This window comes from Chaetodon auriga, chromosome 19 (genome assembly GCF_051107435.1).
Source record: "Chaetodon auriga isolate fChaAug3 chromosome 19, fChaAug3.hap1, whole genome shotgun sequence".
Taxonomy (NCBI): Eukaryota; Metazoa; Chordata; class Actinopteri; order Chaetodontiformes; family Chaetodontidae; genus Chaetodon; species Chaetodon auriga.
This window is the reverse complement of record NC_135092.1, coordinates 20,160,100-20,304,278: the sequence shown is the minus strand read 5'-3', so window position 1 is coordinate 20,304,278 and position 144,179 is coordinate 20,160,100. Positions and strand designations below refer to the sequence as shown.

Genomic DNA, 144,179 nt, shown 5'->3' with positions numbered 1-144,179 from the left:
ATTTGATGATTGTGGCCATTTACATGTTGTTCTACGCTGACTGGAATGTGTCGATCCCCCCTATTCTGATTAACTTACTTGACAAAAAAATGATGCTAAAAAAGACAAATCATTAATAACAAAAGAGGCCGGGGTCATCAAAATAGTACAGAAGCTATTTTCTGCCAAGAATCAATAAAAAATTATTAAAATAATTAAAGAAAATAAAGAAAAAAATGACAAAATTTTGACTAAATCAAACTTTTTGACACTTAAGTCAAATTACAGAGAACCGCAAGTGTCATGTAAATGGTTCTAAAGCATTTTATTGATTGATATAATTGGTTAATAAAAGCAGGACTTGAAAAATGGTAATTACATTAATTCATCAATAAATTGGATAATTAGGAATTCCATTAGTTGATATTTAAATAAGCAATAAAGTGAATGATTATCAGAATGATTTATAAATTAATATATAAATCCATTAATGCAAATGTTTGTTTAGAAATGACATAAAACTATCAACAACTCAAAAACAGAATAATTAATAGTAAATTTCACAGTTAGCTTTAAACCTCGTCATTTGACTACTTATGCGATGCTCTTGGCTTTTCGTACGATCTCATAATTTAGACCTTCCACGTGCATTTTTATTTTTAGCACGCGTTTGTTTTTCCTTTGCTTGGCTGTGTCACGTATGGCCCTCCATACGTGACATATGAGAGATATTACACAGTGCAAATGTTCGAAGTCTTTGATGAAAACATTCCAGTCTTCCCTCCGTGCTGCCCGTATAATGTTGTTGGGCACAAGTCAAAGCGTAAAGAACTGTGAACTGCGTCTCATGCTGCTCTGCTGTGATCCTTTGAAACAGGCGAGATTTACACAACAATAATTCTCCTTGGCTCGAGCTTTAATAAAATATATGTGTATCCAGATAAATTGTAACAGACTGTGACAAGGCTTACGGCGAGGGACGACGTAAAGGAGGAAAAGTTGTGGGGTAAAAAGCCAAAGATATGTGGCCAAAAATCCACTCAGAGCCTCAGTTATGACAGTCCGACTTGATGATTAATCTCATCTGTCCACGTTTATTCTGAAAAAGCCCCTTTATCGAAGGAAATATTAGAGTTTTTGCCTGTTGGGCCACTGTTTTCCAACATTCAGAGCTTTCCTATAATAAGGCAGAGATTTTTCCCAACTGGTTCAGAGGAATGAGCGGCCCTGGCCAGGCCATGGTTTTGATTTTAACAGCAGCGAGCACAAACACTATAAATTTACAGTCACAAGAGAGAGTTTTTTTAATAGGAGCTCAACTTTGCAAAGGCAATAACTCTCCTGGCCTTACTTTCTCTCCCTGAAATGCTCTGTTTGCTGAGGTAGCTGAGGCAGCTGGCACTGCTCAGTGCTCGGCCTGACAAGGTGCTTTGAAATACCAATCACTGAGTTTACACAACAGGGAGGGCTTGTAAATGTGTCGAGTGGAGAAATATACAATGCCATACTTCCATTTCTTCTGGTAAAGAAGGAGAGTTATGGTCTCGGGGGTGTGTACACCTTACAGGTGATATAACACATGCTCGGGCTCGTTCTGAATCCCATTTATCACGGATGACAGTGGAGGAAAGTGCTTTTAGTTATGTTATCCTCGTGACAATCCGCCCGCCGCAGCACCACCCACATGCATACACAAATGCATATGGATACATGAGCCACTGGAACCCTGCGCAGGCTGAATGTGGCCATGCTGTGAGTAATTTACAGCACCATATGAGAAGGAAACTTGCACTTTTAGCCACAAAATAACACCTTAAAGTGTACGTTTTTACCACGTGTCAGGCTTCTCATTTCTAGCTGATTTTACTGCTGAAATAATGCGTTTTGCAGCTGTAGTGAGCTAGTCGGCTAACTAACGTTCCCGTGAGATTGTTGAATCTTTTAGAAACAACAGCCTCATGAAAGAGTCTTAAATACACACGTAGGCCTACATGATATAAAGCTAAAACACTGACGCTAAAGCTACATGTCCAGGGCGAGACACTAGCTTCCTGTTTGGATGCTTTCTCACCCTCTTAGTAGTCTATACCGCAATGTGATGCTCCTAAATTCCCAGGGTTCTATGTTCCCTAGTTCTACATATGTACATTCCCATATGTGTTCAGGAACAGAGGACCCTGGGGTTAAGTTCTAAGGGCCCCAAGTTCCTGACTACCCGTGTTCCCATTAATTGGATTAATTGTTAACAGGATATTGAACTGGGCATCACAGGACCCTGCACCCAAATCCAACATACCGCAGAGATGCTAACGCTAAAGCTCCTTGGCCCTTGCAGTAATACTGACTACTAGTAAGCTAGTTAGCTAAGCATGCTAATATCATGAATGTAATATAAGAGCTGGATACCAGACCCAAAGATGGTGCCTATTCAGTCCAACACGAATTGCTCGCCTGGTGCATACACCAAAAAGTTTCTATCGTCTGTGTTATTTCCTTGGGCGTCAACCAGAGAAAAAAGGACTTTTCTGGACTTTGGAAAAGTTTAAGATTAAACCCTCATGACTTAAGAGTAAATAGTACAATGCAAAGCATGTTTAGAGCTGTAGGCGTCCTGCTAACTGACGTCTCTTTTACAATGGTGGTCTATTGGGAAATGCTTTTTGGGCTGCAGAGGATTTTTCAATGCAATACCTAAAGTGGCCACTAGGAAAAAACTGGAATATTGTTATACATCCATGCAGCATTTGTAGTTTATTTTGCAGTGTCAGCAGAACAAGTGGAACGGCGAAAGCTCATGCTAGTCTGACCTGGGAGTGTTCACACATTTCCAAGATGGCTGCTGGTAGTCTCCATGTAGGTAATTTAAATAGCCTAAAATTAGCTTTATTTTCATTATTATGTGTTTGGAATGGTTAACAATCAACACTAGAAACCAACAAACTGTGTATTGCCTCTTTTAAATGAGCTGAATCGATTGTATTAGTGTTGAAATTGGATTTTCTTTAGGTGCGACGTCCAAATGTTATTTACCCTCTGAATAACACATTAAAGTTTAATCTTTTTACCAGATGTGTCTTTGAGCAGAAGTTATCAGTGCCTCTGCCAAGGAGCTGAGTGACACACTAAAGGAAAAAATAACTGAGTCAACATCCCATAAGATGAGTAACAGAGAGGGACAGACAACGGAGTGGGAGTGAAACAGCAGGCGGCGAACAGTGGAAAAAAGAGTAATCCACACTTCAAAGATATCAGGAGTAATCTGTATTTATGAGTCTGTGGAAAATCATGACATTATCTCACCCTCCAAAGTTCATCGTACATTCGGAGCTGGAGGGGAAACTGTCCTACTTCAGCAGAAATCTGAGGTCAGCGCAGGAAATATTTCACGGCGTGTCAGAGCGCTCTGCACGCGGTGAATAATGTCCAACATGACACCGTAATGCTTGTTCAGGTGAAAAACGGTTCCCTTCGCAACTTTCTGGGGCAGCGGTAATAATATTCCATCCGAGGGTGGTGGCGGGGGGATGTGGTGTGAAATATGGCGCTACTTCACATTCATGTATTCATCCTGGAGCGATAAATTAGACCCCAGACGTTTCAATCTAACTTCCTAAATAGAGCACTTTGTCATCACAAACTAACGGGGAGGTATGTTGGGTGATCAGCAGAGTAATTCATGACCTTTTTACATTTTGGGCATCAGGAACAGGGTGACACGCACGAGCCTCACTGTAAATAATCCCCACACACGACAGGAAGACAGAAAAGCGCTTTAATTTGAAATAATTCCTCATCCTCTCCAACTCCCTGATGCAGCCGAGTACGATCTGCATCCTTAATCTTGATCTCCGCAGTCAAATATCTTCCATAAAATGAATCAGACTGGTGCATCCCGGTGAAGATCATTTGTTTGAAGTGACGCTGCTGATAGGCCTTGATTTACTTACACAATAATGGCCTTTTAATTGAGCTCTTCCGTCCTTTGTAACATCAAAGCCTGACAAGTGGTTTGACAACGGCGCTTTCTCTCCCCACTCGGTGACTGACGGGCACAATATGGTCACCCTCATCCCTCTCGGCTTCCTTCAACTGTCACGGCTGCACACAAGATTGAAATCGGACACCTTTGCCTGAGGGACGCCCGTCATGTCCAAACTGAATTTGAAATTAAAGCGGTTATCCCTTCAGAAAATAGAGTCACTGCGGGGCAGTTTGATTTTATTCAGCTCAACATCAGGGAAGCTGTGCGACATGCATGCGCTTGGTTTGATTTATTTGCAAAGACAGAAATACAAATAAAGAAAGCAATCTCATTTACCACCTTCCAGTGTTGCCATAGTCTGTTAAACCACAAGTCAAGTGTTATGACAGACTTTGTCTGCTTTGCTGGCATGTCTTGAGGGAGAGCAGAGGAGGCGTGTGGTGTGTGCTGAGCGATGACAGATGTGGGACGAACTCTGAAATGCATCTCTCCTTCTGTAATGGTGTGTTTTGGGTTGAAATGGTTGCTGCTGACCGGTGATTATGTGGCTGTATGCACGCAGGAACACAGCCTATGTTTGGTGTAGCTCGCATTTGGGTTTCTAAATGGTGCGTGGATTCATTCCTGACATTTATGAATGAGGGTTGTGCTGAGGGTTAAGTAAATAAAGCCATCAAAGTGGGGAGCGTGCGAGGAGCAAAGACTTGCCTTCACTGCTTCCTCTTGCATTCTTTCATTTTTTCCCCTCTGCTGCTCTGTTTGAATAACTCGAAGGGTTTTCTATCAATGGAACTTATTGAACAGGGCGAGTCAATGCGTGACATAGGTCCTGGTCCAGCGCTCTGTTACAGCTAACTGCTTCTCCTTTGATTTTATAGACAGGTTCAGGATTAATGGGGATGCAGAATGAGAGCAATTGACTCCTGTGTCGCCCTCTTTCTCATTAACAGTCCGTACGAAATACAAAATGGCTGTAAGAGGACACATTTAACTCTCAGCAGAGCTTTACGGTGTGACGGTGTGACAGTGCAGTTATTCTGCTGTTAGCATTGAAAAGTTAAGTCGCATTTGTGATGTATGGTGTGTGTTTTTGAGGTATGACGGTGTACAGTATCTACACCGATGCATCTAATTTTAGATTCACGAGCTTCCTCTCTCATTTTACAATTTGTCCATTGTTTTCTCTTGTGAAAACACTTTGATACACAAGCCACATCCTAATGGCAGTGTACTTCCCCTAATTACTGTTTGATCATTGGATTTCTGCTTTTAGCGACCTGTTGTTTTCCTCCAAACGGTTTGCTTTGACCAAGGCCTCAGTAAACGCACCGTTATTATATCCCTATCATATGCAGACAAGCCAGTTGTGATTTACAAGCTGCTTTTAACTTCAGTAGTGCTGTTGCTTCCTCTGTTTGGCAACACAAAGGTAATTAAAAGCTCACTTCCCTTAATGGAACTGCAAAAGTGAACTACAAGAACACTGTTGGGCCAATACTGTTTCCAAACATACAGTAAAAGGATAAGTTACAGTCAGTGCCGAGGGTCCCTCAATGAGCACATTAACGAGGGAAATGATCCATAACACTGCCGTGACTGTTTACATTCAGCCTCCTGTCTCGTCTCAATCTATTTACTCTTCATTTTGATCAACTTCCAACTTGCTTTTATTGTATTCAGTAAAGATCTTGCGATTTGTTATCGTCACCCTTTCATAAACTCTTTTGGTTCGACTCTCCCAAACCATGTGAGTTAAGATGGACATCAGCTTTGGACAAATCTGTGGCCTAAGCCCTGACAAATGTGATAAGCCTGGCCTCTTCTTTGCATCTGTGGAAGTGTTTCAAACAGAAGGGAAATCAATGGTAAATGATTGCCTAGCTACTGTGTGGAGTGAGGCTACAGGGAGCAATGGAAAGGTTTGTTTAGCGCCTCCAGGGCTGTGCAGTCACAATCAATTTCCCTGCAGCAGCCAAGAAAAGGTCCACTCCATCTCTAAAATAAAAGTAAAAGTAATATGTAATTCTTGCAAGAGTGGATGTCAGATCTGTGTGGTTGAGGGAAGCACTGTGATGTACTGTATATTGAAACCACAGCATTGAATCAAAAATGGATGCCTGTTAAGTGTTCCATAGTCTGGCACATAATCAGTTTACAATAATTAATGTGACAGATTTCTTACTTAAATCTCTTTAGTGTTTTTTTTTTTAATTAGAAATAATTGATTTCAGAGCCAGCAACAGCAGCCAGTTTTCTGACTGAGATGATGGCTGTCGCTAGTCGAGTCCATCAGCTGTAGCTAGCTAGCTAATTACCTCCATGAGTTGGTTGATTGTTGTCAGTTTTATAAAAGAGTCTTTAAAATGTACTCGATGGCTACATGCAGGCGTCTCATTCCCAGCTAGCAATCATTGTTTTGTCAGGTTTTTTTCAGCTGTAGCTAGCTAGCTAGCTAGCTAATGACAGCTGTCGACAACACTGTTAATGCTGAACCTAATGAACAAGTCTTGACGAGTCATGACTACAAAAATGCTAAAGCTATGTGACCTAGCCAAGTGAGGAGAGCATTATTACCCCCAAAATAACTCCTCACAAGTAAATGCTTTTTATGACGTGTCAGCAACTGTAGTTTTACTAGTTTGTTTTGCTGAAATGTTGCTAGGAGTTTGGGTTATTTTTCAGCTGTAGGTATAGCTAGCTAACTAACATTAGCTCAGTTACAGAACTGTACAAAGATGCTAACATTGCTCTAAGGTCTGACGTAGCATCTTCGCTAGGTTTAATGTAACCTGTAACCGCACAAAATAATGTTTTGTAATGTTAGTCCTGCTCTTGGCCTTAAAAGTTGATACTAGTAAGCTAGTTAGTTGGATATGCTAACATTTGCAGCTTACGTTACAGCAGATAAACACAATCCATTTTGCTCTTGTATTTTTGATTTTGCACTAGCATTTTGTTTAAAAAAAGACACAATCCTCCATAAGATTTACTTTCACAATATTAGACAGGTACAAATGACCTTTTATTTAAATAAAAAGCTGCAGTAAAACAATGTTTATTTCACCTTAAAAGAAGTAAAAGAAGAAAAGAAGAAGAAATCTTTTTGGTGCTTCAACCTTTTTACTTTAGAGTGCGCACTAGCCAGCAGGCAGCTCTGAGTTTTTGGAATAAGATCCTTAACAAAAAGCCAAATCTAGAGGGGTGTGAAAAACATCCCTGATGTCAGATGAAATTTGACTGAACAGCACAGTACAATCTGATTGCAGGCTGGCGTCCTCTGGCAGCCTGATCTCTCTGGATCGTTCCACCCACAGGACATGAAAAGTGCATCTGTGCTTCTGAGAAAGTGTGTGGTTTTGTGTGCAAGTTGACACTTCAAAGGAGCTCAAAGTTCAGCTAACACATGGATTAAAATGAACTATTTCACGTTAATAGTTCCCACTTTTGAATTTTGCACTAAGTTCACAGTCCAAAAAAATTCTTCTGTTCTTTGTTTGTTTTTCTTTTAATGAGCTGCAAAGGCTGCAGATCTCCTTCAGTGACGTCTAGTAAGCTACAAGTCTGTCTGCTTGTTGTTGGGAAATGAAGGTCCTTTACAAAATACTTTGAGTTTGATATGAATTTATTGATCATTTCTTGTGATCGTTCTCTCAGATTTTTCCCAAGACTGGAAATCTGCACTGATTTTTTTTTTTTTTTTTTATAAAACTCTTGCAAATATTCATTGCTGTGTCTGAATTTCAAACCAATTTGCCAAAAACATGAGCACGTTCAAAGTGAGGATAGTTGATTAGTCAGCTACACGTAATCATTGGACAAATTCAAAGTCTTCAGTGACTTGATGAGTGCAATGTGCACATTAAGCCACTGTTTCTTAAAGACTCATTTACAGGATCTCTGTTTTAGAGTAAATAAGCTGGAAGCTTGAAAGAGTCAGCTGGAGAAGTTAGCTTTAATGAAATGAAGCTAGCTAGCTAGCTAACCTCATTTCAGCCAATGTAATCAACAGTTTTCAGCTGGGAATGAGAAGTCTGCTTTCTTTACTTTTGTCTGGAATCGAACACCTGTTGTTTCAAATATTTCTACAAATTTCAATGGCAAACTTCCACAGTTATTGTTGTAAACTGCACGTGCATCATGCTAGAATGGAAAGCTTGACAGGCGTGGCGGCTGTGCGGTGTTTGGCGAAGTGTTAAGTGACTTTTAAAGGAGTGTTTCAGAAGCAGCTTGTAAAAACCTTTTGTCTCATTTTAGAATAAAACACCAAAGGATGCAGTTAGGACACAGCCGGTGATTTGAGCTCTACAGATGTTTCACTCTCCACATGTTTATTAAATGCCACATAAAAGAGAAAAATGAATATCAATCACTCTTTGCCTTTGAGCAAAGTACAAACACTGTTTGTTATGTGCTGTCGTGGGAGTCTTTAAGAACAGTTTTAGTCCATCTCTCAAATTTGCTTCCATTGTTTTGCCATGTGTTGCCGCTTTGATTATGTTTTTAAGATAAGGGAGCATGAGGAAACCCGCCTCAAATTAAGCAACAACAGGAAACAGTAATCACTCGCACACTGCGCCACTTAATGGCCAACTTCAGTCACAAGAAGTTAAAGAGAAGAGCCTTATTGTTTACTGTGGCTTCATTCTCAGTATTTGACCTTCTGTGGCTTCTCCTCTGCTCTCCCTTCTTTTGTCTCAGTCTTTCCTCTCTTCTCCCACAGACCTTTCTCCTGCTCAGAGATCCACACTTGCAGGCTTTGTCCCTTTGGATGGAAGTTTCCTAAATGTTGCTTTGCCATGTTTTATGTGCATCTGAGGTTCTGGAGTGATGAAGAACCATTTGCCTGATTTAAACAGTCATCAATTCATGTTCAGCCAGAGAGATAAGCTATAATTTGACCTGTTGTGTAGCCTCTGTAGACCACTCCTCATCTCTGCTCAAGGCTAGCAGCTCAAGGCTAAATTAGCTGTCACTAGCATCAGGGTATGGTCATATGTGCGCAAATGCAGGTGAATAAACGTCGCCTGTCGAAGCAAAATTCATATCAAAGTTCACCAAAGCATTGTGAAGTGAGGTATTTGTAATATGAAATGCTGCATTAAACCCTGAGTTTGCTAACAGTACTGTATGTCAAATAACTTCATATGGTGATAATATATCAACAGTGTTCCATGTACAGCTTGTTGCGCTGCCCCCAAGTGGCCAAAAAAATCCATTAGTGCGGTTTAAAGAGCCACACTTCTGGCTTGGCCTCTATACGAGCATTAACGATTGGTATAAAGAATGATTGGCTTCCATTATATTCTGCACGCTGCATTTTCCAATGACAAATTACTGCACCCTGCTACATCATTTTAACTACATTGACTTTACTCATTTATTCATTTGAGGGAATTGAACAAGGAACCTCCCCAGCGACCTTTTCCTCCGAGCTCTGGTCCCGCTGAGACTTAAATCTATTGAAACTGATTTCACGCATCTAAAAGGACTGTAATTTAAAGAGTGATGTATTTCTCAGATGTTAATGCTCTTTGTAGATCAGTGTACACGAACAATAACTGTGCCGGGCCAACGCTTGATAAGACAAACTGCTCCTACTGTTTCTGTTTCCCCCTCAAAGCCACACAAGTGCTCCTTCCTCTACAGCGGTGCAGACTGTGACCTTGTTTCCTGATGAGATGGTGCTCCCATTCTCTGCTTCTTATCACAAATGGGACATTGATGGATGGCTAAGAGTAGCTGTTCTGCCGTTCAGGGCATGAGGTCAAGGCGGCAGTTACTTTAGCCAAATGTTTTTTCTTTTCAGAGCGACCCAGTGTTGATTTTGGATTGTTAACGAGGCCTGTAAGGTTTGGAAAAAGGGATGCATGAAAAAGCAATTATGCACAAGTATTAATTTATTACCTTTCCTTTATATTCACATGTGAACTGTAGCTTTTGAACATTAAGAAGAACCTGCCAAGATGCGTATAAATATCCGTCAGCTAATTGACATCATGCAGCCTTTTGCCCACAGGTTATGAGGGATTAGGAATGATTTTGCACTCAATTGTGGCTGCAGAGAATTCAGAGAATCAAAGCCCCTCAGACTGAGACTATTTTGGGCTGCTGCTAATAGTTCTTGTCAGCCATAATTTTTAAGTACTTTAACCAATTCATTGTATAATTAGGTTAACAAAATTAGCTCATTGCGAAGTCAGTCAGCAGGCGGTAATGCAATAAAGTTATTAACATTCCAGATTTACAGAATCATTAATATAGAGGTGTTCTGTCTTTATCACATTCCTCTTCCCTGGTAAAAATGGCATAAATTAATTAGAGAAAATAGAGTCTAGTGACATGTTCTGTATACTTTATTCTTTCTTCAAATATGCTCAGAGCAAAAGCCGGATGACAAATGAACTGTCACTCCACATGTCAAAATTCAAAGCTTATGAACAGAGTGTATGAATATAATAACAAAACAATATTTTCACAATGGCATTTAGCCTTTTCTAACCCTAACAGCTGCATGTGAACAGCTGCCTGATGTGTCTCTGCTTGACATATTGTCACGTTGGGGACGCAGTTCAGCATGACATAGTGCAGGGAACCTTGCGAGCAGGTGCGTGACGTCTAAATTGTTTAGAATTAAGGTTTTAGGAAATATGTGACCTGTCCTGTTTCTGTGTTTCTGTTCTGCGACTTACATCATGTAAAAGAACATACTGTACAGACTATAGACGTAACATGGCGATAGACTTGAGTGAAAAAAAAAATAGGCCACATAACATCAAGAAATATCTGTTCCAAATCTGAAATAGCTTGAACAAGAAACCTATTGTTTAGTGACCTGTAACATGTAGAAAGTGGTTCGGCTCAGGTTTAAGAAATCCCCTTTTTCTTTAAATTCGGGAGCCTGAGTTCATTTTGTAATGCTGATTTTGGCACAGGCTCCAGAGTTGCTAATTTCGTGTTGCTGAGGAAAGAAGTACATTCAGCCACGTTAGCAGCGTGTCTCAAGGGAAGAAAATGCTGGTCGATCCACCACTTTGGTCTGGACTGAAATATCTCAACAACTGTTTGATGGATTGCCATTAAACTTGGCCCAGACATGATCCCCAGAGGATGACTCCTAATGACTATCATATTAATGGACTGTCTTTTTTTATTTAGGCCATAATGACACTCAAAGTTTTCAAACTACAGCTCCCATAAGTTGGGCAATTTAGAGGATGTAAACCGGAAGTAATGTTCCCATTGGGGTTAGTCATGGGCTACAACTTGAGTCCCTGCATTTATTTATTTTTTTTTTTTTTACATTTTGGCACCATTAAAAACAAGCTGAATTAGCTATTAGTACTTCCTGTTTGCAGTGTAACCATGGATGTGCAGATAACTATCCCTGGATTACTTTGATACTGAACAAAACTTAAAAATGAGATGATTACAAGGCAAGTTCTGTAGTAATGAGCAGCCACTTGTTTCTCAGTGTTTTCCTTGGAGAGCCTTTGGAAGTATAAGTCACACTGAATCTAAAAATATGTGTATCATGTCTTGTTGTGTTCAGATTCGACTGAGCTATGTGGCTCACGCCTCACTCGTCTCTTTGCTAGAACTGCACCCTGAGCCAAAACAGAGCCACCGTGACCCTTTGTGATGAAAACCAAGCATCTGGACTAGTAAAACCCTTTTGGTGTTTGCCCAACGTCTACTCATCTGCCTGCTGAGAACAAATTGAAGGATGACTCATGTGACCATATGACTTATTTCCACTGCCCACTGACTTTGTTCTCTGCATCATTACACTCACAAAAGTGCATTTTTAGTTTTAATAAGAGGTTTATGCACCACATCGCAGTACACTCATAGTATCCCTCTCTGTGAAGTTGTCAGTGGACTCTTCTTGGGGAAAGTTCCTGCCCGTGTCTTAGATCTATGTTTCATGAGCTGGAAATTATATGATTGCATCTGACATTTGGAGCAAAGTTTAGTTTTCCATATATTCATGATTGCGTGGTTTCATTTAGACTAACCGTGAAATTCAAATACTGCACGGTCATACGTCAAACATTTGATGTTCAGTGTCTTAAATCTGCACTCTGAGATCAAACCTTATGATTCAACGGCGATGATTTGTCTGATTAATCTGTGCTGTGAAGCCTCGTGTGACACCAGATCTCTCCTTTTAGTCTTTTACAACATTTTGAAAAAACACAAATGAATTTTATGCTTTTTATTTTTTTGTAGATCTCCTGATGAGGCAAATAATCTGTCCTGAATTTTCAGCTTATAACTGCCCAAAACTTTGATGCTGATTATTTTTCTCATTGATTTTATTCATTTTTTGTTGGATATCAGTTCAAAGTGGTCATTTTTCAACTCTTGGGCGCAGTCATGATGACAAACATGGTTGTTTTTATGCGAAGACGCCCTGAAGTGCCCTGGGCTCATCACGTACAAAATAACAACAATTTATGATGGGAAAAAAAGGCCAAAGAGACCACAAGTAAAATCTAAGTCATCAAAGTATCACATTATTTTCCTGATAGCAAATGAGTTCATGACACAAAGCCGTCCCTTGTCATTTTATGGATGCTGTTCAGGCAGAATATGTGAGTATAAATGCTCCAAATACTTACCGCCTGCTCCTGTCACGACTGTCTGTAACAATGCTGAACTAGAAGTGAGCAGTGATGCAGCTAATGCAGTAAAACCAGACACCACAGGTAGAAAGTACACACGTTAACTAAATACTGTACTTCCATTTTTCCATTTTATGGTACTTTCTGCTTCTCTGACACGACAGTTATAAGCAAATATTGTACTTTTTACTCCACTACGTTTATTTGGTAACTTAAGTTACTTGTTACTGTGTTTTAATACAAAACATAAAACTATTTTTACATTTTAAGATACTCTGCAGTACATAAATGAATTCAAATGAGCTCCATCTTCACCAGCTGCAACATTAAAGTAGTGAACACATTAAAGCATCAATAACTATAAGTCCAGTAACACTTCTGCATAATGAGAACTTTTGGTACTTTGATCATAATGCTTTTGTACTTTTACTTGAGTAAAACTTTGAATGTATTATTTTTATTTCTGCACTGTGTCTTTGCTGCTTAAGAAAAAGAGATGAACTTTTCTTTTTAAAATCTAGTTTCTGCATCATTTTTCTACACACTGATTCACTGGAGTGGACGACGTGCAAGATGCTCTCTGAGTCACTTGTAACAGATTACTTTTATACCGCATTATTTCTGTTTTTACTTCAGTAAAAGACGTGAGTATTCGCTCCAGCACAGGGTAAATGCAGCAGGAGTGGAGGGCCCGGAGGACGCCCCGCCTTTACGCACGGCCTCCCCGCCCTCCTCATTACTGATGCGGCCACCCAGCGGACACTTTGAAGTCTGCCTGTGGAGATCAGTGAGCTGCTGAGGTCCGGAGCGGAGACACGCAGCGGTGGGACGATTCCTCCAAACACTTGGACTCTATAAAGTACACTCTGGTGTTTTATGCCCGCACAGAAGAGACGCTGTGTCCGCTTTGCGCGCTGAAACTCACACGGTGGACTTTGCGCTTTGGGTTTGGAGCAGGCGACGCGTCGGAGATGAAGATGCTTCAAACGAGCTGAGAGGCTCCTCGGTCCTGCGGGACATTTAAGGACGTCCAGCTGGTTTTTTCTTTTCTTTTTTTTTTTTCGTTTTCTTTTTTTCTCTTGGGACATGGCTGCATGGATTACGTTCAAACATCACCTGTAAGCACTGTTTCGGACTAAAAGTAACGCACACCCCCAAAGCGCAGCGCCCTCTCTCCAATGAAATTTCTCCCTGCTGCGGATCGACTGAGTAAGCGGATCGAGCTCAGTGAGACCAGCGGCAGTCCAAAACCTCGTCCCGGTGCCGTGGTCTCTTTGTTGACCCCTCTGGACCCACTTCGTCAGGCAAAGCGGCTTCCTATCCGAGTCATCAAGATGTTGACTGCGCACACTGGACACTTGCTACACCCGGAATATTTACAGCCTTTGACGTCCGCACCAGTGAGCATCGAGGTACTTCATGTCTTTAAAATTCCACTTGTATCTTTTAGAGAGGACTGATTTTATACTGAGGTGATATTGAAAGACAGCTTTTATCATCCGTTATGACATCAAAGAGAAATCCTCATTAAAATTCCTCAGTAGAAATGAAAAATGTCTCTGACCTCATATTTAACTTTGACTTAAAGGACGGAGAAATGAGAATCATATAAATTACACGATGGATTACTGATATTTAGTCATTTTAACCCACCAAAGTAACGACAAGATAGTTATATATTTAGATTAGAGCTGGAGTGATTAGCCGATCCATCGAATAGTCGAGCGACAGAAAAATCAGAAGCAACTTTCATTGTTGTTTGTTGACAAATCAAACTGGGCTGCAGCTAAATTACATAATCAATGCATTGATCTGTCTTTTTGATTAATAGTTGAGTGTTTGGAATGTGAAAAAACAACCACCCAGAGCTCAACGTGATGTCTATAAATGTCTTCTTTTGTTCATCCAAAAGTCCAAAACCTCACAGATTCTCTGTTTACTGTATGAGACAAAGAAAAACAGCAAACAGTAGAGAATATTTGGGATTTATTTTCATGTTTATGCTTGAAAAAATGCTGAAAGAATTACTAAAATAGTTGCTGATTATTTTTCTGTCGACTAAACGATTCATCGAAGAATCATTGAGCTCTGAAAACAGGCGTACCCTTGAATTCTGGGAATTCATCTCAGGAATTTTTCCAGCTTTCTGTCATTTTAAAGATAAAATGATTAATTGAGAAAACAACTGATTATTTGCTAATTAAATGAAAGTTACCAGTTTACAGGCCTACAGACGACCACAGAGGATTTCTGTCATCTGGTTTGCCGTCATGCACATTTTTTTTGTCTCTGGGCAGAATACAGTCAAATAAATCAACGAGCTAATCAGAATCTATATTTTGTTGTAGCTGGATGCCAAGAAGAGTCCACTGGCCCTGCTGGCACAGACCTGCTCTCAGATTGGTAAACCAGACCCTCCTTCCTCCTCCAAGCTGGGCTCCTCCTGCGGCCAGGGGGACAAGGAGCCCAGCAGTCGGTCTTCTGTCTCCAGCCTAAAGCTCGGGGAGCACCGCCCCTCCCTGGAGGACAAGTGTAGCTTCAAGCCCTACAACAAAGCCAGTGGAGACTGTCGCAGAGACGGAGTTACCAGCAGCAGCTCCAACAGCAGCAGCGATAAAGTCGGGTTCAGGGTCCCCAGCAATAATGTCACCACTAATGGAAATTCGACCACTGGCCAGCAGTCCTATCCGGCCCATGCTGCTTCACCCAGCTCCAGAGCCAGCAGCGGCAGCCCACCAGGACACACGCTGCAGCAGCAGCAGCAGCCTCACAAACAGAGCCAGTCTCCTGGTGGACAGCCCGCGACACACTCCCAGACTCCTAATGGAGAAACTGCACATGAGCAGAGCAGTCCGACCAGCACGAGCAGCAATAACAATCACCCCAAAAAGGACGCCGATGGGAACAAGACCATCTCGGATGGTCCGCACGATGCAAACTCCAGCCACGTTCGAGCCAGCACAAACTGCAGCAACGGCAGCTCTGACGGTGGCTCCAACCACGAGGGAGGTAAAGCGGAGTCCGCCCAGCCGAACCTCGGCCCTGGACGCATTACGCCCATTTCTCCTTATAAGACAAGCCAGCCGCTCTTCCCTCTGCCCTCCTCTAACATGGGCTACCACGGATCTGTAGTCGGGGCTTACGCAGGCTACCCGTCTCAGTTTGTTCCCGGGCTCGATCCAACAAAGTCGAGCCTCAGCGTGGGAAGTATGGGAGTTCCTGGAAAGCACCCGAGCTCCAGCCCCCTCACAGGTGCGTCCCCTCCTTCCTTCATGCAGGGTTTATGCAGGGACCCCTACTGTCTAAGCTATCCAAGTGTGTCCCATCTTGGCGGAAGCAACTGCAACTCCTGCATCCACGACCCCTCCTCCACCCTCAAATCAAACTTCCCATTGGTGTATCCCTCCCACCCGCTCCACTCCCTCCACCAGAACTCCCTGTCCTCCAGCGTGTCCTCCTCCCTCTCACATCCGCTCTACACGTACGGCTTCATGCTCCCCAACGACCCCCTGCCCCATGCCTGCAACTGGGTCTCGGCGGCGGGGCCCTGCGACAAACGTTTCTCCACGTCAGAGGAGCTCCTGGCTCACCTCCGCACACACACATCCCTGCCTGTGGGCATGGACAGTAAGCTGCTCTCGGTTTCCTCCTCTGGACCCGCCTCCTGCCACCTTCACCTCCCCCACCAGAGCAGTCCAGGCTCCATGCCCAGCTCCCTCTCCCTCAGGGCGCCTCCCAGCCTGGGTTTAGCTCGCTATCACCCCTACAGTAAGGTTCATCTACCCCCCGGACCATCCTCCATCTCCCTGCACTCTCTGCCCACCACGGGCCCATACTACCCTCATTACGCTCTCTACAGTCAAAGACTCGGATCTGCATCTGCTCTGGGCTACCAGTGATACACCATCACATCTTTAAAGGAATGGTTCAGTATTTTGGAAAATAAGCTGACTTGCCTTCTGGCAGATAGTTGGATGACAAGACTGATGCCTCACTCTGATTTAGCTTAGCTTAGCATAAACACTGGAAGCAGGGGGAAACAGCTAGCCAGTTTCCAGGTAAGATGGGACTGCAGAAAGTTACGCCCCCAAGCCAGGAAATAGTCTGGTACATAACAACAGCAAATTGACAATTTTACGCTCCAGTTTTTGTATGAATTGACCAAAGGAGATGTAACATTAATTAATGAGCTTCAGAGGTGCTGGTTGGCTGATCTTGTTGGACAGCGCCAGGCTAACTGTTTCCAGTGTTTCAAGTCCTTGTGCTAAGCTAAGCTAAGCTAAGCTAACCTGCTAGCTGGACAGATACAAGAGTGGTATTATATTTCTCATCTAACTTCCCACCAGAAAGCCAAGAAGCGTTTTTACAAAATATTGAACTATTACTTTAAGTTTGTACTTAATTGCGGCAAGTTGCTGCTTCCTCTAACTTAAGACTGGATTCGAGTGAATCCAGGATGGGAGTGCAAGTCCTGGATTTTGACTTGAGAGCATCCTTCACACTTTCTTTCTACATTATATACGAGATTCGGTGTTTCTACAGTCAGGCTCCACTCCTGAGGCTCAGAGGACTCATGTGGCTCTTGCATGTCTGCACATTGCTCGGATACTTTTGCAACAGACGTGACTTCCCTTCGGTGACTTTCGCCGCCCCGTGGGCTTGGCAAATTGATGGTTGGACGCTGTGTAATAGCACTTGGATGTTCAGGGTTCTCGCTGCAAATGATGATGATTTAGTGCAGAAAAATGTAGTGTGGCAGGGATGGCAATAAGCTGCAGCCCTGGACTGATGGAAGTCTGGCCACAGTCGCTTTCTCCCTGCAAGAGATGCATGTAAGCTTGACACAGCGTACACACTTAACTGTTTATTCAGCCCCATGACTTGTGATGATTTGTTTTAGTTCCTTATGTTTTGTTTATTCCTACTGAGAAGTTGTATTTATTTTTACCGAGAATCTGGCTTTCATGTTTACCACATAAATCTATTCTCATTTTACAATCCTCCGAGCAGACATGTGGGAAGCCAGATGACAGATGTTGAAAATGTCGTGTCTTAACACTTTTTCGAGGATGATGAATGTTGAAATCACGTCTCTCTCTCTCTCTCTCTCTCTCTCTCTCTCTCTCTCTCTCTCTATCTCTTTCTCTGAACTCCTCAGCTTTTTGATTTTTTTTTTTAATTTCCACAGCAAATCAATAAAAATGAGATGTGATATTTTTTGTAAAATTGGAACACCTTGTGGTGCTATCCAGTTAAAGGGGAGGTCATATTTTGTTAAATAAATCACACTGAAGATGTAGATGCTGTTGTCTTCTTTTCTGTGGTTCTGGTCTGCTGTTTTTCATCATGGAGGGAGGCTGAATCTGCATATCTTGATCTTTATCTCGGGTCTGTGGAAATCCATCTGTTGCAGTCCACTTTAATTTGACCTTTTCTCATTGAATCCAGTGCAGAGAGGATTTGGTGGTTCCCAGTTGGAAATAATGCATCCAGAAACACAACCTGATGGACTTAAAAGCAATATTTCTTAATTTACATCAACATAAAGGGAGTTTTGAAGAGTACCTCTCTGAAAAAGACAAATATCTCCTAAATACTTTCCTAACCATCTTTCTGTCATTTTCATTGTGAACAACTGAGTGCAACACTACAAACGTCTTTCAGGAGAGACTCTGAAAATGTGTCTTTACGCTATCACGCTCCACCTTCGAGTGTGGCCGTTTGGAAACACGATAAACACTTTTCAGCATCGTACAAACTCCTTCTGATGGAGTACACTCCGGCCTCGAGGGGAAAGAGAGGCGATGTAGTGAAAGGAAGATGTAAGCTTTTGTCAGTAAACATGTCAGCCTGGCTTTGATGCTCGGTTTGGACCACTGGCTATTTTTACTGTCACAAGAGTCACAGGATTGATGACATTGAGGTGTGTTTTACTTCCAGTAATTTCTCACCGTGTTGACAGTGGCTTGTAAGCGGACCACAGGGATACATCTCCTGTTCTTTGCTTCTGCAGCAAATGCAGTGTCACCTTAAAGCAACAGCATCCTGATTTAAAGCTGGTGGATTTAGCCGCACAGTGTGGATGCTGAGGCCGGATGGAGAAGTCAGACCTATCAGGTTGTGATGTATATATACTGTAGGATCCTGATAAGCATCACAGCCAAAGTGTTCAAGACGAAGTCCTGACAGTCGCTCAAGTTACGGCGCCTGCTGCATGATTGGCAGCGGTAATATGCCATTTCCTAGCAACATGACACTGTGACACCCTCGGGGAAGTATAGATGACCCACGCTGGTCACTCACAACTCTGACAAGGGACCACGGGGGTCAAAACAGCCTGTCCCTGTTGTAACAAGAGAGAGCGCTCCTGTTTCAGTGGTCTGAGATGCTGTTATGGGTGTCTGAGTTCGGCAGGAGGGCACGACGTCCCGTAGGCCCGCTCTGGAGGTTTCACATTGCCAGGAATGGCCCAGAAACAGACACACTTAGTTTATTAAGTCTAAGAAACGAGCTGGCTGCTGATACTGCAGCATCAGAGTTGTCCCGTGCTTTCTGTCCTCACAGATCTTAGACGATATGCTGTAATAGAGGCGGTTTTCCCATTTCCTGGACGGATTTCAGCGCTCTTCTGCTTTTCAAGTATTTCCAGTCAGATGTGTTTACTGTACTAAGAGTGATGGGAGGTATAGTGTTGGTTTGGGATGCCACCTATTGGTGACAAACAAAACCTCTGTCATCTAGGTTTAATCAAGATGAAGCATCATTTATTTATGGTATGTCGTTGTTTCTGTTAATGTACAACATCAGCCTCTCTGTGTACTGCACGTTCACATCATATTGAGATTGTCCCTGATAATTAAATGAATGGAGTAATATAGATAAAAGTAATACCTAGAGACTGTACATAAATTATTTCTGGGAGGTTAGAAAAGGGGAAGAGTAATGTATTCTTTGCTGAGGGAGGGTAAAATATGTATATTTTCTTTTGGGGAGAAGAGCAGGGGAGTGTTTTTTTTGTTTTTGTTTTTGTTTTTTTTACATTTTATCATCTCAGATTTACTGTTTCATTTAATTCTTCATTCAGAAATGTGTTGTTTTTTTCAAAACATTAACAGTTTGATATAAACGACGGCTTTCACGTGTGCCATGGGTCAAAGAGGCCTGTTCTGACAAATGCAGAGGATAAATATCAGGCCACAAAATCATGTGATCTGATTCATATTTGTTTGGTGAGATAATAGTGTCAGGCCCTTCAGCACCCTTGCAGCTGTTATGGTGAAAGTGGTTCATTTCACCATTGTGTTGTAAAATTTTGGAAATCTCTAATTCCACTTGTACTTTATGATTCTGGTGTCTTAAAGTGTTAATACTGTGAACATATTAAGGTATAATATGGGCCTCCTTTATAATCTAATTCTTTATGCACTTTTAGTTCATAATTGTGGAACAAGCTGTACAATCTTAATAATCTTTATTATGTTGAGATGTTATGGCTCAGCTGTGTTGCTCAAAGTCAGATGGTCGGTCCAGACTGAAACATCCCAACAACTACTGAAGTGATTCCCGTCAGATTCTGTTGAATTTAGTAACTTGGGATCCACTGACTTCTGATCCATCGCCCTTTAGCCCCAGCTGCACTTTGTGTTTAGTGCTAATTAGCAAATGTAAGCATGCTAACATGCTAAACTAAGGTGGTGATGAACATGGTAAACATTATATCAGCATGTTAGCATGGTGACTGTTAGCATTTAGCTCAAAGCACCGCCATGCTACGGTCTCATGGAGCAGCTAGCATGGCTTCTAGTCTTGCTAAATAAAGAAACTTGAGCTTCAACCCTCACCCCAGTAACTTTCACACGGTCCCTTGGTCATCACTCATTCTTGCTGCCAGGATCTTTAGTTTCTCTCTTTTCAAGCCTCAATTATTTCCTTCATTTGTTTCTTGTTTTACTTCCCTCAGACCCTTATTTATACAATAGTTCGGCTGAGTCAAGCTGTTTTCCATCAGTTATATTGGTTTCGCACCTCAGAGACATCCAGCACAACCAGTGAAGGAACTGGGGACCCAATGTCCTGCTCAAAGGGAGGGGGCAGAGGTTACTTATTCTGTATTTCCTCCCATGTTTCACCAGTCAACCAGAGGATTCATCCTTCACAGAACAGCCCTGCTGCCTTAGTCTCTTGGTTGCCACAGCCCTTTTTATTTAGCCCTCTAAATTAAACCCAGCGTGTAGATGTTTTGCTGTAATATATAAAAAGTCTCTGGGTATTGTTCTTGGAGATGAGGGCTGTCTCCCCGGTTGGTCTGAGTGAGTCCAGGGTGCAGCTCGACAGCCCCAGTGATTAATGATGACAGACTGTGGAGCTGCTCCTTCATCACATGACAAGGCTTTAACCTCTCTATCAGCCTAAATCACTGCAAAAAAGACCAAAAGAAAAGAGCGAGTGAAATAGTTTCGTCCATTAAAATCATTAAGCTTACTCACAAATTACGAACATCTGCCTTGATACTTCCTCCAAATTGTCTGTGAGTTACAGATAGCAGGCTGCTTCCCAGAAATAGACTCCTCTGCTTTCATTTTGTCTTCTCTCCAACTTTATCACTTCATCCATCATCCCATTATGTGGGTTTTTCAAATGGTCCAAAAATAAAGAGGACACAGATGTCAGCCATGCTATACTGATGTTTCTAAAACCACCATAAGCCCATAACTTACAGTACGTCCACCCACGGACTGGGGGAGATGTTAAAATACACTCTCTTACAGAAAAATGCTTTTTAAATCTGAGCTGCACACAATATGTTGATCCACGACTGTGCTTTCGCTGTGTATTAAATTACCCACAACCAACAATAAATTAGTCTGCACTTGAGCGGTTATTTTTATTTCAAAAAGGGCACCGTCCCACCTCTCTTTCCCCGTGCCCCAAGCCCTGTCGGCTGTAAGGAAAAGACGTCGACAGGGGGAGTTTAGTGGTGTACAAGAGGGCAAACGCAATTATGGTTTCCTTGCTAATGTGCATGGCCCCAGCTGGTTTTGATCTGGCTGTGCTCTGAGCGCTCCGAGCTCAGTTGTCAGCTCTCATGCATCACAGACCCGGTGCTTAACGGAAAAACGTGCTTTGGCAGGGACCAGCAGAGGCCTGGAGGCCAGCGGGTGCTGGTGGGTTAGCCACATGCAGGGGAGTGGGGGGTGACACCATCCTCTGCCTTCCGCATCTGGATCCTCACGGTCACATTCTCTCATTCCTTTTGGTTTTTCACCCTCTTCATGAATGTAACCGCTGTAATTGGCCGGCGTGACCCAGAGCAGACGCCACGCCACAGACTTGGGAGGTCAGAGAAAAGGCTCCAAAATACACACACATGGATGGCAACAGAAAGAAAGAAAGTACAAAGCAGAACGAGAAAGAGATGCTTGCGTGGAAATAAGCAGACATGATTACTCAAATACCGTCATTAAGGAGGAAATGTTGTTTTTCAGGCTGTCAGGATGATTAATGAGGGACAGCAAATCCACTCAAATACTGTTGTTTAGTCTAACCAACAGACCTGATCTCTGCCACTAACGTAGAACAGACAGGGTGTGTGTGTGTGTGTGTGTGTGTGTGTGTTGAATCACTAAAATCGCTGAACGCTAAAAAAAAAAAAAAAAAAAAGGTTATGGAGGAAAGCAGAAGTACAGTGCTATGAAACAGTGATGTAGCTTAGACAACAATCACCCTGAACCGATCTGTGTGTCCTTCAAGTAATAATTGATGATAATTAATTAAGAGACAAAGACATATTTCCCATAAAAGAGTGATATTCAGCATTTAAAGAGTTTGAATGGTCCTGTCTTTTGTTTAGCTTCTCCAAAATCAAAAACACAAGATTAAAAGTGTCAGAAACTATCTGCTCTAATGTAATCTAGAATCGTTGGCATGTCTGGCTAGCTAGCTTATCTGCACCAGTAATAGAACGTTACTTCCGAGTCCAAGAAACATTTAATTTACTAACTGAATTAGTTTGTGGGGTTGCAGGTCAGAAAAACATTGTTCATGATAGCACACTGACTGTGTAGTGTTTCCCCACTGTGTGGAAGCTGCTCCTGGATGCTAGCAGAGTTTAAGCTAACGTTAGCACTTCTATCAAACTCATTACCCGAGATATCATTACTTTTTCCACTTAGTCCTCATCCTATGAGCCTTTTCTCTTGTAATGTTACAATGGAAACTTAGCATTTGAAATTACGTTAAAGCATAAATCCAACCTCTGTCACACTCATCTAAGCATGTAGGCTAAGCTAACGCTACGCAGCCAAACAAGGTTATGTCAGAGTTTAGGAAAAATGTAAGATCAGATTTAACATACTTAAAATACTACTAGTTCCATATTTCCATGTATTTTTCGATTACTTTTTGTGTGGAACGTGAAGCTTTAGCCTCAGAATATTTCACAAGGCTTGAAACATTAAAAAGTCATCATGGAGCTAACGTTAGCAGGCTAGCTAAAATCTGCTGATACAGCTGTCATTTCAGAGGACTGTTATCAGTAGTTCTAGAAATGAGAAGCCTGCTTTGGTCTCCGTTTGAAATCAAGGACTGATTGATTCAGATATTCAAATATAAGGATTTCAAGCGTTGAACCTGTTACCCTATTGTCGCCTGTGCTAGCAACAGTAACTAAACAGTGAACAGTCTATATCAAAACTGATTTAATTCATATGCCCAATTTAGGTTAATAAATACAAATGTTTCCTGTAATTTTAAACATGTCAGTTTCTCATTAAAAGCATCTTTTTTTCTGGTTTCCTTCATGTGAACCACATTCATTCAAAACACATTTTATGCTGCTATTGATCACCTGGTCTACAGTTTAAGTGTCAACACATTCTAGAAAATTAGCCGTCTTTGTGCGTTTTCCAGCCCATGCAGCGCCAAAAGTCCTCAGAAACTCCAGATGTTCCCTAAATCTGCTGGAAGGCTGATAAGGAATCAGCTTTCAACAGATGTCTTGTGCCTGGACTCAGTGATTTAGTAGCTGTGAATGATGAAACAGTGTTTCAGCGTCTCACGGCCTGACTGGCTTTAATCATTATGCAAGCAGCTGCGGATCTGGGTGACGTCATGTCAGCGGATGGGAACGAGAATGAGATGGTAGGTTATTTTTTACGTTTTTGTGCCTTTGGATATTTGATGGATTTGGACATGTTTGTTAAAGCATGACATAAAATCACTGGAATGTGGAAATGAAGCATAAATGAAGCATCTAATGTTCTGAGGGTGAAAATTCAGTCTTGACCTTGGAAATAATCTTAACTCAGTGACAACTAACGAACTTTTCTTGGGCTATGAGATCCAGTTGAAAGTCCTGGGAAAAGGCAAGTAAGCAGCCCTTGAGGTAGGATTATTTTGTAAAAATATTTTCATTTTCTATAATATGCCTTTTTCCCCCAATTTTTTCAGTTTATTTGATTCTGTTTCATTTCTGGAGCATGAAATCGAATTGAAAGCTCCAAGAAAAAGCTAGTCAGTAGGATTATTTTGTAAAATTATTATTTTCATTTTCTATTATATGCCAACTTTTCAACTAATTTGATTTTCTATGTAGAAAAACAAAATAATGAAAAGTCTTTTGAGTGTTAGCCCAACACACTTGTTTTGTCCACAAAGTCCAAAAATGTTACATTTGCTGATAGAAAAGCACCAAATCATCAAACTCTAAAATAATTTTCTTTTGATCAACCAATCAGAATTAAAACTAAATATATTTTTACATAATGTTCGTACACGGTGATTTTCAAATTCTGTATCCTTTATACGATTTATCTTGGCCCTTCTGTGCCACCATTTTTGCTGTGGTTTGCTTTTTTAATTCTTACTGGCTGTAAAGACTCAGTGTGACAGTGAGCCGACATACCAGGACCTTGAAAGTGAAGCAGCTAAATAGCCAAATTTATTTTAATTATTTACACCTATGCTTTTCTTGCTGTGACAATCAAACTGTTTTTGTGAAAAAAGGCATATGTTTAGCAGGTATAGATTAGCATGTTGGCCTTTGCAAACTAGTGCTAAATACAAAGTACAGCTGAGGCTGATGGGAATGTCATTAGTTTTGTAGGTGAAACCAAACCAAGTAAACCAAAGCATTGGACAAATGTTGACCTGATACATCCCCTCAGTTCATCCTGAGGGGAACACGAATGTCTGTACCAAATTTCATGGCCATCAGGCCAATAGTTGGTAAGAGATTTCACTGAGAACCATGGTGAACCTCATGGTGGTCCTAGAAGTAAGTGGGTCACGCAAGACATTAAGATTAATCTTCTGGGGAGCATGAATGTGTGATTAAAATGTTCGAATCCAGACAAATTTCAACCCACCTGAACCAAAAAGCCATGCTATCGCTAGCAGGGCTAAATACTGTATGTTATAAGTACCTGACTAGTTGTTCTCCTGTCAAATGATGAAAGGTTCAAAACCTGTGAACGCACCATTTCAGCAGTAAGAGGAGTCAGCATGAGGAGCGTTGCAGCTGGTCAGGAGGAGGTGGCGTCTGACAGCACAGATGACTGACACAAACAGTGAGGGAGTGGGACAGATGAGAGCCACGGGCGGCGGGAGAGGGGGGACGTATGAGGGTCAACACGTCGCCTGTGCATTGAGTGTGGCCCAGCAGCTGTATGCATAGGGGAGCCTTGGCCTCCTGCTCTGCATGTCAGGGGCCGTGATTAATGACCCGCAGGCCTTGCTCTTTACCCCCCCTCCTCCCCACAGAAGTCACTGCAGCCACCGCTCATTTAGCTAATGGACGCCAGCTCAGGAGACGAGGGGGCTACATACGAGTGCACATACGTACATGTGAAATGAAAGCAATATCCCTTCTTACAAAACACCACTTTTCCAGGCTCTGTGTAATTTCGGGGCGAGACCGATGATTTCTTAGATTACTGTGTTCACGGCTGTGTGCCTGTGCAGCGTGGAGGCTGAGAGGGTGCCCGTGCCTGCGTGCCGGTTCCCAGCTTGTCAGGCAGCTGTCGAGGAGTGATTTATGACCACTAGACTCCAACCTGTCTTCACTGCCAGCTCAGTATTGTTACAACTGACAGCTAATGAGGCCAGACATGCTTTCAAGCAGAGCACTTAACAGGACTTCAATCTTCCCCCGTCACAAGTACCATTTTTGCACTCGCTATACAACACCCTCCTTTCTCTATGCCTTCCTTGTTCTCTGTCTTTCTGTGGTGGAATATCTGACAGGCACTGAAAAGGCTTCTGCCTGCCGAAGGAGATGTTTCTCAGAAGAAAAAGGCATCTTTCACACACACACACACACACACACACACACACACACACACACACACATTGGCATCAGCTGATGCTTAATTTAATCTAGTGAGCAACCCATTTCACCAGGTTTTAAGGAATAGTTATAGAAATAGACGAGTTATATGACAAGTATGAAGCCACGCTCGTGTGTGCCCCAAATATGAAGTTACAGCAGGAGAGGGTTAGCTTAGCTTAGCATAAAGACTGAAAGCAGGGGGAAACAGCTAGCCTGGCTCTGTCCAAAGGTCATGGAGTCCTCCAACCAGCACCTACAAAGCTCTTGCGTATATTGCACTTTTTATTCCACCACATTTATTTGACAGCCATAATTAATTTGATTTTTTTTTTTTTTTACAAATTAAAAATGTATTATTATGTATTATTTTAAAGGTATGCAATTTTCCCAATAATTTCACCAGGTAGGTTTCTCATAAAGGACTATCACTTGGTCCTAATTATGAGTAAAGTCCTTGAAAGAAAGCTTCATTTAAACACCATTAATTATTTATTGTTTAGTTATTTACTGGAATAGTTATTACTGCATATATTTTGTATGCTTGACAACAAATTTCACATTCTTACATGTTCAGATGACAAAAATACTCTCTAGATTTATGATTAATAGGAATTAATTTGTTTCAAGTGTCCTAATACGACACTACTTACTTCTAATGTGCTTTTACTCGAGTAAAATTTTGAATGCAGGACTTTAAATTGTGGTATTGCTGCGTGTCTAAGTGAAGGATGCACAGAATATATTTCCTCCACCACAGAGAAGTTTCTCCACTTCAGCTTTTGTAATGATTAAACAAATGAGCTGTGACATGTTAATCAGTGAGCTTTACAGGTGCAGATGGTTCACCTGTGGACAGACCCAGGCTAGTTTCCATCTAGTTTTTATGCTAAGCTAAGCTAACCCTCTCCTGGCTGTAGCTTCATAGTCATGAAACTCGCTGCAAGAATAATTCCAAAATGTCAAGCTAGTCCATAAACTTGAGGTCTGGGGACCTAATTGGCCTCTCTGGATGTTTTCAAACAAAATACTTTGAGGAATTTGTTTATGGGGCATTTAAAACTTTGGACGTACAGTATATCATGATCAAGGTCTCAGTTGTACGTTCATATTTTATTCAAATAGTGATGGTAATGACTGTTTTGACTGTAAATATGCTGGTCAATTGCAGTAGTTATGAAAATATGTTTTTATGTCAGTACATCAATCCACATCAAATGAGTATATTTGCTAAATAACTGCAATTAAGTGCAATTTTGAGGTATTGTACTTGTGTATTTCAATTCTGTGTCACTATAATTCTACTCTGCTACATTTCAGAAAGAAATATTCTACTTTTTACTCCTTTTCATGTATCTGACCGCTGGATTTCTAAGATTTTACAAACAAACCACGGTCAGTTTATGAAATATGATACTGTGCTTTCATGTCCAATGATCACCCCACCAGCTGTAGCATTAAAATGCATCTTACAGGTTAAAGCATCAGTAATAACAATCCAACAGTATGAAATATAAAATAATATCACTCTGCCCAAAAGTTTACTTTCATACTTTGTGCTTTTACTTGAATGTGTGACTTTTACTTGTATCAGAGTATTTTTACAGAGCTGTACTGTGACTCTCACTTAAGTAAAAGACATGCGTACTTCTTCCACTGTTACTTGGAGACGTGAAGCAGTAAAAAAAATTCTCCATGCCTCCCTGCTCTCCTTTTCTGTGAAGAAGCCAGCAGTAGAAAAACGTCTCTGGCAGCTTTCTGACCTCTGACCCCTTGTTCCATGTCAGCCATGATTAATGGCAGACTAACTAGCTGCTAGCTTGGCTCTGCCATTGTCTCCTGGATACTTTAATGAACTCTGACAAGTCTGTTGCCTCCTGCGCTCATGTTGTCATTAAATGCTGCAACAGCGACACCTGGAGGCAGATGAGGGGAAGTAGAGACAACGTCTGCTATGACGTCATGGAAGTGTTTCATGACATTTATAAATAAGCTGTCCAGGCCCATAATTCAGACATTTTTGAACTATTAGTCAGTTAGGGTGCAGGTATCAGGCCTCAGCCTAACAATAAACAGTAGATGTGCATGTAGATTTAATACTAATATTATTCTAAAGTCAGTCAAACTTCTGAAGTCTTGCGGCTTCATGCTCAACATCTGCTGAGGATGTCATAGAAAAAACAAAGCGTGTAATAAAGAAATAGCTGAATAAATGAACCCAGATGACTTTGCCGACGGGCCAAGTCGAACTCGCGCTGTGCAGCCAAACATTGTTCAAACCCCTGGAACTTTATTTAAACTTCTGCTGATCTGAGAGGTCTCCAGAGATACCAAACATGTCAGAGTATATAGAACGAAGGACAAGACATTTAGAATATTTTTAGCCGGTGGAACAGTGCAGACATAGAAAACATGGAGTCATGGGTTTGAATTTTCACAACCAAATGAGGAAACAAAGAGGAAAAACTGTGTGAAAGTGTTTATGCATGACCGAGTGCCAATTCAGAGAGCCGGCCTATGACTGAGGGCCACACAGAGGAACTCATGTCTCTGGATGTCTGATTGGTCTCATAAGAGAGTTCTTCATGAAACCTCCTTTTCTCCTCAAACATGAAGCCATTTTTCCACATCCCACCTCCACATTAAACTGCAGAGCTGTCCACTGAAAAACTTTAGTTAACAGCACGAGCGCTGATGGCAGAGCGTGAAGCGTAAAGTCACTGTACAGTTTGATGAAGTAGGAGAGCAGTGTATTAAAATCTAATGCATGTATTTCATGTCACATTCAGGGGCCACACAACATGCTTCTGAGGGCCGCCAATGGGCCACAGGCCACACTTTGAGAAACAATGTCTTAATTTTATTTTGGAATAATTTAAATACTACGTAAGGATCCTCAGTACCACATTCAGGTGGATGCTGTGCATGTTGACAGGCAGTGGTGGAATGTAAATAAGTACATTTACTCATATTCTCCACTACAGTCTTGAAGTACTTGTACTTTATTTGAGTATTTCTATTTCATTTAAGTACAGCAATACCACATTGTATAAATACTCTGTTACAACTAAGTCCTGTATTAAAATTTTTAAGTACAAATGTATTAGCATCAAAATATACTTAAGGTAGCAAAAGTAAAAGTACTCATTATGCAGCCATTTCTTTTATTATATGATTGGATCATAATTAATGTGTTCATCACTTCACTGCTGCAGCTGGTTAAGGTGGAACTCATTTTAATTACTTTACTTCCTGCAGGCCAGCTTGTGAATTTACCTCCAGGTATCAATAAACTCTTATCTGTTAATTATTTATATGTGTTTTAATTAATAATCTGAAACTGGGATTAAAATGGTCAAATAAACGGAGTTGAGTGAGAAGTACAATATTTCCCTCTGAACTGTAGAGGAGTAGAAGTACAAAGAAACAGAAAATGGAAACACTCGAGTGAAGTACAAAGACCTCAAACTTGTCCAAAGTACAGCACTTTAGTAAATGTACTCAGTTACTTTCCATTTCATATTCTTTCATGATACGTCTGTAGTATTTGCCGCTGAAGCAGCTGGAGGCTTCTTCCAGCCCTCCCCGCGGTCACCTGAAGGTAAAACACACCTGAGAGTTCAGTCATCGCATCAGCTGGACTCTGCCGCCCCCTGCTGGATTTCCCTCTCACGTGCACTCTGCTGTAACGCTGAGGTTTGAGGAATCAAACAGTTTGAGCCTCCACAGCTGAAAACAACAGAAGGGCGATGAAGAAGCAGCTGTGCAAAGCTTGCGGGAGTCCTGACGGCGTGGAGCTGATGACGCAAAGGATTCGCGCAAAGCTCAACCTTGTGCGCGCTTTCTTTTAGAAGTTGCATTAAAGTTATCTTTCCCTACTTCTGTTTTATTAAAAGGGAGTAATGGAGAGTTTATCCCACGCTGCAGAAGTCGTCGGCTCCAGCAGGGGAAGTGCTCTTCCCTGTTGTTCCTGCTCTTGTTCCCCGCTGCTCCCTCCCCTTTCCCGGCTCCTCCTCTGTCGGGCTGCTCGGTTCATCGAGCGATCTTCCCAAACTTTCCGTGCCAAAGCTTCCTGGAGCCTCTGTATTTAGTTATATGTGGCGCAAAGGGCGACAGCTGAAGCCGATGGAGGGAGGCGTGTAAATGAAGCCGAAATATGGTTCTGATGACCGAGCAGGCGGACAGACCCCTGACCCCGTTATCCACACCGGAGCAAGTTTCCCACAAGGACTCCCGGGGGACGCGGTCGACGTAAGTGTGGATAAGATGGAGAGGAAGGCCTGGTTTGGCTTCCAGCTGCAGTCGATTCAGGCCTGATGCGTTGTGGTTGTTTGCGTGCATATCCTGTTTTTTTAATTAAAGGGCTGTGCTGACTTTCAATGGTTGCACGAGACGCGTACGTGGCACAGAAGAGGCGCAGATGGAGTTAATGTGCACGAGAAGCTTTGCCTGACAAAACATTTCATACTGAGTTGCAGTTCTGAGTGAGAGCTGATCGGCTGCTTTGATGCATGACTTAGCTGCACAGTTCATGTGTTATGACAGTCCTGTGCAGGTGAGTGGGTGCAGGTACAGACAGAACATGTCATGTCTCCAGGTTTGAGGTGGAGAATGGAGGTGAGAGGAGGCAGAGGAGGCCCGGACGGTCACCTGCAGACCTCCACCTGTGTCTGGACACAGAGACAGACCCCTCGGAGTGCAGGAAGAAACCAGCCGGCATGAGGTGAGGAAGGTTATGCTGTCCTCTGTGAGGCTGCTCAGGCTCACATGACAGACCTGATAGAACAGCTTTGTTTTTAAGTCAAACAAAGTTTACTTGAAAAATGCTTGAATTTTATTTTTTTTATTTTTTTTAAACTGATAGTTGGACAAAACAAGACATTTGCAGACGTCACTTTGGACTCTGCCAAAGCAGAAATTGTGATTGGCTTTTTCACTATTTTTACACTTTTAAGAAGAAAACACTTGTTAGATTTTTTTTGTTTTTGTTTATATTAATTTAAGAGTACTGGGAGCATGTGCATGTAAATAGATATATAGCTTAAGCATGGACAAAGAATTCACACACACTTGTTAGACATTAGTGTTAAATTAAGAAAAGCAGTTTAATTGGTAATGAAAACATTGTTAGTTGCAGCTCTACCAATGACCAAAATTAATATTTTGAACTGCTTAAACAACTGAACTTAATTTAGATCCCTTAAATCTTCCTAAATGTAAACTTTCTCATTTTTAAGATAAGTTTAAGTGTTTTTTTTATGTTAATATACATCAAATATTCTTTTTTAGTGATTCATTCAAATTAAAATTTATTACCGCGTAACGCCCTAAACATTAAATCACATCACAGCCTAAACTGGACTCATTTCACTGAAGCAGTCAGTAAACTGTATTCTTCACTGGCTATTATTCCACCTAAGTACTGTACACCTGTATAAGTGCTGTTTACAGATTTTGCCATTGCTGTGTAAGCAGCCCTTATGCAACCACAGCTGACACCCAACATACAACGGCAGATGAACCATGTTTACCTCTGACTAACATCTGTATATAGATCTATATATAGCTAAACAGATACGCAGAAGTGAGCATATAATCATGTTTTATTATGAGTTAAAACACTGTAACTGGGGCTTTCCTGCAGTCGCTGATGAATCTTACCTGTCCTCTCAGGTGTTACCTCGCTGCTTAAACATAAACACTGACCTTTTATTTGTCAGGTTGAAACCTGTGGAGCAGCTTTCACCAATGCTGAGTCCGAGCGACTTCGAAACAAAGTTTGAAAGGAAGAAGTCTCAGCCCAGCCACGTAGGGACACCGTCCCATCTCACAGTTCTCACCAAACTTAGTACAAATTTGACACGTTTTTGCAGATTCCCTCATGAATCAAATGTCTGCTCTGTTCTTTTCAGTTATCAAAGACAAATGCTCACTATCATAAGTTATTCAAAGAGGTCAGCAAAGACGAGATCCTCAAACAAAGTAAGTTTCAGCTTCTCCGTTTCTCTCCGAGAGGCGAAGAATTGTTCGATTGTTGACGTGTTAATGAAACTGTTTGTGCCAACAGGTTACACCTGTGCCCTGCAGAGAGACATCTTGTATCAGGGCAAAATGTTTGTCTCTGACAACTGGATCTGTTTCCACTCCAAAGTGTTTGGCAGAGACACAAAGGTATGATACAGCGAACTGCAACACAGAAATGATTTCCTGATTCAGAGCCGGGACCTTGAACACGGTGGCGTTTTCTCATCTCCAGATCTCAATCCCTGTGTTGTCTGTGACGTTTATCAAAAAGACTAAAACTGCTTTATTGGTGCCAAACGCGCTTGTGATCGAAACTACAAGTTATCAGGTGAGAAGACTGTTCAGACCATCAGGTTTTTCTCTTCTGATCTAAACATGAAGTGACTTGTAACGACTGTTTTCCAGCATGTGTTCGTGTCCTTCCTCTCTCGAAACACCACCTACAAGCTTCTGAGGTCCATCTGCGTTCATTTGGAGGTAATTAAGATCTTCTGAATTGAAATTTTTTTTATTCTAGTGTGAATATCCTGAGAAAATAGATCTGAAACAATTACGAAAAATGACAAAATAATCGACACCTATTTTGAAAGTTGATTAATCATTTAAGCACGAATGAAACATTGACATTTCTATGTGACAAAGTGTTGAATATCTTTGTATTTTGGACTGTTGGCTGGATAAAACTACAGTTTGAAGACGTCACTTGGGGCTATTTTCACTGTTTTACAGTCTAAACAATAGCACGTTAGCTGTAAACATGAGAAAAGTGATACAGCTCTCATGTTTGTATGCTAAATATGAAGCTACCTCCAGCAGCCGGTTAGCTTAGCTTAGCATGAAGACTGGAAACAAGGGGAAACAGCTAGCCTAGCTTTGTCCAAAGTCACATATACCCAGTTTAAGTATAAAGATCCACTGTGTGCGACCTTCTTGACAGCTAATGGCAGCTAGCTACCAACTAGCTAACAAACAGCTGCTAATAGCTGCTAATGAGCCGGACATTTCCTTCAGGAGGTGGTGGAGACCAAAATAGAAAGTGAATGTTAGACTTGCAGTCATCAAGTGGTCACGAACACGAGCTAATGAAGGCTAGTGTTGCTCTGAAACCGGCAGTTGTTTGACAACACGTTAGCCGTTACAACTTTATAAGACGATAATGTTTCAGTGCTGTGTTTGTAGCTTGTATTAAAGCCGTATTAATGCTTCTTTAAGAACTTCTGCGTCCTAACGTGTACTCTGTCGTTCCAGGTGGATAAGACCTGTAACAGCCCCGTTACTTCCTCCTGCGAGAACAGCTTCAGGGTAAAGTGCCCATCGTCTCTTCCTCTGGTCAGTCCGCACTCTTTTCTACCGGGTTTATTTATTTATTCATATATTTTCCATTGTGATTAAACATCTGTAGAAACGCCTCGTTCTATTGTTGTACAGTACCCACTCTGCATGAGGTATCCATTGTATATCTTCCTGTATGTGCGCTGCAGGACTTTTCTAGAGACTTCTCTGACCTCGATGGGGTTGTGCAACAAAGGCGGCAGGAGATGATGGAGAGCAGCAGCTCCGGCTCTCAAACTCCGGATTATGATAAAATAACCGGTGTGTGCTCCGTCCTCCTCCCTCCATGTACACATCCACCCTCTCCAAAGCTACTGTATGCTTACTCTACTGTACACACTTAGGTTTTTTTGTGCTGAGCGTGTCAGGTGTCACTGTAGCTCAGACACTCTTTGGTTTGCAAATAGCTGGAGTGAAGCCAAGTGAAATTTGAGCCATTGAGGCTTTGTTATAGTGAAGGCGGTTAGCATGAAAACAGCGATGATCCTGCTGAATGATGAACGACATCCTCTGCCTGTTCTTTGTGTCAGTTTGATTTTTTAACCTTTAAAGCGAAGTGCGTGTTGATCTGTGGGGATGTTTGTGCTTCTGTTACTAATATTTACCGGCCGTGAGTCACAGCTTCTTTCTGTTTATTTGGGCAGACTTCAGCGGTCTGCCGGGCACATTTCTCAGCGCAGTGAAGGGGGGAGAGGTTTCAGTCCACGCAGACATTCACCTCCAGACTCCCAGCCAAAAGCACGGAGCTGCCGTTAAAAACGGTACTTTTAAACTGGATCCCTTTGAGTGGAAAAGAGCTTTTTTTGTACCGCTGTAGTTTGGGTTTCAGAGATTGCCAGAATCTGTACATGTTTAAAGGGACAGTTTGACATTTCTGGCTGAGAGATTGATTGATGCCACTCTCATGTCTGTACTGAAAAAATGAAGCTAATGCACTGATTTGCATAGCTTAGCATAAACTCAGGAAACAGCTCGCTAACTCTTTCACTTGCAGGTTTTTACACTTGCACAGAATGAATAAACAAATATACAACATAGTGTCTGAATTGAAGCGCTTTTGATGTGCTGGTAGGCTGATTTTGTTAGCTTTGGAGCCAGGCTAGCTGTTTCCCCCTGTTTCCAGTCTTTATGCTAAGCTAAGCTAGCCGTCTCCTGCTTTATATTCCATGAGAGCGGTGTCAATCTTCAGCTCTATCATGTAAAAACAAATATTCCTTTAATATTACAGCTTGTTTACATTTTTAAAAGTTTCATTTCACTACAGCTAGCATCTACCACATCAGTATTTCTTCTCTTTCGTTTTTCCTCGTAGGCTCCACGAAGCCGACCCGGGGAGTCGCGCTCAAAGACAAACCCTCACAGCCCATGTCGCTACACGCCATCCTCCTCATCTACTTGTTTTTGTGAGTTACCTTTCATTATGTGGAACACGAGAAGCCGTGAGGACAAGTGTTAGATTTCTCCGGCAAGTCCATTTCCATTGTTTGGGCGTGTTAGCGATTGTTTCCGTGTGGTGGGTGTCTGACTGTTCATCCGTCACTGTGTTTGGGCCTCTTCACAGAGTTAGCGTTCTCGTTCTGTCCTCCTGTTACATGGCTTTCAAGATTGTGGCTCTGGAGCATCGGTTGAACTCCCTGGTGTCGATGGGGGAGCACGTTCGGAACGAGTAAGAGCTAACCTGTTGGAGAAACGTAACATCAGAGACTCGGGCGGTGTTGGTTTAGTAAAGCATCACACGTTGTTTGATCAATGATTTAGTGCAAATCTTGTTGCAGAAATGCTGTGAGCCACAGATCCCAGAATGAAGTGAATGCTGAGATCTATGGAGAGCTGTCGACCAACTTGTTCAAGCTCGAGAAGGTTTGTCATCAAAACGTTATGAACTGATGTGCATCGGAGGGAGTAAGCTCTGACTAAAGGGAAGCTATTAACCAACATGTAAAATGTAATAATAAGTAGTAATCACCGGCTATTCTGATCATCAATTAAGGAATTTTTAAGAAAATTCCCTGATTCCAGCTTCTTAAATGTGAATATTTTCTGGTTTCTTTCCTCTTCTGTGACAGTAATGTGAATATATTTGGGTTGTGGACACTCTAAGACCAAAAAACTAATCAATTAATCAAGAAAATAATCAACAGATTCATCGACAGTTAACATGATCATTAGAGGCAGCCTTGACTTTACATAGCAATACAGTGCTTACTAAAAGCAGAAGAAGCTGCATTAAAATCATGTTGCTTATAAATCTATTATTAAAAACAATGAATAAAACATTATTCATTTCAAAATCCGACATTTATCTTCCTACTCGTGTAATATTTATGAAAGTATCTGCAGTAGTTTATAGTCAGTCGTAGTTTAAAATGGGTTTACTGTGCATGTTTTCAGATTTTCTTAATTTTTTTAATCCTAGATTCAAAGAAACCTGCGGAAGCTACTTGAAGAGACTTGAAAAGAAGAGTCGTGTGCTGGCCAGTCCGGACAGAAGCTTTACTTTCATTGGAGATGTTGATTTATCACTGAAGATCAGCAGTGGTCAGAAAGCTTTCTTCAAATTATGTGAACTTTAACTTAAATTGTGCAATAATGGCTTCTTTCTCTTCCTACTCAGGACTCTTTCTGAACAAAATGTTGTGCTGGAGGGTGAACTGAAGCAGCCTGTTAGTGTGTCAGTGTTCGCGTTTGTGTCGTATTTATCTGAGAGCTTTTATTTTCATTTCACAATAGTGGGATTTTTGAGGTCCAAAGGTCTTATTTCAGTGTTTCCACACATTTCTTAAAAGGTCAACTTGTGCTGTTTATGTGTTCTTTGTTAGAATTGAATTGCCAATAACTTATATTTATGTAAAGTATATGAATCACTCAGCCGGGGATGTTGGTATGATGTCTTTATGTTCATAGTACCTTCTTCTTTGTTAAAATTTGCAAATGAAAGCAAATCAACTGGGCTGAACAGGTATTTTCCATCCAAATGAGGTCCAGTCTGTAGCTTTTAACCCTGTACATTACAAGTTTGCTCACTTACGCAACTCAAGAGCTTCAGTTTGTCCTGTTTTACTCGTGTTTTTACTTTGAAATATGACGCTGGGTGTTTGTGCTTGAGGAGAGCAGTCAGCATCACAGAGAAGAGCGAGCTCGTGTTTTCAGCCGCGCTGGTGTGGCGAATCTTTCCGTTTACATCCAGGTCTGTGCCTTCAGCTGCTGTGACTGTCGCAGAAATAAAAGTCTCTTGTGCGTTTTTACTTGTTCACCAGGTTTCTGTAAGGCTGACCTCGCAGTCACCTGACTGTGTGTGTGTGTGTGTGTCGCCATACAAATGTATGCAAACAGCTCTCAGGAGACTCGGATGTATTCAAGATTACGCTCACAGGATACCAGAGGAGGCTCAGAGCTGGTGAACGGCCTGCTGGCAGCGATGCAAGAAGAACTGGGTTTTTACAGCCTGATGTGGTCTCTACAGCTTCTTAGCTAAAGCTAACCTGCTCATAACTGTACGGGGGAAGATTTTTCACATAACATAAAGTTGTACAAAGCCATGGGCGTGGCTGTTTTGAGTGACAGGTAGTTGCTCAGCGCCACCAACCAGGCTCCATTCTGCCTGCCACATCTCCACCCACGCTCCACCTCTTTGCCCATTTTAAGATTAGCCTGGAGTTTGGTGGAGTCAGGTGCCGGAGCCACCGTTTGTCTTTTGAAATGCTAAAAGATCCCATTGTGTCCATTCTCTATCAACAGGGATCACTGGTTCTCGGTCATGAATGCCGTCTTTGTGTCTGGATTAGATGAAGTTGCTCTGGTTCAAGCAGGCAAAGGGAGGACAAACCCGGCCGCTGCTCTTCTGCAGCTTCCAAACATAAACGTGGTGTTTGCTCTGGTTCAGTCTCTCCTCTCTATCTGCTCCTCTGCTGCTCTTTCCTCTTCACTCCCACTCTGCAGTGACTCATTTTCATGTTTTTCAGCTCCTGATTTCTTCTTTCGGTGTCATTTTTGAAAATATTTGCGTGGCTTGTGTGAACGCTTGTCGTGCTGGAATGAAAATGAGTCAGAAACACAAACACACAGTTTGTCGTGTGGTTTTCAGTGAAAAGCCGGAGACATGGACGATCACAGGCTGCTAATTCCATGTGAAATACAGCATGTGTGTTGGTTTCAGCACATGAGAAGCATCAACATGTACATCTATATGAACATCTGTACAATATGAACGTGATCCAGTGGAAAGGCCCGTCTGTGGGAAATAGCTCAAGTACTGTACTCATGTAGAATTTTGAGGTAGTTATACTTGAGTAAGTGTACTTTACTTATACTCTGAGACATTTCAGAGGGAGATATTGTTTTTTTACTCCACTACATGTATTTAAGAGACTTTGCAGATTCAGAGTAATGATACAAAATTAAATATGATGCATTATTTTAGGTTTGGGTTTTCACAAGCCAGCAGTGTGTAAAGTAATTAAAACTAGCCCCACTTTCCTGCAACACTCACAGGGAGTACTATGATTTATTATTATTTGTACTTTTGGTACTTAAAGCACATTTTGATGCTTGTACTTTTGCAGCAGAGCATTTCTGCACTGTGATGTTGCTGTTCTTGCTCCAGTAAAGGACCTGAATACTTCTCTGTTAACTCTTCATGAAGGGTTCCTGGTTGTACTCTTTGTACTGTATTTAAATAAATGTGTATAAATATTCAGCACATTTCACACTGAAGATGTAACACAGTGAACGACAGACGGCTGCAGGACGCAGGAGCTCTGAAAACAGACGCATGTAATGTGCATTTATAGAACCGCTTCTCTGGATGTTTATTGTGCTCCCACAACAAAGCAGCCCGCCCACTCCGGAGCTTTGAGCCAATGGCATGCGCGCCTGCACACCTCGTCTGCCCATCAACCCGTGTCCAGCCCCCCGCATGACGTAACACCCAGTCTGGAAGTGCAATGGCGATATTGGACAATAACAGCCATCGCTTTTTGGGGACCACATCTATATTATGTGGCTAACGTTGAAGAAAACACCTCCAGTCGGCTGCAGAACCACACATCGTATCGGCACACAGCGCGAGCGACGACCCGCGAGCAGGAAAGTGATCTCACAGCCTGTGCACGCGATGACAGTTTAGACCGAAACGCAGGTAAGCGCAAACTCTGGCGTTCGCTTTTGCAAAAGCGTTTCCAGTAAACGGTGTCTCTCATCCAGCCAGCTCGAGGTTTGAAAGGGGCGTGGCGGCGTGCTGGGTACCACTTCTGACCAAAGGAAGCTGATAGCTTAGCAACAGCGACGGGGAAGGGGGAAAGGAAGCGGAGCACAGACAATGGATGTGCGATTTGTCAGCATCGTTGCTGGGTAGGCTGAGCTGAGCGTGTGAATTGTTTGAGTAGGAAGAGAGGATCACCATCAGTTTGTGCCAAGTCGAGCACCAGGAGCCGTGAATGCAGAGTGGGGATGTAAACAAAGGGTGTGGGCCTCTCAGCTGGCCTGTGATGCTCTGCCACAGAGAGGAACCATTACTGCTCCTCTCCAAACGTGGAGCACAGTCATGTTTGATGGCTGACAGCGCGTCCAAAGGCACATTCATCCCAAACTGTTGCATCGGCGTGAAGTTCTTCCTCACGCCTTGCCTCTCTCCCCAGGTGTGACGTGTGAACAGGCGCCATGGCCGCACAGGAACCGTCCCCCCCTTCGTCCATGGAGAGCAACAAACCGGGCTTCCCCAAGAAGATCCTGGGCAACAAGCTGGAGGACAAGCACCTGTGCAACTGCTGTCACAACATCCTCCGCCGACCGTTCCAGGCCCAGTGTGGACATCGCTTCTGTTCCTACTGCTTCAACAGGACCGTGAGGTGACCAAGGGCCCAGACTTACTCTGAGTGGTAGAAGAAGTACTCTGATCTTTAAGTTTAGAGTACAAGTAGCAGCGCCACAGCGCAGAAATACTCACGTCATGCATGCAAGAATTTAGAGTAAAAGTACAGAAATATCTAAATGTAGTGAATGTATCCAAGTGTTCATGGCTTTAATGTTGCAGCTGCTAAAGGTGGAGCTCATTTTTATTACATTATATACTGCTGAGTACCTTATCTGTAATACTACATCAGCATTTATGAGCTGAATTATATTTTGTGTTAGTAATCTGTAATCTAAAAAGTTATTAAATGAATATTTCTCTCTGAATTGTAGTGAAGTAGGAGCAGAAATTCGAAATACTCCAGTAAAATACGAGCTCAAAATTGTACTTAAAGTACAGGAGTTGTGTAAATGTACTGTGTGCATATTTTGCATGTGCAGTATATCAGCGTGTAATCTTGTTTTATTGCAGTAATGGACCCCAGAAATGCAATGCCTGCATTAAAGAGGATATTTTTGAGGACCCCACGTCGATTTTGAAACAAGGATGTGTGAGTTTCTACGTATTTTCTTCCACTTCACAAATGTCTTGAATTCGAGTTTTTGTTGAATTAAAGGGAATTTCTTGATGTGGTTTACGCACATCATCGGTCTCATGGCGTCTCAGGAGTGTTTTAAACAAAGCAGCCACAATTCTGCCTTGTTTTCTCCATGAATCCATCAAACTTTTGCTCTATAAAAAATAAAACTGTCCATCACAGCCTCCCAAACGATGTCTTCAAATGTCTTTAAATTTGCTTGGAATATAAACATATACATGTAAATAATAATAATAATGCAGTCTTGGTTTATTTTTGACCATTTCTGTCCATTTTCAGTTTTAAGTTGACCAGTTTTAACCAGTCTTAGCTTAATCTTGACCAGTTTTAACCAGTGTCCATTTCATTTTGACCAGTTATGGTTTTGTTTTGACCAACTTTAACCAGTTTTAACCAGTCTCAGTTTCATTTAGACCAGTTTTAACTGGCCTGAGTTTTATTTTCACCAGTTATCATTGTACAGTTTTAACCACAGTATACCATAGACATGCTGTGAAAAGAGTTTCTATCAATAATACTTCCAGATGTTTGTCAGTCCTGCAGGTGAAGGGACTTTTAACTGCTTTATATACAGTCAGCTAACATAGTCCAGTGGTTCCCAACCTCGGGGTCGGGCCCTCCTGTGGGGTGGAAAAATAGTAGTAGTAGTAGTAAAATAGTAAATGTACTTTGGCCACAGATACAGAGATTTCAGCCATCTTCATCACAATATTTTATATTATTTATCCAGAACTCCGGTATGCTTCCCTTTTAGCCCGTTTTGACCAAACAGCTTCAGGTACTGAAGAGCCACAGGAACAAACTGCTGCTGAGGAATTACACTGATGATGAATGAAAGCAGAACGTTCGGTTTGCCTTTGACTTGATTTCATGCCATGACCACATTTTTCTCTATGAACATGTGCAAACTGGACAAAAATTCATTCCTTGCAATAATGGATGAGATGGACTCGCCTGTCCCGCTCTGATCCGACATTCACGGCTCGCTGCGGCCACAGTTTTGGCTCTGAAGGCTTGTTCAGACCAGAAGCGAAGAAGCTGCCTCATGCTTTATTTGTGAGCAGACGTGCAGAACAAACGCAGCTGCTCATGAGTCCGTCCTCCCGGTGCGATCCTAAGAACACGAGCTCACGCCCTCAGCTGATCATACACGCCGACAACAAGGAGAAAAACACACAAAGCGTTGATGCAGCTGGAGCAGCTTTCCTCATCCTTTTGTTTTCTCCTGTTTTTTCAGGCTTTTCCTGACAACGCAGTTCGAAGGGAAGTTGAACACCTTTCAGCTGTTTGTGTCAATGAAAGCTGCACTTGGAAAGGCACGATTAAAGAGTATGAGGTAAGTGACTCCCCTTTGTTCTCATTGTTTTCAGATGGACCTGATCCGTCTGTGAACTGATTCATCTGTGTTTTGCTAGCTTAGCTTCCCTTGTTGTGCACGCATGCAGACAGCGAAGGCTCCCAGCACACCTTAAAATCTACTTTTTACAGCTGAACCACGAGGGCAAGTGTGAGTTCATGATCATCCCCTGCCCCTCCTGCAAAGAACATATTCGCTTCAACGAACAGGAGCGCCATAACGAGCGAGAGTGCCCGGAGAGGACGCTCAACTGCAAGTACTGCAAGGAGCCGTTTCACTTCAAGAACATCAAGGTTGGACATGATTTATTTAGACCTGCTGGGATGCTAAGCCGCACGTCACAGCAGCCGTTTGTGTGTCGTTAAAAGAAACTCTTGTTTTCCAGGCACATGACGAGATTTGTCCCAAGTACCCGATGATCTGTGAAGGCTGCGCCAAGAAGAAAATACCCAGAGAAAAGGTGAATCTGTGAGCAGCATGCAGATAAACAGTCCCACGGAGCTGCTCATCCTCAGCTTGTGCCTCTCGTGTTGTGATTACGTTCGAGTCGCAGAGCTGAGCGTGAAACTTGGAAAGATTTGAAAAACACTTGAAGAACTCTCTTCTCAGAGTATTTCCAGAATCCTCAAAGACTCTTCCCTCCAACCGTCTGGAGGAAAACACATTCTGTCCAGGCAGCCAGAGATTACCTCCGTCGCTGCTATAAAGATGCTATTTTTGTATGAAAATTAAAGAAAAAGCATAAAGTAATCTCAGTGTAAATTCATTTTTGGCTTCCATCTTTGTTTGGATCAAGAAAAAGACTCAGAACTTGGAAAACAGCATTAAAAATGTTTTTTTGATGGAATCTTTTCGGATTCTGTAAATATCCTCTGAACCTCTTCTGGGTTCTTCAAAGATCAGCATGCATGAGAGGCACAAACTGCAGGAAGTCGCTAAATATGCTAATAATCCTTTTTACTGTTTTGCTTTCAGTATGTGGATCATATTAAGTTCTGCAGCAAATTCAGAACTCCGTGTCGATTTCATGTGGTGGGATGTGACATGTCTGTAAGTAGCCTCATTGTCCTCTTAACGTCCTCACTGTTAGACACATTCAGGTTAGGGACTGTATGAAAATGAGAGGTCAGAGGGAGCGTCATGCATTTTTTTCCTTTTCTCTCTTTCTCTCATCAGATTAATTCTTTTGTGAGATTTATTGTCAAAAACATTTAAAAATAGTTGCATTACAAAGCTTGGTGATTATAAAAAAAAGCTTGTTCTTTAAAAGCTAAGCCCCCTCTCCATCCCAATAATTTTCATACAGTCCCTTATCAGGGTGCATGCATTTATTGTGTCTTTTACATTTTCCTCCATTCTCATAGGTGGAAAAGGAAAAGATTCATGACCACGAGCGCGGCTTTGCCTACGAGCACCTCAATCTGTTGCTGCACTACATTATGGGCATGAAAGTGAGCATGGAGGGCCTGCAGCCCCAGGGACTGGAACTAGCTGGACACAAACTGGTGGAACTCCAACAGTCCCTCAGAGAGCTTGAGGCCAGAGTCTCCCAGCTTAGCACCACCTCCTCTGGGCCTCCCGTGCAGGGAGCCACCGCCGCCTCCTCCTCATCCTCCAGCTCCGGTCCTCCTGGTCCACCCGCCTCAGCTCCTCTCCCTCCACCGCCCACTCTGGCTCCCACTCTGTCTGTGTCTACCTCCTTCACGCCCCTGCCCAGCTCGGTGGGCGCGGCTCTGGAGCTCCAGCTCCACAGCGAGAAGACCAAGGTGGCCGAGCTGGGTCGCAGGTGCACAGAGCTTGAGGTTAAAGCCGGCACGTTCGAAAATGTGGTGTGTGTCCTGAACAGAGAGGTGGAGAGGTTTGCCACCACCATGGAAGCCAGCAACCGTCAGCACAAACTGGACCAGGACAAGATCGAGGCTCTGAGTAACAAGGTTGGACTGGAGGGAAACTGAACCATAACTGCAGAAAAAAAATCACACAGTCACAAGTCAAATCTGCCAGAAATCAGAGAAAAAACAGTGCTCCTTATAACTGCAGAACTTGCCTGAGAATCATCACATTTTTAAGTTTTCTTCAGTATCAAAGTAATCCAGTGAGAGCTGCCCGTATATCCATGAACACACCGCAAACAGCAACTGCTAATGGTTAATTCGGCAAACCTTTCATGGTGCCAATTGCTAAAATGTAAAGAAACATGGGCTGAAAACACAAGTTGTAGCCCTCAGCGTTACTCAATCCATTGTGATTATACTTCCTGTTTACACCCACCAAAGCATTGTGGGAGTGTAGTTTCAAAACGTGAGCGCTTATCCCCCAAATAGAAGTTAGACAAAGTAGAATAAGTTGCACTATGAGTACAGTTCCTGGTTCTTATATACCTGGAACACTGACACTCTGCTGTGTGTGTATATGCAGATATTGATATACAGTATGTGGCCTTATGAACACCGTGTGTTTGTTTCCCAGGTGCGACAGCTGGAGAGGACAGTGGGGCTGAAGGACCTAACAGTAGCTGAGATGGAGGGTCGGCTGAGGGAAATGTCTGCCACCACCTTCGATGGCGTCTTCGTCTGGAGGATCTCTGATTTCGCCAAGAAGAGACAGGACGCCATCGCAGGTCGAGCCCCTGCCATGTTTTCCCCAGGTAACAGAACTGCATGATGCATAGATGGCTCATCCAAAAGGGACCCGAGGGCAGCCAGGTCTGGTCCAAAGTGTGGTTGATCTGAACGGGATGCTCATGTTAGCACATACAACAGGTCCAGCTTACTAGAATCCAAGTGAAGCCTCAGTTACAGAAGCCTCATTATCTGCACACGACTAAAGCTGAATTTCTCTTTCCTCTCAGCCTTCTATACCAGTAAGTACGGCTACAAGATGTGTCTGCGGATCTACCTGAATGGCGATGGGACGGGGCGTGGCAGCCACTTGTCCCTGTTCTTTGTGGTGATGAGGGGACTGAGTGACGCTCTGCTCAAATGGCCTTTCAACCAGAAGGTAAATGAGCCACAGACAGATGTTTCCTGACAGTTTTTATCCCCTTCATTACTGAAGGACCAGGCTTCACCGCTAACAAAGAACATGCTGGAAACTGCATGTTTGGTCTCTTGCAGTGTCTAATTCAAGGCGTCAAATTAAAGATGCAGATTTTTTTGTTATCTGTTCACAACATATATTCCCTCACATACAAATGTTCAGTGGCAGGAAAGACTTCCCTTTTCACTCCTTTCCAAAAAGAAACACATTGTGAACAGACACGATAACAGTAAATATATCTAATTTCCAGGTGACTCTGATGCTGCTGGACCAGAGCAACCGGGAGCACATCATCGACGCCTTTCGACCCGACGTCACGTCCTCTTCCTTCCAGAGACCTGTGAGCGAGATGAACATCGCCAGCGGCTGTCCGCTCTTCTGCCCGCTCTCCAAGCTCGACGCCAAGAACTCTTACATCCGCGACGACACCATCTTCATCAAAGCGATCGTGGACCTCACCGGCCTCTAGGTGGCTCCACGGAGCGGTACAGTTTGGCAACCAGGCAGCTCTGTGACCATTAAGGCTTCATTTTGGCTCAGTCGTGGTCCCTTTAGGGCTCTGTTCAGGCATCTTCCTGTCCCCTGCTGCTTTAGGGAGACAAACCTGCTTGCAGCTTAGTGCTGCATGGGGCTGCAGTTTGCTCCGTCCAGATCGCGCTGGCATCGTCATATCCGGTGGTCTCGATTCGAGAACCGCCGTCATTGCTGTCCTTTTTTGGGTGCACAACTTTTTTTTCCCTTTCTTTCGACATCCCAACACCACTCCCATGGTGATAAAATGTCGCTTCAGTTGTGGTTTTCAGTTAAAGGACACAGAAGCAAGCGCGGTCAGTGCAGTAGAAGCCGAGATGTCAAAGCTACGATGCAGTGAAAAGAGTGAAAAGCGTTTTTTTTTTTTTTTAGCTCCTACAGTACGTGTAAAGACTCGGGATGCTGCAGAACAGACTGTGTTTGAGGAGGATCGTAGATTACAGATAGTTGATGTGATCATTCTGGTGTCACTGTAGAAAGCTGGCAGTAGACTTTAGTTAGAGCATGGCTTGGTGCAGTTCTTGCTTTTTCCTGCAGGTTGTGGATATCGTGAGCTTCTCAGTTCCAGTGTCGAGTGAATTTGCATAGACAAACGTGGAGTTATGTTATGAATAAGATTACAGGCATTTTTTTTTTTTGTGCAAAGTGCATGCCGTTGGCGTTTAAGTATGAAGTTGCTCCTTATTTGGACTGAGCTTCATGAAGGTTCCTCGTTTGTTGTTAAACTTGTTAGTGAATTAGCCATCCGTGATGGTGGACATTGCCTGCATGTCTTTGGAACCAGGCTACTTACATGTAAAGTTAATGTTGCGTATTTGTTCCTATTAGGGGTCGGTGGTTATGATTGGTGGTTTGGTACATCTGTGGAAGATACAGTGGAGTTACCAAGGAGTCAGGGCAGCTTGCCAGTCAAGCCTGAGGCATAAAACTTACATGTGTTTTTGTCGCTATGTACAAACGTACATAGCGGGGCTTTTCCCCAGGATATGCTCACTAGCTCATCTCAACACATAGTACTGTGCCCCACCACAGATTGAGGTTAACACAGATTCCACGAAATGAAGGAATTGTCCGTTCCTTGTTTTCTGTCCATACAATATCCAGTGCATATGTGTTTCTGCTGCTCTACGATAGAATACTGATGTGAATCTAATATATATGTTGGTGCAGATATACTTGAGGTAAATGTGTGTGGAGGTCGAGAGGCTGAAACGAGGTGAGATGAAAACAAGAGATTGTCGTGCTTTGTCATAGGTCGCGGGCTGTTATTGACGTTATTTATTGCAGATCGATGTTCAGTGCAGCCCCAGGGTACTCTTTGAACCTTCGCGTTTCAACGTGCTCTCACTGATTTCCAATAAGGCACCACAGATCTACATTATGCTCAAAGTGACATGTGATTTTTCTACGTGTCCACCAGAGACTGCTGTTGTACTTACTTAGCATGCATGCTGAGGTTTTTAAGGTTCACGCTGGCCTGTTTGAAAACCAGTCTCGACCTGTGTTGAAGCCTCTCTGTGCATGGGAGGCTTCAATTCACATTCACTATGGAGTTTCACATCGGTTTACTCCGTGAGCCACGTGTGAAAGCATTTATTTGTACTCTTTTGGATGAAAATACATAATCATAGAATAGTTATTATGTTATAACTGGCGCTGCGTCTGTTCAACAGGAGCACCTGCCTATATTCATAGCAATTTATAAATATGTATCTTTCATATCATAATGTTGAAATAATCTATATATCAATGTTAATATACACAAGATGTTATAATAAACATAGTATTACTGAATACCTTATTAATTCTATATCTATATACCAGCTTTTTGTTTGTCAAGATGGTTTGAACAGGCCAGGACGACCCCTTTGTGCAGTGAGGACTTAGGATTCCTTCCAGAGTGCAATACATGATTATGTCTGTTGGACTTTGACGACACCTCGGCTTTAAGGGTTTACAGAGGTCATTCTCGACTCATTTGTTTACATTACTCATTACGGCGCTGAAGAACTGCAACCAATTCTGAACTCTCCGAGGAAAAATGGTGCTTTCCTTGTCATTGAGCATTCGCGGCTCGACTTCGCCGACGTGGGAAATCTCGATCGGTAGCTCCTCGTCAGGCTATCCGGTGAAGTGAGCTGATTTTTAGAAAGACCGTTTTAATGTTGAGGAGTTCATGCTATACGTGGGTTTCTATTCTTAAAACCTTTTCAGTGAAGACGGAGCATGTAATACGTAGGATTACATGAGCTTTTTAAACCTTTCTTGTAATGTGCCAAAATCAAATATTACCTCCGTATACTAACAAAGTTGTATTGCAAGTTGTATTTTATGTTCTATGCTAAAATATGGTGCCAAATATGTTTATAATTAAGTTTGTGCTGCGTGCGTGCGTGCGTGCGTGCGTGCGTGCGTGCGCGTGTGCGTGTGTGTGTGCAAGCGTGCCATTTTAATATGATGCATTGGTCACTTATGTAAAAGCACCAGAGATAATTAATACTGTCCCATGAAACTATCCTGAAATTACAGACCCTCCCAAGGTTTCCTGAATGTAAGCTTTAATTCAGCTGTTTCTTTTTCTGTCTAAAAACACAACAGCAGTTCTGTGATGTGACGCAGTTGACTTGAACGGACTTTATTCGTGCACTTTGTATTGGTTGTTTGTCCAAACAGGGTATTTTGTTGAGTGATTTATGTACCTTGAAATCAGAGCCATATATATTCTGATGTTGATAATTGATGTATTATGCTAAAAAGGACATGCAGTATGTATTAAAGTTTGCTGGTTTCAGCTTGTTGATCATTTTAGTCTCCTTTTTAGTAGAGGGCTACTCACTAGCAGTGGTGGGAGAAGTATTCAGACCCTTTACTTAAGTACCAGTACAACTATCTAAAAATACTCCAACAGACTTATTATAATCAAAATATACTTAAAATATCAAAAGTAAAAGTACTCACTTTGCAGATAAAATGAAAAAAACTGCACAAATTCGTCTCCATTTTTCTCACTTTTCTCGACTCTTTCCTCTTTTTATGAAATGCTGGATCATTTTACTGCTTTGGTGTCAAACTATTATCAAAATAAAACCCTCTGAGTAAAGTACAAGTACCTCAAAACTACTAAAGTGCAGTACTTGTATAACTGTATTAAGTTACTACCAATGACGTGTCACTAGAGGGCACCATGGGTCCCTGAATGAATGGCAGAAACAGTTTCTTTGCTGTAGTTACACACCATGAAAACAGGGATCATTGTACTTTCATGGGCAGTGTAATTTAGAAGCTATCTGCATTTTCATACAGATCAACTAAAGATCATCCATTACTGGAAGTGAACTGCTGGGACGTGTTTATAAAAAGGACACACAGGACAGTTTGACCCTCAGAACAGCGCTGTACTGTCCACAGCCGGGTGCTGCCCGGATGCTAATTTAAAGAGAAGTGTTAGCTTCTTACTGTAAATGCTCACAGACAGAGCTGCTGTGCTGCTAGCAGTTTTTGGGTGAGTCACAGACGCAGAGTACACAGGAAGTGGACTGATGAAAGACAGATTACCTTTGCAGGATGTGGTCGGGTGAGGAGATGGGGACTAATGGAAAATATTTGGTTTTGCATGACCCCTTTATTTTGAAATGAAAGCAAAAGAAACTTAATGTTTCTCTTTTTGCAGCCCTGTGCCGAACAAAGCTCTTTTAAATACTTTATCAGTATAATTAGAAATTTTAATAAATTCAATACAATGCACTTTACAGTGTAATAAAAGAATGAGACAATAATGAATGCACAGTAATAATCAATTAGTGTACTATTACTCAGTGGTGGTGCGGTGTTAGACTCACTCTCACATGACTTGCTCCACCGGCCGGTGAATAAAACTAAGGCAACTTCTCAATGGCGCGGTTTATTTAACCGTGAGTCCTACCTGGCGTTGGACGTTACACTCACCTGAAAAGAGAGTATGTCGCTGTTTTCCATACATTACTCACTAAGAAAGCCGACCTAATTGCCAACAGTTCACCCTCCCCGACCAAAAGCTCTGAAGACGGAATTAACCGCCACAGTGTCGATGCTCCGTGACTGTTGGCGACCGTTAGCATAACGCCGGCTAGCTGCGGCCCCAAACGCCCATTTAATGCCGAGTTTTTCTCCCCCTGTCCCGGCTTGGATCGACTCTTCAAGAGGTTATTCTTCGCTGAAATGGAGACCTCTGCTTCACTTCACCAGCTAAGTATTTTCTTCTTGTGCTAACATGGATGTTATGAGTGGATTTTTGTCTGTGTTTTATGCTAGCATAACGTTAACGTTACAGGCTGTTTGCTATGCTAGCATGAGGCTGCTGGTAGCATTAGCAGAATGTAGCTAACTTACGTTAGCTAAAAACATAAACTCAGTTAATTGGAGGTACTTTTCGTGCTACCTTCTTCTACTCTACTACATTTCAACTGGACTTACTTACTAGTTACCTCTCAGTTTCAATTTTAAATTACTTTCGGCTCTGGTTAACTTTGACTACATTTCTCACAATTTGCAGAATATTTGCAAAACCAATCATTCAGTTGATTAATGGGGAAAGTAATCACCAGATTAATCTACAATGAAAATAATTATAGGTCACAGTCCTACACAAAAAGGTTCAAAATGATCTCTATCTCAACCAATTACAACAGTAAAATCCTGCTTTTATGCATGAGTAATAGTAATAATGTAATGTTACCTTGGTATAATGGTTAAGGGCCATTTTTCAGTGTGGCAGTAGTACTTTTACTCAAGGTTTACTGAATACTTCCTCCATCATTGCTACTGGTAATTTGGTGTTTCACAGACCTGCTTGTGCATTATGTTTCAACTGACTGCTGGTTTCTGGTCGGATGTGCTGCTGCTATCCTGCCTCTGTGCAGTGTGTTTATTGTTAATAAGTCTGAATTTACTTTTGCACTGAGTGAGCTTATTTCCTTTTGGCTGTTTGGTGCTTGTCTCATGATGATCTCATGATCTCTTTGTGGTTTGACAGTTTCATGGGCCAAAACGTCTCGGTTGCATTCTACACTCAAACTCATATCACCTTTTGGTCAAAGGTTATAATATCCACTTTTGTTTTAACTGGTTCAGAGAGATGTTGATTCAACTTTACAATTATGTTTAGGCTGTGGTTTATGATGCTGTTGAAAATGTTTGCGTCATATTGCGGTTTTCTGGTAGTCTTGTGTCAGGTAGACTAGATATGAGAAACACCTCAATTCAACAGATGAACAACAGCCTCCATATTGTCACAAACCTGAATCGGTACCTCTTTGATTGTGATCTCATGTAGTTTTTGTGCCGTTACCTAATCAAACCTTAACCACCGGAGGATGGTTTTATTTTTCAAACTGTGGAAGATTTTAATAGGTACTGGCAAATGAGGATCAGGACAAGCAACATGTGTTGTAGTTTATTTTGCAGGACATGTTGTGCTGAAGTGAATGATGTTTGTGGGCTTTGAAAGTGGAGTCAGGCATGGGATAAACATTTGCATTCTCTTTCCAACACTGAAATGGGCCGCTGCAGAGTGGAACAGATAACACACTCCTGCACACGTCTATCTATTTCAGCTCCTCTGTTGCTAAGTGAACCTCCACAGAGATGTTCCAGTGCTGTCCTCTCTGTTGGAGGAGGTTGACTGTTGTTTGGCACAGCCAGTTGCTGCACAGTTACACAGTGTTATGTTCATATCACTGCACAGCTCACTGCAAGTGAGTCACTTAGACCTAATGTACTTTTTGGAGCACATAGACCATAAGTGCATGTATCTTATTTGGCTTAGTATTGTGGTATAGTTGACATCTACATTGGTACAGACATTGTGGGAAAGATGGTGGAAGGAAGAAGTAGAACTTTTGCTGTTGTAGACCTGTGGAGCAGGGACTACTCACAAACACAGTATGGAAATTCCTCTTTAGTGCTCATGAAACTATGATAAGTTGTCCTTGTGTGCTTCTCAGGGGCAAACTGCTGACAGGAAAGCAGATGGGAAATTAATGAAATTTTGGCTCAAGACATCCAAGTGTCCTTCTGCTTTCCTGCGTCAGGTGAAACTACAGAGTAGCAGGGGTAATAGTACTGTGTGTCCTCCAGTAATCCACGAAAAATGTTTGGACATGATGGTGACAAGACTCAAGTTGATGTTATAAGGGCTTCTTTAAAAGTAATGGCCCTTAAAAGGTATCATTTGAAAGCTTTTCTAAATTTGAGAGTTGAATTGGGTTAAAGGTGCCCTGTGGAGTTTTCTTGTAAATAAGCAAAGTTTCTGTTTACATTCAGTGTTTCTCACCAAAACATACTGTGTGTATTCTTGAGCTCCAGCAGATGTGTTCAGTGCATTGTCATCTTCATTAAATATTTGCATTTCCCATTTAAAAATAAATAAATTCAAATTCAGCATTGTTTACATCCATGTGTAATGTGAATCACATCACCTGTGTCCTCGTGCATGTGCGTGGAATAAACAAAATGGGGACACGCGTGAAAAATTGTAGGTTTACACTATACTACTGATCAAGGGATGGCAGTAACATGCCAAGATATGCTGTCAGCAAAGGCAGGGAAGAAGACGACAGCAAGCTAGTAAACATGGACGTAAACAGTGCTGGATTTAAACAAGCCCACAGGAGGTGCACCAGGCTCTGACATCGTGTCCAAACCTTGATGCACACATGCACAGAAGACTTTTTTCCCCATTGACGTATATTGTGAAGGTGTTAATGTTAGTTGTGTATATGAGTTTGTATGCTGGTTTCTGAGGGTGAGTCATTGAAAAACTGGTATAATAACAATACTTGACATGTAAGTGGAGTAGTGCAGCAGTGACCTGCCACTGGCAGACAACATGGAAGGTTGCTTTTCAGGTAAAGAAAGCATTGTTTGATATTCTTTAGACTGAAAAGCAGTGCACTTGGTGTGAACTCCTCACTATAAAATGCTGAATTGGCTTTTGTTGTCTATATCTGGTCAAGAATTGTACATTTCCTGAACGCGAGAGTAGACTCTGTCAGACCCACTTAACCGCTGTGTTTGAGCTGAGGCTGTCCTGCAGAGGATCCCTTTGATAAAAAAGTAATATGTTACATCAACTTTGTTGATATTCATTGAATATTAAAACATTTTTTATTGAATTGTTTAAGTTTAATCCATCCACCACATGATTAGACACTTTTTCTGATTACAAAATGTGCTTCTCTAGAGGTGAATTGACATTGACACAGCACAGCTGAGTTGGACGTCGCCATGCTCTGTTTCGGACTTGGCTTGAATGAAACAATCAAGCAGCGATGTGTACATAAGCCAGACATCGAGAATGATGACGGCATACTCAGAAGACCTCACCACTTTTGGATTGCTCTCTTTAAGTCAGATATTAAGCACTGATGCCAGCAGCGTACCTCAGACTAAACAATCAGAGTAATGAATGTGCTGTTAGGTTCGTGGAATGTAGAGCAGCTTTGACATATCGTAGGATTGCAGGCATTTTTAGAGTGATTCAGAATCATCACAGAGGTATTTATTAAACTCTGTGTGTCGATATTTACTTCAGCCTCACTTTGGGCATCTTCTACTTCTATAAGAGGGTAAAAATCAGCTGTTACACCTGGAAAGGCCTTGTCCTCAGATGTTACTGACTTGAACTGACCTAGTTGGATTTATGGACCCCATTTACACCCGTTAATGAAATGAGATCTGTATCTGCATATGTTATCCGGATAATGAACGATCCAGTCTCACTTTGTGTCTACACCTGGTATTTTTAATGCATTCTTGTTGTCTCTCATTATATGAGATCAGATATCTGTCCTCCAAAACAAAACCTGTGCGTGAGTCTGTCCCAGTGCGTCAGTTTGTCCCAGTGTGTTGCATTACCACTGTGTAGGCTGCTCTTTGACTGCATGAATTATATCTTGTTAACAGCAGATCAGCTGCACAGACAGTTATTTCTTACTATATGTCATTCATTTGCTACTGGTATCACACAGTTGAATAATGCCTCTTTTGCTGTGTTTATGGCACAGAACAGATGTCTAACCAGTAATTAGAGGTGCATCTCTTTCATATGCCAAGAAATCAGTTTCACAGGGAATCATGTTTTGTTGAGTTCATATTTATGTGGTAGCATTCTGATGTTTCCCATGATGATAAAAAGCAGGAGGCTTCGGTCTCCATGTCTTTTCCTGCACTTTTCCTCTCCCTTTTTGTCTTCCAAGGTCAGAAAGCATGAGTTATCCAACTCAAACTCATTTGTACAGTAGCAACAGCTGATGTCTGATGTCACCATTTTAAAGACTGTGTGTAATGCAAATTAACCAGACAAGAAGCTGGAACACTCAGCTCATTTCCCAGATATGTGGCTGCTTGAAGTATTGTGGCTGGAGAGTGCTGGTAAAGTTAATGAAGTGCATTTATTAAAAATGAGGTGGTCAGCAGGAAGGAACAGTTTTGACTTATTTTGGGTGAGGAATATGGCCGGTGAGTTGGGCGTCAACAGTGACTCACCAGAGACAGTCCTGCAGTATTTTAGCCATGCCAGTGCAGTTGCTCTGGTTATGGCAGTGTCTGTTTGATGGTATGTGTGTTGGTTGTTCAGCCTGTCCACCACTTTGGTCCAGACTTAGCATCATTATTGTGATCATGAAGAACGCTGGTGTGAGACCAAAGTATAGCCTCACAGAGCCTCTAGCATGGCTGTCCTGGTCTTGTTTTGTCAGACTACCAGTGGCAAACGTTGCTGAAGTTTGGAAAAAAATGTCCATTCTTGTTGACTTTATTAAGCATCCTCTGTAATCTAAACATTTACTTTTACGGCCATGGCTGACGTATGCTGCCCTTGTCCCACTGAGATGAAGATGTATTTTCATCGTGATGACATGCTTGGTCTCGAATGTTTCTTGGCGGTTAGTCAAAAGGGATTTGGAGGAACACCTGCAGTTCCTCTGTTTATTTAGTCTTCATACTTTTGAAAGTCACATTGGCTTTAAAGCACAGAGCTCTCTGTGGTTGTCAGCCTGAAACTGCCTCACAATCAGATTGTTGGACATTAATGTGTTTAGTGAACGATGGTACTACAGTAGTAGAGTCGACAAAGACACAACCAAGTCAAATAGTAATATGTTGGAGTTCGGGGTAGGATATAAAGCTGCAAACAATTCGAAGTGTGCCAGCATGGCGTTCCCATGAATTCACAGGAGCCACAGTTTCCATTTCCATGTCCTGGGTGGTGTTTTACTGCTTGAGCTTCAGCCAAATGAGCTGTGGTTAGAGTTTTGCAGCATGATTCAAGACAATGAAAATGGCTCGGCTATTGTGCTGTTTGTGTACATTCAGTGACTTTCTCTGTACCAGGCTTTTTTTTCTATCCAGCAGTATATAAAGTAGTGAGAATGGCCCCGGCTGCAACATTCAAGTCAGGCTTACACCTTAATTGATCAATTATTAGAATTCATTAATATAATAGCTGCTATATTATTTTGAAATGTTTCTGCAAAAATGTCCTGCAAAGAATCAGAAAACAAGGCCATCTGATAAACATAAAGCATGCTGTCCTGTAATGATTTTATTAAGTACTCTTCTCAGTACTCAGTATCGGCAAGTACTAGTGTTGTCACGATACCAACATTTTGGTATCGATACCGGTATAAAATACCACAAAGACATGCTTTTCTAATGCAATGCAATTTTTTATCCGCGTTTAGACGAGCGTTCTCAGCAGGAATTGTTTGTTTATACGAAGACGCAAAAGTGGGCGAATTCGATTGGATATGCATGCCAGGCCGCTAGGTGGTACTGTGATAGAGCACCTACGACGTGTTGGGGCATCCAAAATTTGACACATGTAATTGTATACACGTCTCTGTTCGCCTATAGTATCCGTATACATTCTATACAATTGTTGAAATGACTCTTGTATGTTGACTACAGCTGCTAGCACAGCTTGAACATCGGTGGGATCCACGTAGCCAAACATATTGTTTGTTGTTGTTTTACCGGCTTGGCGCGTTGAGTGTGACATAAGGTGTAGTTGCTATGCGACGTGACGTGACGTGACGCGACGTGGTTTTGCGCTTCTTGCCGTTTAGACGGAGACGCAACCCGAGTCGTCTTCAAAACTCTGCACTCTGGAAGGCGTCTTCAGATTTTTGCGGTTTCAGACCTCGACGGCGCCGTCGCCGTGTAAACAAAAGGCACTTCCGATAAAATATTTTGTCGTTTTCATTCGCAATCGTCTTCGTATAAACGGGGTCTCAATCTCTCTCTGTCTTCAGACTCCTGCTCCGTTTGCAGCTTCACGCTGCTCACTCGCCGGATCGCTCGCCTCGGCTGAAATTACAATGCGGTGACGTCACGCGGCGACGTAAAAAAAAAAAAAAAAGGTACCGGTCCCATCCAAGCGCAGTATAGTACCGTTTTAAATGCCTCAGTACCCCGGTACCAATTTAGTACCGGTATACCGAACAAGCCTAGCAAGTACCCAAATGTAAGTTCTTGTACTTAGTCTGAAAACATTGTATTTGTGCATCCCTAATTTTACACAGTGGTATTTCTGCCTCTGATCCTCAAAGGAGTGGGCTACGAATGACGCAGAACATGAAAAACACTTCTTTGATGGGCCACTGCGGTCTCAAAGGTTTATCTTCATGCAGTATTGTATCGTGTTGTCGTACGTTCTTATAACCATGTCCCACATTGGCTGACTAAATGCTGGTTAGCGGTGAAATTGGGTCACTCCCCGGGGTCTTGTCAATACATAATTAAAAAGGCAGCATAGAGACACACTTCTGTCGCACACTCTGCACAGAATGAACCACTGTGCTACAATATGGCGTAGTTAATTATGTCTTCTGTTAAAAACATTAAATTCTGTCTATGAGAAAGAGGTGTAATTATGAACCTTGGTAAGACGTTACAACTCACATTTAATCAAATGACTATGACTCATCAAATGTGGAGTAAAGGCTGGACAGTGAAGGGCCTGCTTGTGTTTCACAGACGCTCTGATGTCAGTGCCTCCACCGCTGAGCTCATGGCGTTTGCATGACCAGCGGGTAACTGCAGCTGATTCATCCTCCACCTGGACAGCTCATTTGCTAAACATGCTCTTTTTGTGTGTCGCTCTCTGTCTAGCTGTAAAATAAAACATGAATTTGACTGTTAGACTTGGCTTTGGATATTTGATAGTACATATTAGGATGTTTCTACGGCATCTGACGCCCACGTGTATTTTAACTAACTAACCAGATTATTCTTACTTTTTGAAATGGTTATTCTGCATATGTGTAGAAGTGTAATGAAACAGAAAAAAATTTACTGTCACAATAAGACAAAAATACAATTTAGGAATGCAAGGCAAATTTATTTGTACAGCACCCTTCAACAACAAGGCCCTGGAAAGTGGAGGAAATATAAATAAACTGTCTTTTATTCATGAAAGCATATCTGTGAATGTGTTTGCGAGGTAGAAACAGAGTCTATCTTCCTTTTTCCCCTCAGGCGACATCGTGCTAGTCTGATAATCAGACTGTAATTGTCAGTTGACATGTAAGCTGCACAAGCAGTTGCTGCGAGCGGTTAATGTTTTTTTACACATTGATCAATGAAATTAGTTTGTTTTTGTTGTGATGGACTTACAGGTTTTACAGCTGCGTCAATCATCCATGTTTTTCTGTCACTATTTTTCATGGATGTAGCTGGGTAGCTAACCACCTGTGTGGAAAGAGTCGTAAGTCTGGATTGTTCTGATTGGTCGACTGTTTCTGCAGCCAGTGGAAACAGCTGTTGGACCACCAGCCCAGTTTGAGTCACTGAACAAATCAGAAATATTTGCGATTCAAAGATCTGTAACCGGGTTAGCAGTATGCAAAGGTTTGTATTACGTAGCTTTGTTTATTGGCTGGAGATATACAAGTGACTGGAGCAGGTCAACAATTCCACGTCACTGGTTGGGTTTTTGAAAGCGTGCCACTGTAGTTGTAGTTTTATTCGCTCCCGTGGGACATGACTGTACCTCCTGACTCATCTGCTGGACTCAAGTAAACTTGACACTGAGTGCGTGTTTCCTCTTTTCTCTCTGTTAGCAGTCATCTGCCAACTAATGTGCTAACTGCTCTGCTGAATCAGATCAGTGGTCTCAGATTGTGCTGGCATCAAATATGATTGGCTTTCAAAGAATTTCCCTTTTGTCTTAGTATGATAGTAGGAGTGGACTTAGTGAATCAGTGACATCCAAAGAAATCATGAACTTCACTTCAGTGGTGGTGAAGCTTGTTAATTTAGTACCTTGGGTGGCTTCCTTTGTCAGTTGTGTTGTTATCTCCAAAATAACGGTCTTCCTCTAAAATAAGTCAGCCTCTGAGGTGTTTTATTGGTGTTCTTGGATCAAGTAGCCTTGTTTAATAACTTCCTGACACAATCTGAGATGTTCCAGGGTCCACTGGGGCCTTGTTCTTGTTGGAAAGACTCCTGGAGAAAAGAGGAGAATGTTTAAAGGTTGAGCCTTTATATTCATTACATAATTAATGGGTTTGCCACAGGACATCCAGACAGCGAGGTATTGGTAGCCTGATAAATTTAGAAAACCTTCTGTCCAAGTTTTGCAGCGGACAAACAGTACAAATTAGTTCATAAACAATTAAATGTCTTCCAGAAGAGTCCATAAAAACCTCTGGCAGAGTTTTTAAGATTCCATACAGCGGAGCTCATAAACTTGTACAAACAGTCAGTAAGTATTCGTTAGAAGCAGTCACCTACTGGAATATATCCACTAACTTTCACTGTGTTTTGACCACTGTGCATTTCCAAAGATGCTAAAATAAAGCACTAAATTAAGTACTAATTATAGCTTACATGTTTACCTCCATCCACTTCCAAATAAGGCACCTTTTTTATTAGGTATTATAACAAATTGCCTTAAAATCAGTCAATTATTTACTAATGCTTTATAGATCAATTATTTGCCATTTTGAGAACAACTGGCGTTTATCCTTCTCCCTATTTGTTCTGACTTTTTAGCTGTTTAATTCATCAGAAAGATTGCAGCAATGGACTGTTCAACTACTTACTTGATTACTTTACTAGAAAGTGATAAATCCTTGAGTGTTTGATTACCAACACTTTAGACAACGTTATCATAGAAATTATTCATTGAAAGGTTGAAACAAGTCAAAGGTATTTTTCACAGTCTGGCAACCCAACATGTATACTGATTAATGTCTTATAACTGATCTATAATGCTGTAATCATGTACTAACCATTAGTTACAGCGTAAAAAGCTTTTATGAAGTAAATAAAGAGGCTGTCCGGCCACCCCTCAGAGTTGTCTCACTCTTGACTTAAACTGTTGTGTCTCAGCTTCCTGTAGTGATGATCTAATCTCACAACAACCCAATTCATCATATCAGTTTCTATCATGTGGTTGATTTTGGCCTCGGCTTCTCTTTTATAAACTTGCTTACACATCAGATTTTGGATTTCTATCTTATTGCCTCTGAAAGGAAAAGCCTGGTGTTGCATCAAAAGTTATAAATTACACCCGTTGACTTCAGTGCCAGAATACACATCTGCAGTACAATACCAGTGAATCCTGATGTGGGAGAAGAAATCTTTGAGAACAAACTCTGCTACTGGTGGCATCCAGCCAAGGATGACTTATTTGAACAGTGCACAGAACTCAGCAATCTTCTGATATAATCTTGTAAATGTCATCCAAAACATGCAGCAGTATTATTGTTAGTAAGTTTACTAAATTCAGAGTATGAGGACTCTTGTCAGCCAGCTTTAAAAACATTTGTACTGATGCTCTTCCAGAGGTTTCCCTGGAGACCAAATATTTAAAGAAAACACAAGCGTCAGCCTTTAGGCATTTTTGATTAAGTCCACAAAGGGACACAGACAAAAAAATACTGTCTGGATTACTGGCCAGCTGTTTGTAACGACCTAAGATAGAAAACTTTAGCATAAGTTGTGTGTTAGCCCTCCAGTTGTTCACATGATGAAGGCAAAGCTGGGGACAGCATCACTCAAACAACAACACCAACACAACGAGTTTGGACTTTTCCATCGTTTCGCTCTCGGAGGGGGAGAATCTCGAAGCACTTGGCAGCCAGAGACATGATATGCAGGCCTCTTTTCTTGTTGGACTCACGTTGCTGAAGTTACACAATGAATCAACACGCATGCTGCCACGTGTGTAGTATGTTTTTCAGCCTGAAATTGAATCTATAAATAATGAAACCTGTCAGCAGTTATTTGTGTTTACTTGTAGGAATCCATCTTCAGCCTGAACTCTATATGAACAACCTCACTGCTTGGAACTCACTGAGATCATTGACATTATTGTGCATTAAGTATTTCTGTGGCAGAGGTATTTGAGTCCTCAGCCCATCTTGACTGGATGAATGGAACTCAAAGCTTAAACAGTGAATTTTATAATGTCATTGATGAAGAAACTGTATTGAATATGGATTGGTCACACCTGGCAGCTCACCTGATCCTCTTCATAAGTATTGGGGCAGACACTGATCAAGCTGATTTGTTTGGGTTGTCTCTGTTTACATGGTACACAATTATTGTAGTATTTGTTGAAAATGCTGTTTGTGCAAAATCTTGAATTAAAGAGTAAGTTTTTTAGGAATGGGGACAAGGCACCCCATATAATGAGAAGTCCTCTTTCAGAGGCAAGGATCTGATCAGCCAGAAAAATAGTGAAAAATGCACAATTTCCAACATCCCAAGATGGTCTTTTCAAATTGCACTGATTTAATTCTTGTTTATCAACAAATCAATGGATCTTTTTGGCACAAATATCCTCAGCATATCTATCTGAAAGTGATTTTGGCTGTTAAGATGTGACTAAAATCTGATCTTTGACTAAGCTGTTGGTCCATTCTAGTCCTCTCCAGCATTAGCTGCAGTGATTGAGAAATCATTGCAAAATATAGTTGGCGTTACACCGTAGACCCATCAGTCTCATGAATAATATATGGAAATAAGGTTGAAAATGGCCCAAGTGTTCCTTTCAGGACCATGAAGTGAACTGATGATCCTCAGAGGTAACATTTCACATCCTCAGATTCTAACACAGAGAGGAAAACTGATGAAAAAGTCCTGATTTACTCGTCACTCTCCTCGTCTCCAGAAAATCCCTGAGGTGGAATCACATCCAACATTTACAGTGAAAGAGGGAAATTCTCATTTTGGTCCTGGAAATTACATAAGCGTTAGCTCCGTCAAACAGGCACAGAGGATTTCCCAGAGTCCTCGGTTTGTCTAGAACAACGTAAATCAGCAGCCAATGATTTGTTTTCAGAAGACTTCAGGGCGGCCTCCTCAGGAAATGATCAAAGACGCCATGAGAGTATCCATGTCAGCTTCACCCCTGACCTGCTCGCAGCCTGCACACACAGTGTTTATGACAGATTTAACACAGCACCTCGTATACATATATTTCATTGCTTTCTCTCCAGGAATGCAAGAGTTATGTGTTTTAATGTTATGTGGGTTGAAGTTAACCCAAAGGTCAGCTGCTACTGTGAAAACATTTTTTTCTGGGTTAACCAGTTTCTTTCCCTTTTTTACCCCTTTTTCAATCACTAAATGCCTCTGATTGGTTGACGTTTGACCAGTCTTTAAAGTTTCTACAGTGGAGGGTCACTGCAAACAAATCTGTGTCATTGAATGCATCGGTTGATGATGTCTTATCTCTGATAGGCTTAAGAAAAAGTACAAGACATATATCACCAAATTTCAGATTATTTACAGATGATGTAATGCCCTTTCAAAAATCCTCTTTTTTTCCACATTATCAATGTCACATAGTCTATATTGTGCTGCTGGTACCATGACAAAAACAGTTTTTAACAAGATCCTTTTCACATTCCCATCAATACCACATAATCACTTTATCTTGTTATGTCATCGAACCTTCTATTTCAAATTTTCTATTTTCATATGTATTCGTCAGGGTATTCGGTCAAATGTGATTACATGCCTGTGAGCGGCGACGTTGATTTTGTAAATGCTATAAAATAAGAAACCTTGGAAATGCTTCTTTTTATGTGCAGCGTGTCAGATTTAATGAAAGATTTAATAAAATTGATTTTAAACGCCTCTGAAGGCAATTAAACATAAGACAAACCCTGACGTAGCATGGGCCGTAAGCTTTCATGTGTGTACTTGACAATGTGCAGAGATCTATAAAGAAAATCACCAAGAAGAAAATAAATTAATGTCATCTCAGTAAACTCGTGGAGACAGTAGATTATACAGCACACCCAATAAAACGAGAGATGTTTGGTAGTTAAACTGCCATCCAAGTTCAGGACGGCAGTGCTCCGACCGCTGTACCCAGACGAGCATGCCAGCTCTAATCCCTCTCTGTCTGGAGGCACTGACCTCTTTTGTTCACTTGATGGCTTATTACCGGTATTGATTTTGGCTCCTTTATTTTACAGACTTCCTGCAGGGAGGCAGATGACCCATGCACATATCAGATACTGTCGGCCACTGACAACACCAACAAACATTACAGATCTGTTGCGCTCAAGATAAATTGTTTACTTCTATATATTTTTTCTTTTTTTCTTTTTTTTTCGTTTTTTTTGCAGAGGACTCCATTGATGGATAAAATGCCCCCTGTTGTGATACTGGATCATGTGTGATGCTCTTGGATTTAACTCTGCGCATGTTTCTGGCTTGGTGTGGTCAGCTTGTTGGTGGAGGATTCTTCCAGAGGACTTAATTTTATCTGCTGCAGTTGAACCTGAGCTGAAGTGGACAGAACGTCTTGTGCTGTAAGTGATCATAATGACTGGCTGATGTGTTTTTACTCTGAAGTTTTGGGTAGATGGACAATATTCTTATTTACCATCAGCCTCTGTCTCACTCAGCAGATGCATTGTTGTGTACTAAGTATATTTACAATTGGCTCGTGCATGGACATCCTTTCTTTTTAAACCTGTGGACTGGATTTGTGGTGTTTTAGTGAAGTATTAATTGCATGCTACAGTTTGCCCTCGGGGTGGTTGGACTTTTCCAGATATACTGTGATACTGATTCAAAGGACAACTGATGTCCAGTTTGCTGACAGAGTATTTTAGAGCGCTTCTGTCACAGGGGATTTTAAATGTGTTGGCTCTTTAGTTGCACTGTTTAGTCTTTCATATACAGTTATACCCTTCAAATATCCTGTAGGTTTAGTGAGTAGAATAATAGCAAAACAGGGAATATTTTATTTCATGTTTTCTAGTTAACTGCATTGTGAGACAACATGACGAAGGAGCCGGCAGCTGTAATGTAACTTCATCTATTGTTTAGGATTTGTTGAACACGGCAGTTGGTTGATTTGTCAGCACATCTGGTTCAGGCCGACGACATCCAGTGTTCAGGCTCCCCGCTTCGCTGAGCTTTCCCTCCATCACTCTCACTGTTGGAGATGTTTGTGTTTTCCTCACCATGGTTTTCGAAACAGGAGTCATCTTCTCCTGGAGATGGATGGCAGTTTGAGGCAAACAGAAACTGACGCTAAATACAGTCCTGAAAGTGTGTCAGAGTGCAGACCCAGAGGGGTCAGATCTTGACTATCCTCAGGGGACCAGCATCAGAAATACCTTCACCGCAGTTTGTCATGATGAACTTTTTACAGGATGACACAGAAGTGGAAATGTTAAACTGCCCGTATACCTTTTCTCTCAGCATGGAGCGGCGTGTAGTTATTTCAAAAATGCTTTTTATCATCAACCAGTGTGAAGGTTTGTTCTATAAAAGTCAAGAAATTGAAAAAAAAGTTTCTCAGAGTTCAAGGTCATGTCTTCATATGTTTTGATTTAGACACTTAAAAACTTGTGATAACAAATGCACAATAACAGAAAGCAGAGAAAAGAAGGATATCTTCATATTGTAGAAGCTGAAAATGGCAAAATTACTTAATCAATTAACAAAGTAGTCAGCAGTTATTTTCCTGTACTGATTAATTGTTGCAGCTCCAGTAATCAAGTTGATTTTTAGGTCTTCAGTTAAAGGTTATTTAGTATTAGATTATGTGATTTATTTATATTTTTGTTTTGTCCAGTTCTTGAGAATGATCATTTATGTTCCCTTTAGGATGAATTGGAATAACTTTGGCAGTTCTTCATTTTTTCATCCAGTGCCATCAGAGAGTCAAAATTAATTTGTATAATTATAATTATTTAGCTGCATTTAAGATGCAAACACACTAAGATGGTGAACATCATACTTTCTAAACATCATTGTGATCATGTTAGCATGTTGATGTTAGCATGTAGCTCAAAAGCGCTACTGATGTGTCCTGCCAGTACAGTTTTTTTAGAGCATCCTCATATTGTTTTTGTCAGGCCAAAAGTACAAACGATGTTCAATTTAAAGTCATGTAAAACAATGAAAAGCAGCAAGTCCTCATGTTTACAGGCTGACTTTGGCCTTTTTGCTTGTTGCTCAGTTAATTAGTGAACATCATGTAATTGAATAGTCACTACTTATCAGACTAATTAGTTAGATATTTTGTAAAAAGACCAGTCTAAATGTGTTAAGTTTATTGCTGAACCTCCCCAAAGTTCAAGTTGTGTCCGTAGAGCGAACTATGTGAAAATCATCTATGAGTACCCTCTACGGAAACGTTCCACCTCCCACAGCAGCCCACATCAAAAGGCAGCAGCACAGTCGTCATGGTGAAAGCACTTTGTTTTGGTTGGTTTGGCCGAGTTAGGCTGGGGCTTTCGGTGAGGGGGACATTTTTATGAGTGGCTCTTCTCCACTTTGTCATCAGAAATTTGTCTTCTAGAAGAAATGGGACTCCCTCACTGACCTGATGGAACGTCTTCAGTCATGTTAAACAGCTGTTTGATTAAGTAATAAATATGTACAGTGTCTTTGGGTTCGTTTGGGTGAACTGATCCTCTGAACCCAAACGCAGCGACTCATTAAAACACAAAAATGTATTGAGACTTTCTGGCATGTTCCTGGCATTACACGGTGGAATAATGAAAACAAAAGGCTTGAAACGGTCGCTGCTGAATACTGAGAGCCTTCACTGTCTTAAATTGATCACAGTGCCAGTTTGTTTTGGGTTGATTGGGGTAAAACATGAGTGGAGCAGACCAGAGAGCAGTTTGAGTGATCCGTCAAGCAGAAAATTCACATCACCACACACGTTGGCCTCGTGGCCTGCGGTAAGCGCCACACGTCATGACTCTGACAGGTTTAAAGATGGTTTGGGTATCTTTGCATTTCCTGCTGAATGTTAGGTTTCAGTACATCAAAAGCTGGCCTCTAGCTGCTATTTTTTCTGCAGAGGGCTGAAGTACAGATCTCTTCCACGAGGCCTTCTAACCACTAAACATCTGACCTCATATTTGGAACAACTTCACTCATGCAGCAGGATGACTGGGTGGTTTGGTGCTTCCCACAGTCGCTGCGTGGTTGACTGAGTTTCCCTCTTTGCAACAAGGCTTGATTTCACCCTGAGACATGGATGAATGGGAACATTAAGTTTTGATACGTTAAACATTTAAAGAAAAGGTTCACGTCTCAAATCTATCTTGCAAAATCACTTGCCCATATGCGCAGTGAAGGAGTTATTGTGCTAGATGAAATGTCTCCAAAACCTTTGCAGCACATCATCTGGGAACCATGAATATTTGTCTATATTTGATATTCGGAGACTCTGAGATGGAGAAAAATGTGCTCCTGTCCTTTAAGCTCTTTCTATATTAGCTGTTTTTTAAGTTTTGATTACATTTGCTTTGCAGTGATTCGGCTGATTAATGGACATTTGGCACAATGATGTTTAACTTAACAAAGACATGTTTATCCAGTGGTTTTAGCTGAACAAACCTTTCCAGTAGCCTGATAAGCATGACATCACCTCTCCTCTTCCCGGCTGTGAGCAGAAGTTAGGAGTGTGCCGCTAGCATGTCGCACAAAGCAGCTGCTTCTTGATAAACATCTCTGTTTGAGCTGCCTGTCATTATCTCAGCGAAACTAAACTCATCTTCACTCTAACTCGTGTCTCTCACTGATGGTTGATGGCAATCAGCTGGAAATGATTAGGTGTCTTAGTTTGGTATTAAGTACATGAAACCGCTGTCTAAGAGAAAGATCACTGCAAACAGAAATGCATCAACAAACCGACATCTTAAAGCTGTTTGAAACAATAACATTGAAGTTCTGACTGTTGTCTGTTTTAGGATTACTTAGATGGATAAAAATATTGTTTATGAATTCTCAGCTGAATGTTTTTGGATTGTGTTTTATTGCTCCGTTTTGTTCACTCATCATTTTTCCTGGTGTGGTAGACACATGGATGCTCTGTTTGACCAGTGTTTCAGAACAGATGAATACTAAAATATGCTCTTCTCCGGTTGGATATTAGCAGTGGAGAAGAGCTGGGCTTCGTACCCTCTATGATTCTGAATTGATTCACAGATGCACAAAATGCCCTGCTGTGCATTTAGAGATTCTGGCGGAGCGGCATGTTCGCCTCTGAGCCCTGTTAATCAGAAAGTGATGAGTGAATCTTAAATCCTTAATTATAAACCAGTTTTTCCGTCTCCTTTCCGTGGATCTGACACCCTGCATCTCTGTTCTCTATGTACCTGCTCAGCAGAACTTTTCTCTGAGCTCCATAAGAGTTGGGTGTGATATTAAAGATAATGATGTTAAACTGAACATGATGCTTTGATTTGCTGCACCAGGCACAGACACACAGACTTAGGTAGCCATTGTTTGAATGGGCATACATTGCTATTAAATAGATTTCATAGATTCAATAGATTTAAATAAAATGTTGACGCTCTTTTATAAACGCCATTTAATTGCTCGCAGACACGCAGTGTAAAATTCTTTGGCTCATCTTTGGCGTCTGGGTAAAACCCATAATATCCCTTAATAGAGGATGATGCATTTTTCTTTGACGCTGAGACTAAAGCGTCCATGCTGACATTTCACTGGCGTGCTGTGGCATAATCGCAGATCTTTAATAACCGTGATTGGGTAATATGAAAATAGAAATGATTGCCCAACCCTAGAGTTAACTAACTCAGTTGTTTCCTGACCTGAGCTTGTACAGTGTTTTGGATAATAATGTCATAATTAAGTTGCAGCAAAGAGGCTGTTCAGCTACCGGAGCTAAAACAGATATCATTAGCCATCATTAGCATCATTAGCTGATGGACATAGTGGAGCATTTAGCAGCTACAGAGCCAGATGTTTTTCTCAGGAATGAAGGCCACCATTGCTCCGTGTCTGCTGCATGTGTGAATAAACTGTTTGCTAACATTTGTCCCATCTATCAGCGCTGTGTTTACAGCTTGTTTTTGCTTCAGCCACGTGTTTAAAAGAGGTAACGCAGGTTTAAAGTGAAGCCTCCAAACTTCTGAAGGAGCAGCTGACACACCCATTACAGTATTTAAGAAGCTTTTCGATTTAGGAGCTCAAAATCTCCCTGTTTTGAAGTGCTTCCTTAATCAAGATAAACCCAGCAGCCGCAGTCTCCTGTTTCATATTCATTATCCCAATTTAGAAATATTTTCCTACTTATATACTAGTTGATTTAAATAAATACCAGTTTAACCTTTTACATACACTGTACCTTGTGGGTTTTATTCGTTTAATTTCACTTACTGTGACAGTATTAGTTGTCGCAATATTTTATTTTGCACTCGGGTGGTTTTCGGGTAGTCAAGGAATGTAGTGACTTCATGTATTTGTCCAGTACATCAGTAACTGTGTGTGGGGGATGTGTTGATGGTGGGAGCAGTAGTGGGTGGTTTTACTTCAGATGTCCGGCGACAGCAAAATATCATCTCCATGTAATGTTTGCCACGTTGTACAGAGATCTAGTTTCCATTGTTAATCACACAGATTTCTCAAGTGCTCATTTCTGTATCCCCAACCTTCTTTTATCAGACATGAAAGGATCTTGAAAAGATAATGATCAGTTGCAGACACTTCTGTCCTTCATGTCAACTGCAGAGAAAAATGGTGTTCTCTGCTGCCTCAATGTGGTCCGGCTGCTAGTTTGAAATATACAGCATCTGCATGATGTATTTATTTTAGACTGGGTGCACACCCAGCTGCCTCATCTGCACGTCAGTCAGCAACAGGCTACTTTACAGGGAATAATTTACCATTCTGTCCGTCCCCAGCTGAATGCGGTGTAGTTGCTGTATGTTAGTGTTGCCATATTTCACTCCGGCAGGCCATATTTACTATTAGACAGAAGAATTAAATAGAAATACAGCTTGTCTGTGCTGATACGTTCATGCTCGAGTGATTTTAGCTCTCATCTTGTCTTTAATGGTGTTATTTAAATCTCTGACATTAGCCTCAGATAAGAAAGGGTTTCAGGCTTTATCATTTAATATTTTTCTTTTTATAGATTCACCACAGAGATTTTCAGACTATTCCTCATGCGGATAAAAAACTACTGACCTCACAGTAAAAGACGTCACAGGAGTGAGAAGGATCACTTCATGCTCCCACACATTTTCCATATGTCTTTGTCCAAGTTGAGACCGCAGAGTTCCTGCAGCTGTGTGCATAAAAGCGCTGAGTAGCTGCTAACTAAGGCCAGACTGAGTAACCTCTGTGAAGACCAGCCATCTTCCACAGTGGGGAAATGTCAGCTGGATGGAATGAGGCAGGCCTGGAAACCGGGGAGGCCCCTGCAGCTCAGCAGAGAATACCAGCGTTATAACTTATCCGAGACTGGTTTCGGCGACGTGCTCTGACTTTTGAAGGGCATCTTGTGCACAAAATGACATGTTTGGGACCACAGTATTAGCTGCCAACGCAGTAGAATCAGCAGTGCGTGAACAAACCGAAGCATGTGAAGGATTTCAGTAGAGACCAACTGTAATTGTAGTTCTTATAGTTTATAAGAAGCAGATGATGGTGTAGATCATTTTATAGTCCATCTGATTTTTGAGGATGATACTCAGGAGTATCACATAATTGCCGATTTTTTACAGTTGAAAAATGAAATTGGCTGTGTTTGTGAAGTGATATGGGAGTAAGCACTGCACTGGACTCTGTTTAGATAAGATGCTTTTAAAAGCTACATCGCTCATCACAACATATAACTTAAAAAATTAGCTTAGGAGGCAGTTTGGCCTTGTTTGCTGTGATTAATTTGGCATGCAGTTAGCATGGCGCGGTCATAATTTTGTTTTAATGAAAGCTCAACTCCTGCCATTTTCTCCCGCTGTTCCTCACCACTGTTTTGGAAGAAGGAAATAACAGAACTAACAGGCAAATCAGCTTTATTTTCTTCTTAATTGAGTGTTGTATGGTGGGTCTAATTTATGCTGATGTTGTGAGCGGTTCATGTGGATTTCGAGGCAGTCAGCGTAGGGGAAACACTGTGTCTCATGTATGAACATTTTAGGACTTATTGTCACGATATTGGCATTGTATTTCCTGGTGTGCCACAGTACAGTTTATACTATGCCTGTAGTGCATACTGTATAATTCAGGAGCGGTGGAAGAAGGTGATTGATCTTTGTAGGAAAAAGATATAAAGACAATTCTGCCGAACACAACTTCCCTTTGATGTTTCTCTAATGCTTTTATTGTGATATACTGGATAACGTTACTGTATATTCAACAATGTGGCTGAACTGTTCACAACTCACAGATATATGGAGCCTGCAACAAGCCAAAAAGGTAACAAAACAATTGTTTAATGCATTCAGAGGCATCTGAACATTGCTCTGACAGACCGTTTTAGTTAGAAGCTGAATTGTATCATAGAAACATTCTGAACAGAGACAGCAGGATTGCCGTTGGCATGAATGTCATCAACACCCGAGAGAGGATTACAGTCTAATGCTGTGATGTAAACATCAATAGAGAGCCTGGCATGGGTGTTCAACGTGATATCTGAGCTGACACATTCACAGCTACATTCTGGTGGATTTTCGGTGTTTTGAGAGTTTGCTGATGTATTTTGGGACAGTGTGTATCGCCTGCTCTGAAAGCCTAAGAAGATTTGTTTAGGGAAAAAGCATGTTTCCACTGTTCTTGAGTTGGCGAGCATCGTAGTATGAGCACATATTTGAGCCTGGCTAGAATTGTGATTGCCAGCAAAATACATCATATGAGTTATGAAATTCTTTGTCATAGTTTGCTATGAAAGTCAAAGGTAATGGGGTTTGTTTGAAAAGCAGATTATATCTACTGGTGAGTTTTCTCTGTGGGTTTCAGGAAACTCTTTGTGTGGTTAATAACCCCTGAACATCTTCACTTTACAACACTGAGTTCACTGGGGCATGCAGCGCTGACAAAAGACTCTCCTAACGCAGTCAATGCAAGTCTTATACTTCTTTGTCTGTTTTAATTGGCAGTGATAATTTCTCTCCCAGCTCAGTAAGACCATTAACTGAGCAAATTAACTGATCAGACGGAAAGAATGAAGCATTGACATTGTTTTGGAAAACTGTAGGCTAAATTGGATTGTGTCGGCCACAGCGGCAGACATATTTTCCTTTGTAGTTTCAATGATTGGCCAATTTCTAATCTAATATGAGGTGAGATAAAATATTTAGTTTTTAAGTGAAATATCTCAAGAAGTTTTGGGTGGATTGCTATGAAATTTGGCAATTTGGCAAGACATTCATTTCCCTTCAGGATGAACTACAAACTCTACTTCCCTTGTCTGTTTGACGCATTTGTTTTTCGTAAAATAAAATGTTAGCATGTTAAAATGCTAAACTAAGATAATGAACATGCTAATGTTGAGCATCCTTAAAGGCGGGGCAGTGTTGTAGCATTGATGGTGTGAGCATATTAGCATTAGCATTTAGCTCAAAGCCCCACTCTTGCTAAGTGCAGCCCTACAGAGCTGCTATCGTGGCTTTAGACTCTTGATGTTACTTTAAAATTTCATAAAAATAACAGATTTATAATCTCCACCCAAGCTATCAGTTAACTTCATAGAGGTGTGTACGTGTTAGTGTGGTACAGTTGAGTCAAACCCAAGTAAATGCAGCTAACTGCTGGATTTGTAGCCTAAATATTGCCATCACTGCAGCCATGAAGGACTCATCAGTGATCACTGATCTTATTAAAGATATCAGGCCATGTGGTTGATTAAGCTTTAACTCAACCCAGCCAAACACAGCAGTTAACAAAGGGTCACATTCAGTGCAGATCACAAGTGTCACTCTAATCTGTAAACTAATGCCTGGAAGTGCAGCTCCTCTAATCTGCAAAGAGCACAAGCTCATTAGAGCTACCACACTGAGACAACAAAGGGAAGGGATCTCCATGCAGAGTTTGTCATCTGTGGTTTTGGTTGAAGCCGCTCCTAGCTGCAATCAGAAGCTCTCAGCAGATGTGCTGGCAAGCTTCAGCAGCGACCTGAGAGGGATTTTGTGATGCCTTCAGAGCCATATTAGTTCATGTTTGTATGAGCTGTGACATCTCTGGTCTGCTCAGTATCAGTGGCTGTAACTCCACATATGAGAATGCACGACATGTTTCTCACTAAGTTCATCAATGTCAGTGTTTCCAACAACTTTAGATGTATTTTGGAGTTTCTTGACAGACAACTGTACCACAGCTCACTGCCACTAATGTCATTTATTCTGCCGTTAAATCTAATGAGGAGTAGCTTGCTGTCATTATTTCACCTTATGTAACCCCAGAGTCTAATCAGGTCTGTCTGTTATTATTTGTCAGCATTTGACCAGAAACAAAACAAATTGTTGGCAGATACAGTTTCTGACAACCTTCTTGAAAGTGTCAGAGGTTTGCAAGTGCTATAGTAATTCATTAAAACTAATGAAGTCATCTAAGAGTTACCCTCTCCATGTGTGATAAACCTGGTGACCCCCGCTGGAAAATCCTCCATCTAAAAATCTACAGAAACTGATCAGCACAGTGTGATCTGATTATGTTTGATTTATCGAGGGATGAGTCTTGAACAACTGCACTGCCTATAAGAAGAATTCACCCCCCCTCAAGGTTTATAGTTTTACAGCTATGAAAATATATAATTCAGCCAAAGTGTTTTCAGTATGTTCAGCTTCTTTCAAAACTTAAACAGCAGCTTCACTTCAGGTCAGACTGTTTTCCGTTCTGTCCTCCCCTTCCTTTTGTACTCTTTAACTAGAATAGATCAAACAGCACGTATGCCTCCTACTTTAAAGCCTCTCGCAGAAACACTCAGTAATTGTATAGCAACACTTCATCGTATTTCAGCGTAAGCCATGTCCATGATTCATCACAGACTCTGCAGCTGTATGGCAGTTTAATATTTTGACATTTTCCAAGTTGTTACATACAGTATAATCATAGTATTCTGTAGGTATAAACTGTTTGTTTGGCAGCTTGGGACATCCATTTTCAGGTTTAGTGCATGTCCATGAATGACAAAAACAGTCATGTTGTTTTTCATCATTTGTATTCATGTTTGATCAAATAAACCTGCTACATTTACTGACCTCGTGGTTCATTTTAGGTGAACGGTTGAGCCTCAACTACCCATAACCCATTGAGCTCTATGATTAAACCCTGTCCAAAGGTCAGACTGGAGACACTTTGCTTTTCTTTATGCCAGTTTCAGCCTGTTGAGATTATAGAGGACTGGATCAAGTAGCATGTCAGTCCAGCTCTATGGATTGGACGAATCAACCATAATTTCTAGGAAAGAATCCGACTGTATAAACCACCAATAAATGTTTAGTCTTAGGCTCAAAGCAAGCCGTCAAGTGCACAGGAGATGAAAATTCATTTCAGTGCACCAAAGAAAAAACATATTAGTTTCTTTTCATGTATGTAGAATCCCATGAAGTCTGTTTCAGGTTTCGTGTCTCAAAAACAGTAAAACAAGGTCCTTTGTTGGAGTTTTGGGTGAAATGCAATTACTAAAATTAATCTACTGTTTTTTTGTTTTGTTTTTTTGTTTTGTTTTTGTTTTTGGTTAATTCATTTATTGGTCAATTAAAAGGTCTAAATCCAGTCCAAAACCCAAAGATAATCAATTTATTGGTACATAAAATAAGAAATGTGGGGAATTCTCCCAACAGAAATGCTGCAACGGGTGAATAATTGACATTTTTACCTGCAAAATAACATAAGTGATTATCAGAATAGATCACACTCAAGTGAAGGTGTTCTCAAATCTAAATCTTTTCTGCCATGCTGAAACTAAAACCGAGTTCTTACTGTATTCCACATTACCGTTTGACTGGGCTCCTATTTTTCTGTATCTTGTTACGGCCACATGTTGAATCAAAACTCAGAATATGGAATTTGACCTTTTTAAGTTGATGAAGATCTATAATGTGTAACACCTACTTTAATCTCCAACAGAAGCAACACCTGTGTGCAGAGGTTTAGCAGAGGATGGTTTTGGTCTGGTCCAGGTGTCCTGACAGAGTCATCTGCTTGGCAGATTTACTTTGACTGTTGTACTTTTTATCACTATTGCCCGACCTTCTGTTTATTGTGGATATCACTCAGTTTTACTGGGAGCTGCAGATTGATGCATTTATAGCCATGTGGTTTGAGGGGTTGCGGCATTGGTCTGTTGGTCCACCACTTTGGTCCAGACTTACATACCTCAACTCTTTGATGGGTTGAAGAAGATGAATCCTACCGACGTTGGTGATCCCCGACTTTTCCTGTGGTGACACCACAAGGTTCCCATTTTTGTTTTTGCGTAAAATGTCCCAACAAGTCCATGGATTGCCATGTAATTTGGTCTAGATACTCATTTATCTAGCGCCATCATCAGGTCAAAATTTTAATTTGTCCAACACTCTTGGCTCATGTCCAAACTCCCGCAGGAGTGCTAATTAGCCAGTGTTAGCATGCTAACACACCAAACAAAGACGGTAAACGTCATGGACATAATGACTGCCCAGTCAGCATGTTGCCATTTTCATTGTGAGCTTGTTGAGGTTAGCGTTTACTGTACTGAGCCTAAGTGCAGCTTCACAGAGCTGCTTTGCATGGCTGTAGACTCTTGGTCTTGTTAAGTAGCAGACATAGTTGTCTAAGTGTTTTTGTTCCAACAGTGGCAGACATCCCTCAGAATGTCTTCTTGTAATCATAGCTACCATTTTTGTTTATAACTGCAGCAGCAATAGCTTGCAAATGTTCTATGGTCTGTGCCGGAGCCACGGGGGCTGTAGTGCAGTGTGAGGTACATGTGAAACACATGTGGAGTCTTAAATTAAAGGGGGGCCACAGTGTGACCTATTTACTTGGTTCAACACACTTTCTCATTCTTTAGGGCCCTCCTTCAGACGCGATCCCCCGGGTCTTCTGAAGCTTACGGGATGTGACTTAATGAATTGTGGCAGATTTTATGAGTTTGTACCCTGCTTGTGAATGGATCCTCTTCAGAAAGTACTTGAACTCTGTTTCAGACATGCGTATGTTTCCTGCTTTGCATGACGTGATCTCCAAGTACAGGCCCTTTGTCAGGTCCTGCTTCGTTTTACTGATCTGATCAATCTACAATGAAAAGAGACAAATCTGCTTAGCTCTGTTGTGCCGTTAGATTAGCCAGGATTTATTGTTTTAATTCCTTAATTTGACCCTTTGACGCTCCTCCTCCTTTTCAGTTTACAAAAACAAGGCCAGAACTGACATTACTGATTTTAATTCATTATGCGCAGTTCAAATCTTTAGATGCACATTTAACTTGTTGTTGACAGGCTGAGGTCCTCTACACAGCCTTAATAGTTTTGTATTTGTATATTAGGAAAAAATGACAAAATGAAACAGTGATGATATTAATTAATTAGTCTGTTCTGCTAATTGTTGGACATCCTTCAAGCAAAAAATACCAAAGAGTTTGAGGATTTGCTGAGCGTGAGGGTTTTTCTCTGATTTCTGACATTTTAAACACCAGATGATATTAATCGAAATAATACAGTCAGTCTCTTGGTGCAAGCTGTCAACTGTTCAGTTGTCATCTCAACTATCACCGTAGCAGTAGTTAAATTTATATGATCTGTTATTTATTGTCCCTTCTGGGCTTCTTTTCCCTCTATTTATTTGGTTTATTTCCATGGCTGTTCTGTACACCGTGTTGAAGGAAAAACCTCCAACCATCTTGTAGTTTTTGTTTGAAACTTAAGTGTAAATGTACACTAACCTGCTGTTGGTGTATTTGATTGTACACAGTGTGTTGGTATTATTGAGGGACCCTCGGGATCTCATAAATGCTAATGCTTTTAAAGTCACCAGGTAACAATTAGTTGACTGATCATTTAAGTCATTTTTGAAGTGTCGACTAACTAACTGGCTAACCCAGTACTGTCTTCTCTCGTTTGAGGATCTTTGGGTTTGGGAGTGTTGCTATCTGAAAATGTCACCTTATTGCATTTTCCCTTGCAGCTCGCTTTCATTTTAATCCAAAATGACTGGACGTGACCGTTAAGAATGTGTCTGTTTCCTGCTCATCCCATCTGTTAAATGCATGAGAATGTGTCTGTGCAAGATATAACTGTGCCCGAGCAAGGGAACATTTCCTCCAGGAACTGGAGATCGGCCAATTCCTGTTACACATCCGCTTTTTCTGTCACTTTTATTAATTATCGCCAACTGGATAATTACTGGAACTGTTCAATCAGGAAGAATGCCACAGATTTACTCAGAGTGCTTGCACATATAATGAAATGTGGTTTCAGCAGCTGTAGATACCCATGACCGTGACAGAGCTGAAGAAAGATCCACACTGTGTGCTTTTACGAGCTGAGGGATTAGTGTAATGTATGGAAAGAAGGAGTGTCGGTGAGGGATGATTTAGGGCGGATTTCCCCGAATCAGAATTGGAGTAAACTGACGAAAGAATATGCTTCACTTCTGCAGCCTTAATCGTGCAGGAGAAAATCCTAAATCATTATTGCAAAGTTAATATGGTTGAAGGGAAGCGTCTGTCTACTGTCTACAGTCTGACTTCACTTTCCTCTCATTCCCGGCTTCCCCCTCTAATTTTCCTGCACAACCACAAGCGCTGCTCGCTCTGTCATGACTCCCAGTAACACTGGCATCTCATTTAAAGGCAGCAGCCCAGCTCTGCATCCATTAGTTACAGTAGAGGGAGGGAAGAAGGGCTGTGCAGGGAGGGAGAATGACTGCTATTTAAGGGTTGGAGTTTAAGCAATGGGGGTCTGACCTAAACACTCCTCACACTTTAAAAGACATTAACTCCCACTCTCTCTCTCTCTCTGCTTTGACTCACTCTCTCTCTCTCCCTGTCAGTAGAGGAGCTGAACCTCAGCCTGAGCTGTGAACGGTGAGGAAAGATAAGGAGCTGGCTGAGGGAGGACCGACAGAGCCGCCACCTTGCTGGAGAGGCTGCGAGACGGAGCAGTGACAGTACAGATCAGAGCATCCTTTTCCTGACTTCCATGAATGTGTGAAGACTCGGAGGAGCGCCTCATCTTACCTGCACGGGCTTGTGCACCAGTACAGGTAAGATTATATACTTATGTGTTTCCCTTGATAGACATTTATTTGTTTTTTGTGTGAGAAAAGTGCATTTTCCTTGTTTTTCATTCATTTGTTAATGCTCTTTGAGTTTGTCTTTCTTTAAAAATGAAATGTCTTCAACATAGAGACATGTACAGTAGTAGTTCCACACATCTTTAGCGTTTGTTTAGCAGTAAATGTCTGTCAAGCGCAGGTTACCACAACACCAGAAGGCATCGATTATAGTTTATTGGAAGTGCATTCTTGTTGTATACGGCAACTTCTTCCTCAGTCAGACTCGCGTAGCAGCCGGTGCAGGATCATAGGTGATGACTGACGGCTCAGGGAGCGAACATGTGGAAGAGTTATCCTCAGCTTTGATCGTTTCAGTGGAGCAGCCTGCAGCCAGCGCACTTGATGCCAAAAAGATTCGCTCAAATTTTGTCAGGTTGTAGATCAGTACTCCAAAAATAGAAATAAAAATTGTCCATCTGTGTGTGTGTTTGCGTGTGGGGGCAAAAAAAAAAAAAAACTGTGTGTATGTGAGTATCCTGCTGTCTGGTGAGGTTTTTGCAGGCTGATGATTCATCAAATTACCTTGGGCAATGCAATTCAGTTTTCATTGTGTGTCATTTTTCCATCATGGAGATTAAATTAAGGGAAAAGTGGGTGGCAGGATTTGCCAGTGTGGGCAAGGAGAGAGAATACTCCACCCATTCAGTCCATTAGTTCTGCTTAATTGAAATCCAAGTCTGGCCCACTGTGGTTTTACTTCTGTTCTAATATGAATATTTCATATGAAGATTATAATCCTGCAGCTCCTCTGATGTTCTGTCCAGATTACTCAGACTCTCATAGTCATTACACTCATATCTAAATGCACATAATGTCCCATCCTCAGCTATTTCGTCCTGCATGTTTTACAGCTCTCTGCTGTGTGCTGGGCGTCCTGGGATGTGTCTGTGCTGCAGAGTGAGAAAGGTGTCTCAGTGAACAAACCTCTGTCAGTGGGACAGCTGGTTGAGTATCTGGAGCTCCCCCAGGGCTCGTCCTTCACCGTTTCTCTCTGCGTGACCTCTAAGCAAAGAGCCAGGGGTTGATCATAACTCAGCATCGCACGCCTCTGCATTTTATGTAAAATGTGTGAGATTTTTTCTCTGACCTAATTTGCAGGGTCAGTTGAGCAACAGAGGGGTAGCGTGATGGGTTAGCGGGGGCATTGTGTCTGATTTATCCCTTTCTGCTAATTCAAAGAAACAGAATGAACTCATGGTTGACATAATTTTACATTACAGAATACTCCAAGAAATGTATGTGTGATTATATAACTGTGCAGGTTCTGTGTCAGCTCAGTGATTGGCAGATTTACAGTGTTAAAGGCCTCAGTGTCTAGAATCAGGTGTGCTGGGTATGAGGGGGGCGGTGCACAGATGGCTATTTTTTAAGTAGTAGAAAGTCTAGCTAATTAAAATTTGCTGTTATTTACCAATGGAGGAATGTCTTCTGGCATCCTGCACAGCATTAAATGCACATGCTGACAGAAAATGAAAAAATTAGAGCAGTGCTTTGGTTTATCTGTCCAACACCTTGGTTCTTTTCAGCATTACAGCCTCACAGAGCTGTTAGCATGGCTGGAGATTAGGACTATTTCATTATCAATTAATTTACCAATTATTTTCTCAGCAGGTTAAAGGTTCTCTGTGGAGTTTTCGACCTGTAGCAGTGCTATGGAGCTGTTTATCCATGAGGGGGGGCCCTGTTTTGTTCATCACATCCTATCAATGGTGACACATTGTTTCCCCCATCAACAGTTGGCGGTAACACGACCAGATACACTGCAATGTGCCAACAAAGACGACTACAAGCAAATAAACAAGCTTGATTAAAATTTTCGAACAAATCAGCTTTGCAAAGGTTTCATGAGGAGGAAAATGGCCTCCATACATTTGTTAGACCTCAATCCTCACTGAATATAAACAGCTTTTGTTTGTTTAAAGGTCCAGTGTGCAGGATTTAGTGGTATGTAGCGTTGACGTTGCAGATTGCAACCAACTGAACACCCCTCGCCTCACCCTCTCTAGAGTCAGTGTTCGGTTTGTTAGAAAAATGGCCGTACAACATGGCGGACTCCGTGAAAGAGGACAACGATGCTTATTTTCATTGATCATCCACTAATGAAAACATACTCACAAATGTTCTTATCCATTTCTATTCTGCTAATAGATCTGCCAAAATCTTACTGGACCTTTAAATTGAAATTCCACAGGGCCCCTTTAATCAGTCATTAAATACAGAAAAAGAATTACCCAGAGGTCAGTGTGACATGTTCATATTGCTTGATTTGACCAACCAACAGTACAGACCCCAGAGATACTCAGTTTACTGACGTGTACGATGAAGAAAAGCTGCAAATCATCACATTTGGAAAAGAAATGAGCGACAAATTGTCGGTTATAAAAACTGAAACTGAAATTTGCTTCCAGTTCAGGCTCGGCTGAGGACACACAAAGCTCAGGTTTACTGTTTTTAAAGAGTTCTGCAGGATATCTGCGCAGCAATGAGGAAATCTGTACTCTGTTACTGTTGGATTGGCCACTGTAACCTGTCGATTTACCTTCCCTGAGAGGATTTCCAGCTGCTCCTGTGCAAATCAGACTTTGCGCTTTGCTTTTTATGGCAAATAAAAGTGCTAAAATATCACACATGAACAAATAAGCAGATGCACTGGATTAATATTCACCACTGACCAGAGTCCTGACATGCTGCTGTTGGCCACAAATGTTTTCCATTAGTGTGTCCAGACGTGCTGAGCTTGCATGGATGTGAGTGGGTGAAAGCAGTTTGTGTGAAATGCAGACTGTCAGAAGCCAGAGGCAGTCCTTCAGATGGAGATGATCAGAGACAGCGAATTAACCACGAAATAAGGCAGCAGTGGCACTTTCAGTTTGACTAAAGGTAGAGGTAACTGAGCCGCTGTGTGGACGAGTACTTCAGTGCCTTTTTTCACTTTGACTAGGCAAAACAGATGTGGTCAGTCCAGGGCCAACATTCCCAGTTTCTCTTTTCCACGCGGGAAAGTTCCCTTCTCGCTGCCAGCATGGGGGAAGAATACTAAAACTACAGCAATTCTGGATTATAGCTTAGTGAACAGGTTATATTTATTTCAATTTTCTCTCCAAATTGTCTTCCCACGTCCTGTAGTCCAATGAAACGTCCTTGGTCAACCCCTGGTGCTTTGAATGATGTGTTGTTGGCTTTTTACTACAAGCACTATTAGACTCGTATAGTTTAACGAGTTTGTCTGTGAGTATCGATAAATGGCAACAGTATCATCACTTTTGTATCAAAATCATAGTATTTCATGAATATTGAGCCACCTTTGAAGCTTATTGGAGTGGAGCTGGGACCGACCCAGTCCAGTATCGGCATCAGGAGCCGATGCTGACACAGTTCTCTCACTGGATATCGGACTGACATCAATGATCCAGATTCCATAGTCTACTTATAGTTAACTTATTTAATAGGATTTTCTTGGATTTTCTTTCAAATTTTCACTTTGAAAACCTTATGAAGGAGTTGAACTCATGTATGGAAATCTGCTTACTCGTGAAAAAAATGTCACAAGTGGTGGTTTGCACTCCTACACCTGTTTGTATGCACGGCCTCCTTAACCTGCAGTTAGCTCAATTACTTTGGAATTATTTTAGTGTAATGCATTTGTATATTTTTTGCTTTTTTAATATGAAGTCACGCATGGTTTATTACAACCTTGTGTGACCTGTAATATTAATAATAATCATTTGATCCAAATTCAGGTATCAGAGTCAGATTGGGACTGAAAAAACATGGATTGGTGCATCTCTGATCAAGAGTAAGTTCAGGTGAAACACATGCAGCGAGAGCCGTGTTGAGGATTTCAAAGGATTCGTTCTGTACCTCCAAGACCGCAAATTATCAGTCTGTGTGTCTTGTAAAGTTTTCAAGACGGGGATCAGAAACATATTGACAGACCTAGTTTTCAGATTTACAACACCAGCGTACTTTTACCCTTCCACTCACCAGATGTGCAAACACTCGTGAAACTCAAGCTGAGTTTTATATCTGTGTCTTTAGGAGATTAGCCGAGGGGGTCCACAAATGCTGGAAAGGGTCACCTGAAGAAGGAGAGGTTAGGTTTGAGGTCAGGTCAAAAGGATTGAGAGGTGGGGTCCCCCTTCATACCTATTCTTCATCCTCAACAGCACTGAGCTGACTGTAATGGAAAATATTTGTCATACTCATCAGTTTGATCATCCAAATATCACAAAAATCAAACAAAATTAAAGAATAGAAAGTGAAGGATGGCATTCAGTCATCATGGCGTTCTCTGATCTGCAATGAAACCACAGGATTTCCCCTCAGCTTGCAGGACCCTTGCTGCATTCAAGGACTGTTAGCCGTGCAGCTTGTCGCATCGCGATCTGTTGAGTCCCGCTTCTTAATCTGTGTTATCATTTTTCCACATTTAACTCTCAGGCACTCCTTTTGGAGAAGATTCATCACCTGTGGAGAACTTCTCATATTTTGGAACAAAGGCAGATGCACATTAATCCCGAACAGCCCACCTGATGTGGAACAATGGACAAGTGACTGTAATTTGTCACTTAAAACTCTACTTTTGGTCCTGTTTTATTTCATATTTGGACATGTTTCATTTGTAAATAGTTGTCTAAATCTGGATGGGACGCTGAGTTGTTGTTCTAGGATAAAGAATAGTTTTTTTTCTCTCTTGGTGTGACAGCTTCATATATTTAGTTTCCTCCATATTGTGTCAGCTTTGCAGCTATGGATTGCAGAGGAGGCTGTGATGTATGTGCAGGTGCTGTGATCTGTTTAGATTTTGGATCTCATGTCGTATCCATAAATAAACCAGTGGCAGTGGGGAAAAAAAGCTGAATGCAGCCATGGTTACATTGGGATGCAACAAACACTCAACTTAAGCTTTGGTGAACATCTACTTTCACTACCTGATAGCTGAGTATCAGCATTGCCCCAATAAATAGTTTCCAGGCATCTTTATGAGAATCCAGGTGCAGCACATGTCTTTTCATAGCTATCGCCTCATGAACAATCCCCTTCTGGAAGTCATTTTTCATTGGTTTGCATGTGCGAGCTCTGTCAGCCACTCTAATCAGAGAATCTGGACAGAATCCTCCACCACTGGCAGAGATGCAGCCCCTTTATAGAGGTACAGATTGCTGCCTCCCAGATGGAGCAGCAGGCATACATGTTTAAAATCTTTAAGCCAAGATGTTTCCATAAGTGAGGAAGAGACCGATGCACGGATACAGCTCGCTTTGGGCTGTTCCATTGATTGTCAGGATCCCCCGCTTACTCAGACCTTTTGGAAACTCAACACTGAGTGATGGAGGGAGGCTTTCCCACGCTGAGGAAGAGGCTTGTCATTAGTTCTAGTTTGGCTCCCACAAATTATAGTGTTGTTGATGTCCAGCTGATGAAGTCATTATGCGATTCATTGGCCAGAGGGAGTCCTGTGCATGGGATATATTCTGCTTCTCTATGTTATATACGCTGATTTCAAGCAAGAGCAGCGAGACCTTTCGAATATTTGTATGAATACTGTGCAAGAACTTGATGTGCCAGCACAGCTGTGCATTCTTTGGTGTTAAATCCTTTTTATACAGCAGTACAAACACTCTTTCTGTAGTTTACCGGAAATGAATGCAAATTAAATTTGAAGTAGTGATGAAGCTTGTCTGTCTCAACACTCTGACCTTTTACAAGTTCTACAAGGTTAAAGACATTTAGCAAAGCAGTATTTTTTGCATGGCTGCATATAACCTGTTGTGTAGATTCCTGTACTCACAGTAGGGACTCAGGTCTGATGCACAAACTGATGAACCTGAAGTTGGTTTGAATAACGCGAAGGACTCCTGAAACCTCTGACTTCATTGTTTGTTCCAATGAACATATTTGAATGTGTTTGTGGTGGGTTCACTTCCTTGTTGGCAGTGTTGCAGCGTGTAGGGAGAATTAGGCATTCAAATTGAGAGCCAAGGCGGTAAAATCTAAAAGAAAAGGGGGAAATGACTGGTTAGCGGCTTATTGTTTAGTAAGGTGCACTGCAGGGAAAAGACATGCATTTACATTTGAGGATTCTGCACAGCAAAAATGTTTTTTCTGCCTTCCTTTCATGTCGATCATTTTGTGACCCCTCAGATTCATTTTGCTTCATTTTATTCCCCAGATAGGAACCACTGCTGTAAAAGAGTTTATGTATGTATTTATGTGGTTCTCAGCTTTTCATCTTCACTCCTCTTCAAGGAGTGGGTGAGTTGTTGGATCTGACCGTTGGGTTGTCATTGGATCTGTTGGTAATCTTCACTGTGTGCAGATATAAGATGTTTTTCAAGCTCTTGTCTTATATATCTTGTTGAGAATTCGATGAGAAGATCAATGTCACTGTCATGTCTGCCAGTTAGATATTAATATGGGGCTGTCACCGCCCCCGTCCAGTAAATAGTCTGCTCCATAACCCTTTTGAAGTCTTTTTTTTTGTTTGTTTGTTTGTCCGAACCTCAATGATTTTCAAGTTACTGTCACTTTAATTCAAGAAGAGCAGCAAATTGTCACATTTGAGCATCTGGAACCTTTAAATTGCATTTATGCTTGAAAAATGACTTAAACAATGAATTGATTCTGAAAATAGACAAAATCATTTTCTTTACATCAATTCATCGACCGACTGTTGCAGCTGTCCGTTACAATAATACTGCATTTGTGTGATATCTTTTGTTTCTGTTTTCCAGATCCTTCACCATTAACCAGGATTGGGCTTTAGTCAGAGGTTCATACTGATATTTATTCCACTGAACCCACGTCCTCCATCCAGCATGGGTACAAGAGGCCTTCTGGGCTGCCTCCTCCTGACTGCTTTGCTCAGCTCATCAAATGCTGGGCTCGTCAAGAAAATCCTACGGCATCGACGACAGACTCTGGCTCCCCCTGAAGACCATAACATCACCCTCCCCAGCGCGGGCAGTCCTGTGGTTTTCAACCACGTCTATAACATCAATGTTCCTGCCAGTTACCTGTGCTCAGTGAACCTGGACTCTCCGGAGAGCATGCAGCTCTATCCCAAAGACGCAGCACTCTCTTCAGGCCATCACACCACTGAGCACACCATCGATGAGGATAACCAGATTGTCTTCACCCACCGCATCAACATACCTCGGAAGGCCTGTGGCTGTGCTGACGACGTACCGGGCCTGAAGGACCTCATGAAACGGTTGGAGATGCTTGAGGGAGAAGTTTCCGCATTGAGAGATCAGTGTAATGGTGACGGGACCTGCTGCACTGCACAGGTCACAGGTAGGTGTGATATGTCATATATGGGTATATAGACCATGGCTAGTACAGTAAAAGAATCCTTTATTTCCCTAAAATTGGAACTATCTGAGTCTCCTTCAGTATAATCTGCTCCATTCATCTGTTGAGGAGTTCTTTGGAATTCAATGTGGGGGTGTAATATTCCCCATTTGCTTTGAATGGGGCTTTGTTAGGCTCAAATGACATTCTGTGACATGCAGTTGCTGAATGTCAATGAAAGTAGGAAATTTTCTCCAGTAGTTGTTAAAATAAGCCGTTCACCAAGAGAGAGATTCACATTTTGGGAAATAAGTATATTTGCTCTCTCAGCGAGAGTTACATGAGAAGAGAAATGCCTCCCCCATTTCTGCCGCTATCAGCTTAGCTTAGCACAAATTCTTAAGATGATTGTACTTAAGATAATAAACTGACATTGATGTGTTACAGAGTAATTTGGTTCAATACAATACCACATAGATGATAATCCACAAAACTTTGGAATTAAACTGTTAAAGCACAGAAAAACAAAGAAAATATTTAAAGAATGTCTTTACTTTCTTATCAAAGGTGCAGTGGGAACTAAACCCTTCTGCAACGGTCGTGGAAACTACAGCATTGACACCTGTGGCTGCGCGTGTGAGCCTGGCTGGAAGGGACCCAACTGCACCGAACCCGAGTGTCCCAGCGACTGCCAGGACCGCGGCCGCTGCGTCGACGGAAAGTGCGAGTGCTTCAAGGGCTTCACCGGAGACGACTGCGCTCTCGAGGTCTGCCCCGTGGACTGCGGAGCTCACGGCCAGTGCCTGGACGGCGTTTGCGTCTGTTCGGACGGTTTCTTCGGAGAAGACTGCTCTGACACCAAGTGCCTCAACAACTGCCTAGGCCGCGGCCGCTGCGACGATGGAGACTGCGTGTGTGACGAACCCTGGACCGGCTACGACTGCTCTGAACTCATCTGCCCCAAAGACTGCTTCGACCGCGGACGCTGTGTGAACGGCACCTGCTACTGCGATGAGGGGTACACCGGGAAGGACTGTGGGGAACGCACCTGTCCGAACAACTGCCATGGCAATGGTTTCTGTGTGGATGGCCAGTGTGTCTGCATCGCCGGCTTCAGCGGAGAAGACTGCTCTCAGCTCACCTGCCTCAACGACTGTAACGGCAGAGGCACGTGCTTCAACGGGATGTGTATCTGCGACTCGGGCTACCAAGGCGAAGACTGCAGCCAGTTAGCATGTCTCAACAACTGTAACAACAGAGGCCAGTGCATAAACGGGCAGTGTGCCTGCGATGTTGGTTTTCAGGGTGACGACTGTGCTGAACTTTCCTGTCCAAACAGCTGCCAGCACAGGGGCCGCTGTGTTAACGGACAGTGTGTGTGCGAAGAAGGCTTCGCTGGCGAGGACTGCAGCATCAGGACCTGCCCCTCAAACTGCTATGGCCGCGGCGAGTGTATTGAGGGACGCTGTGTGTGTCACACAGGGTTCACCGGCGAGGACTGCGGTGAACTGAGCTGCCCCAACAACTGCAGAAACCGAGGCCGCTGCATCGATGGGCAGTGTGTTTGTGACGAAGGCTTCTCTGGGGAAGACTGCGGTCAGAAAGCTTGTCCCAACGACTGCCTGGCCCGCGGTCACTGTGTCGATGGCAGGTGCATCTGTCAGGAAGGCTACTCGGGAGATGACTGCTCTGTGCTCACCTGTCCAGGTAACTGCAACAACAGAGGGCGCTGCATCAATGGGAAGTGCTCGTGTGAGAGTGGATATGAAGGGGAAAGCTGCGCGGAGCTGAGCTGTCTGAACAGCTGCCAGGACAAAGGCCGCTGCGTGAACGGTCAGTGCGTCTGTGACGAGGGCTACATCGGAGAAGACTGCTCGGAGGGTAAGAAGCTCTGCTCAGCTCAGTGCACAAACACAAAAAAAGCACTTGGCACTTCACAAATCCTGAAATTTTCCATGTGTTAACTAGATGTACTATAAAAGAAAATCCAGAATGATGTAATTTCCCTCTCTGCTCAAACTTCACTCACCACTCATCCTGAGAGAAACTATTTTAGTGAATATAAAAGAGGTTTTCGGGTTGTGTGTTGCTGTTGTCTGCACTTTGTTCGCTCTTGTCTGGCACTTCTTCACACCACAGCCAGATGTAGCTCTGGACTTTGCATTAGCTTTGTGGTGGATGCTTGGTGATTGAGGGCATGAGAAACTGTCCAAGACAACACCCTCGGCAAGTTTTTTCTGTCTTTCCTTTTTTCCAGTGTCTCCTCCAAAGGACCTGACTGTTGGCGAGATCACCAGCGAGACAGTGGACCTGTCCTGGGACAACGAGATGCTGGTGACAGAGTATCTTGTGACGTATGTGCCCACCAGTCCAGGTGGTCTCCACCAGGAGTTCACTGTGTCAGGAGACAAAACTGCTGCCACTGTCAGAGAGCTTGAACCGGGTATCGAGTACCTGATCAATGTGTACGCTGTTCTGAGCAACAAGAGGAGCGTCCCTGTCAGCGCGAGGGTCGCCACAGGTACGTCGCGGTCGTCTCCATGTTAGCTTATTGCAAATACCCATAGAATATAAGTGGCTGAGTGATCAATGGTGATAACTGTGTTTTGATTGTTTTTGTTTCCATCCCCTCAGATCTTCCACAACCAGAGGGTTTAATATTCAAATCGGTGAGAGAGACCTCAGTGGAGGTGGTTTGGGACCAGCTGGACATCCCCTTTGATGGCTGGGAAATCTATTTCCGTAACACGGTGAGTCTGCCCATCTGCTTTGAAGGATTGCCCAGGATTTTCACCAACAGGGAAAAAGTGAGGGTTGATAAGCAATGCCAGCTTATTGGAAGTCTCAGCAAAACATGGATTTATTTCAGCGCTAACCATTAAAATTGCTTTGACATATGGAAAAACTCAGCGAGGGCAAGTCTGGATGTCATAGAACTGCGGGTAAATCTGCTGCTTAGACTCCAAACCCGTAATTCTTTTGGAAGGAAATTACTGTGCCAGCTGATAAGTCAGAGGCATTTTAAAGTGTTGCAGTTGCTGCAGAGTTTTAACCCCTTTTTAAACACGATGCCCTTTCCTGACCTTCAGGTTAATTTTGATAATGGATTGTGTGATGTAGCTTGCAGTCAAACAGCTCTCTGTCGGGGTCGGTTATCAGTCCTCTCAGATGTTTCCTGTGTGGGGGAAATTCACAGCTGTGTCATGCATACGTGTCATGCATGCTGCATCGTTCCATGCTCTCTGTAACCTGATATCTGACGTGTCATGGAAATGAGAAACACAGTTTTTGCTTCATTCCATCAGCAGCAGAAACTGGTGGTTCGTGTCTCAGAGTTTAAGAAAATAAAGATTAATACAGATTTCTGCTGGAGAAACCTGATTATTTACACATTTCCAGGAAAAATGACAAACTTAAAACCAAACTGCAGCTGAAGAAAACTGTATTAATCTGAAATGACCAGAAATAGATCGTTCTCATATCTGTAGAATACTTCTGAAATTCAAGTACATGCATACACAGTGAGAAGATCTTTCTTCTTACTGAGACTGTATGCTCGCTTCTTGATCTTTTATATAACATATTAACTTTTATTAACAATAGATTTTAGAAAATACGTTCCATGTAACCTCCTGTAAAACAGCAACTTTGTCTGTCGAATATGTGGCAAACTGTATTTTATTCGTTTTTATATTTTTTTGTGTGTTCTCTCATCATCATTGATGTCCATTATCAAAGACAAGGTCAAAGTAGAAAGGCGTGTGGACACCGCATGCTTATGAGCCACTGTAGTTGAGTTTGTAGCTATGTGCTAAGCTAAGCTAGCAGAGTGGCATCAACCTTCTGACTCTTGAAAAAAGGTTATCATGTTTCCGAAAATGACCAACTGTGTCTTTTTAAATCCTGTCAAATGTGCCAGGAGCGGTTAAAAAATCTGCCATGGGAGAAATCTAAATGCTGACCAGCTGGATGTAAACTTCACTTTGTAGGGTAATTACAGCTGCTGCCATCATGAAGACTGGTATCTGGTATCTTGTGTGCATGTCCTTAACAGGACATTTGACATTAGTTTTTGCATGTGTCCTTGCAGAAAGAAGAAAATGGGAAAGTCATGAGCACCCTTCCATCCTCTCAAAACCGGTTTCTCCAGTCAGGCCTTGGACCAGGACAGGAGTACGAAGTCTCCATCAACGTCATCAAGAACAACACCAGAGGACCCCAGACATCCAAAAAAGTCACGACCAGTGAGTTTCAGGCTGCACCCAAACTTATTTTTCAGAGTGAACTGGTGAAATCATTGATGTCTTAAAACATCCACTTGGTACCAAGTATCCATTTCAGATGATATGTCATTTTCCTGCTCTGTCTGGCAGCTCTTAATTTGGTAGGATACAAAAAAACATCACTTGAGCGCAGTTAAAAAATGCATTAATGTCAAAAAGTGAAATTCCATAAAAGAGTAAGAACAGGAAATCCCTCTGCCTGGCCACAGTTCCATCTAACAGATTTCACCTAAAGAGCAATTACTCACGCTGAATCTAAGCCTTGTGTGACCATGTTGATAGTTTTTAACTTAAACTAAATCTTTACTCTCAGCTCTAACATTTATTGCAGTGTTACTCTATACATCAGGCTGTGAAATGCTTCCAATTGCTTACGCAGTCGATGTGGCACGCCAGGCCAAACGGCTTTCATTGTGCATGGAAAAGCCATTTAGTTTACTCGGTGCAGATGAAATCCCAGGGTATCACACCATTTCATGTCTGATGTCATCTATTTGTGTAGGCTGAAAGTAGACACAGCTCCCAGAAATGAATGATCGAAGCAAGGTTAAACCTTTTGTACCCTTTTACCCCCAGAGGTCCTTTAAGCGCCGCTCCATAGCGTAGAGAAAAGATGTCTCCTCCACATGTGGACACAGGAGATTTGTCAGGTAGTAAACACGACGTCGGAGTGAAAGGGAATCACATTATATTTCATGAAAGCTTTTCCCCTGCTGATCCAAGTTATTGCTTCGTCTTGTGAGAGAGCCAAGTTGAGCCTTACAAGGATTGTTTTATGTACAAAGGTTAAAAAACATGGCAGGACTTCTTATGTTTGGTCTCAGTCTTGGTCTCACACCAACATGGACTCAGACTCGCCTTGTGAATTTAAAGGCTTTCACTGTTAGAAGCTAAATGCTTTTTACAGAGACTGATTAAATCCTCCATTTAGATGAGAACAACTGCGCAGAGCCAGCAGCCGTTAGCTTAGCCCAGTACGACTACTGGAAGCATGAGAAATGGCTGGCTTGACCCAGTACACAGTTTGCCGTCATCTCTGCACCTCTCTAGTCCAAAAGTTACCAAGTACATCCTGGCTGAGGTACTCTGGCACAGCGGAGCTTTGAGCTAAATGCTAACATCAGCGTGTGCTCGCCATGACAATACGAACATGCTGAGATTAACTGTTACAATGTTTACCATGTTCACCATATAAGTATAAAGTATTGGACAAAATCAAAGTACATATATTCACCATTAACTAGTTGCTTATTCACATTCATATTGATATTGTTTTGACTCTTTGTTAGTCATTATAATGCACTTTTTAATGCCTTCTTCTGGGGGTTAGGATAATTATGGGTTAGGGTGAGGTTCCTAAGATCATAATTCATTTGCATCAACTTCCTTCTTCCTTACTATCGATCAGCATTAAGTAGGACGTTAATGAGGGAAAACGGCCTCGTAATTGTAGAGTATGGTCATGCAGAAAAAGGCATTAATAATTTAGATTTTAATCATGAGTCAGCTCTTCTGTCTCCGTAAATTGATCACCGTCTATTTGATGGTGAAGAAGTAATTTCTTTTCTCTGCCTCGATGTCCCACTCAACAATAACTCACCTGAATTCCCACCCCAGAGATTGATGGCCCCCAGCAGGTGGAGGTGAAGGACGTGACCGACTCCTCGGCTCTGGTCAGCTGGTCTCAGCCGGTGGCTCCCATGGACAAAGTCACCATGATTTACGGGCCCAGCTCCGACCCCTCAGATGAAACCAGGGTGGAGATTTCCCCCCCAGACAAGCAGTACAGCATTGACAGTCTGAGGCCGGACACTGAGTACAAGGTGTCGCTCGTCTCCAGGAGTGGAGACATCACCAGTAACCCTGTCACCACCACGTTCACGACAGGTAGGCTCGTGATAGCCGAAACTGCACATTTCACTTCATACTTTCATTTATTTTGTTACTGCATCTCCAAAAAGTATTAAAAATACATCAACGAGCTGCACGTCTGTCCTGACATTTTGACTAATGCCTGCTTGCTTTTGGCTTTATTTTATTAAATGTATTTACCGTAGCCCTGGATGCTCCCACGGACCTGCAGGCTGTGTCCCAGACAGACGACAGCATCGCTCTGGAGTGGACCAACAGTCAGGCTGATGTTGGCAGCTATCGGGTGAAATACAGTCCCATCTCTGGAGCCACCCATGGCGAGGAACTGTTCCCAGGAGGACCAGGAGACACCACAAAAGCTACTATCACTAGTAAGGATCTCAGAGGTATGACACCAGAAAACTTACATTTAAACATCCCACCTGGTAATTTTCCTTCTCTCCCTGTGCACGGCAGGCCTGAGGCCGGGGACAGAGTATGGGATTGGTGTGACTGCCGTGAAGAATGAGAGAGAGAGCCTTCCTGCTACTACAAATGCAGCGACTGGTGAGAGACGCCGGCCAGCAGCTGTGCAAACAGTCGTCCTTCACACCTTCATAAATACACAGACAAGTCAAGTTTGTTGATACGAATTGGGTGACAAAATGAAACTAATGGGGGAAAGTGATTTATGATCTGCGTTGAGCATTGACCAGAAGAGAAGACTTTACAAATAACAGAGTGTGAAATTCACCATCAGTCAGTTTTACACTTAATTTTTCTCCCCTGTCAGATATCGACCCTCCCAGAGATTTCGAACTAGTCGAGTCCACAGAGACCTCCCTCGCCTTCAGGTGGCAGAAACCTCAAGCTAAGGTCGGCGCCTACAAGCTGATGTACTTCTCCAAAGATGGCCGGGTCGAGGAGGAGGAGATCCCTGCCACGGCGACGAGCTACGTCTTGTCCAACCTGACACCTGGAACGAGCTACAGCATCACGCTGACTGCAGAGAGGGGCCACAAGAGGAGCACGTCTGTCAAACTGTCTGCATCCACAGGTGGGTAGGAGACAATTTTACCACAGTATGATCTTAGATCTAACACATGCCTTCAGGAGGATAAAAAAAAAAAATCTTCAGAGCTTTAAAATACAGATAAAACAACTGCGTTCAGCTGCTTAGATCTTGAAGGATAGAGTTCAATAACCGGTTATGTTCTTCATTGTAAGGACATCAGTGTTCAGTCGGTACAGATGGTGACAAATTAAAGGAAAAATCAGAATAATTGATTGAATAATCATAACAAAGTCTCCACTGCATGCCAGCGCTCACTGAATAGTTTTTCAAGTATGAAAAGTATGTAAATCATAACAGTCAGCAGATGAAACTCTCTGCCATCGTCACCAGAGGCACTGAATAATGGAGCACACTTTGGACGGATGGTATTTGTTCCTCGGGCAGACGTCCAGAGCCAGTCGATGCCACGGAGCTCCGAGCAGCTCAACATCAAACTGAGATGCTTCATGTTTTTTCCTTTAACTTGTGACCTGTCTGTATATTAGTTAAACCTTGGACTTCAGAAATACCAGTAGAGGTTTGATTTGGTGATTGGAACTAAATCTGCAGCCAACAAACGCCAAGAAAATGAGATGCACTTGCACCTAAATGCTTTCTTGATTTGTGCCTTTTTGTTTTTCTCGTAGCCTCTTTCACATTTTATTTAGCTGACTCAGACGACCGCGAGCCGACGACTCCTACAGGCTCGGACGACAATGTCATTAGCTTTGTGTATTTAGACCCCTCTGAGTCCCAGTTCTCTGGGACGGAGCCTGAGGATGAGCTTGGAACGCTGACTGTCTCGGGCGTCACGCCTGATGGATTTGACCTCTTGTGGAAACTAAAGGCTCGCAGTGTCTATGATAGTTTCACTGTAGAATATAAAGACACTCAGCGATCGCGGGATGTGAGTGAGGTCCGACTTCCCGGAGATGCCACTGGCTCTAGAATCGAAGGCCTGAAGGCATCGACAGAATATCAAATAAAGCTTTTCGGAATAACCGGTAGCCAGAGATCGGCCCTACTTGAAGCTGTTGCAGTCACAGGTATAATATTCTCTTTCAGCCTGAATATTTATCAGAGCCGTTGTTGTTTGACAGCTTCTCCTTCAGTGGAAATCTGCTCTGTTTCATAGAGGTCGAAGAGCTGCTCGGGTCAGAGTAGCGACATGATTTGCATGCTGGGAGAGAAACCCAACAGAGATGATTGTATTTTCACCCCCAAAAAAAAGTCATTCTCACCTCATCCCATCTGTCATGTGACAAGGCTTCAGCACTGGGGCCAAATGCTGCTTCCTGATATTCAAATACAAGAAGAAATCCACGTCGTCCCTCAGCCGCTCTAACCTTCAGACACAGAGGTCGTAGCTCCCTCCCTGTCCTGATTTCTTCCTGCATTTGAGCTCTTAAATGCAACCATTTTGCTCTCTGAAAGCCTGCACCACTAATTCCATCCCCATCATTCATCAACTTCAATCCCATTTACGCACTTAGAAGACTCGCAGGCCGTCTGAGGGAATTACACCATACGTCACTCGCATGTCAAACAAGTGACTCGACAGTCTTCCTTTAGGACAGCGGCAACAAAATGGCTGTGCATGGCTTCACCGTCCGTTTGAAGACCACTGTGTACTTCCACTCCGGTGGACTACGCAGAACCTTCAAAGATTAATGGCACTGGCTCGGGTGCTGTTAATGTCTCAGCTGTTGCTTGATGATAAGAACTGAGGATGTAATGATGACCTCTTCACAGGAATGCGGCAGAACTTTGTGCAGACGTGTTTTGAATTATTCTCATTTTAACGCGGTTTCTTTTTCACAGGTTCTTTCTCAGTCTCCAGCAGAGCCGCTATCAAATTCATTCTTTAACCTGCTTTTATTCACTGTAGCACCAAAGCCTACCTCTCCAGACGCACTGATGCTGAGCATCAAGGATGCCCCAACGACCCCACAGTCTGCTCTGGATACTGAAGCAGCTCAAACCTCAGACCCCCTCCATCCTCTAAACGCTGCGGCCCCCTCCACCTCCGATACTGGTGCGATGAGCTCTGGGGCTGAGCCCGAAAGCTCGAGCCTGGACGTACTGGGGGGCCTCACGGTCAATATTAACTCCACTAATGTAAGCCTGGCTTTGGCGGCGCCCGACGAGGCGTTTGATAGCTCATTGGTGGAGGTCAATGCTTCGACACAAGCTCATGTGACCCCGCTACCAGGAAGTGCGAGGGAGGCTGAAATAGAGGGCTCGCCCCCCTCTGCACGTTATGATATTACATTACAGGGGCTGGTGGAAGGGAAGCGATCTTTACCTCTCAAAGTTTTTCCTGCGACAGGTACATGGAGCAAATATTTCCTTCTTTGTAGGCATTCATCACAACCCTTCATCATCATCATCATCATCACAACCATTTACTTTTTATGCTCTAAATATTTCAGTATAGCTGCATGGTCTTTTTTTTTTTTTTTTTTTTTTTTTTTTTTTACACAGACAGTTGATGTGTTGGGTCCGTTAACTCAAGAGACAGATTTCAAGATTAAAGTCATAATATTTCAAGATTTAAGTCCTGATATTTGAGGGAAAAGAATATTTCAAGAAAAATGTCAAATAATAATTTTCAGTATTTTGAAAGAAAAGTAATATTTCAAGATTTATATTACAAGAGAAATATTTCAAGAAGGAAAATCTAAAATTTCAGAAAAGTAAATGTTTTTCTAGTCATACCAGTCACATTTCAAGAATACAGTCGTATTTCTTTTCAAATAAGTCTGAATCTTTCAAGATTTCAGTCATATTAAAGGTGCAGTGTTTAGGATTTAAAGGGATCTATTGGCTGAGGTTTGTTTTTATTAGTGTAGAATCACTGTGTCACCTTTGTGTTTTCATTGCCTCAGAATAAGCTCTTTGTTTTCCTGATAGTTCAACTATAATCCTGAAATCTGACAGATTTCTCCCCTAACCGCGGCCCAAACACTCTGTCGTCCTTTTCACGATCAGTCATGTGCCTTGAAAAGTCATGTGAGAGTAACTTTTACCATCCATCTTGCCATTCAGTTGACCCCACTCTGATCTGTCTATCTACCAGAGGAGCCGAAGCCCATGGTGATGAACCTCACCACCTCTGACATTACATGGGACGGCTTCACTGCGTCCTGGAGCCCCACGGGGGGGGACTTTGACAGCTTTGTCATTGAGGTAACAAACTTGGAGAATTTTGCAGAGAGCCAGAACCTCACTCTGTCGGGAGGCGCGTTCAGCCTGGGCATCTCCGGGCTGAATCCCAACACCAGCTACATGGTTGGCCTGTTTGGGATGTATCAGGGCTCCTTCCTTGAACCCGTGTACACTGAAGCCACCACAGGTACCTGCAGCTTGCAACGTTCTGTCCTCAAACTCTTGATTTTTGAACTGTCTTTCTGTGTCAGTCGGTATCTGTGAATCACACGCAGACACACACTAGAACCTCTGTTGTCCCGCTCACAGCGGAGCGTCCGCACCTCGCTGCATGAATCGAGAACGACACCATAACCTAATTTCTGTTTTGTCCTCGCTGTGGAACGCCCTGGCCACAGGGTGCTGTACTGCTCCATCTTAACCAGCGTGTCATGATCCATTCTTTACCCTCCAGCCACTGTTTCTGTCTAGCTGAGAGAGGGCAGGGTGATGGGCGCCCGTGCCGCATCACTGAGCCGAGCGAACGCCCCTCAAATGTTCACCCTTACTCCGAACTGCTCCCTCCATCCCAGTTACCAAAGTGCATGAAGCCCCCCTCCCCCTCCGCCTCTACCATCCGCTGCATCGTGGTGAGGTTTGACGCTGATGTGCTGCAATGATTGCAAAAGCAAACCAATAACTTTCACCCTCACACACCCGTCACACCGTGACAGCGTGACCATCTCATTTCATCCCATCAACCCTCATCGTGTGTGTGATTGATTAACCTTGAGGGATCATTTGCCCGTAGATGTGTAAGCGCTCCCATGACAGTTTCAGTGACATTTGAGTTCTGCTGGTTTGAGCGAATGACGCCGAGATCGTTCGGTTTTGTCGATCCTCATTATTTGCACAGAACATCAAAGTAAATACTCCTCATTTCCTTTTGAACTACTAGGTGGCAAATGATTAAATCTTCTTGTCGTTTTCAAGGTAAAAAGCTAATAATCTAATCTGAGGTTAACAGTAACTTCACCTTGTTTTACATCTGAATGATGCCTAAAGTGTCTGCTGCACGTTTGCCTGCAACCGACTCCATTTCTCATCGCATGTAAAAATCTGTTTTTGTAAGTTTGACTCTCTCTGTAGCTCTCCTGTTCCGCTTTGAATTGCTCAACATGCAGAGTTTATATCGTCCTCAGTGTTAGCAGTTCATCCACGTGCATGAAAGACACTTTAAGTCCAGTAATATTTCTCTTCGCACCACATTTTCACATTTAACTCCACACTCAGTTCAATCATTTAAAGCTGCCACCCAGTTTTTTTTATCAGCTATTTACTGTGAAGGCTTTGGCGTTTTCTCTTTTTCCATCTAATTATCATGTTTTTGATCAAAGCAGTAGGTGTAATTAGTTTAAAAGTAACTGCAAAATTTTAATTTCTTTACACAAATAGATGCATGTATTTAATCTTGTATTGAGCTACTCAGACTAGCAGGATTTTCACGTGGGTGGCGGTGAGTGCCCTGTAACAACGTTCACGTTTTTATATGATCAACCAACCAGCTACCAGTTCATTCAGACTTATTTCAGTTTGTGTTGTGCAAAATGGTTTCTGATGAAAATCTAATGATGATTTCTCTCTTTAGTGAATCAGCCAGTGGTTGGCAAACTATATATCACAAACTTAACGTCAGAGAGCTTTTCAATCTTCTGGAACGACACTGAAGGAGAGTTTGATGGTTTTACCCTGGAGATAATTGATTCCGATTGGCTGATGGAGCCAAAGGAATTTAACGTGTCCCACAGTGTAAAGTCTCATGACGTCACAGGGCTCAGGCCCAGCACTGACTATGTAGCCTACCTCTATGGGATGTACAAGGGATCCCGAACAAATGCTGTCAGTATTGTTGCATCAACAGGTATTTGGATTTTGTATATTTGTCATTAGTTTAAAAAATAGGCTTATATTTTTCACTTATCTGCACTGTAAAGCTAACTTGGGCATGTATGCACACACTGGACTTTAAAGACAGACAAATACATGCTTTTTATTCCAATCAATGAATATATTTTATATTTTTCTCTCCCCCCTGTAGCTGAAGAGCCTGATTTGTCCAGGCTAGTTGTTTCTAACATTACCTCAGACAGATTTTCTCTGTCGTGGCGGACAGGAAAGAAGGCTTTTGATAACTTTATAGTAGAAGTCAGAGAGTCTGCTTTGCCCTCGCAGGCGATTGGGCGCGCTCTGCCCGGCGACGTGCGCTCCACGGTCATGGCCGGGCTCAAAGCCAGCACAAGCTACAATATAAAGCTGTACGCCAGCGCTGGTGGCCAGAACTCACGTCCCCTGTATGATGTAGCTACAACAGGTATCGCATTACATGCATTTTTTGACACTGCATGTACAGACCACGTTGTGATTTGCCCGCACAGCATAACTGAAAAGCCATGTTCTTTTTCTGTTCAGAGGATGTCCCACAGTTGGGGCCCATAGCTGCTTCATCTGTGAACCCACATAACCTCAGCTTGTCCTGGAGCACAGTGTCGGGCCACTTTGATGGCTTTGTTGTCCGGGTCAGTGACCCCGAGCAGCAGTCTGATACGCTGGAGTTCAGACTGCCCGGCGAAGCCCGTAACGTTACCATTTCTAACCTGCTGGATGCCACAGGCTATGATATTGAACTGTACGGTGTCTCTCATGGGCGCCGCACTCCCTCTGTGTTAGCCCACGCCATCACAGGTACTACGTATTTTACTCATGTCTTCAACTCTCCTGCTATCAGCTTTATTCACCAGAATAACTGTATTGAAACGTAAAACACTTTCTTATCAGCAGGTCTAAAGCCTGAAATGCATTAAAAGCCAATTTGACACGCATCATTAGGAGCTGTTGTTTCACAATCTGGTAGCATTTTTGGGACATGAAACCAGCAAGACAGCACTGTAGAAGTACGCTGTTACAAGTAATAGTCCTGCATTCAAAGTGTACCAGAAGTAAAAATACTCTTTATGCAGGATGGCCCATTTCAGAATAACAGTCATTTATACATTCTTCACTTCAATGATGGAGCTTGTAAAGGTGGAGCTAATTTTAGGGACTTTATATCTCGCTGGGTAGCAGCATGACAAGGCTGTCGGTTAAAGTGTGGAGTAAAAAGTGCAGTATTAAGTAACATAAAGTGGAAATACTAGCGTTAAATGTTACCTCCGAGCTTTTACAAACAGGTGACACCCATCGAAAAGTCAGTTTTAATTTGGGCTAAAAGTAGAATTGCGTGAAGGTGCAGTACCAGTAATGTCCACTAGCTGTTTGTGTCGAGCTCCATCCAGAAATGCCTTCACGTCTTGGATGAACGTCCTCTGTTTGTCTTGTGAAACATCTTTTCCGTGTTGTCGTGTCCCTCTTAACCTTTTTTCACCCTTGTTTTGGTGTTTTAAGCCCAGATCCAGGCTTCAGTCTGTGGCTTCAGAAACCTTTGGTTACTTCCATTACTCTACAGTCTAATGCAGTAGTATATAAAGCTCTGTGATGCATGCCAAATTTTCCTTTAATGTGTTTTGGCCTGAGAACTTTGGGAATATTCAGATCAGATGTTTCCATTGTACGTGGGGACAAGTTGCCTCTTTATCACAGGAAGAACAGATTTTATGATTTGCTTTTGCAACAATTGCACCCTTGGTTGTTCACTCTTGTTCCTCCTCCCACATATGTTCCCTCTCACATAAAAAAAAAAAAAAAAAATCAAACCCACTCCCCTTCCAGCTCCTTTGCCCAAAGTGGAAAACTTGACCATTTCCAACATAACCCCCTACGGCTTCCGTGTGTCGTGGGAGGTGAAGCAGCAGCTGCAGCAGGAGGAATTAGCCCCCTCTAGCGGCGGCTTCAGCCATTTTCACATAGTGGTGACAGACTCCGGCTGGCTGCTGGAGCCTCAGGAGTTCACTGTGCCGGGAAACCAAAGTCAGCTGGACATCTGGGGCCTCATCACCGGCATAGGCTATGAGGTCAGGCTGACCGGGGTGTCAGAGTCAGGGCTTCTCTCTCGGCCTCTGACTACAGTGGCTGTGACAGGTACCACTCACAGTGCACCGCAAGGCCCCCCGTCGTACTAAAAAGTGCAGTTCCTTGTGTTGTTGCAACTACTGTGCGTACACCGATCGGCCACCACATTAAAACCAGCTGCCTGATACTGTGTTTGTCCCAACGAGGCATGGACCCCTGAAGGTGTCCTGTGGCGTCTGGCACCAAGACGTTAGCAGCAGATCCTCTAAGTGCTGTAAATTGTGAGGTGGGACCTCCGTGGATCAGACTTTTCCAGCACATCTGGGGAATATGGAGGCCAAGTCAGCACCTCGAACCCTTTGTCTTGCGTCATCCTTCTGTGTGCTTGGTCTGAAACCGTCTTATGTAGGTGGTACATGTCAAAGTGACCTCCACATGAGGGTCAGGACACGCAGGTTCCCAGCAGAACACTGCAGTCCTGCAGGATCATCAGTGTTATTCAGTGGTTTTAATATTGTGGCTGATCGGTGTATATGATCATTAAACTTTATGATCCAAGTCTGAAATTTCACTGTCACAACCTGGCCAGGTGGATGGATGGAATAATTCTCTGATTGGCAGCTTTTTTGCATAATAATCAAAATGAATAGAAGATGTCTGAATATGTAATTTAACTAAATTTAGCTTGAGAGTTGACACATTTTTGTGGATGCCGTGTTTGGATGGTGAGGCTTCAGCTCAGTGTTGTAACCTAACTCAGCTAACTCAGATTTATAACACAACTCTCTTCCAGAATGATCTCACTCGTCTTCTGTTTTAAGCATTTTCTTGGTATGCAGCTTCACCAGCGGGAGGAAGAGATGCGGAGCTCCCGTCTGTTTCTTCTTCCCTCCAAAATATGAGCAAGCATATTTGTTTGTTTTCATATTTTAAAATGTGTTTTCCTTCAGCTCTCAGACCGCAGATGTCCGCGGACGCGATACGGTTGTCGTATCACGTCTGCGGACATCTTTTAAAGTCCCTTTCACCACGTTGTTACCGTTTCACGCCGGTTTTCTCGATCTGGCTCAAACGACCGAATAAAAACAAGCAGAAGTCGGAAAACACTGATAAATCAACAAGACATTTTGAGCATGAAATGTCAGTTGATCTGGTTTGTGTCATGACCTTTGAATGCACTGAGGCTGGCCTTGAAGACGCATGGGGACCTCAGCTCCACCACGGTTTGCTGAGATCCATCCAGCAGCTCGGTTGGAGCCCTTTACAGACTGTCCACTGATACAAACACACATTTACACAAAGCATCTTGTCTTTAATTCACCCAAACTTGCGCCTTTATGTCCCGTGTGCTGTTGTTTTTGACTGATTGACACTAACGGACGCCTGAGCATGGCAGATCAGAGGTGGTGGACAAAAAGGCCTTCAGGCTGGAACCTAACCCTGTCTGCCACCTGGAAACCTTCTTGCCTGATTGCTGACTTCTTCCACACTGATGTCTTTGGCCATCTCTCAGACGCTGATGAATGTTGGTGGGAAAACGCCAAACCTTCTGCAACGTTATGTCTCCATTGTCTAACCAGAGGCCGAGCCGGAGGTGGAGCATCTCTTTGTCTCAGACATCACGGCCGACAGTTTCCGTCTGTCGTGGACTTCTGATGAAGACATGTTTGACAGATTTGTGATTAAAATAAGAGACAGCAAAAGATTAGCCCACCCTCAGGAGCACAGCGTCCGTGGCGACGAACGAACCAAAGTTTTAACTGGACTCATGAGTGGCACTGAGTATGAAATCGAGCTTTACGGTGTCACACTGGACCAACGCTCCCAACCTGTAACTGGGGTTGCTCAGACAGGTACACCACAAACACTGCAGTGTGTGCAGTTTTATACTAACTACTAAACTCTCCAGTTTCGGGTGTGACGTCTGCTGTCAGGACTGAACCCGCAGTCCCACTAATCATCTTTATTTGTCTGGTTTAGGCTTAACTCCATGTCTGACTCTAATGGAAAATGGTCTTTTGGGAAACGTATATTCTGGAGTTTCATTTGGATCCTCCGAGCTCATAGTTTTCATTTCTTCTTGCTGTGTTGTCGGCCGTATTCACTTCACTTTTCGCCTCTTTTTCTGCTTTCCTGTTGCGCATATTCTCTTGCACTTTGCCAGGCCTGAGCACTCCCAGGGGACTTCACTTCTCTGAAGTGACTGACTCCTCAGCTGTGGTTCACTGGGCCTTGCCTCACTCTGCAGTGGATAGCTATCGGATCACCTACGTGCCCTTTGAAGGAGGTAAGAGGTCACTGTGTCGCTGTAGTTTAAGGCTTTGATTCTGCTCTGATTTAGATTCACATTTGAATTGAGTTGCGTAGTTTGGTTTTAATTGGTTTATAACTCAATAAATGCTTAAGTTATGGTTTAATTGACCTAATTTTAGCCTCACTAGTGTCTTGGCTGTAGCGATGGCAGTATTGACCCTCCAATCAGTCGGTCCTTCGTTTTGGTCCAGACTGAAACATCTCAACAAGCATCAGATGGATTTTTATGAAATATATGCAGACATCCCAATGAATCTGATGATCCTCTGACCACCATGAGGTTGGCAACGTTCTGACTTATTTTAACTGCCTTGAACTTTAGTACAGACATGTGTGTCCACATCAGGTCAAATTAATTAATCATTTGTCCAAAACTTTGATTTAAGACCAATTAATAAACGTCTCACCAGCCTCAGCTGTGCTTTATTGTTGGTGCTGACTGACCAATGTTAGCAGGCTGACATGCTAACTAGATTGCTAAACATCAGCAAGCTAACATTATCTTGACCATAATAGCATGCTGATGTTAGCATTTTGCTCAAATCACCAGCCACACACAGCTGTTAGCACAGCTGTAACTCTTAGCTTTGTTTTCTGACCATCACACGATACAAATTAGAGGTACCAGGTAGACGAGGAGTTACAGTGGAGCTTATTCATGGCGAGTTCAGTGGAAATGCACCGGTGGGTGTTTAGCACAGGGCTCATATGATGCTGTCTTTCCTCCACAGGAAGCCCGATGACGTTGACCGTGGACGGCAGCGTGTTCGAGGCTCTGCTGCCCAACATGATCCCCGGCAAAACGTACCAAGTGACTGTGAGCTCCGTGAAGGGCCTGGAGGAAAGTGACCCCAGCACTGACACTGTAACCACAGGTGCCCTTCTTCTTCTGCTCTTACACAACGCTCTGTGCCAGTCCTCCTGAGCTGCGAGGATGCTGAGGGCGCTTTGTGGAAAGGGTAATTGAAGCCATTTCTCTTGACGCCGTGTTCCTGTTTGTGCCCCTCAGCTTTGGACAGACCTCAGGGTCTGACTGCAGTCAATGTCACTGACGTCTCAGCCCTGTTGCTGTGGCAACCATCCGTGGCCACCGTCGATGGCTACGTCATTACTTACAGCACTGACTCAGGTGTGTTCCTGTTTACGGTGTTCTTATTAATCTGCATCAGCCGTAATGTTTCTTTAAAAGTGATATTTCTACTCTCATTCTCCACATTTGCTTCCTCAGAGTGTGTGTGTGTGTGTGAGTGTGTGTTTGATTTATTGACCTGGGCGTGCCTTGCCTTGCAGCGTCCTCCACGGTGGAGCATGTTTCCGGGAACACAGTGGAGTTCGAGATGGGCTCCCTGGTTCCAGGAACACACTACACAGTTGGAGTTCATGCGATGAAAGAAGCCCAGAGGAGCGACGCCGCTGTCACTGAATTCACCACCGGTGGGCTGAGAGCAGACCTGCAGCAACCTCAGCGTCGATTCATGCATATTTTGAAGCTGCAGCTCCTTTAACGAATGCTAAAACCTCAGTGTGATGTTGTATTTTCAGACGTGGACCCTCCTCGAGATCTGACAGCGATTAACATTCAAACTGACGGCGCCACTCTCACGTGGAAACCTCCGCAGGCGGCTGTCACCGGTTACACGCTCACCTTCTCCTCGGCTGATGGCGTCATCAGGGTACGTTACGTGCGTCCTCAAATCAGCGCTGGTAGTTTCTCCTTCTTTAAACCCAAAAAACAGAGGCCGCCTAAACTCACTGTGACTGACAACCATGTTCCAAAGCAGGCTATGAGGCAGCCAACGTGGAATTATCCTGATGCACCAGCTGGTTTGTCAGCAAGAGAAAAGCCTTCGGTGCCATTATGAGCTCTTCTAATTTAACGGATGCTGTAGCAGCATCTATGCTAACCTCTTTAGGAGCCGCCATTTTTGTTCTTGTAGTTCAGCTACTTGAATCCTGGCAAGATCTGAGCTGCCCTGTGAGGTAAATGCAGAAGGCCATTAGAAACCTTCTTTTGGTGCATTCAGGGACTCTTGGACATCAGAGTTCTGTCTTTGAAGAGTAACTTTCAATGCAAGGAATCAAATTCACGTCATCCGTTTTGCATCTCGGTTTGACTTTCTGGGCACCAAGTCTCAATTTAAATCTTGTATATTATAAATAAATGATCTTTGTATTCTGTTTGATTACCATGTTTCCAGCCTCTTCTCGTTTGGCAGTGATGCTCATGTTTTGCTTTGAAACCTCCAGTCGTCTTGCTATATAAATACCTTGCGTTTCCGTGTCTGTGCGTGGATTCAGGAGGTGGTGCTCAGCCCGACGGCGTCCTCTTATAACATGGCTCAGCTCACTGGCTCCACCGAGTACAACGTGCGACTGCAGACCATCGCTGGAGCCCAGAGGAGTCGTCACGTCAGCACCGTCTTCACCACCAGTAAGGACGGAGACACGCCTCTTTGGTTTTAATCATATGTGTGGATTGCGTAGACTTAACTTAGCCGTGACACCCAGCAGTCCAGATGCACGTTAGAACGATTACGTCTTCTAACGCAGATTCCTTTCGGTTCATGTGATCCTCCAGTCAGATCACCTGTGCTTATTTTTCATTCTGTCCGAGCGGCTCCCAAAGGATTTAATTTTCCTTTTCTTTCTCCAAACCTTCTTTTCTTTCCAAGGTTCTTACTCCCTCATGATACTGTATACCCTATACGCTTTTTTTCTATAGCGGAGATGAAGATGAAGCTGAAACTGTGGTCTAAGATGATTTCTTTTGAACGTGTGCTTCTAGTTGGACAGTTGTACAGACACCCGAAGGACTGCGCTCAGATTTTACTGAATGGAGAGACGACCTCTGGTCTGTACACCGTCTACGTGGGAGGAGAGGAGAGCCAGCCCATCCAGGTTTACTGTGACATGACCACAGACGGCGGAGGATGGCTGGTGAGTGCATCAACCTGCTGGAATCCAATTAAAGGCAGCTCTGAAGCCATAATTCACCTGCAGTCGGATGTGATCACACACATGCGACGGCTGTTTTTCTAATGGCGATGGCGGGCAGCGCCGCCGTGACCTCGGCCGTGCTTGTTATGATTGTTGTGAAGCTGCTGTGACGCTCATGAAAGTCAGTCCTCTTCAGGTTTTCCTCCGGCGCCAGAATGGAAAGCTGGAATTCTACAGGAACTGGAAGAACTACACCGCTGGCTTCGGAAACATGAATGATGAGTTCTGGCTCGGTAAGAGCGCTCGTCTTCTCGTCCTACTCACTTCGCCTCTCTCTCTCTCACTCAGTGCATTCCCAGTTCACACTTGTTAAATTATTATAGGTCTCTCCAACCTCCATAAAATCACAAATTCTGGCCACTATGAGCTGCGAGTGGACTTGAGGGACAAAGGGGAGTCGGCCTACGCTCAGTACGACAAGATGACGATCGCAGAGCCAAGGACACGCTATAAGATCTACATCGGAGCGTATAGTGGAACAGCAGGTAGGTGTAACATTAAGGGACGAGATCGAGTCGCTACACAGATCACGTTTGGGTTCAAAGCTCCTTACAACCAATTCAATCAGCGCACACTGTTTTCAATGTATGGTTTATATCCATTGAAGTGCAGTAGTTTGCTAAAGGACATGTTGGACATGTAGGCGCTTTGCTCAGATGGCATCCATTTCAGCAGGTTAGCTTAGCTTAGCTTAATGAGGAAGCAGCTAGCGCGGCTCTATCCAGAGGTAACAGAATCCATCTACCAGCAGAGTCTCTAATGAACTCTGACAGGTTTATTTAATCCACCAGGACTGCCTGAAATTGACTTATCTCACACGTTCACATGCATGAATCCATGAACTATGTTTTTACCAGGCGACTCCATGACGTACCACCAGGGTCGACCCTTCTCCACCTACGACAATGACAATGATATCGCCGTCACCAACTGCGCCTTGTCCTACAAAGGCGCCTTCTGGTATAAAAACTGTCACCGTGTGAACCTCATGGGGAAGTATGGCGACAACAGTCACAGTAAAGTAAGTGCAGCTGACACGTCTCTTCCAGCCGTGCTTCTTCCAGTCAGTTTTATATTATTCCTTCAGTGATTATTAGCCTTTTGTGCTTTGCTCTGGGTTCTTTGTTTTACTGGCTGTTAACAATATTTATCAAATATCAGCCGCTTCTCATCAGGCTTTCCTCAGAGAAATCAGAGATGAAGCCTGTATATATTCTAGTATTTGTTGTAAGACTTTACATAACTTTTCCCAAAACATGTGAGCGATCTCCTTCATCTTCCTCTCTCTCTCCATCATTATGTAACGCTTACGCTTCATCTTCGGTGCAATAAACAAATCGTTCCAGGAGAATCCCTCAAAGTGAATGTGGTGCAGGGAAAGATGACTCTGATGTGTTAGATCCCTCGCTGCCTCTTTCCCATAATGTGTAATGTGTTTTTCCACAGGGGATCAACTGGTTCCACTGGAAGGGCCACGAACACTCAATTGAATTTGCAGAGATGAAGATTAGGCCGGCCAACTTCAGAAATTTTGAGAGCAGGAAAAAGCGATCGTAGACTCGTGAGCCCGTCCTCGTCTACACCTCATCTCCGCCCTCCCAGAGCCTCGTCAGCAGTCATGAACTTCCTCAAATCTTTCTCTAAAAATGCACACAAACAAAGACAATCTGCCTGTGAGAAATGAGCCCGGTAACACGACACCAAAGAATCCAACCATTCGTCTCTATTTGTGTGTGTAGACGTCCCAGTTTGGCACTGTCGTATGTGTGATTAGGTTTCTGCTATCCAGAAGAAAGAAGCGGTGAGTTTGACGAGCGTGAGCAGACACACAGCGCAGGTGTTATTGGGACCAAACATCTGTAATCATACGATGTAAAATTGTGTAAATGGATCCACTGAATCAGTAACATGTCAAAGGCACATAGTCAGAAGGCGTCAGACCTCTCACATCCCCGAAAGTAAAGGTTCAATTCCTCCATCTTAAACTGACTTATTGATAATGATAAATTGTATAAAATCACATCTTCAATGAATAGAACAAACTCTGTGAAATGTCACATGTATTTACTGTACAACCACATGATCGATCACGTTTGGAGGCCAATAATCTCATTAAATTCATATTTAAATGTCGCTTCACTTCTTTTGATAGAAAAAAAAAAATCTGATGCTCTGCAACCTTCAATACAAATAAAAATATTAGTTTGATAAAAGTGTGTGAGCTCTTTGTGTGAGAAAGATATTTCCACCTCCAGTCCAGCAGATGGCAGTGTTTACTCTCTGTGCAATACTGTGTGATTACTGAGTACATGTGGCTGTTAAGCAGGACTGTATTTTACAGAGCAACTGACTGAAAAATATTCATTATTCTTGGTATGTGAAGGTCTTGAAAAGTCTTAAAAAGCCTTGAATTCAGTTCATGCTAAAACAGAAGTATTAAAAAGACTTAAAAATAACCCACTTGCTGAAATCAGGAGGCTCATCAGCTCAGTGAGTTTGAGTCTGTTTTAGCAGAAGTATGAATAAAAATGGTTATTTTTAATTGGTTAATCCATCCATCAGTTTAAAGCTGCTTATCTGGTCCAGGTCATGTTAACTGATCAGCTGGAATTATTTTTCAATACTGATGGGAAAATGTGTCATAAATGTCATTAATCTCCTCTCTAACTGAAGGCCTTATTGACCTCGCTGGCTTTAGGTCATATTTTAACCCGTAAGACGGTGAAAAAGGTGTTAAATTGAATTAAAAGTCTTGAATTTAAGACTTTTATTCCTTGTTTGATATCAGAAAACATTCTCCAGAATAAATAAGAACAAAATCTTGTTCAACGTTATTGGTCTAAACGCAGGAGTGGGCGTTTATTCTTCACATTCGCTTCACTTTGAGAAGTTTTTCTGATGTTTTTTCACGTTGGCTGAAGTCTTCTTTTGAACGCCTCTTGGACGGCTTCACTGGCTTGAACGCAGCCTGATGTTTCTGGACCCGGATCTCTTCACCGTTCCAAAGTTTCACTTAAAATCTTATCTTTCTTTTGCAACTGGAGCCCTTTGGAGCCTTTTGTGCAAACCACACAAGGTTTGCAAAATCAATACCTTTCTAGAGTTGTCATCAAATCCGTCGTTTAGGCAGAAGGTTCCAGATCTGACGAGAAACTTCGCACTCATCGCCTCAAACGAGGCCAGACTGGTGTTTGGAGACCGGCCAGCTTCTTAAACAAGGGATCATTTTGATGAAATATGACTGATGTTCGTGTCCTACTTAAGCGAGTATGAGGTCGTTTCAGTCTTTCAACATCAGGCAGGTGACCTGGTGATCAGACGCTGCCTCGTGTACTCGGGTCCATCATCCATCTTGATCTGCAGCCACCTCAGTGTCCTCTCGGCGCTCCCTGGTTCTGTTTGTTTGCAGATCGCCTTAATGGGTACATTTTGGCCTCTGGCATGCGATCCTCCTAGAGAGCAGTCACACCGTGAGCGAATGTTTGGTCTAGTCTTGATCTCAGCAGCGGTTTCTGAGAATCCGTGCTTGGAGCAACCTTTATGTGTTCAGAGGAGCCTGACGCTCTCAGCTGTTGGAGGTTTAGTATGTTGGAACATCTTTGAATACGACAATGAGGAATTCAACGAGGAGTGATGAGAAACTAGATGTCTGCTGGCACAGACCTGGGAGTTTTCCACATAGAAGTAACCGTTGACCTGGATTTCTACCCTACGCATGATGCTAAGATCAAATTTAGCCCTGAGATGTCTCTAAATACGGACTTGGAGGTCATGAGTCAAATGCCCTTGCAAAGACCAACAGTGATACGAGAACCCAAGTAAAAGCTCTCCAGTGATCTTACCCCCAGTGTTTAGAGATTATACAATTATCTGGCACTTGTGTTTGTCAAATCAGGACCACGTTTCCCATGACCCTGATTACTTCCTGTTGTCAGGGGGACAGATAAGAGCCGATAACGGGCCTTGTTACGAGGTGATATGTATTCAGGGGTTAATTTGGTGAAATGGCTAAACTGGAATACACGTGTTTTGCTGTTTGGTGCATTAAAGGCGTTTCTGTTTGTTCCCGAAATTCAGCAGATTTATAGAAAACTAACAGAGGAAAAGGCTCAGTTTTAGGTTTCTAGTGTTTCTTAGCCTCACTGCTGGCGTGGCTTTTCCTGTAGGGCCATCATGAGATTCACGTTTGTGGTTTTGAGTGAAATATCTCCACAGCTGTTCATGTTCGCCTCAGGATGATTTGTTTATAACTTCAATCATCTGACCTTCCACCTTGAGTAAGAGTCAGTTCGTCCAGTTTATGACCAAATACCTGTGTAATCAGTATTCATCATAATGTTATTAAATTTGCAAATGTTAGCATGCTAGCACGCTCAGTTAAGCTGATGAACATGGTAAACATTACCTGCTAATCTGCATCTGCACATTAGCATTGGTATTGTGAGCATGTTAGCATGGAGATGATAGCATGTTGCTCAAAGCAACGCTGCACTTAACATTGTAATCCATTGCAAGTTAGCACTCCCGACTTCAAGTGAGTTAATGTTGGTAAACTCAGGCTCAATGGATTTTTCCCAAGTTTTGGCCTGTTTCCACTTCAGAGGTCTTTTTGTGTGTTAGCACAGCCTAGCTAGCATGGCTGTAGACTAACAGTTGTTTTGTTGTGTTGTGTTGTTCTATCCAAACAGCAACCATGCAGGAACGCCAAAAACAGTTCCTTGATTGACCACTTGAGTCTGCATCCAAAAGTGAGTCAATCCCCATAGACCCCCATATTAAAATGGCAAACTTTACAACAGCCTGGTACAGGCTAATTTATCGCTAATTTCCTCTTTCATGGCGACTGTAAAGGGGTGAATTTTTATGTAACTCATTCATTTCAACTACATTAAGGCTTAAAGTTCTGCATAATTATGGAAACAGCCACTTTGAGTGACAGCTAGCTGCTAGGTTTCAGCAACCATCACTAAATTAAGCAAATCTTCCATCCTGCTGTTAGCATTTAGCTCGAAGCCCCACTGTGCCTCAGTACAGGCGCACAGAGCTGCTAGCATGGCTGTAGCTCTGTTTGAATCCAAGTCCTAACACTACTGTGTGCTGTAGCTGCTATATATACATCCTATAGGGTAACATATACATCCCAGGTAAGGCTGCCTTTCAACAGGGACCTGCCTCAATACATGTGAACCAAAATTAGCCAACAGTTCTCAGAACTGTCATGGTGTTGCTTCACATTGTGATACTCTCAGTATTTGAACAGCGTTATATCATTGTTTGCTCAAAGAGCTGCCTCACATTTGCTCAGCCAACTCTCCCCTGCTGACGCAACGGCCGAAAGAAAGTCTTCAGAAATTAGATTTTTATTCGTTAACGGTTTTTGTGTTATATTGTTTTAATTGTATGCTTGTTTTCTGATTGCGTACCAAACAGAAACTGTGTCTGTTTAAAATACTCTCTGAAAAGAAGATTGTGTTTTTCTTCTTGAGGTCAAATAGGAGCCGAAATAAAAATGGGATTTTTCTGTATGTGCCAGTTGAGCAAAGGTTAGTCTGTTGCCTAAGAAAACCTGTTTGCATTAGTCACGCCATGCAGCCTCGCTGAAACACGCTGGACTGCCATTAATCATGTTTTTCAAGGAAACTTTTTCCCAAGAGTCTGTGCTATATTTGAATTGGCTGTGCTCTCGGTGCAGAGTCCCTGGCACTGTGTGAACATGTATCTAAATCATCTGCCACGACCCTGTCAGTGCGCTCCATGCTACTTTCCACTCCACCATTAGACATATGTAATAGAAAAATAGCTAATTTCACGCTCTGTCTCATTATTCTATGTGTGAGTGAATTCCTCATGCATGTGCTGTAAATTGAAGATGACCGTGGCTTGCAGGTGTAATTTAAACTCTCTTTTTGACTGTTTTTAAACCTATGTTGGGTATTTTTTTTTATTTTTCTACAAAAAAAAAAAAAAAAAAAAAAAAAATGGAAGCAGCCAAGAATTGTTTGTGTACTAAAGAAAAGTATAAAACACTTACGCAAGAGGTTTGACGCCAGGCTGACTGTACAGCATGTATCGCCTGGGGGACTGCTTGAAACGAGTACAACAGTACTACAACAGTAGCCAATACACACAGTACACAGTACCAAACATTACTGGACATTGATTAATGCTGCGTGTTCTAATGTGCTGCATTCAGGCAGCGCTGCAGAGGAGAAGCCAGTGTGGTGGAGTCAGGCGAGCTGTGGGGTGAGCTGTGGGCAAAATGGATCAAATTAGTATAATTGCTAATTAAAATCACGCGGTGAAAATTCAGATTTATCAGCATGTCCATCACATCGTCATTTACATATATATGTACAAACACAAGCGTCTCAGATGACTGTAATAAGTTATTTTTTACCATTTTATCATTTTATGACTTAATCACTATTCAGCTATTCTTACATACTTCACTCTTTGTTACTAATGCAACACGTAGTGAGCTACAAAGTAAAGTTATATTCACTGAATATATTAGCAAAAACATGTTTTTGATTGACATAAATAGTTAGTCCTGAAAGTTTTTCAATCACTTTTTTGAAACAAAGTGTCAGTTTATCCTTGTGTTTTTATTGCATTTTTCAGTGTAACTTATAGTTAAAGTTTCTGATTTAGTTTGTTGTCCTGTGTCACCCATAGACTGCTACAAATGCTCAATGACTGGCATCAGTTGCACATTAAATTTGTCAGCACATTAATAACAAGTTCATTTCCTCTATAAGTTCACATGATCCAGGTCGGCCTCTGAATGATCTGACCGATCACGTAGAATCGTCACCATCGGTGGCGTCAGTCACATCCTCATTTTTTCTGTTCTCAAAACCAGTTTCAAAGGAACGTCTGCTGCGCCGGGAACCTGACACGCTACTGTATAACACAAACATGTGCATCCTGCTATCAGGGCAATTTATAATAATAGTCACACAACAAGTCAAAACAAGAGTCTACAGTCCTGCTGGCTCGGCTGAACTTAAGCACAGTGTTGCTAATGTTAGCATGCTAACATGCACCCAATCACAACACTTACGTCATCTTAGCATTTGGTCTCGCTAATGATAGCAGGTATAATTTTTACCATGTTTACTATCTCAGTTTAGAGCATTAGCATGCTAACATTAGCTAATTAGCGCTACATTCGAGGCTGATGGGAATGTTATTTGTTTCAAAGGCATTAAAACAAAGTGAAATCTTAGCTAGATGATGGCGTGACAGGATAATCAATGTTGTTACAACATCTGCACCAAATTAAATGGAAATCCATCCAATAATTGTTGAGAGATTTCACGCAAAACCACAGTGTCAACATCATGGCGGCGCTCTGTGAGAAGTCATCATCTGAGCTTTTAAACCTTTTCTGAAAAGGACATTAATCACTAATCAATTAATGTTTAAAATACAGGAACTCTGCCACATTTATCCAACAGTAAAAATGATTAAATGCCTTGGTGGGCCGTTATTTTTCCCGTGACTTAATGCACAGCTCTTTATGTGCACGATACTGTGATTCACATACATGACAGGAAGGAAAATTATCCCGTTATAATCATTAATCACCGCCAGCATCTCCTGCCATCTGCAGCCGTCCGACAGGTCATCAAAATTAAAGCGTGTAAAATGAGAGGGAGGGTCTTATAACTGAGCATCAGGGACATGTCAACATGCATCAGGGGTTTATAATATATCAAGATGGTGAGTGATCTCCTCTAATGGATCCCTGTTTCATAGATTAACAACAGAGCTCATTTAGTTAATCACTGAGGTTTGGATCAAATTTATAGATTTGATGCTATTGACCATTTCAGAAGAGCAGAGCAATTACATGAAAGCCACGAGGCCAGATGTCTGACCTCTGATGAAAAGCCAAGAAAGCAGAGCTGACAGCGACATTAAACTGAATTATTCCTCCGCTGCTTTGACGCCACGCCGCCGTTGATCTCTTTTGTTCTGTTTACACTTGCTGTCCCTCCTTTTTGGCTCCGATGAAGTGATCTTGTAATCCTCACATTGCGGCGCACGGGCATTCCTCCTTGGCTTTACATCGAGCGCATTAAGGCGAAACACATTTCATTAGATGGCCGCAGATGTACGTCAAGTTGGACCTGAGCCTAAGAGGATTGTGGCTGTGTTCAGAGCATGCATGTTGGACCTCACATATGACTGGCTCAAGCTGCTTCATCGCAGTCCTTCATACTGCACAGATCACAACCCCAATTTCTTTACCTCATCAAGTTGCCATCTGGACTTTTTGGGCTTAAAGCTCCTTACGGCAAATTCTAGCAAATTCCATCAGCGTGTACGTTCGTGAACGTATATTTAAAGTCATGTATGTGTATGTCAGTGCAGCAGTTTGGGTAATCCTGATTAGAAAGCTTGTTTTTGAACTAAAAGGCATGTTGTACTTTGCTATATTGCATTTTTAAATATACATGTAGGTACTTTGCTTCAATGGCATCCAATTTTTATCCGTCACAAACCTTCAACATCACGTTTATCAATGGCTTCCTTAAAGGAACAGTTTGAGGTATCACTCATGTCTGAGTACAGTGAATATGAAGCTGCAGCCAGTTAGCTTAGCTTAGCATAAATACTAACGCAGAATGAGTGCAATTTAAGTAGTAAGTAGTTTAACATTTTGGGGAATTCGCTTATGTTTTTGTTTTTTTTTGCTGAGAGTTAGATGAGAAGATTAATACTACTTTGCGCATCTACACAGTGAATATGAAGCCACAGCTAGCAGTCAGTTATCTTAGCTTAGCATGAAGACCGGAAACAGCTATTCTGGCACTTTCCAAAGTTAAACAAATCCATCTATCAGCGCCTTTAAAGCTCACTAATTAACATGATGCAGCTTGTTCGTTTAATTTGTACAAAAAACAAACTGTACGAATGAAAAATTTTGGTTTTTGTTGCTTAAATCGTCCAGCACATAACCTCCATACAGATATATTATGTGGTCATTAGTGAGTTTTAGGGCTCTGATAGCTTAGCTCAGTCCAAAGATTTAAAAACCGCTAACTGTGTCCCATTGTTTCCAGTGTTCATGCTAAGCTAAGCTAACTGGCTGCTAGCTGTAGCTTCATATTTACTGTATTGACATGCGAGTGGTTTCAATCTTATTTATTCTATGGCAGAAAGTGAACGGGTGTCATCGTTGTGTTTGTATGTTCGTTCCAGCTCCTCCGCGAACCAACAGACGTGCATTGTTTTGTTTATTTGTTGTAAAAGCCATTTCAAATCGGCTCTGAAAATCCCTTTATGATATCTGTTGTACCTGCTCATATTCCCTCATTTGATGATGGTTTTAGCTCTGCGGCTCTGTGACATAACATCCCGGCTCAGAACAGGAGCGCACGGACTCGGTGACGGGGATTACGGCTCATTCTTCAGAGCGCTGGGTTTATTTTGGGGTCCGACTGGATAAAACAGGATTAACATCACAATGAATCTCCGGGCATTCGCGCTCGGAGGTCAGCTCCTCCGTGGCCTTTGACATTTGAAATGTTTATAAATCCCCATCTGTGTTGTGATAGCTAAACATAGATTTGATCAGCTGTCATTCCAGTGAGGTGTCCATTGTTGATAAGTGTCGTGCTTTTTTTAGAGGGCCTGTCCGCTGGTGACGGGTTTTATCTACCGCTGCTTGTTCACTGCATGCTGTGGCTCCTGGTCCACGTTTGGTGAGCGATTTCTTCAGGTATGTTTTATTTCTAATCTGCTGAACACAGAATAACATCAGAATGAGCTGTGTATATCTACAGAGGGAGCAAATCTCGAATTTGTGAATCCTACTATGGCGAAGACACGACCTATTCTTCCTCTGATTGGCTTACCCTAACCAATCAACACTCCTCATGCCTAAACCAAACCAACACAACCAACACAGGAAACTAGCCAATCAGAGGCAGAGCAGGGCGGGTCATGCTTTTGCTACAGTAGAATTCTTAATTAAGTGAGCGCGTCCGCCATATTGCACCACCGTGTTTCTATGGTGGCCCAAAACGGACAAAAATACTTGTTCTAAAGAGGGCTTTTCTGGCAGTTTTCACAGCCAGCGTAGGTGTCTATGATGCAAGTGGTACGCAGTTAGTTGCAATCTGCAACCTCACCACTAGATGCCCCTAAATCCTACACACTGGGCCTTTAACTGTAAAACAGCTTAAACGTTAAAGCTAAATCCGCTAAAATCTTTCTTTTAAACATCTTTAAAGTAGAGCACAGAATAAAACTAAAATAACAAAGAGCATGCAAAAATAAACAAATAAATAAATAAATCAGGTTGCCAATGAAAGTGAGCTCTTTTCCCAAAGTGTTTCTGTAATTATGTACAGATTCAAGTAGATTTAAATTTCACAAAGTGGTTTAAAAGACGCTGCAGTGCTCCACAGCTGAGGGTCCGACGCCTTTATTTTAGATGAAAGACGACCTAATTAAGATTAGAGGAGCTGTAGAAAGAGGAGGGCAAATAACAGAACATCAGATTCATGTAAAAAGATTCAGTGCAATCCAGCTGTTATGGCTGAAACACAGCTGAGGAGTCGGCCTGCGTTTCCAGGCTTAAAGAGGAACTCTTTAATTTCACACATCAGTCAAAGCCAGACTGGAAACTGTGATGAAAAGAGAAGCATAAAATAGGTTAAATCAATGGGTGAGGGTCCAGCGTTTGGTTCAGTGGTGTGAAACAGGATCTAGAGAGCAGGATGAGGATTTCATAAAGAGCAAATAACAAAAGAATTAAGGCTGGAGCCGATTCTAATGTGGCGAGGAACCCAGAGCAGTAAACAGCAGCGTCCACAGTGAGCCGAGATTGAAGAGGAGAAACCTGAAGGCCAATATTCAGCTGACAAGCGCTCTGTCTGTCACCGCCGTCCTCCATGTTCACATATTTCCTGTTTGAAACTGCTCAAACCGCAGCTCTCTGACGCCGGCCTCTGAGGAGCAGTTTGTGGCTAACTTGTCTTGTTCAAGGGCGCCATTATGAAGGAGAAAATAGAGTTTGTCATTCACCACCAGGTCAGTTTGTCTGCGACGGCCGAGCGAGGCTGCAGCACAATGACAGTTTCCATCACCTTGACCGAACACGTCATGAGCTCGAATTCATCATTGTGCAGGTGCAGCTCGATTATTGACACGATTCTACAACACAAATAAACTTACTGTCACCTGCACGATGAAGCCCTGAAATTTATACACATTTATGAAAAAATCTTTACTTATTTACAACAATGGCAGTAAAACAGCATATATCTTTTTTTTTGCCAAGCTATTAGTTTCAAGAGGAAAATATTCACAGATTTCAGATTCATGAAATCTTACACGACGCTGTTGGTCCCCCCAATTTGTGTTTATTAGAAATGTTAGCATGATAACACACTACAGTAAAGTGAAGATGCTAAACATCATACTTGCTAAACATTAACATATTAGCGTTTTCTTTGCGAGCACGTTAGCAGGCTGATGTTAGCATTTAGCTCAAAGCTCAGATGGCTGTTGTGGCTTTAGTCTCTGATGACCTGTGTGTCTGAAACCACATTAATCAGTGATTTAAAGGCCCATAAAAGCCCAACATCACTTACATTGTGTGTCTTATGTTCTGCTGCCGTGGAGATCGTGTCATTTTATGATTGGCTAACCTCTGACACGTGCCCTTAAGGAAAAATCGAGGATTCAAAGCAATTCACTCTTTATAGCCTTGAGCGCAGCACTCAAGAGGAAATGAACGAGCGAGGGTGGAAACCGTAATAAAAATATCATTGTCTTTGATAGAGCTGTTAACGCCCGGCCGCGAAGTCAAATCTAACGTCTTTGTTTCGAGGCAGCAGAGATTCGGTTCTTAGTGTTTGTGTTGTGACCTGACAGACTTGTTATGAAATGAATAAATCAAGCCCTAATGGAATCAGTTTACGGTCCGGCCTGCAGCACTTTGACTTCTATCTGCACACTTTTACTAATCAGAGCTGATGTCATTGCAGCTGAGTGCGCCTGACCTCGTTAATTATTGAGAGACCCATATTACACATTAGCAATTAGATAATCTCCCCCAGCATTATCTTTGAACATAGTCTGGAGACAGCAGTATGGATCTACATTCCACTTAGTCTGGACCCTTTTGGGGTTTAAAGCCCCTGAAATCTTCAAATCATAAAACATTAAATATTCAGGAATAAATAAGCAACAGTTAAAGTAAAAAACAACTATGGACTTTGTCGCTTTGGATTGATCAGGTTTGATTGACAGTGACCAATTAATCCACCAACTGTCACCAGACTCAAATGTTGCAACATCCTGATTGGTGGAAAGTATGGTGACATCACTGCCCACTTCAAACCAGAAGAGCACATAGAATAATATTCAAAGAAATGCAGATGATTTTGTGTTAATTGAGGATCACACGGCTCGTAGTAAGAATAACGTGTGTTACATATTGTCGTAAGATATTCTTAAACTTCATGTTAAAAAGTATTTAAAGTGCAGCATGAAAAAATGTTCATTTGTTACTTCTATTGTTCTAGTTTTGGAACTACAGTTCCTGTAATTTGCGGACTTTTGGGCATCTAAACAGGAAGTTTAAGGCAAGTTGGCAGCATTGAAAGCATGCCGAATTAGCTATTAGCAGTTTCTGTTAGCAGTGTACTTATTGATGTACACACAACTATCACTGGATTACTTTCATACTGACGAAAACTTAAAAATATGAAGTTTCTAAGGCAAGTTCTGAAGTTATATGGAGCATCTTTTTTTCTTATTTCTCAGCAGATGAATGGATGTTTATTCATGGCTGACATTGAGGTCATGATATTCTCAGAAAGTTTAGGCTCTAGAAACATGGTTTTATGTCTCGTGTGTTCAGATTTGACCAAGTTATGACTCTGAGAAGTTATTTCAACTTTTAAGATTTCTTTTTTAAGAGCTTTTGCAGTGACTTATACTAATCTTTTGACCTGCATATTGAAGTTCAAGGAACCGCAGTGATCTCTATCACCTGTTAAAATGATCCCATTCACAATAGACTACGTGCCTTCATATCTTCCAGACACCACATATTCCTCCAGCAAGAGTCGCTGAGTCAGGATAATGGCCTCGATTATTGATTAACAGTCAGGGTATTTACTGTGTGCACACTTCTGCAGGGCAGCCACAGGGTGCGATGCTCTCAGCGGCATGTGACCGGGTGCTAAAGTCGTCTTATTTCGTTTGAAAGCGTGGAGGCTGAGGTCGCTTATAGTGTGACTAATCGCTGTTTCTCTCAGGGTTCAGGTGTGCATGCAGCTGCACACCTGGAGGCTTCCCACTGTGACAAATGCAGTCACACCAGGAAGCTTCCAGGAAGGCAGCCTTTGGCACTGGGCCACTGGGGTGGAGTGTTATGTCTGAGTCTGCCCGATACTGTATGTATTTTTGGAAAAGTTCCCTGTGAGCCTTCAGCTGAGGCTAAACCCTTTAGCTGAAGGTTAGTTGGCTGTGTTCTGGGAAGCAGGTTATCTTTGCTCAGTGGAAAGCAGAATGTGTCTTTGTACATGGCTCCATGGTCCAGATTTTAGGCGGCTCCTGGTTCGTTCTCATCAAAGTTATCAAGATAACTCTTGCTTCCTGGAACATGTCAGTCCCCAACAACCAGATCTGAGCTCTGTGGATTCACACCATTGTGATTGTATCTCGCCTCAAAGGCTCGATGGTGGAATCTTTTTGGTTTCGTTGAGACTTCAAGGCAGTATCTTGATTGTATTGATGGAGAAGTGCCAATCAAATCCACATGACAGCGAAAAGCACGAAGGCTTTTTCTTACTGGACATGTGGCGTCCTGCTGAAAAACTCGTTTCCTAAAGCTGCAGCACTGTGGATGCTTCTGTGGATTGACTAAAGCCTGGAATGTACATCACTGCTCATGAGGAGCTTGTTAATGCTTGGCAGGCCGATGATTGATGGACTTTGGTCCCAAATTACTTCCCTGGGATCTCTTTCTAAGAGGTACTCATCAATGCTTCAGATATATCTGTTAAATATTAACAGAGTGCTGTGCAATGCCAGAGCCTCTGCTCCCTCTATCAGGGCTTTCTAAGATAAGCCGTCTGAACCCGTTGCCTTATCTTTAAACCTCATCCTTTACAGCTCTGCAACCGGTGTGGCTGCATTACAGTCCGTCCATCTGACCTAAAAGAGGAAGAATTGCTCTTCTTAAGGGACCAGAGAATAAAAAAGTAAAGTCAAAAGTCATTTTTAAGGGTGATTCTTAGTTTTTTTTGGCTGGCAGACATTTAATAAGAGTAGTGTTTCTTCAGGTAATCTGTCTTATAGACAGAGAAGTTCGGCATCATTTTAATTTATGATTTGCTTTATAATATCTCCACCTTCTGTTTATGTCCTCGTGTTAACCCCGAGCTGTTGTAAATCCCTGTCATGAAATATCCTCTGCATATCATGACCTTTAATCACAGCTGTAGGAGCTCCATTAACGTCACCACCTGCAATCTGCTGAAGTAGCCTGTAATAATCACACATGAGCAAAAAGGCCACTTACACTACGTCAGGATAGTGCTTCACCGCTTGAAATGATCATGGCGGCGGTCGTGTTACAACCCCCGATAAAGTCTTATCCTCTAAAGTCCAGTATGAGCGTTTAACGTTAATATTATGTTTGATTTTCTACGGAGCAGCAACGCAGTCAGAGCTGTTTTCTGTGGTCTTCAAACAAAACGAAACCAAATGGAGCACGAACATCACAAAAGACACACCAACGTCCAAATGACCAAAACAACCAAAATCCTAATAAAAGACAACAATACTAAATGAAATATACGTACACGCGGGGAGATCATATCGCTTTCACTCACATACCACCTTAACAGTAGTAAACAAGTATAAGACAATTACCACTCTGATACCAAAATGAAGTCAAAGCAACAACCGTTCACCTCTACATATATCGGAAACACCTTGCTTAGTTAACATCATCAACATCTTCATCATCAACGGTGATTTTTGAGGCTTAAATAGGGGTTGATTTGAAGTGCAAGGCTAGCTAACTAGCATTAGCTCAATGTGCAACCAAAACGGTCACTCATGGATAAACCTACTATTCCTTTACTTTCTGTAACTTTCACATTCCGTGCTAGCAGCGCTAGCGCTGTCGCGAAAACATTTTTAAAGCATTAAACTTAGAAATATTAAGTGCAACATCGCTCTCGTGCACCAACCTTCCTTTGCTTTAGCGCTTACGGAGCACATGCTATGCTATGCTATTACCCCAGCAGCGAGCTCTAAAACTATACATATGTAAGACTCATATCAATTTTGTTAAAATTCACAAGTTGAGCCAATTTGAACTTTTCTTTTATATTTACTGCTGGGTAGTTTAATCTATAAATATGCAACATATTTTAGGAACTCATCTCAGGTTTTGTATATATATATATATAAAAAATCCTTCATCTGTAAAGTAAGGAGTTACTGCAGCTGTAAGATGCAAAAAGTAAAGTATTTCCCGCTGAAGTGAAGTAGAAACTGAAACATTTACATTTACACTCTAAAGTCTTACCTTTAATGTCATTTTTACATATTAAATGCACCTGCTCAGGATGCAGACCCCTCATATGAAGTATCATAAAAAACACAAGTTTCAGCTACTAAACGTACAGATCAGTACTTTCAAATACTGCAACATGCCATAATTGCTGAGTACTTCAAGAAAGCAAAAAAGGAAAGAAATGCAGTGAATTCTCTCCAGATTACTGTCAGATTAACACAGTGTATTGTCTGTTACATCAGTGTAAAATGTCGATTCATGTTCTGTGTTTATTAGCAGTAAAATCTCGTTTTAGCTTCATGAATTTTAGATAATTACTCTTGAAATGTTTGAGGTTTGGTGTCTTGACTGAATACAAATTTTGTGATTGACGCAGAGCAGAAACGCGACCTGAAGAATAATGAACTTACTGCAGTAGAAGACTTCATTATGGGTAAGTGGCACATTTTATTTCCTCATTTCACATTTGTACAAAAATGAGGAAATGATTCGACTCTGGTTTGAGGGGATTTGGACGGTGGCATCATTAACATTAGCATTACTTTGATCTTCTGCAGTATGTTGAGTTCTTGAGTAGTGAAATACTCTAAAGCCTCTGCGCTATCGAGGCGGTCTGTACACATAAGGGAGCAGTTGTGGAAGAAGTATTCAGATCGTTAACGTCAGTAAACGTTGCAGTACCACAGTGTACAAATACATGTTCCAAGTTAAAATCCTGCAGTCTATGTAATAGGTATTCTTTTAAAATTTTAATCCTGCTGGTTGAGATGAAGCTAATATGAATTTACTGATGTCTTTATTAAGAATTTAATCTATAACAGTGAGCGCACAGAACATCCATTATGCTGAGATTATAAGTGTGTAGCTGTCAGATTAATGCTCATGTGAACTTTCCACTGCTGCAGATGAACACCAGAGGAGGTTAAACAGAGAGAACAGCAGTGGTTTGAATCTGGTGAAAAGTTTCCATGCTGACATTATGCTGTGGTTTCGTTGCATCGCTGGTACGAACATCACGTCCTGAGTTTGTAGCTTTCAGGTTATCAGAGATGTTTCGCAACACGAGCTGAAGGCTTCCAGCTGTCATTCAGAAAACTGGTTTGAGCACCAGCGAAGAGCTGTGATACTCCAGTCTGCTGGAAGCTAGACTCAAACTCGTTTGATGACCCAAATCTAAGAACAGTCGGCTGTTGTGTGGTTGGAAATAGAAAAAAAAAAAAAAAAAAAGATTAAAAGATTCATAGTTTTATGTCACGTTAACATGCTCAGCAAATCTGCAGGCAATGCTAATGTTAGCATGCTAACACGCTGATGTTAAGCAGGTAGAAAGCCTCCCGCGTTCTCCGTCTTAGTTTGCATGTTAGCTAACATTTGCTAATTAGCACTAAATGCAAAGTGCCGCCGAGGCAGGACGTCGTCACACGAATACAAGAACTCGAATGTCCGTCCCAAATTTGTCAGCAATCATCCACAGATGGAACAATTAGTCAATCAATTGATTAGTCCATCGATGGAAAATTAATTAGGTTTCTCACTGATTAATTGCTTTTGTTATTTTTTCAAAACTTGTTTCCCAAATGTGAGGATTTGATGTTTTTCTGCGTCATATATGATCGTAAAATCTGTGAGATTTGGACTTTTTGTCGTACAAATGTAAGACATCATGTTTCTGGGAGGTTGTGATGGGCAAAAATAATGACAGTAAAACGTAAAAATAATCTCGAGTTTTAGAGTATTGGTTGAATAATACAGAGTATGAACTCATAACAGGCATTTTTTTTTTTTTTTACTATTTTCTGATATTAATCCAGAAAATAATCTGCAGATTAATCAATGAAAATAATCTTTAGTGGCCTAAAAGCTACAAATGTTAATCTTATCACGGCGCTAGAGGTCAACAAAAGTTATCAGGATTCATCCTTGTGAATGTCAGACACAAAATTCACAATTCATCTAAAAGCTGAAGAAACGCTAACGTGGCTAAAAACGGACGACACATAAGACTATGACAAGACGTGTTTCTTAAAAAGAAGTGTTTTATTTCCTTTTTAACAAAGCCCAATACAGATTTGAAGCAAAACTGGGGAACACTGGTAAATCTCAATCCAATCATCATGTCAGGGGACAACCCACAAAAAAGATGAGCTTCAAATAAAAAAAAAGACACCAAAAACAATCATACAATCCGGAACTGGGGCAAAGAAATAATGGTGCGTGATGTCCGATAACTATAAAAAAAAAAAAAAAAGAAATTTGACAATAAGAAACAAAACGTTCATGCCAGCAGCTGTTGGGGAGGTAAATAATATCTTCTAGTAAAATAAATGTCAGATATGACAGATCTAATATCTGTGACATCCGTTAACGGCCTCCGAAGAACCAATAAAAGCTAGAATAAATGACAGGTACTATTAATATGCTAGAAATTTAAATCTTGGATGAGTAATCTGATCAAAAACATCTAGAAACACATTTTACACTTTGAGCTCGTTCTGGGGGCGGAGAATAATCTGCGATGAGCGAATAATCAAATGTTCCCGAGCGGAACGACGATGGCTAACGTGTCTTCTGACAGGAAGTGACACGTTAGCTGCTTACAGATGGAGAGAATTAAGAGTCCGATTTGACCCGTCGATAAAGTTTTTACAACTAATTAGTTACACAAAGATACATTAAACGTTTGAGCTGGACAGCTGTGACGACCACGAGTCGACTTCAGGGCGGGAATAAAAGTACCGCATCGAGAGAATTTAACGGTGGACTGTAAAATACGCACGTTACGAACGGCAGACGGTTTTTCGTCTTTTTGACTGAGCTCAGACTTAACGAGGGCCACGCACCGAAAAGCTTCCTTTACAATATTCGTCGATACTTAACTCCAGTACGCTAACGTTTACTCGTGTACCAGTTGTAAAAGCGAAGATGGGCTGAGTAAATGTGGTCGTCAACTGGCACGCGTTGTCCTCTGAAGTATGAAATTAGACAGATCTGAAATGAGCTGATCCACCTACGTAAACACAGTGATTTTCTGATACAGAAAAATACTATAAGTGGACAATGTATATCGATCTTTAATAACAATATCCATCGGCTGAAAACACCAGTCTGCTCTGATATATTCTCATGTGGGAACATATACATTTTATAACAAAATAAATCTATACTGTTGTTTTCGTGGTGATGGTTGATCGGGGCTGTACAATCCCATCATCCCGTTCTCTGAGCGCTCCAACCGCCTCAACCAAGAACTGCATGTAGGCTTAACTCTGTAAGAAATAGTACTTGTGACTGAAGCAGCTCAAATACTCAAAAGGCTCTGCCTGAGAAGAACATTAGTTTGAAGCAAAAAAAAAAAAGACTAATAAAATACTCATCTTTTCCATCTTTATACCAGTTGTTAAAGTAATTTATAATAAAGTGTATGTTGCTATTATTATCTTTTTTAAAAAAAATCATAAGCAGTTTCTTTACTGTATCTTGGCATTCTGACCAAATATCCTCTTGGATATTTTTACACAGGAAAGATACTTTTCAAGCAGTAAAACAAGCTTATATTGTGGGTCGCAACAGAACACAACTCTGAAGAAGTACTGGAGAAAGGATTGCATAGCAGATCAGAAGAAACTAAACGGGAACTGATCCTTTTTGGTATGGTGCACTTTGATTCACGACTTTGCACATTTTCACATATGTACATGAAAGAGTTCAGTCCATTCATTGCCCCCCCCCCCCCCCCCACAGTAAAGATCAAGTTTACTTCTGCGCCGTAATGCTCAACAGGAAGAAGGCAGGAAGCAGGCGTCGGCCGCCGGCTCTGCGCTCCTTAAAAAAGTCCATAGGAGTCTTTTCAAAAAAAAAAAAAAATTAAACTTTGTTTAAAAAGTGCCATTTTGCTACATTTATCAGCTGACCCCCGGTCTGCTACTGAACAGTTAACACAAGCAAATGTGTTTCACAGCCCCCCCCACCCCCCCCACCCCCAAACGTCACACAGTTTCCTGATTCTATGTTTTGGTCACATGGACGATCACACACACACATACATACACACACAGAAACACTTGTGCAGAAACACAGACAAACACACACTTAGATGACTTGAAAGGGGGGGAAAAAGTGGAAAAACAAAGTTGTGGCCGGTGGGTACTGTTCCGTTTGAAGAGTTTATCTGCTGCGATTAGACATTCCCGGCTGGTAAAGCTTTGAAAAAGAACAAGCACCATTAGGAAAAGGCCTCAAAAGTCCTCTGCTGGGGGAGAGTTCAGCAGTTTCCGCTTGATTCTGTGCTCCCACGAAAAGCAAAAGAGAAAGAAATCTACATTCAGACTCGCCTCCGGCTCGTGGTCAGGCAAAGTCACTGAAATGTCTCAGGCTTAGAGCGTCTCTTTCCTCAGATTTCAAGTCCGAGCGAGGCGAACGGAGCCTCTTTTTTAATCATGGAGTCCGAGGACGGGCGTCTCCGACCCCCACCGGGCCTTTCCTCGCGTCCGGGTCCTCACCGTCTCTGCTGGGCGTAGACCGGGTACGCTAGCGTCACATTCAGAGAGTCATTGTGCTGGACCAAAGACGTGTGCTGGTAGTGAAGTACGAGTTCTTTTAGCGAGCTGTACAGGTTGTACGGCTCGGCGAAGCCATAACCTGAGGGGGTCTTGTTGATGACGCAGTGCTTCACCTCGCCGTCCACGCTGCAAAGACAAGGAGGACAATGGTCACAGTCTGTTGTGTGTCTGCAGGCGGTCGGTGTGACCACACGCTGAAACCACTCGCTATTTTAAAACCAGTCAGGTGCTCGCACTGACTGCTAGCTGTGATCAATCCTCCCGTTCACACTGGACATTAAGAAATCACATTCTAATCCGCTTTCTGAAGCTAATATCGGTCTACATTTCAGAGTCCATGTTGTGTGTTTTGATTGATTTTTGCTCTACTTATGTTCAGTCTTTTGTGTGTGTGTGTGTTTTTTTAGAGTGCAATGTTTAAACCGGACTCAGATTCCTTGTATGCAAACACACATTTGGCCAATTCAGCCGATTCTGATCCCGATTCACTCCCCGGATCTCAGAGTAACATCGTGCTGATTCCATAGTTTACATTTAGTTAAATTATCTGATGCAGGTTTTTCTACTTAGTGCAAATATTTATTTTGTTTTGAAGGAGCTGACCTTTATCCACTGCACTCTTTTTATTACTTTTGAACTCAAGTACAGAAAACTACTGACTTGCACTTGATTACTTGATTTCCAAAGATTTTAGCAGTTAGCATAGCATTTGTTCTCCTCCACCTGTCTACGTGAAGCCTGCTTCACCTACAGTTCAACTAAACTGCTTTGTTATTGTCTGTTAATGTCCGGTCTGAACTGAAGGAAGGATAACAGACAAACACGTGACAAATTGTCGGTGCTGATGGCGGGCTGATACGTACACAACGCTGCAGGCGTAGCATCCTGCTTTGCTGCTGTCTCGGACCAGGAATGTTCCGTCTCTCTTGCCCTGGAGAAGAGCCTCCGCCTGCAGCCGGTTGATGTTGCCCAGTTTCCAGGACCGCTCGTCGTGATGAGGAAGGTCCTCGTCATCGTCCACCATCGAATATTGACTAGACAGAACGATACAGACAAAGGTTAGGCGGTGAGGTCGGAGGTTTTTCTGGCCTGTTGACGTGCAGGAATGGAAAGGGATGCTCACTCCTCTGTGTTCTCGTTCTTGATTCCAAGCCACTCGTTGAGCTTCTTCTGTCTGACTCCCTTCTGGGTCAACCACCTGACGAGAGAGACAACGCGAGGCATTAGAAACCAGGTCAGACCCACTTTCACTTCCTCTCCAGAGGGAAGGTCTGAGTTTCGGGGGAGCGCTGTACTCACATGAGATACTGGTCTCTGGTCTTACGGAGCTGGATGAGGTCTGGCTTGATGCTGTTCATCCTCTTGTCGATCTCTCTGTAGTCCGCCGCCTGCTTCTTCAGATCTTCCTCCAGTCGGCGTTTGCTGTCTACGATTTCGCTAATCCGGGACTTCAACTTCTCGTAGTTGCCCATGATCCTGAGGGGACAGCGAGGGATGAGTTGTGCACATAATGAAACCTTTACCATCTGGTAGAGGCGACGTGTTGCGCTCTCACCTCTGGATCTCCTTGTCGTTGCCTTCCCTCCTGAATTTCTCGATGTACTCTTTGCTGTACCGCTCTTGCGTTTGGCACTGCTCCTCAAATATCTTTATAGTTTCATTAAAAGCCTCTATCGCCGTCCTTTTCATTTGGATTTCCTGGAAGCAGAGGCACAGCGTTAGCGCGTGTTGTACTAATACCGCAGCAGACTCCTCGATGGACCGCGGACGGAGCTCACCTGCGATGTTCTGGTGTATTCTTCGTACAGACGGTCGTACTCTTTGTTCTTCTCCTGGTACTGCTGGTGGTACTCGCAGAGCTTCCTCCCCACGGCTTCAATGTTGTCCTCTTTCACCACCTGATCCTGAGAAAAGAGTCATAAGGAAGACAAAAGAGCAGCGGTTAGCGTGACTGACCGTAGGCCTCGTGAGCGCTTTGGTTTGGGCTCAGCTGACGTCTCACCTGCTGGTGTTTGGACACTGGATACAGCAGCTTGACGTCCAGCTTGGGGTTGTACTGTGCCAGCGACTCGTTGCGATAGTGGTTGATGAGCTCGACGACGGAGCTGAAGGTCAGCGGGTCTGAGAAGCCGTACTTCCCGTCCCGGTGGAATATCTTAATGAGCTTGTTGTTTCCTCCTTTCCTGTAGATGAGACACAAAAAGGCGACAGAACTGGTTAAACTGCTAAAACTCACCAACAGACGGTGGACACGATGACTTCAGACGGACAGGAGCTCACCTCAGAGTCAGAGTGTAGTCGCCGTGCATCTTTGTAGAGGCGTCTCGCACCAAGAACGTACCATCTGCAGTGTCCCTCAGTTTCTCATTGACCTCCTCCCGTGAGATGTCCCCCCAGTACCATTCAGCGTCTTGTAGAGCCATGTTGTTGTTCATACCGTTGTTAGTCACAGATGTGGGCTTGGGCGGCTTCGGAGGTAGAGCTGCGAGAAGGACGACACAGGACGTAAGTAAAGGCACCGCTTGCATTAAAAGGTTTTCTTCTTGAGCTCCTCTAAAGCTGCAGGTGTTTGAATGTATTATCGTTCTGCAGATGCCGGGAACCACACACACACTCCGCGACACTCTTAGTCTCATCTTTTTTTCCCCATTGATTGAACAGCGGTGGAAAAAAAAAAAAAACCCTGCCCCTCTCCGACGGAGAGGCGGTGGGAGGGGAAATGAAGCATGAGTCAGGGAGAACGAATTTCATTCAAGAAAAGGAGACGTCTATTAATATTTCTAGCTGCAGACACAGAGCTGTGGCTGCAGGGAAGAAGATGCTCGTCATGAACACCGTTACACCAGGACGGTGGATTCTTTCAGGAAAGCAGAATAACGAAGCACACAGACAGTGAAGGCTAACGCACTGACCACAGATTCCCCTTCAAGATTTTGCAGCTTTAAGATAGATTATTGTCACTGACTGTTTGCAATCAGAGAGTTAAATCTCCTTTTCCTGCTGCAGCTTTACAGCAGCGGTCAGACTTGCATTGCGTCAGTGGTGATTTTGGTCTGATAATGACGAGCAGTGCATTTTAACTGCTGCTGTGGAGCTGAAAGGAAATCATGCATTTGCAGTGGCTGCTCACACGCTGACGCTAGCTGTAGCAGAGCTAAGGTAGCAGGCTATTTTTAACCCTCAAATCTGCACTGCCTTTGTTCACTCCCTCTGCATTAGCATCCTCTCTGCTACAGAGGACCTCGCAGGATTCGGCTCATTGAGACTGCCGACGCCGTTCACTGCTGCCAGACCGCTACGACTGTGACGCGGCAGAAAACCCAGGTTTCCAGTCTGTGCACCACCACGGCGCTGCACTGGCTTCCAATCTGATCACATTTCATCTCCAGATTACTAGAAATGTCTAATTCTCATAACCACTCATGTGGACAATCCAGTCTTAACGGCTTAGCCACCGCTGCACAGAAACACAGCCTGCGCGATGTGATCGACTCCAAACAGGCTCAACAAACTGCTTTTTTTACCCATTTGACTCATCCATTTGAAAAGCCATTCAGGGCAGCCTGCTCAGTAACGTGTTACATCACTTACCACAGCCAATCACACGGGGGGGTCTGTCACCAACCACTCCTGCATCTTTCATTTCCTGCGAGCGATGAGGTCATTCTGAAAGCCCGTTACCTTTTACTGCCCTGCTTCAATTCTTTACGACGCAGCAGCTAAACTGAAATAACTCCTCATCCTCTCTGCAGCATCCAGCGTCTAGCATGCATTCATCTTAAAAGCAAACGCCGTCTCTCCGCGAGCAGAGGGGGGAAAAAGACCTGCAGCCTGTCTCCATGCTTTTCCTCTGTCATCCTCTCTCTCTCTCCCTCTCTGTGTGGAGCTCGCTCGCTCGCTCGCTCACTCACTCACTCGCTCGCTCTCCTGCAGGTTGCTCGGCCCCTCCTCTCTGCATGTGTCGTGCGGGGGTTTAGTCCGTCCCACTTCTGGCACTCAGACAAAGCCAGCTCTGCTGCAGCAGCACGTACGCAGCTAAATTATCATGCCTGGCCCCGGTCAGCGGCACCCGGAGCTCCAAAATACGCCTGTAATCCCGCAGCGTGACACTCGGCATGACAGGGATAGCTCCCTTGATTTCCTGAGTGAAATTAAAATACTCAGTTCTCAGTAAGGTATAAGGACTCGAGCGGAGCGCGGTCGGCATCCCTCTAGGTTCAGCTGAGCAACTCAGAAGAAGTAATAAAACTGATCACACTCACTATAAATCAGTGTGCTGTGATCTAAACCAACAAGCCGGCAAAGTGACTCTGTCTTTAAGGTGTTTGTGAGCTGTAAAACACACTGATTTAATACAAACTTGCTCTGTCTTTGAATGTCACGTCCAAAGTTGAAATCCTCGCTGGCATTCATCGACTTGACTTTAAAGGCGTGAGAGCGGGTCAGAACTCTAACGGCGCGAGCAGCAGCCGTTTCGCAGTTTGCTGACATCTATGGCCGGAGGCTTAAAGACAACAAACACCTATTATTCTTGCTCTTAAGCTGTGGTATTTGCGTCTTATTCCACCCAAGTGACCCTTTTTCGTCGTAGCCTGCGGGCAGAAACACACTGTCCCACTTTTCTATGACAATCAAAAAAGAAAAAAAAAAAAAGATGCCGAACTGTAAACTTACGCTGCAAATTGTGCATGTTTTGGTGAGTCCACAATCTCTCCTCTCTAGCTTCTCTTTTATTCCCAAAAGGTGAATTAAATCCAGTCAGTGAGTTACATTCAAGTCCTCCAGTAAAGCTCCATTTCATAGTTTAGGCCACCGAGTTGCTGGATGTCTTTTTTTAATTCTTAAAAAGGCTTCAGCTTTATCTGCTTCTTAATGAAATCCAGGTAATCCGCTCGACGTGAGGCAGGTGCAGCGTGCGGCCGTCTGGCTGACTGACTGCTCACTTCCTGCTGTGTGTGAGGTGAAGCCTCTCTCTCTCGCTGAGCTCCGCGAGGCTGAGGCCTGCTCGCGTGGAGGCGGGTCGTTAGTGATTAGCGGCGGCTGCTCCGGTGTCAGAGCTGGCTGTTCTGAGAGCAGCCACTTGTGCCAGCTGCCTGTCTCTCTCTGACTCTTTGGTCACTCCCTCTCTCTGTTTGTGAAGGAGGAGGCGGGAGGACTGGGAGGGCGGGCGGGGGGTGAGCTCGGTCTTATGATTAACTTGCAAAGTTTCAAATATTTGCTGAGCTGGGCACTTTGAGGCAGGGAGGACATGTGGAGATCCAGGCAGAGAGGGAGGACCGAGGGAGGGAGGGAGGAGAGCGGCCCTCGAAACTGGAAGCAGCCCTCAGTTAACAAGAAGTGCTCTGTGGAGCAGGCCGACTTTCCAGCCAACCAGATCTAAGTGGGCCTTTTGTCGCTTACTTAAAATAGGCATGCAGTAACTGGGAGGAGGCGCGCGCACACACACACACACGCACACACACACACACGGGTCATTCACAGACACACATGTACATTCTGCACATGTGTTTACACACTGGCTATTCTTCCCTCTTCTCGTGAGCCTGTTATCTGTGTGAGGCGCAGGTGACCGAAACCAGTTTGGCGCTCTTAACTTAGCTGTGCGTTGGACTGGATCGTGAGTGTGTGTGTGTGTGTGTGTGTGTGTGTGTGTAAAAAAGACCTAAAAAGTGTTTCGGGGTTTGTGTCTCGCCCGCCTGACTGTCTGCCCTTCAATCCATCCATCCACCCGACTGCCAAAGTGCTCCCGCAGGTGCAAATTACCGACAGCTGAGAGCGGCCCATGCGCAGGAACATTATAAATAGCTCTAACAGGTAATAAAATGTTTAAACAGCCACAGCCAGTCCTGGGCCTCTGGGCCGGCCAGCGACAGCAATTTTAACTAGCTCTGTAAAAACATAACTGTGCCACGCAATGCACTGCACTCACACACCACCAGACCAGACTCATCCCTGCAGACCACCACAGCGCCAGCCGTGAGAACCGACTTTGTGCTTTCTGACATAATTAATAACATTAAAGAAAATCTGGCCTGAGGAACAAGCCCAAATGTCAAAGCAGATTTTATCAATTTTCTGTCTTCGTGCCTACGCAGTCATAGGAAATTCAAAACATGTTCTCAGCTAAAATCAAAAGCAACACAGACGCAAATTCAACACAATCACCGGTCTGATAGCGCTCAGCTGCACTGTGCATCCAGCCTGTGGAAACCCTGTGCAGAGCTGCAGCATTTCCTTAACTGTGGAAACAGAAAGTAATCTCTGAGAAGGTGATTTGCAAGCTCAACGGCAGAAAGTGGCCTCCTCTGCTGCTAAAGCTCTGCAGGCGGTGCAGACCTAATTCAAACTGCGCCTGCTTCACCGTTATGTAACACAGATCATCAGGAAATCAGTTAAAACGTTGACCAGAACATGATTAAACAGTCTTAACATGTTCTAGCCGTGCAAAGTCAGTATTTACCTCCACGGTGGACCCTGTGGCCCTCTGCAACTGCAGCAGTTGCAAGTCTCAACACCTTTCTGCACGCTATTAATACTTCAGGTCTCAGGGTGTTCAGTTCACGTTCTGCAGGACATAAACCAGCTTCTGCATCCAGTGGACATGCTACACAGAGTCGTACCCAGCAGCACCGATGCAGAGCTCAACAGCTTTGCATCTTTTCTAAAACATGACATCAGTGATATTCCACCATCCTGTGCAGCATTTAAAAGCTTTGTGGGTAACTGAAGTCAGAAAAAGAAGTGTTTAACTACCTGGAGCTGCTTGACTTTCACTCCATTCACTGGTCACCAGAACCTCAATGATCTTGATGTGAGCATCCAGGCTGGGTTCACAACTGTGGAGAGGGAGAGAAAGAAGTAAAGGTGAAATGGAGTCAGTGTTTTACCGGCCAGGTGACACTCTGTGCTGCTCCGTGCTGGTTTCAATCTGATGGTAATTCAGGCTTAGCTACTTTAATTGCGCAGCACAGCTGGTAAGTAGAAAAGCTGCGACCTATATCCATGCACAGCTGAAAGCCGTGACGCCTGACGCTGCGTGAATGTGTGCGCTTGCCTGCAATGTGTCTGCAAGTGTGCATGTTCCAGAGTCTGTGCATGACTAAGCCTGCACACTCGTCTGGCTGCTGCCCGGGTGTCTATCTTTGACGGCGTATGCAGCAGATCCGGCTGCTCTGACACCCACCTGGTGGCCTGCTGTCTGAAAAACACCGGGCTGAAGATCTCGCCCAGGGCCCTGGCGCTGAGCAGGTTCTTGGAGCAGTTTTGGCACACTCTAGCGAAATGCCTGAGCAGACAGTGGAGGGTTAGCCAGTACTGGGGGGGCAGGCTCGGGGTGCTGGCAATGCAACGTAGCAGCTGGGCACATTCCTCAGGATTCACCACCTCTGTTGAAACAAATGAGAGCGAGCCGAGAGGTCAGCGAGACCGACGTCAAAAAAAAAAACCCAAAACGATCCTCCGTTTAAACCTCCCTCTGCCGAAGACGAGCATGAAATGAAAGATGTTTCTTAAACAATGAGAGAGACGGAAAAAAAGCGTCATGTGCAGTTAGGTTTGAAACCGCAGAGACACTGTGTGGCTGAAAATGAGCGTAAGGTACACTGGCAGGTGATTGGCTGCTTAGAGATGCTGGAGATAAACTTTCAGGCTTGTTTTAGTTCCTATTAACCACAGATATCCTGTTTCTGGCCTTGTAACAGCAAGAGAATGCAGCGCTACAGAACAGAGTGTGGTGTGAGAACTGCCTGTGCTTCAGCAGAGAAGGAAGACAGACAGAGAGAAGACAGACAGAGAGAAGACAGACAGAGAGAAGACAGAGAAGAGAAAGTGAGAAAATGCACTAATTATATACTTCATGGTTAGAGGAGAAAAGCACATAAAAAGGCTGAAAAAAGGACTCGAAACATAAAAGCCTTCACTGATTGCCAAAGGGTACTGACGATGTCTTGTGGTTCTGTGTTCAAAGTACTGAACGTTCAGTAGCATGCAGGGTTACATTACGTCAGCACTTCTGTTTTAGGCCGACTGTGCAGCGAAAACATGACTGTGTCGCCGTCATCTGCGCTCACCTTTGGCGGTGTGGACCATCTGAGCGTATATTGCGGCGGGGACGATGGGCTGGGGGAGGTCCTGCAGGTACCTGCGCAGGCCGTCGCACAGGACCGGAAGCTCCAGCTGATCCAGGTCTGCTGAGGGAGGAGGATCTGGAGTGCGAGACAACGTGGAGACACGCGCTGAAATGCTAAAACTCTCCTCTTGCACAGATGAATCTTTAATTACAGGCTCGTGCACAATCTGCTGAACTTTATCGTGCAACACAGCGCTCACAAACCGCAGTCCTCTCTGTTCTTTTTACTCTATATGTACACATGCAAATCTTTTTCAGTCACCTAACTTGTTTAACTCTGGTCGTCATCTCCACTAACGTCAGTCTTTTTTTTTCTTTTTTGAAGTCTGTATTTGAGACGTCCTCTTTTCTAAATTTGCTTCCCACACTCAGCTTTTAGAAACTACAGGCTGACATATAAGCTGATAAAGGGGTGATAAATAAAGCCACTTACCACAATCAAAGTACTGCCTGACTTCAAGTCCACCACCCGCGGTAAACGTCCGGTACAACGTGGGGTTATCCAGACCTGCAAGGCATAAATCATCGCGTTTATTAACAGACAGAACGCCATCATTCAGCTCATGTGGCTCCGTGTAACAGGTCACGTATACACAGTCAAAGTGCAGCTGCATGTCAAGGTGAGCTTCCTCAGTCAGACTCACCTTTCCTCTCAATAGCTTCCAGCAGTCTGGCCAGCATGGGTGGAGTAGTCTCTGGAAGGGAAAACTGCTCCGTCAGGTCCAGCAGACAGAAGCCTGGAAGAGATAAAGGCAGACCGTCAACCAAAAGTAAAACGTGCTTCCAGCGAACTCTTGCCTGCTTTGTCTCGAGATGCTTCCTCCGACATGCATGAAGTTTCCAATCTGCCCTGTGAGGCAGGACCGAAAACCTCCACTACGCCATAAAAAAGAGCACAAACGCTTTGATGTGACACAGTTAACAATTTATCTGCAACCAAACGATGCAGTCAGAACTGGCTCTCCAGTCTGAAATACATGATCTTGTGTTGCGGAGCAGCACACTGAACTCACGTAAACCCAGCCTACAACCAGCATTAGCGCATCAAAGCGGTCATTAGCAGTAGAGCTATGACTAATTACTGTTAGCCGCTGATTGTCCGAAAATAGTGAAAAATCGCAATTTCCCAAAGCTCAAGATGTTCTTTTGCTAACCAACGCTAAAGACGTTCAATCAATCAATCAATCAATATTCCTTTATTTGTCCCGCGAGGGGAAATTTCAGAATTTCAGTTCATTCATTATCACGTAAGACAAAAAAAGCAGCAGGTCCAAACAGCGGAGAAGCTGGAACCATCGTTCCGTAACGTTTGGTATCGCTGCTTGACAAATGACTTAAATTACACATTCAAAATCAATCAAAATAATCCTTTTGGTGGTTTTAGTTCTAATGAGCAGCTTGACTTTTGCGGCACATTTCAAAGCATTCCTTTGACGGATGACTGCGAATAGAAATGAAAGAATAACTCCAGCCTGAATTCCTTTTCGGTGACCCAACAGAAATGAGAGCAATGCAAGAGGAAGTGCTGTTCTCGTCTCCACGCCTAAGAACCATTTTCTCACACCTGAAAACCACTTAAATATCCTCCGCGGTGTCAAAGTACATAAGCGCTTTGAACGGTGACATGATGACGACCAAGAGAATCTACTGTCTCGTCACCTTCTGCTTGTTTTGATTTCACAACATCTCTAAAGGGAATTTCACTTGGCCCATTGATTTCCGATGTGAGTGGTCACAATGGAACGTTTATTCAGCACACAACTGAGGTTCAGTTCAACATCATGCACATCAGCAAATTCAGGGAAGCAAAAAACATCAAAAGACCGACTGAAACGAGATGGTCTGCGAGTCTTCAGAAGTGGTGGTGAAAGGTCATGTGACGTTAAATGGCTGCCATTCATCTGAAGCAGCAAAGGCTGATCAGGTGCATGACTCGCAAGCTCCTCAGAGCTTCAAAGGAAGCAGGTACGAGACCAAAGGACTGCCCTATTTACAACAGATTGATTCAAGAACAGGAGGTCCGGAGAACTTAAGTTGGGGTTTGGTGGACCGAGGAACTAAGCAAATACCCTGTGATATGAGCTAAGCCAGGCCTGGGTTTTTTCCTCGCTTTTGCTTTAGAACTTTGCATCCAGGTGTGGACATGAAAGGACGGTGGGGTTGGCAAGGATTTTATTTGGCTTTGCAAAGGCGTATTTTGAAAAGCCGCTTTTCTGAAAGGCCTGACTGTTCAACACCGAGTCTGCAGTTTCAAAATGCTGAGAAACTATGAATGGAAGCCTTTCTAGCGACCGTATTTTTCTTTCTTTCTACCTTCAGAATTATTGCGAATTTTTGAATTGGGTATTAAAGCGGGCATCTACTGGTCCCATTGATGCACGCACGCGAGTCATTACCAAGGAACTGCCCTCTTCCACCAAAGAGTGTTCAATCAGGCAAATAATGAACCACTTCATCCAAATCCACATCCTCTTTGGCCGGCGGAGCGCACAGGCTGGCATGTTGCGTGTGAAGGAACTGGCTTACTGAAGTCCTTCTAACCACAGAACACACAAAACTCCATGTAGGACAACTGGTCATCTGGAAGACATTATTGGAACTGCAGAGCAGGAGGGGGGTTTTCTCAGAAGCAGTGAACTCTGAGATGGAACACCAGAGTTTCCCTAAATAGAGATCGAGACACGCAGCGCTGCCATCGCACACCTTGGAAGTGTAACCTTTCTCCCAGACAAGATATCTAACACGGCTGCCATTCTGCAGCCAACCTTTTTCTGAGAAACTCAACACACAACCTGGAGTTAAATATAAACCCCCAACACACCCACCCACTCACCCAGTGTTATCTATGAAAATTACCCGACTGCAATCCCCACCAGAGGTAGGCTGGTTTTACCTTTATAAGTCTGTATAAGATGCTTAAAGTGTAGCATTTTAAACACCTATAAGCATAAAAAGCAACATATTCAACAACAGATTTAAATGCATCTCTCCAGTAACCCGATGACAACAAAAGGCTCCTCAAAGCGATCCACAGCTTTGTGTTTATTTACTCTGCAGGCGGCCTATGAGTGACACCAGACAGGCTGCAGATAGAGTTGCTTCTCAGTACTGTCAACGACGTGATAGTTTCGGCACCGATGGGATTGTATCAAGTGGCGGACAAAATATGGCAGAAATGTCTGGAGCTATCAGTGATTTTTGAGATGCTTTGGCATGAGATCAAACCGTCAACGTGCCCAGACTGGCCATGGAAACACATGTAAAGACACACTTAAAAAAAAAACTAAATTTAAAGAAATTAGAAGCATTTTCGGTAACAATGAGAACAACTGTGGCCAACACTAGATAGCTTTTATTGCTGTCGAGCAATCAGGTAAAGCCGATACTGCCACATCTATCACACCTCTTGCAAACGTTGCATGAGATTAATGTATTTCCTGCAAACCTCAGACCTTCAGAGTGTCAAAGCTGCTGAAACCGAAAGTCTAAGAATTCAGAAACACCTGCATTAGGAGCAAAATCACAAAACCTCTGCAACACCAGTCAGCACAATCAATCCCAGAGACACGCTAAACAATCATCTTTGCATTGCTGCGGTGTTGCTCCAGTAATAACTCAACGTATTCCTGCTGTCAAGCTCTGTTTAGAACAGCTGAGGGGCGACACACATCACGAGACTGTTCATGCTTTCAATGGAAGCTGGTTTCTGTGGCAACTTGGGAAAGGAGGGCAAGGAGAAGGGGGCCCCTTGGACGAGTCTCTGCAAGCCTGCATGTTTGGCAGACCTTCTCATGATATCCCAAGAGGCCTCAGCCAGTCAGGAGTCAGTTAGTCGACCGCAGGTGGAGGAAGTCGATGCAGCTGCCGCTGGTGCCGCTGCTGCGGCGTGAGGGGACAATCTCCCCGGCAGAAACAGTACGTCTGCCGAGCAGACTGCAGACTGTGGGCAGGACAGGGCTGGGGCACCACGGACACACTAAAGATAGCACACGCTGTGGATAAATTTAGAGGGCCTGCTCAAGTAACCAGCATTTTCAGGTTAGGCCATTTCTCCTTGTCTGAAAAGGGTCTAGCTGAGGCATGCCAGTAAAAATTAATAACCCACAGAGAGTACACCACACATGAGAGCACATTACAGAGCAGTAAATGCATTATAATACAAAAGGTATTACACAATATAATGGCATTACACTCCAAAAGGCATAAAGGTGGATTGTGTGAAGGCTGCAGCTAATAAGCTTAACCTGAAGCATTATTCAGACCTTCAACAGCACCAAAGACAGAACAAAAAAAAGGCTTTTCATTAACATTTCCATGTGAAGCTCTGACATGCTTCAACACGCTTGTACTACTAAGTCAATGAAGGCTTGGAGCTGAAGGGAGGAAAGGGGCAGGCAATGTCTCCTCCTGCAGGGCGGAAGATGCACTGCAGAGGCGACGCAACAGCCAATGAGGAGCCTGTTGCTACAGCCTGACAATTAACCCTATGAAGAGCAGACGGTCAATGAATCTCACAAGCCTCACACACAAAAGGGAAATCAGTCTCCTGATGTGCAGTTAAGGGAGAATCTGAATCACCAACATACTAAATCATTTATTAAGTCAATGCTGCTTGAATGTAGTTTTGCATTTCTTTAACATTTGTGTCGCATCTGCAGAGCACCACTCTGCCAAATGATGAGGCCCCACTAATCAGAATTAAACTTAAGCTGTCTGTCAGCTCAGGTGTTCAGTAACGTCAACAGCATTTAAGGAGGATTCAACCGTTTTCAACCTGCACCTTCGTTACTTTCCTTTTGCCACAAAGCAGGTTGATTTTAATGAAAATGTCACCTCGTCAGTCAAAGCCCAAACCACAAAAAACACATTTCCTCTTTTTGCAAATTATCACTCACGCTGCGATGAGACCAGCAGAGTATGCGGAGGGGTTTTAGGGGGTCCAGCACTCCCCTGTCAAAATGTGAGTCAGTACTCGTGAGCCTGAATCTGATGTGAGGGGTTCAGGGGACGTAACGGCACGCTCATCAGTCACAGCGACAGTAAAATGTGAGCTGTATTCCAATGAGTTAAGCATGCGCATCCCCGAGCTGCATCGAGGAGAACTCATCTCCATCCTGATCTTTAAAGACGTGCAGCTGTTGCGTGATCAAACACAGAGAGCCACCACACGGCTCTTCGCCGAAGTAACGGCTTCTATTTTTAATAGAGCCGACCGCCATTATGACCCAAACTCGGAAAATAAGTCGAAAATAACTGAGGGTTTTTTTTAAAAGGAGCCTGTGATTTATCTTGCCAGAGGTATTATGTAACGCCACACCTCCAGAGCACGAGGCCGGCACATGGCACCTCGCCACGCTCGCTGGTCCACCTTGTCCCCCTCCCTGTCAAACACATCACATATTTGACATACCTCTTCTGTTCCCCTTGACTCTGCTGCTCTCTAATCTCACCTCTGTCTTATTCAAGTCCATCAGTCTGCCTCCCCCTGCCTTATTCTCCCTCTCTCTTAATCCTGCTGGCAGACATGCTCCGACTCCAGTAAAGAAGATTTACCAATTCAGACTTCAGCCTCTGCACACAATCAAGTAATGAAACAGTTATGGACGCTCTCGCGCACACGATCATATTCAAGTCTCCCGGGATTTGTGCATTAATGCAGCTCGGAGAAATAAAATCTAATTAGAGAGTTGACTTTGTTGAGCTCTGAAACTACATTACTTCTTCTCTTATCACTGAGCGGCAACATACTTTGAAAAGGAGCATAATTACAGCAGGTGACGAGGTGTCATTATTTCACTGTTTTACACAGGAAGACCTTTAAATTTTATATTCTTTGCATCCAGCCTTCTCAGATGTGAAGATTCGCTCATTTTCTTTGTTTTATGTGTCTGTAATAAAATATCTTTGGGTTTTTGACTGCAGTTTAAAGCTGAAACCTTGAGTTTGGGGGATACTCTGATGGCCATTTTTCAGGGTTTTCTGACGTTTCACAGCCAAACGATGAATCGATGATGAAAATAGTACTTCAATGCTCACTTTTCACATTGTTTTGCTGGGATTATAAGAGAAGGATGAGTGTGTGTGTTATATTAGCTGGAGAATTGCCATCACTGAGAGTCAACCACAGAAAAACCAATAAGCAAACCGTCATCAGTGCTGCAGTGATTCCTCAATTATTGATCGACAGAAAATGAACAGCAAACTAATCTGATAATGGTTTCAGTCATTTTTCAAGAAAAAATGCCAAACATTTGCTGCTTCCAGCTCGTTAGAAACAAGTATTTGCTGCTTCTGTTTGAGTCTTTGGGTCGCTTTGCTCTCTGTGATGAGCCCTTTTCAGAGTGTTGACATATTATAGAGGTAAAGATTGATTATTTGTGAGAATGACAGACAGGTTAATCGATTGTAAGAACAGCCGTTAGCTGCAGCTCTGCCCTAAATATTCTAGAGGTTTAGCATGTTTTAGGGAAACAAATATGGGATAACTCAAAGATGACAGACATTTAATCACTCCTCTGTGACGCTGTCTGTTGGAAACGATGACGAGTCATAAATACATCTAAATCCATCTTGAGCCTGACGTTAGCAGGAAGTGGATTTGTCACTGACGCTCTCTCACCCCAGATTAATGCCAACAACATTACAGGCTAATATTAAGCAGAACTTGCACACCTTGTAGTAATGATGAACTACTTCAAAAAGCCAGATAAACCTTAATTTAAAATTAGCCTCACGCCAGCACCGTGTACACTGATAACAATGACAGTGTGAAACAGCGATCGCCGGGGTCCTATTCAGACTGCAACCATTTATTGTCCGGTTGCATTGTGCACCAAGTTACTGCAATCAGCACTTAGCACAATACTGATTCATCACAAAGCTACAAATCAGTCTACCATGCAGTCTGTGCGGTGCACCCCTCCACCAAAGAAGCGCCAACACATTCCTGGCCCCAGCTGCCTTTCGCCCCACAGAGGAACTCCACATCAGAGCAAAACTTCTGCTGGGTTCATTCTGCCACCCACTTTGATGGATTTACTGATCGATCTCTGCCCTTTCTGGGGGGGGGGTGAAAGATACACCAATCTGCAGCCCAGACTTCAGTCACTGCGTGCCCAATTTACAAGAGAAGTGAATTCTTAGCAGAGAAAACTTGACAGAAAGAGTGTCGAATGCAGCAGATGTCAGCCTGAGTACTAAAGAGGCCCAGAGAAGGAGAGCAACATTATCTCAATCTCCAGCTATGCAGAGTACTCTCCCTGCGACGGTCTCCGTACAGCCTGCTCGCTTCCTTCCAGTAGCCCTTAAAAATGTTTTATATACAAACCAAATCCTCCATATAGTCCACTGCACAAATATCTGATAGGTCCACTAAGAGTCATAAAATCCGCTTTTTTATATTTACTGCTAATGAAAAGGTCAGTTTGCTCACTTTAAAGAATCTGCATGTCGTGATTATCTGCACCGTCTGTTCTTCATGAAATTCAAGTTGTTAAAAATGAAACGCTGGTTACACGAGAGCTGGGAGCATAATGATAAGCCACAGACGTGCGAGAGGAGATGCCCGATGGCATCGAATATTTCCTGAAACAAGACTGAGCACGCAGGCCGAGCCCTGCGAGAGCACGTAGAGTAACAACCAGTTCTTCATACTTTTATCTCAACCATTTGGAGGAATGTTCACCCGGAGAGGCTGTTGGAAGATAAAGAGCGATTATACACGAAACCGTGAGCATTTCTCCATGAAGCGCCTCAGCAACGTTAGTATCCGAAATGGTCTCTATTTTCGCTATCGTTATGACATTATACTCCAAAAGCGAAGGAAGTAGCTCGATTTTAGCTTAATTCTTAGTCAATGCGCTGCCTGAACTGGTGGTTTGCACTAACTATGCTGAGAAAAATCATCTATTTCTTCATTTTGAGAAACTGTGAGGATGAAAAACTCTTTGAAAAGTACCATTCGAATTTCTTTGGTGGTGTTGATAAAACAAAAGCATGAAAAGTGCTCAAATCACTTCTGCATGAAATCAAATAGGAAAACTGGGTGATAAGCTAAAGCTGGTGGGGCTTCATCCTCCGAGCTCCTCTTGCTCGGCGGGCCCAGGCACATGTATATTCTCTCAACTGAGAGGCCCAGAAAAGGAGCAACACTTTAATGTTTAAAAAAAAAAAGGAGCTGGAATGAGGCGGAACAGTTTCCCAGCCTAGCCCTCTTCTTTCTCCCTTACCCTCTCCACATCTGTTGCACTCATGTAAACCCCTGTGGCTCAGGGAGGAGAGGCCCCTTTCCAAGCCTCCATTCTCCACCTCTTGTCCCCCTACCAGAGCTGACTGTAGGAACTATCAAAACAGTAAAAAAAAAAAAAAAAAAAAAGGACGAGGGGGAGGAGGAGGAAAAAAAGCTGAGGAGTGTAGGAGGAAGGGAGTGAGATCCCTTGGTGGTGGGCAATAAATCACAAACACTCTGGGAGCAACAAGAGCCCTGCCTCCACGGCGGAGCCCTCAGCCCCTCTTCAAAGCCCCCTTGAGCATGCAGAGCCCAAGTCCCTCCCAAAGGCCCCCACCCTGCACCTCTCGCCAGCTTCAGCCCCTCTACCAAGCCCCCAGCTCCGCTCCAGTCCTGATCCTTTTGCACACTATCCCTTGCATGGACCCTTTAGAAAGCACAGGGTCTCTCTCTCTCTCTCTCTCTCTCTCTCTCTCTCTCTCTCCCCCCCTTACCCACAACCTCAGGGCCCCTCGCCTCCCCCTCTCTGTGTCTCCCACAGCACCAGGACACAGAGACTTTTCTTCTCCCGGTGCTACATTCACACTCGCTCCAGGCTCAGCGCTGCCACTCAACCACAACACAGCCATTCAACACATGCCCCCTTCATGCAGCTCCTCGCTCGCCCTGCAAACCGCAGCAAAGAATTTCACAATCGCGCCACAAAGGGCAGAAACTAGAAACCTGGCAACTGCAGCTGCTCTTTAGGTGAGCAGGAAGCTTTAAGTGCACATTCACGCCAGCCGCAGGGTCTTTAAAAAGATGCAGGTTTTAATTGCAGTTAGTAGCTGCAGCCTGAGAGCAGTAACGCCAAGGTTTCGACGGGATTTTTACATGCGTCACCGCATGCTAAACCCATCTTACTTCACATCTCTTGGTAAAAGAATTCAGCTGTAACTCCAGAAAGGCAACGCTCTTATTCAGCCTGACTTTTGGCTGGTTTGCCATCGTACATAAAGTGAAATAAAAGGTCAGTTTCATCGCTTTGTGTGTGCTATAGATCGTGTGCCTTAGCCTAGCTTTGCACAAAAATGGGGCTACTCGGCTACATTTGCCAAAACTGCAAGAATCAGCTTCTGGTAGCTTCAAAGCGGTTTCATACATCCACCCTGTGCACCTAGAGGTGTTGCTAAGCCATCACCCTGTCATTAACAAAAGAGCTAGCCTCGCTGCTCCACTCAGACTTTCAGAGAAGGAGCAGTTCGATCACTCATCAGTACGAGGTGATCTGATCATCTCAACGCTAATGAGGGAATTCTATTCCCTTAAAATGTGGCTTTGTGGATAAACAGATGATCAGATCTGCTGGTAACATATGGCCGGCACAAGATGCTCTGGTGTACGATAGCCTGGATGGAGGCCAGCGCCGCCGTCCTCTGGGACCGAGCTCCACATTCAGTGCAGCTGTACAGCACAGGGCAGAGCAACGTGTTGCCAAAGACTGCAACTGTTCTGCAAAATCAGCATCTTTCTCACACTTTGTTAACCTGACTCCAGATCTGCGAGCTGTTTATGTTTTCACCAGGGAGTCAGTGGGCAACTGGAAAAAGCCCGAGGAGGCCGTTCACATGCAACACCAGAGAGACCCCCGCCCGCCCCCTCCGACACTCACAGTTATCACGTGAGCAAAATTCCATATGCAAGTCATGTGATTAAAAAATAAATAATCAGCAAGACAACTGGGAAAACTCAGTTTGCTGATTAAGGAAACAGGATGTGGCTCCAGAAACACCACGTTAACAGGCCATCTTTACTCAACCAACAAAGCGAAATCCGAAACGAGACAAATCAACATGAAAGGTTAACGCTAATTCTCAAATATATTCACAACATATTTCTGCTTTTCTTACATGCCTATGCCAGTAAACTGAGTATCTTTTACCTACTGGGAACACGCGATGGATACTTTTCACTATCTGACAACCGATCAGTCAAGAAAATGACTGGCCGGTTGATCGATAATGAGAACAATGCTGCTAGCATCTCTGTCGGTTAAACTCACCTTGCTCCGAGTCAGAGTCCGTCTCCGCCTTGAAGGCACCCGGAGCTACAGGTAAGGGTCTGAGGGGCCTTGGCTTGGGTGTGGGGGGGGATATCCATTTCTTCCCGATGAACTCCACATACGTCCCAGGGAAGTCCCCTTTTTCCTGAGTGGTTTCGTTGAAGCCTGGCAGCCAGCCTATCTCGTTCGGCCTCTGTTCCAGCCCATCAGTGTACCCAAGAGCCACCAGAGCCCCTTTGCTGACCAACAGTATATCCCCCACATGCAGGTCAATGTCCTCCTCCCTCTCCTTCTTGTACTCATAAAGCGCTCTGTACTGATATCCTTCAGCACTCATATTGATCGCTTTGTGTCAGGGTGTCCTCTTAAAGTTCGGCTTCAACCAGCAAAGTTACTTTTCAGGTTTCGCGGATTATGCGTTCAGTCCAGGTGAACATTTGCTAGTTCAAATGTTTGTAGGCGCACAGTTCCAACAGCACAGTTCTTTGGAGACAGCTGTATCTAGCCCGTCTTCATTCTTTCACAGTTCCTGTCTCTTCTGAATGATTTCCAGTTGTCTTGGTGTGTTGCCTCAAAGTATGCACCCATCAATAAATGGCCTGCAGCTGTGATCTTGAGAATGCTACCCAGACCTGTAAGATGAGAGGAGAGGCCATTTGCAACACATTGCATAAGACAATTACAGTATACATCACATAAAACGCTCTGATGTCGACTACATTTGCAAAAGGAGATCATATTCCAACAGATCTGCAGAGAAAACACAGTTTTACAGTATGAGCAGAATTCATATTTGCAGTTGACATACCAAGCCTATTAACACTGATGAATTAAAACCTCACATGAATACTTCAAGCATTTTATAGGCACTTATTACTTCATATCATCTTTGTATCTACACTATGCCACATGCAACGCTGGTGAATCATATTTGCTTTGAAGGAGACGCATTTGCATTTTTTTAATGAAGTGAAATATTACGCCCCTTTATTTGACCTTAATAGTAATTAAATAGCAAGTAGTAAATTCTCTCTCTTATTCTTATCAGCTGGGTACAAACTGACTATCACAAAAGTAAAGAAAGAACTAATGCAGACATTAGTGGTTAGCTTTCTTTTATGCTAACTAACAGTTACACACTGGGTCCACTTCAGTGCTGTCCAGCTATGCCTGCTAGCATTAGCATCATTAGCATATCCGTGACAGTTTAAATTCACAACGCTGTCCCTGTTCTATAACTAAACAGCAACCTCCTTTGTATTCAACGTTTGCAAAAAGTGCTGGCAGCAGACTTGTGGATTTGTGAAACGTTTGCATGTTTGCAAGACATTCTGCTCAAGTTTTACATAGTTCAACCAAGTAAGATCACAGTGAAAAAATGTCGAGAGCTGGATGGTTAGTTAGCTAAGTTAGCTAGCTAGCGTCGGCTTGCTAACACGATCGACCAATCCTAATTAGCTGTCCGCTGGAAGTAAGTTAATTACAAGTTTACAAGAAGTTTCCATTGTGCTTTGCCTTTTAGAAACAGAAGCAAATAACCGAGGGGAAAGCAGAACACAGGTTAGGGCGAAATAGTCCAGAAAAAAAGACACGAAAGCTGAACAAGATTACAAGTTAATGCGAGTCGTAAAACTAGCGATAAAGTTTGACCTAGCTACCTTCGGTAAGTGCCTGACGAGCAGCTTCTTCAATGCTAACTTTTGAGCAAAGTGGCTTCACGTTAATCGTTAACATTTGCTAACGAAAGCAGCGAGCAGCAACGTACATACCGAGTCTGCATAGATCCACAGGCGAATCCAACGAGTCCTCTTCCCTCCACGCTAAACGCTTCCACTTCGTTAAACTTACGAGTTGCGCGGCACTATTAATAAAATGCAACCCTGAACAGATCCTGTACCAGCACGAGTAAAAACAAAAAACATCTGCTTGCGTTTAAATCCGGTTTGACGAGTAGTACAAACTGTTACAACCGACAGCCTGTCCACATAACGGCACGGTTTGCCCGTTCCTCCTCAACGAATGCTCCCCTGAACGTTGCCTCTGCTGCCTGCAAGGGGCAAGACAAAGCACGGCCACGCATTGGCCGGAATCTCTGTCAATCATTAACATCCCTCAATCAAACCAATCAGATTCTCGCTAGTGGCGGACACTCCCCCGTCCATGTAGTCTTGCACGCAACATGAAACACCTATGGAAATTACATAACATCAGCACGCAAACCTCATGTTCACCGGGGCACTTCAGGTTTTTACTCTCAGCATCTGTTCTTACACTCGACAGGGATTATTTTCACAGGATTATAATCCAAAGCAATGAGCGCAATGTAAACATATGACATTACTCTGTTGTGATACACTGAAAAAGCACTATAGAGAATATATGAAGAACCAAGGCTATGATGGATATTCCCAATGTCTGTTTTTTTCTAATGCAATACGATAAACTAGAACTGTCGTTTGAACTATGGGTAAAAGAATATCCACAACAGAACACAGCAGGGAATCAAAACCTAAAATTGTTTTTCTGTAACAGCCAGGACAACATGTAACCATGTTCCAGGTTAGTTATTCACAGTTTTCACTTGTTTTCTTCTTCTATGTAAATCATTACATGTTCTCGGTGTGGAAGGTCCCAAAATCTTACAGAATCACCATCTGAAGCACATGACTGTGAATGTGGGTGGCCTAATTATAGTAGGGAAAGAGGGCTGGCTTGCAGAAATCCCCTATCAAGTATAAACCCTACTGTCCCGGCTGTGCTAAAAGAGGCTGTAAGCAGCTTTGTGCGAGGGTAGGCCCCTTTAAGTGTTCTGTTGTCACACATGTCGTCGTCTCTGAGAAAAGAGGAAGGACTGTAGAAAACCGAAGAGCTGGTGGTGTTGAAATTAATAGTTAGTAGGAACTTCAAACTGCTGCTGAGGTGTATTGGGAAACTTCCAAAATGCACTTTTTGACGTCTTTTCTTGAGTCACGTTAACAGTTCTTGCCCTTCAGAAATGCAGTTTTCGTTCGCAGTAACCACACAGATATCAATGACTGCATTCCTTTTCATTGACCAAACTGTGTCCTGCAGCCACTTACTATCATAGTCAGGGTTTATATTTCTGCTGTAGATGATGGAAATTAATATTTGAACCACCAGACCATATAATCCGCGGCTCTGCCAGCGCCACACCTCGCCCCCTGATTAAACAGTCAGGCTCTGGTGACCCATCTGCCACCCTGCAGACACCCAAAGTGCACCTCTGGTAGGATCTCTCACTGAACATACAGAGCATTTATTGGATTGGACTTTGATCATATTCTCCATCAGACGTAAAACAAAGGCGCATCATACTTCCCATAAACATTGTTTGGCTGGTTCGCACAGTAAAATAATGCAAGAAAGAGCAAGTCTAAACGAGGTGGTTATTCTTCAATGAGTAAGTTACTCATTAAATGTTTTTTTATCTAACGGGCAGCTTGACATGATTTTAATTGGACTAACTTTATATTTCCTTTTCATGGGACATACAGGCCTATCCGGTGTTTATAAGTTTGGATAT

General features: G+C 42.9%; 4 protein-coding genes across 6 annotated transcripts; 3 read left to right on the top strand and 1 right to left on the bottom strand.

Annotated features, from left to right (window-relative positions):
• The first annotated feature begins 13,401 nt into the window (after positions 1–13,401).
• LOC143337645 (zinc finger protein 703-like) lies at positions 13,402–17,884 on the top strand. The gene is made up of 2 exons (XM_076757305.1): positions 13,402–13,997; positions 14,934–17,884. The coding sequence occupies exons 1-2, from the start codon at positions 13,764–13,766 to the stop codon at positions 16,482–16,484; spliced, it is 1,785 nt and encodes a 594-aa protein (XP_076613420.1). The 5' UTR covers positions 13,402–13,763; the 3' UTR covers positions 16,485–17,884.
• Positions 17,885–29,929: 12,045 nt separating this feature from the next.
• Positions 29,930–47,430, top strand: LOC143338382 (uncharacterized). Its single transcript, XM_076758740.1, is given in 25 exon segments — positions 29,930–30,160; positions 30,507–30,632; positions 31,630–31,717; positions 31,822–31,891; positions 31,977–32,080; positions 32,166–32,261; positions 32,339–32,410; positions 33,182–33,262; positions 33,415–33,526; positions 33,910–34,026; positions 34,578–34,668; positions 34,827–34,931; positions 35,041–35,125; positions 35,682–35,717; positions 38,525–38,614; positions 38,902–39,111; positions 39,565–39,666; positions 40,952–41,050; positions 41,203–41,364; positions 41,457–41,531; positions 42,047–42,121; positions 42,436–43,005; positions 43,541–43,718; positions 43,923–44,071; positions 44,361–47,430. Coding segments are annotated over 25 exon segments (3,207 nt in total). The 5' UTR covers positions 29,930–30,065; the 3' UTR covers positions 44,580–47,430.
• A 34,521-nt stretch (positions 47,431–81,951) lies between these two features.
• On the top strand, positions 81,952–104,400 carry LOC143338256 (tenascin-like). The gene is made up of 28 exons (XM_076758519.1): positions 81,952–82,477; positions 83,042–84,355; positions 84,732–84,995; positions 85,109–85,224; positions 86,565–86,718; positions 88,375–88,644; positions 88,815–89,000; positions 89,086–89,175; positions 89,402–89,665; positions 90,310–90,708; positions 91,551–91,991; positions 92,742–93,017; positions 94,458–94,730; positions 94,908–95,180; positions 95,279–95,551; positions 96,575–96,883; positions 98,395–98,667; positions 98,979–99,101; positions 99,859–100,002; positions 100,137–100,256; positions 100,418–100,561; positions 100,670–100,800; positions 101,426–101,558; positions 101,913–102,064; positions 102,261–102,357; positions 102,448–102,609; positions 102,982–103,145; positions 103,571–104,400. Exons 1-28 carry the CDS (start codon positions 82,000–82,002, stop codon positions 103,679–103,681), a joined length of 7,134 nt encoding a protein of 2,377 aa, XP_076614634.1. The 5' UTR covers positions 81,952–81,999; the 3' UTR covers positions 103,682–104,400.
• Positions 104,401–119,704: 15,304 nt separating this feature from the next.
• pik3r1 (phosphoinositide-3-kinase, regulatory subunit 1 (alpha)) lies at positions 119,705–142,656 on the bottom strand. Of its 3 annotated transcripts, XM_076758298.1 has the most exons (15): positions 142,405–142,656; positions 140,636–141,267; positions 131,012–131,104; positions 130,801–130,875; positions 130,309–130,443; positions 129,423–129,624; positions 128,993–129,075; positions 124,520–124,721; positions 124,242–124,422; positions 124,018–124,143; positions 123,795–123,937; positions 123,539–123,715; positions 123,363–123,437; positions 123,103–123,273; positions 119,705–122,365 (listed from the first exon to the last, which is right to left on the bottom strand). In XM_076758298.1, exons 2-15 carry the CDS (start codon positions 140,970–140,972, stop codon positions 122,176–122,178), a joined length of 2,190 nt encoding a protein of 729 aa, XP_076614413.1. In that variant the 5' UTR covers positions 140,973–141,267; positions 142,405–142,656; the 3' UTR covers positions 119,705–122,175. The 3 variants fall into 3 exon arrangements, with proteins under 3 accessions (XP_076614413.1, XP_076614415.1, XP_076614414.1); XM_076758300.1 differs by lacking the exons at positions 128,993–129,075; positions 129,423–129,624; positions 130,309–130,443; ... (2 more) ...; positions 140,636–141,267; positions 142,405–142,656 and adding an exon at positions 126,914–127,172; XM_076758299.1 differs by lacking the exons at positions 128,993–129,075; positions 129,423–129,624; positions 130,309–130,443; ... (2 more) ...; positions 140,636–141,267; positions 142,405–142,656 and adding an exon at positions 125,831–126,121.
• Between the last annotated feature and the right edge of the window lie 1,523 nt (positions 142,657–144,179).

Bases quoted from the DNA above. Each gene is read 5' to 3' on its own strand.
- LOC143338256 (XM_076758519.1), top strand. From the start codon at position 82,000: ATGGGTACAAGAGGCCTTCTGGGCTGCCTCCTCCTGACTGCTTTGCTC. The intron at 84,356-84,731 runs GTAAGAAGCTCT...CCTTTTTTCCAG, and splicing joins CGGAGAAGACTGCTCGGAGG to TGTCTCCTCCAAAGGACCTG. The intron at 100,257-100,417 runs GTGTGTTCCTGT...CTTGCCTTGCAG, and splicing joins TACTTACAGCACTGACTCAG to CGTCCTCCACGGTGGAGCAT.
- LOC143337645 (XM_076757305.1), top strand. From the start codon at position 13,764: ATGAAATTTCTCCCTGCTGCGGATCGACTGAGTAAGCGGATCGAGCTC. The intron at 13,998-14,933 runs GTACTTCATGTC...ATTTTGTTGTAG, and splicing joins CCGCACCAGTGAGCATCGAG to CTGGATGCCAAGAAGAGTCC.
- pik3r1 (XM_076758298.1), bottom strand. From the start codon at position 140,972: ATGAGTGCTGAAGGATATCAGTACAGAGCGCTTTATGAGTACAAGAAG. The intron at 130,876-131,011 runs GTGAGTCTGACT...TATGCCTTGCAG, and splicing joins GGAAGCTATTGAGAGGAAAG to GTCTGGATAACCCCACGTTG. The intron at 129,076-129,422 runs GTGGGTGTCAGA...CCCTCTCCACAG, and splicing joins TTCAGACAGCAGGCCACCAG to TTGTGAACCCAGCCTGGATG.